The 141,942-nt window shown below is 40.9% G+C and overlaps 7 protein-coding genes across 9 annotated transcripts in view; 4 read left to right on the top strand and 3 right to left on the bottom strand.

Moving 5' to 3' along the window:
* Positions 1–11,493, top strand: part of LOC131089619 (hydrocephalus-inducing protein homolog) — a 21,149-nt gene extending 9,656 nt beyond the window's left edge. Inside the window, exons 11-22 of the mRNA XM_058034448.1 lie at positions 1–192; positions 923–990; positions 1,712–1,947; positions 2,687–2,787; positions 4,567–4,702; positions 5,149–5,313; positions 6,729–6,881; positions 8,647–8,885; positions 9,232–9,487; positions 10,479–10,622; positions 10,790–10,933; positions 11,476–11,493. The exon at positions 1–192 is cut by the window's left edge and continues 32 nt beyond it. Of these exons, the coding sequence (XP_057890431.1) occupies positions 1–192; positions 923–990; positions 1,712–1,947; positions 2,687–2,787; positions 4,567–4,702; positions 5,149–5,313; positions 6,729–6,881; positions 8,647–8,885; positions 9,232–9,487; positions 10,479–10,622; positions 10,790–10,933; positions 11,476–11,493 (1,852 nt within the window). The remainder of the gene's footprint in view (positions 193–922; positions 991–1,711; positions 1,948–2,686; positions 2,788–4,566; positions 4,703–5,148; positions 5,314–6,728; positions 6,882–8,646; positions 8,886–9,231; positions 9,488–10,478; positions 10,623–10,789; positions 10,934–11,475) is intronic.
* A 1,853-nt stretch (positions 11,494–13,346) lies between these two features.
* Positions 13,347–16,421, top strand: LOC131089618 (hydrocephalus-inducing protein-like). Its single transcript, XM_058034447.1, has 5 exons — positions 13,347–13,403; positions 14,094–14,303; positions 15,506–15,643; positions 16,016–16,193; positions 16,384–16,421. The coding sequence occupies exons 1-5, from the start codon at positions 13,347–13,349 to the stop codon at positions 16,419–16,421; spliced, it is 621 nt and encodes a 206-aa protein (XP_057890430.1).
* A 16,544-nt stretch (positions 16,422–32,965) lies between these two features.
* On the bottom strand, positions 32,966–45,435 carry SLC7A9 (solute carrier family 7 member 9). Its single transcript, XM_058033934.1, has 12 exons — positions 45,331–45,435; positions 44,015–44,162; positions 42,840–43,082; positions 41,996–42,121; positions 41,508–41,607; positions 40,104–40,148; positions 39,658–39,781; positions 37,660–37,763; positions 36,797–36,893; positions 35,437–35,586; positions 34,717–34,891; positions 32,966–33,204 (listed from the first exon to the last, which is right to left on the bottom strand). The coding sequence occupies exons 1-12, from the start codon at positions 45,433–45,435 to the stop codon at positions 33,140–33,142; spliced, it is 1,482 nt and encodes a 493-aa protein (XP_057889917.1). The 3' UTR covers positions 32,966–33,139.
* An 8,691-nt stretch (positions 45,436–54,126) lies between these two features.
* Positions 54,127–88,824, bottom strand: CEP89 (centrosomal protein 89). Of its 2 annotated transcripts, XM_058033899.1 has the most exons (19): positions 88,675–88,824; positions 86,817–86,923; positions 85,100–85,255; positions 83,425–83,626; positions 81,560–81,665; positions 79,506–79,534; positions 78,286–78,340; positions 77,306–77,524; positions 76,771–76,913; positions 76,402–76,452; positions 75,338–75,421; positions 74,390–74,491; positions 73,373–73,484; positions 72,559–72,739; positions 71,523–71,690; positions 70,756–70,897; positions 69,352–69,441; positions 61,325–61,494; positions 54,127–55,216 (listed from the first exon to the last, which is right to left on the bottom strand). In XM_058033899.1, the coding sequence occupies exons 1-19, from the start codon at positions 88,711–88,713 to the stop codon at positions 54,994–54,996; spliced, it is 2,379 nt and encodes a 792-aa protein (XP_057889882.1). In that variant the 5' UTR covers positions 88,714–88,824; the 3' UTR covers positions 54,127–54,993. The 2 variants fall into 2 exon arrangements, with proteins under 2 accessions (XP_057889882.1, XP_057889883.1); XM_058033900.1 differs by lacking the exon at positions 86,817–86,923 and having other exon boundaries at positions 85,100–85,191.
* A 96-nt stretch (positions 88,825–88,920) lies between these two features.
* On the top strand, positions 88,921–94,372 carry FAAP24 (FA core complex associated protein 24). Its single transcript, XM_058033943.1, has 5 exons — positions 88,921–89,248; positions 89,509–89,660; positions 90,260–90,399; positions 90,694–90,846; positions 92,702–94,372. The coding sequence occupies exons 2-5, from the start codon at positions 89,549–89,551 to the stop codon at positions 92,942–92,944; spliced, it is 648 nt and encodes a 215-aa protein (XP_057889926.1). The 5' UTR covers positions 88,921–89,248; positions 89,509–89,548; the 3' UTR covers positions 92,945–94,372.
* Positions 94,373–95,244: 872 nt separating this feature from the next.
* Positions 95,245–125,729, bottom strand: RHPN2 (rhophilin Rho GTPase binding protein 2). The gene is made up of 15 exons (XM_058033902.1): positions 125,617–125,729; positions 114,357–114,472; positions 111,114–111,242; positions 108,396–108,471; positions 107,311–107,388; positions 106,537–106,661; positions 105,436–105,602; positions 103,206–103,393; positions 101,710–101,866; positions 101,117–101,236; positions 100,828–101,022; positions 99,729–99,805; positions 98,873–99,019; positions 97,921–98,076; positions 95,245–96,702 (listed from the first exon to the last, which is right to left on the bottom strand). The coding sequence occupies exons 1-15, from the start codon at positions 125,677–125,679 to the stop codon at positions 96,451–96,453; spliced, it is 2,046 nt and encodes a 681-aa protein (XP_057889885.1). The 5' UTR covers positions 125,680–125,729; the 3' UTR covers positions 95,245–96,450.
* Positions 125,730–133,480: 7,751 nt separating this feature from the next.
* The window catches only part of GPATCH1 (G-patch domain containing 1), a 14,945-nt gene continuing 6,483 nt past the window's right edge, over positions 133,481–141,942 (top strand). The window contains exons 1-11 of one of the 2 annotated variants that reach the window (XM_058033896.1): positions 133,481–133,565; positions 134,512–134,646; positions 134,929–135,014; positions 135,401–135,561; positions 135,913–136,010; positions 136,149–136,207; positions 136,527–136,772; positions 137,555–137,702; positions 138,430–138,509; positions 139,556–139,760; positions 140,976–141,296. In XM_058033896.1, coding sequence (XP_057889879.1) covers positions 133,493–133,565; positions 134,512–134,646; positions 134,929–135,014; positions 135,401–135,561; positions 135,913–136,010; positions 136,149–136,207; positions 136,527–136,772; positions 137,555–137,702; positions 138,430–138,509; positions 139,556–139,760; positions 140,976–141,296 — 1,612 coding nt within the window. In that variant the 5' untranslated portion in view covers positions 133,481–133,492. The remainder of the gene's footprint in view (positions 133,566–134,511; positions 134,647–134,928; positions 135,015–135,400; positions 135,562–135,912; positions 136,011–136,148; positions 136,208–136,526; positions 136,773–137,554; positions 137,703–138,429; positions 138,510–139,555; positions 139,761–140,975; positions 141,297–141,942) is intronic. The other variant, XM_058033895.1, reaches the window with a different exon arrangement.

The raw sequence follows: 141,942 nt of genomic DNA, 5'->3' as shown, positions 1-141,942 counted from the left end.
TCCCTTCAAACTCATCCCTCCAACCACAGCCATGGGCTCCTGCTTCACCTTCGTGCCCCAGGAGGGCATCGTGGCACCAGAGAAGCTCCAGGCCATCCGGGTCTCCTTCTGTCCCACCATCCGGGGGGAGTTTGAGGAACAATTCTATTTCCATGTGGCTGAATCCCCTAAGCCTGTGATCTTCACTGTCAGGTGAGGAGGACTTTGGGAGCTTGTTGGGCACATCTGTAGCAGTCTCTGGGTAATCATCTTCCATCTGCCTCATTTTGTGGTGGAGCAGAGAAAAAAGGTGTTGCCTGAGGTGGCTCTGGCATCCCTTTAGTGTGGGGTGCCTGCTGCCCTGTGTGGGTACCCAGGAGCTGCAATGACTCCTCCCTGCAGAGATGTCTCCTGCTTAGGCTGTTGCAGGCAGTGGGATGGATCAGCTTTGGGCAGCAGCTGCTCTGGGATGTCCCACCTGAACACCCAGCAAGGCCCCCAGGGCTTTGAGATGGGCCAGCCTGGGTCATTCTGCAGCAGCAGCAGTGTTTGTAAAAACTCCTGTGAATAATCCCTGCCAGATGGGCAGCAGCAGCCTCAGCTCCCCTCTCCCAGCCACGCTGTGGGGACAAGCTGTGCTCCCAGCTCCTGTGCACAGAGGGCTCTGGTGCCTCCTTTGCACAGCCAGCAAAGGGCTGATGTGGGAGTCAGGAACTGTGCAGCAGGAACTGTGCCAAGGACTGGGGCATCTGTCAGCTGCTGAGCACTTTGCTTTGGCTGCCTCCTGCCCCCGTGGGTGCTGTGCTGAGCACAGGGTGCTGGGGTGATTTGAAACCCAGGGTGGCTCTGACAGCAGCATTTATCCACCCTTTCCCTAAGGACACCCAAACCCTTTGTGATTCCCTTTAACAGAGGCACTGCCTCCCTGCCTTTGTCCCTGCAGGGGCTCTGTGATGGGACCCACTTTCCATTTTGATGTGCCCGCCCTGCACTTCGGTGACATCGCCTTTGGTGAGTGTGCCCTGGGCTGGCACCACAGTGTCAGAGCTTGCTGTGGTGCTGAAATGGAGCCCTTGAACATAAGAGCATTCGTCACTCGTGTTCCTCCACCACAGCCTCTTCAGGGTGTTCATTCAGGGCTGCTGGTGCCTCAGTTACCCTTTTGCCATCATGAGATCAAACAGGACCAAAGGAATAAAAAGTCAGCATCACTGTTTGGCCACTTCTTGTTTCCCTTTTAGTAAGTGGCACAATAAAGAAAGGCACCGGGCAGCAATATGGTTCTGTAATAGCAGATTCATCCTGCTTAATCTGATTTCATTCCTAAGGTTTCTTCAGCTGGGGGCAGCTCTTTAATCTTTGTTTCTTTAAACTGTGCTGCTGAATGTTGTCTGCATGAGTTACCTCAGTGGCATTTGAGAGTGTGACGTCCTTTTTGTGCCTCTCCTGCACCCCTGCTGCAGTCACTGTTGATGGGCATGGAGAAGCCCTGGGCTGTGCCTGCAGTTGGCTTTTCCTCCCCATCTGGGTTTAAATGACTCTTGGTAAGCAGGCTGGGAGATGTCTGCTCCACACATAGCTGGCCAGCCAAGCCCTAGATCCACTGCAATGAGCTGTAGTTCAGATAACAAAGAAGTAAAATCCAAGCACAGTTTTATCCTACCAGCAGGATATTCACACCAGCAATCACGAGGTATTGATGCCTAAATGGGGATTTGTGTCATTTTCTTAGGTTTTCCTCACACCTTGAAGTGTTGCCTGTTTAACACCTCCCTGACACCCATGGGCTTCTCCCTCTACATTCCTGGGGATGGCTTGGGAGTGCCCAGTGTTAGCAGCACTACTCAGATAGGCAAACCCAGCAGCCAGTTGTGGAGGAAGGAAGTTCGTGTTCTGAGGAGATTACAGGAATTTACCATAAACCCCCACAGCGGGACCGTCCGTGCCCTGGGATCCCAGGATATCAAGGTATGGGAAGAGTCCAGCTGCTGGGGCTGAGGCTTCACTGCAGTGTGGGAGGGCTTTAGCTCTGGTGCCAGCTTTGAGCATCCTGGGAGTGAGAGATCTGCACTGCTGGGAGGCCTCTGCTAGCTGGGTTACCTGGGATGTTCCTCAGGAGCACTGTTTTGTTTCCAAAATCATACACTGAGATCAATACCATATGGTCAAGTCCTGAAGCCATTCTTGTGTTTTTGAGAACAATTTCTTTGATTGCAAGTGGGCAGAGGAAGGATGAAAACAGAAAGTTGCTGTTAAAGAGAGAGATATCATTGTGGAAAGCAGTTTTCTTCTCTTCCTGGTCTTGTTTCTCATCTCCTGGGCAGCAGATGAGTTGTATTCACTGCAGGAATCTTCAGTGGGGACAGAAAATACTCTGCAGCCACAAACTGCCCAGCATGTGCTGGGCCACACTCTGCCCTCAGCTTCCTGCTGAAAGGCTGGACTTGTTCCATTGGAGACAACAGACTTCTTCTGCATTTATGTCATTGTAGTCAGGTGAAAAATTAGTCCCTTTAGCAAATCTCATATTGCCAGAGGGCTTTTTTTACTCTCAAAGACTGTTGCTCTACTTAGGGACCAGCAGAAGAATTAAAGGACAATCCTCCCTTTGTCTACCATGGAACAGGAGTTGGAGGACAGCACACATGGGTAATGAGAATTTTGGGAGTTAGGAAATACTTGCTGCACTTCATTTCTTTTCTGCCAGGTCACCCTGTGTCCCAACACTGTTGGGGACTACAATCTGGAGCTGGTGCTGGACGTGGAAGATGTTGGCAGGAAGGTGTTTGCACTGCCCCTCACAGCCAGGTACCAACACCTTTCCTGCACCTGCTTGTCTTTGCTCGGGCATCCAGCACCAGCACACTGCCTGGCTGCAGCTCCAAAGGAGAAGTGCTGCTACATGAGCTGGATCTGCCCATCTAGACATGAGAACAGTGCCAGGAAAGCAGCCCTTAGTGACATACCCCCCTGCTCACAGCCAGCCATGGCCCTAGGCCTTTTTCTAAAGGGAGCAGGAATAACATGAATTGTTGGTCCGGGCTTTGGTGCTTGAGCTGGAACAAATTTCCAAAGGCTTGCCTGCCCTTCTTCCTGCAAGTGGTGAACTTATGCTGCTTGTGAGCACCCTGCAGCAGTGGTTTGGAACACAGTGAGCAGCCTGCTGAGAGCTGGGGTCTGGGTCCCTTCAGCAGTGCATGTGCAGTGGGGAAGAGGCTCCAGGCAGGAGTGGGGAGAGCAAAAGGTCTTACAAAGAGGACTGTAGTCCTTGATGTGGAAGGTTGTGGGAACTCAGCATATCACTCCTGATGTCCAGAGTTGCCGAGATAACCCTTGGGGGGCTCGGAAATCCTGGAATGTTGCCAGAAGTGCTTGGTGGTTGGATTTTGACCCTGCAGGGGATGTGCCACCTCTGTGAGGACAATAGAATCACTTGGGGATAAGTGGTGTAAGAATTAATTATTCACAGGGTGGAAATACAGGTTTTAGGATTTTGGTGCAGGGGGGTTGTAGGAGACAAGATGGAGGAATCGGGGCGTGTCTTGCCCTTCTTCTTTCTTCTTCTTGTCGTCCATCTTCTGTGGTGATGTTGGCACTTTGGGATTGGTTCATGTTGAATGTGCACTTGTTAGTATGGGTAAAAGGTATTGGAAAGTAAAGGTAAATATATTGTACGTAGTTTTTAGTATAAAAATAGACGACCGCCCAGTGGGAGGTCAATGTGCCCTTGGCTGCCTTGCTGGTCAGACCTCTGTCGGGCTGGAAGAAAATTTTGTAGATAAGAAATAATGAACAACACTGAAGACCGAAAAATATGAAGAGTGCACTCATCCTTTGGAGCGCGGGCTGTCCCAAGGCATAGGATGCTATGTGTGACCGGGCAGAGACAAAAGGCCGGACCGGTCAGAAGGTCAGCTCAGCTTTCGCTGCTTCCCTCTGGCTCTGTTGAGTCATGTTCTCAGAGCTGAGACCAAAAGTCATTCTTGCTGCAGCAGAATTCCATCCTGCTGTGCTGCTGTGGGTGTCAGTTTAGTGCCAAGAGGGATGCAGTTCCCTGGTGCTGTTCCCTCTCCCAGGCAGAGCCATCCAGTCAGTGCCTGGGCTGCCATTTTGTAAAGCAAGCACAAATGGGGACAGTCAGTGTAGAGACCCATGGGGGAAAGAATTGAGGCAGCTCTAGGAACTGGAAGAAGTTGATCACCTGCACTGTGGGCCTTGTGCCCTTCACTGCTGGAAGAAATGATTCAGTTTTCAAGCAGGACAACAGTGCTGGAGGAGAAAAGGGAGTCATTTTCACTGATACACTGGAGTCTTGTGTTCCTTGAGCCTTGGTGGGCACTGGTCCTCACTGGAAAGGCTCCCCCAGAGCTCAGGGACCACTGGCACTGTTACAGGAGTCCTTGCAAGTGTCCTTGGGCAGAGAAGGGGCAACACTGCTAAGACAGCTCTGGACTACTGTAGGACTGCTCTACTACTCTACTCTGTTAGATTTGCAAATACCTTACACTCCATTGCATGCTCTTGGAGGACAAAAGTTCTCCATGCTCCCAGTGTCTCTCATTCCCCTGGGGTCATTTCTTCGCCCAGGTGCATCGTTCCTACACTGCGAGTGCTCAACCCTGTCGTGGAACTGGGGCACTGCTGCTTGAAGGTGCTCTATGATGAGAAGGTGACCCTGGTGAATGACAGTGACTTCCCTGGCTGCTACTGTCTTCTCCCTCAGGTTTGGCCTTGCATCCATCTCCTCCCCTCAGATTTTACTGGGGGGGTTATTAGGGGAATGAAAGGGTTTGGATAAGACCTTGCTGGTTTCTATTCAAAGCTAAAGGTTTTCTGAGAACAGGAACCTAAATACAAACTTTAGGAAGAAGTTTAACATCTTGAGGAAGATGTTTAGAGTCTAGTCCTTGACTTGTTTTCACGTGGCAGAGCTTCGAGGGCAGTGAAAATCCGATGCAAGGAAGCTGTCAGCACCCAAGTGGGTGTCTCTGATGCAGCAACTTTTGGACCCCTGGGGATGCTGAGCACCTACACCTTGCATCTTGGTTTTTGCTTTCTTGCTTTCTCCTGAGAAGTTTTACAAGCGTGTGGGAGTTGCTCTTGTGGTAGAGGTTAAGGAGTTTAAAGTTTCCTCCGTTCTGAAGATGCCTTTGATTCTGTCCCTGCCAGGAACACAAGGAGGAGGCTGCTGCGTGGTACTCCAGCCTTGCACCCTCGGGGATTATCGAGGCTCACAGCTCGGTGCAGATCCCAATTACAGTCCAGGCCCAGTTGCTGGGACAGTGCAGCATCACTGCCAAGCTGGCCGTGTTTGGGAGACCAGGATCCCCACTGGTGAGAGCAAGGGGACTTGTGTGCCTTGAGCAACTCCTCCCAGTGGGGTGTAAACTGCACAGGGATTCTTCCAGGAGCTTGTGATTCATGGCTGGTGTGGACAAGGACAGAAGGGACTGGTGGCACAAGCAGCAGCTCGTGCCTAGGAAAGAGGAAGAGTGGAAGCCTCACAGGTGGCAATCTGAGTGCCTGACCCAGCACAGAGTTACAAATGTGGGAGATGGGATAACAAGCCCAGGCTGAAACCCAAACCAGTCCCTGGGTCTCATACTCTGCCATGTTATCAGATGAACACAAGGGCTGCTTCATTACAGCTGTTCAGCATCACATCCCTGAATCCTGCTAAAGCAAGCACTGTTTGCTAAAGGAATGTTTTGTGCAGAGCTGGACTGAGGCTTCTCTGAAAGCCAGGTCCCTCAGGTCTGAGAAATACCCAGCATATCTCCTCAAGAAAAGCCCACCCAAAACAAAATGAATGTCCACACAACTTGCATCTGGAGCACAGGCTTTGCTTGTTTTTTCCACCAAGTTTGGAAATGGATAAAGCAAGCAATTTCCTGAACTAAAGCCTCCTAAAAGAGGACTCTGAAGATTCTGAAGAAGATTCCAAGGACTGTAAAGAAGATTCTAAAAGAGCTCCTAAAAGAGGCACATATCATAACAGCAAGTGGCTACAAAATACAGGCCCAGTCTGCCAGACATGGATGCTCTTCATCCCTCCATAGTCTGCTTTGTGCCATGAGCACCCCACAAAGGCAGCAGTGCTGCAGGATGTGGACATAGTTTAGCAAAGAATTCCATGTTCCTTGTCCCATCATCTGTGCTACCTCTGCAAGAACAATCCTTTTGAGTTTCAGACTATTAAGTCAGTTGAGACTTTTTTTTAAGGAAAAAATACTGCTTGAATGATGCAACTACTAATTGATGCCCCTTACTCATATATATGAAGATTACACATCAGCACAAACTGAAGGCAGCTAACTTGCCTCATCTCCACTCTGAAGAGCCTGCCTTGCTTCTGGCTCGTGCTGCTTTCACCAGTGCAGCTTTTTGAATTGTAAAGATTCTTCAAGGATGGCTGTGCAGCAGCAAAGGTTGGGAAGGTGCTTTGGGCCAAGGTGGAGCATTTGAATGAAGCAGGCAGGAGGTAAAGGAAAGAGCCATGTGGAAGAGGTGTGAAGAAGCAAGCATGGCAAACAGCAGTGCTTTGTGCTCTGATGATGGGAGCTTGTGGCTTTCAGGTGGGATCACTGCAGACCCCACACTTGCTCCAGGCCTTCTGTTTCAGTCTGCACCACTGACAACTTCCAAGGGCCATCATTGTCCCCAGTCTAGGAATGCTCTTGGAGCTGGCTGTGTTTTTAAAACTGCCTTTGTTGCGTCTTTTGACCTTTGCTACCTTCTTCCTGGAACAGGAAATCCGTTTAGAGTGCGTTGGCCAGGGCCCCGTTGTCTATGTCCATCCCAGGGAGATAAACTTCGGCTCTATCCCAGTCCTAGAGGATTGTTCCAAAACTCTCCACCTCGCCAATCAGTGTAAGATTCCTGCAGCCTTCCAGGTGGAGATGGTAAGTGTCTGTGGGGCTGTTTTCCAGGGACAGGTGCTGGTTACCAGCAGCCCTTGACTTGTTTTTGTATGCAACGTTTCTGTACTGTTCTGTGTGAGTGGAAGCAAGATATTCCATCCAAGGGCAAGCAAGAGGAGCCAGGATCTCAGGCACGCCTCTGTGAAATAGTTTGCAGAGAGATTGGAGCAGAAATGAGTCTGGATCATGTTTGCAAGTTCTCTCTTTATTTTATGGAAGATACTTAGCTGTGCAAGTCCTGTTTTTGGAGCTCTGAGATCAAGAGAAGCCTGTGGCCCTTTGCTCCTAAGAGGGCATGGATTTCCCCATGGACTCCCCATTCCATCTGCATTTGTTTGTGCCAGACTTGTGTTAATGGCAGAAACCAGAGTGTGAGATCTGCCCTCAAACTGCTCATGAGGAGGCAAGTTTCACAACTCCTGTGGGTCAAACCAGTGGTGCTGTTGCAAACAAATGCACCTGTGAGGGTTGTGCACCCCCAGAGCCTGTGGTCTCTGCAGCATTGCAGAATGGCTCTGGAGATCACCTGCAGAGGAAGGTTGTTTCATTCCTGGAGGTTACAGAGGGGGACAAGCCACAGGGCTGGAGCTAAAGCTTGAAAAAGCTTTGAAAAGAGATTTGATCTTCTGTATATTGGGTGGGTTCAACTTCTGGAGCTGGTTAAAGCCAACCCTGATCAAGTGGACTTGTTTGTATTTGTGGATAAATCATCAGGTGCTGTGTGAGAGTTCAGGCTCAGCCTCCTGGGCCAAGGAGGAGGGGCGTGAATTTTCCTCTTGCTGCTTTTCCAGCTGTTTGGGGGATAAATGTTATCCCAAAGTGGAGGACTGGCAGGGCAGTTTTTCCTGACTCCACAATGGAGTTCTGCTTTCAGCCTCTGCAGGGAGCAGTGCACCTTGGCTGGGTGCTCATGGTGTGTAAAGGTTGGGTTTCACATGCTCCTGCCAGGGCCAGACCTGCAGAGCTGTGTCTGTACAGCTGTGCTGGTGCAAGGCCTTTCCCCCTCCTTTGGGCACCTTCCAGCTCCCTTGCTCAGTCCATGAAGTCCATGAGAAAGCAGATGACAAGAGTTCTTGGGAAGAGTGGGCCATGCCCACAGAGCACATGTTGTCCAGTTTTCATTCTGCTTCCTGCTTTCCTGCTCTGCTATAAGCACTTAGAGGTGACTTTTCCAAAGCAGAGGGCCCTGGGGCACCTCTCTACAGCTGATGATTGGTGGGGAGTGAGGGCTTCAGTCCTTCAGGGGGTGTTGAGAAGCACTGGTGGCCCCTTGGGAAAGGAGATTTGGGATTTTGCTCAGCTGGCTTTGCAGAGTTATCCTTCAGGCTCTCAGCAGTGTCCTCCAGCTGTGTGGCTGCTGGGCTGGGATTTGAGCAGTCCTGCCTTCCTCCAGCCATGAGCCTTTGTGCACACCCAGCTCCGCTGCCAGGAAGCCAGCAGGGAGTAAACAGCTTCCCTTGGCAAGCGCTCCAAAGAGAGCCAGCAGGGGGAATTACCTTCTCCTGAGGAGGAGCTGCCCTTGGGTTGAGCAAAGCAGGGCTAATGACCCGAGTCTGTTAAAGGAAGGTAAAATACAGGTTGTATAAGCTCTTGGGGAGTTGCTGTGCTGGACACCATAGCTTACATTTAGGGAAATTAAACGTTTATGGTTTTTATACTCATCTCTTTAGCCTTCCCGTTTTCTGCACCTCACAGCAGAGCACGGTCCATGGCTTCCATCTAACTTTGTGTTTGGCTTTTCCTACAGGCTGTGGAGCGTTCCTGCTGGAGGATTGAGCCCAGTAAAGGAGTGGTCCCCCCCAGTTCTGAGGTGTCCGTGGCTATTGTAGCTAACCTGAATGACACAGTGAAATTCCAGGAGAAGCTGAAGGTGTTCATTGAGAACAACCCTGTGACCATCATCCCTCTCCAGGCTGTGGGCATTGGCACCACAGTTGTCTCGGACAAACCTCTCGTTCCAAAGCTCGACTTGAAGTCCTGCTTCAGGTAGGAGACTCTAGAAACTTCCACATCTCCTGTGTGTTCAGCAAGGAACAATATTTCCATAGCCCTTCAGGTTAGATCTTCAGTACTCAAGGTCCCAGCTCTGTTTCCATGAAACCACAGGAATTCATTGAGAAATATGTCAAATATCCAGATATCCTGGAAAGCCACAGAAATGGAAAAGCTGGAAGACCTGGCAGGGCTGAAGCTTTGAGCCTGGGCAGCATTTTGGGCAGAGGTTTTATTGCAGAGTGCGCAGTCAGGGAATGCCATCGGGGTGAAGCTGAAGCTGAGTGATGCCAGGGAAATAACAGCTCCCGTGACATTTTCCATCTCTCTTCTCTTGCAGCTTCAGTCGCTGCTTTTACCACTTCCAGCTGACGAACAGAGGCCGCCGCACGCAGCGGCTCTACTGGAGCACGGAAGGGTTCCGCACCTTCCGCCGCAGCGCGCGGGCCCCGGCCCCCGCGGGCCCCCCGGGCAAAGGGGCTCCCCCCATGCCCAGGCCTGGCAGCCCCGTGTTCAAGCTGTGCCCAGTGCAGGTGGACCTGAGGCCGGGCCAGACTGTGGACATGGTGCTGGAAGGCTGCTCCAGCACTGTCCAGGTGAGGCCCTGCCCAGGGCTGAGCCTTCCCCATCAGATCCCCTCCACTGCAGCTTCTTCTGCAGCCCCTTGACACTGGCCTGCCACAAGGAGCAAGGGACTTCAAGAAACTGTTTCAAAGCCAGTTGCTTTCCTTGCTGGCCACCATCAGTTGCTAAGGCTCTTTTGTGTTTCCCTAGCTACCATAAACCCAACTTGCTGATCCCAAAATACAGACTGAAGGAAGTACTGCTCCTTTGGGCAAACAGGGCTTACCTGTGTCATGTGCTGAGGCAGAAAGGGAGAGCAGAGAAAAGAAGTTGCACTTAGGCTAGAAGCCCAGGCAGGAAGCAAATTAAACTACTGTCAAGTGCTTTTTCTGAGGGAAAAACCCTTTACCCAGGCAGTAAAACAAATGCCCTGGGAATGGCAGGAGAGTCTGGGAGCAGCATTGCTTTTCCTCTGAAGACAAATGTGGGCACAGGGCTGCTCTAGCTATGAGTCCTGGAGGGGGAAAACACAGTGTGCCAGCTCTAATGATCAGTGCAATGTCCATCCAGGCAGGAAACTGTTCCCAGACATTGTCAGAATTGACAGTTTGACTTTGGTCAACTTTTCTATCACTGCTTGCCCCAGTGTCTCAGCCACCCCTGGTGTCCCAGGGACAGCCAGGTTCTGCAGCACCCCTGGAGAGCAGCTCAGAGGGGGAGATTTTAGCAGGGTCTGGGAGTGTTCTCCTACCTGGACCTTTCTTTCCAGGGGAAATGAAACTCTGCAGAGAAGATGCCAGCTAAGTCTGGTATGCATTCCCTGGCTCCAGGAGCCCTGGGCACAGATATTTAGAATACATAGGTGGCAGCACAGAAAGAAAAGAAAGCTATTGAGGAGAGCAGAGACTAATTACAGTCCCTAATAACAAGTGACAGGAATGGGGCCCATGGGTGGGTGGCAAGGCAGTGTGGGGTGTTGGGCCTGCCAGCACACACTGGGACACAAGGGAATCTTGTGTGCAGGAGGTGAAGGAGCGGCTGCTGTGCCACGCTGTGGTGGGGAAAGAGACAGCAAAGAAACAGATCCTGCAAACAGATGTCATCTGCAACTTCATCTGCCCTGCAGTGCAAATGTCCCCCAGAGCCATCGCTTTCCGTGTGGAAAAGGTAAAGTCACCAGATTGCATCCTGGCATTTAAAGGTGTAACTCTTAACTTGGCTGGAAGTAAATAGAAATATATGCACTTCTGGGGCTGAAAAGTGTGAAATGCATTGGAAAGGGAAGGAGGTCTATGGCACTTGAGGTTGTTTTCCCTTATCTCCTGTTTCTGTAGAAACCCAGTGATGTCCTGACACTGCAGTACCAGCCGCTGACATTAAAAAACACCAGCTCCCTGCCATTCAGCGTGGTGCTGGACTTGGAGCAGCCCTTCCTGGTCTGCAATGTGAACCGGAAGCCCCTCCCTGCAAATTGCAAGGTGAGCCTCTGTGGGCTTGTGCAGTGGGGTTTGAGGAGGAGGGATGTGGTGCTGCACTTCTGCTGGGAGCTCCTCAAGTTGAGAAGCTCATTCTGTAGTGTCAGCAGTGGATTGGCCTGAGCTGAATCAGCAGAGCTGCTGAAGGAATCAAAATCTTATCTGAATTGGTAACATCCATGCTGGCTCTAAAACACGAGGAGAGGGGAGCAGGAAAGCAGACTGAGGCAAGCCATGCAGTAAAGGTGTCTCCTGGAAAGCATGCCAGCTCTCCAGCAGCCACCCCCTTGGATTGGGGCTGAGCACAGCAACGGGAGCCTGAGGGATCCTGGGCTGGACTGTGGTGCCTGCAGTCAGACCCCTGCTGTAGAGAGATGAACCATGAACTGAGGAGCCCATGCTGGGCTCGCTTTGAGCATTTACTGTTTGCTGCTGTCAGGCCTTGGGACATCATCCCACAGGTGATTAATTACTGCTCATCTCCTTGCAGGCTTTGCCAGTGGGTGTAGGGAAGGAACTTCATCTCTGCATCTGCTTTAACCCAGCTTATAAGAACAGTCTGATCAGCTGGGTGGTAAAGAAGATTCTCAGGGTGAGCTTCATGGAGCATCCTCATGTGGAGAAGATCCCTCTTCGGGGGGAAGTCTGCTTCCCAAATCTCCACCTCCCCACCAAGGCCGTGGACTTTGGCTGCATCATAAATGACACTGAACAAGAGTTGAAGATGGAGATGACCAACTGCAGCCCACTCCCTGTCAACTACCACTGGTCATTCCTGACAGACAGCCAGGTGAACACCATCAGGTATGAGCATCATCATCCCCATGCTGCTGCGAGCATGGAGCTGCTCCAGCCTGGCTCTGAGTGGCTGTCACTGAGCTCAGCACACCAGCACCCAGCCAGGGGCTGCAGTGCAGTGAGCAGCTGCTCTTGCAGGCACCTCTCTCCCCCACTACAGGTCCACCATCACAGTTATGTTATTTTCCAGGTTCATCCCTTCACCACCTAAATTCAAGCCACGGTCATCAAAGAAGAGGAGAGTGTTTCCATGGAGATACTCCAGGACTGAAAGTGTGGAGGAGCCGACCAAAACCCCAGAAACAACGCAGGATTTTGTCCAGGAAGATTCTTCCCAGGAAGATTCTTCCCAGGAAGATTCTGCCCTGGAGGATTCTCTCCTGGAGGATTCTGCCCTGGAGGATTCTGCCCTGGAGGATCCTGCTCAGGAAGGTCCTGCCCAGGAGGATGCTGCCCTGGAGGATCCTACTCAGGAGGACTCTGACCAGGAGGATTCTGCTCAGGAGGACTCTGACCAGGAGCCAGAAGATGCAGAGCATTCCCTGGAATCAGAGGTGGATTTTCTTGTGCACCTACCACTTGCTTTGCCTCCTCAACTTGCCACCAAAAAGTCATACTCGTGCCAACCTCCCTTTTTGCTGCCCTTCCGTCCTATGCCCTGAAAGTGGCAGTTGGGCATGGGGTGTCTGGGGAGGCAGAAATAGGAAAGTTTTGCTCAGAGAAGCTCACTCAGATCCTACACACCTATGCTGACTTTGGGATTTTTTGGCATATTTTCTTTACAATGTAAAATGAGGTCTTTATCTGCATCATGATGAGAAGGCTTCCAGCTTCCCATGTGTGTCAGTCCATGAAGAGTCCTGATCTCCACGTAGCCCCTTCCCAACCCAGCTAGAGCACTCACATCTGTGCCTTCACCCAAAAGCTGGTATTGCAGTGACAGCTCCAGAGCAAGACTTTGCAAAGTCACTTATTATGGAGCAATAAAAAGTCACTTATTATTATGCAGTTTAAAAAAAAAAAGATGTAAGGAAGCAGAGAGTTTCTCAAAAGCCCAGTGTTGGCATTAAGTTTATGGAGAAGGGTTGTACCTGCTCACACACAAATACCAGTTGTTTCCACACTGCACAGTTTTTCTGAATCAGGAGAAACAAAGCCCTATATGAACAGTGTGGCTGAATGTTTTCAAATAGAAGCGCAAAATCATCTTTATTTCCCGATTGTTGCCACGTATGCACAAGTAAACCAGGGAAATTCAGGTGGCCATCCTGGAATCCTGGAATGGCTTGGCTTGGAAGGGACTTTCAGAGATTATGTAGTTCCAACCCTCCCTGCCTGAGTGCTGGGGGCACCCAGTTCCCTCAGGCAGGTTTGATGTAGGAGGTGCAGATGGAGCCCAGGTCTGATCTGTGGCTGGGCTTGGGCCCACACTCGACTGATGGCCTGGACATTGTCACCCTTGGTTTGTGCCCAGGCCCCTTTCCAGCTGCTCCTGGTGTGGGAGGTGCTGGAGCCTGCAGCAGCGTGATCTTGCTCAGAGCAGCCAGCTCACTGCAGCCCGTGGTGCTTTTTCCAGGGGCTGTCATCCACTCCTGGGGCGTCTCAGAGGCCGCTGAGGATGAGGGGACTGAGCTGGTTCTCAGAGATGGAGCACCCCAAGCTGGGAATGCAGGAGGTAAGTGGGAATTTGTCTCACGTCCATGTTTCCAGTGTGGGAGGTGGTTCTGTAGCCCCGGTGCTACTGGTGGCCCTCAGCACTGCTCACAGAGGGGCCTCACATCCCTCCCAGTCCATCACAAAGCTCTGCTGAAGCCAGTGCTCACTGGAGAGGCCTTGTGGGATGTTTTGTAGGGCTGCCCCAGGATGCTCCCTGTGCAGCCCCTGTGGAGGGCATTGCTCCCATTTACCTCATCAGGTGGTTTTCAGGACATTTTTGTAGGAACTTTGGCTGTAGCAGCTTGAGAGAACAGCACGTAAGTAAGAGAGAGGGAGACAGGCCTCAGAAGTCAGATGAGCCTTCCCCCAGCTCCAAGGGCTCCCACCTCCAAGTCTCCTGTTTTTCTGAAGACAGTGAGAAGTGTTTCCAAAGACAAGTTCTGCAGCAGAGAGAATTTCTTGCTGCCAGGAGACATTCCAGTTGACTCTAATGTAGTCTATACTCATGGATAAGTGATTATGGGAGAAGATTTTCCCCATGGTCCCTCCACTGGTCAGTGGCACGGACACAGGATGAGATCAGGGTGATTCTGGCTGTGTTTGGGGAATAGGCCCCTCCAGCTGTGACTCTGCTTTATTTCAGGACACAGCTGCTCTTCTGCATCCATTTCCACTCTCACCATCTCCATCTCTCCTCCCCTCCCTGCAGGTTTTTGACGTGCGGCCGCTGTGGGGTGAGCTGCAGCCGGGAGAGAGCGAGCAGGTCACCTTCACCTTCTTTGGGCACGCCAACGTGGTGGCGCGTGTGCGGGCGCTGTGCCACGTGCAGGGAGGCCCCAGCTACGAGGTGGTGCTGACCGGGGAGGCCTCGTGCCCCAGCTACCAGCTGGACCTGCAGGAGATCGACTGGGGGCTGCAGGTACCACAGGCTGCTCCTGCCACAGCTCCTTGGCTGTCATCGTGGCCACCTCCGTCCCAGGCCCTCTCCCCCTCTCAGCCCCTCTGCCGGCTCTGGGGCTTGGAACACAACCTGTGAGAGACAGGCCAGCATCCCAGCTGGTTTGGAATGGCCATCCCCACCCCTCCCTCCCTTCCCCTGGCTGAGGGACAGGACACTGTCCTCTCCAAGGCACCTGACCCTGCCGCCTGGGGAGCACAAGGCTCCCAGGGAAGATGTCCACAGGGACCTGTCCCTGGGATATCCCTCCACTGATCTGCTCCTAAAGCTTGAGCTCCAAGGAGATGCTCTTGTCAAATGCTCTGGCTTGATCCACAAAATCATCCAGGGAGGAACTTGGGCTTTCAGTCACTTCAGTACCTGAAAACAATGTCCCACAATAATCCCCACTTTACTTCTTTACACTTTAAAGTCCACAGATACTTCCAGCTGCTGGCACTGCCTCTGTTGTCCTGTGTGTCTCTCTTGTCACCTGTCTGTTTCTTGCCAATATTTGCATGCAGGTGCCTTTTCTCCTGGAATGCCTCTCAGAAATGCACTGACTTTTAGATACAATTCAATGGGGACAAAGTTGTCAAAGCAAAACAAAACTGTTCATTAGTAACAATTCAGCAGAGCTGGGTGTGTGTCTCCCTGCCCCTGGAGATGAGCAAACACCCCTCCAACAAAAGGGCAATCTTTGTATCCCCTTTGGGACAGTCCCTGGCCCCTTTCCTGGTACTCAGGAACTTCCATTCTCTCTGGCCACCAACTTTTCTGTCCCCTCCCCTCTCATCCTCTTTCCTTTTGGTCAGGTCAGGTTGTCAACCCTGTCCCTCTGCCAGCTCACAGCAACACCCAACAAACCAACCTGAACAAATCCAAACCACAAACAGCAACATGCAGAACCAACAACTTCCATTCTTTAACTCCATCAGCTTTTGGCTTCATCTCACACATCTCAGTGCCACCTCCTCTGTTTCTCCTGGCTGTTGGTGGCTCCTCAGAGTGCAGAGGACCTGGTCCCCTGGTTCATTTCTTTCTGGCCTTTCCAAGGTTTTACCACCTCTCTGTAGCTGTGTGGTTGCACTGTGGCTGTGTGCCTTCAGTGCCATCAAAGAGGCAGGAGGTTGCCAGCATCAGGCCTGTGTCTGTAACTTCTCCCTGCTCTGTCCTCTCTGCAGAGGTTTAACAAAGTCCTCAAAGCAGAGGTGACCCTGCGCAACACCGGGGTCATGGAATTCACCTTCGTGGTGCCAAACTGCAGCACTGGCACTGCAGCAAAGCCTCTGCCTGGAGTGCCCGTGGTCGTGCCCACCACAGTGAGTAGCACAAGTCATTGCCTCTGGCCCTCTGTCAGGCAGCCCAGGAGAGAATTAAAGGAAAAAAGGGGGGAAAAGAGGGAAAAAAGGGGGGGGAAAGAGGGAAAAAAGTGGGGGGAAAAGAGGGAAAAAAGGGGGGGGGGAAAGAGGGAAAAAAGTGGGGGGAAACCCCAAGCTGTGCTGGGGCTGCAGCCCTGCGAGAGCTCGGGAGCACACACTGCACCCCAGGGTTTTGAGCACAAGGAAGGTAGAAAGTGATGTGGTCTGATGGTTTCTTCTGCATGAGAACCTGTCCTCTCAGCCTGTCTGTCCCCTGAGCCATCCCACAGCAAAGCTCTGATGCAGTCCCTTCCTCCTCTCCTGTCCCTGCAGGGTTCCCTTGCACCTGGCCAGAAGCAAGTGTTGAAGGTCTATTATCTGCCAGGACAGCTGGGAGCCTTCCACAAGACTTTCCAGGTCAAAGTGGCTCATCTGGAACCGGCAGAAATCACCCTGAAGGGAAAGGGGACCTTCCCTGGGGTTACCAAGTACCGGCCCAGGAAGCTGAAAGGTGAGCACTGTGTTGGCTCCCAGGAGGATCCCCTGGTTTCCCCTGCCATCACACATCAGGCAGCTCACACCCATCTCCACAAGCCTGGAAGTTGCAGGGCTGCCAGACCAACACTTTGGCCTCTCTGGCTGCTTCCTGAGTTTTGAGCAGTTGAGTCCATTTAGGCTTTTTCCCAGGATCCTTTTCCCAGGATCTTGCCAGCACATTGTTGTAGTCCTGGAAAGATGACGGCCAGGCAGAAAAGCTTGGGAAAGCTGGGAGAGAGGCTGGCAGGGCTTTTGTCAGGGTTGGATGTGCGTGGCATTGCAGGGGATGAGATGATCCCCTGTGAGTGAGAATGAACATGAGGATTCAGAGAGGAGCAGCAGCATCCATTGTTTCTGGGACAGGCCACTGTTGGGGAAGTGGGACTTCTCAGCTTCAATGGGATTGGCAATGTGCCTTGTCTTCTATTTATGGATAATTCTTTCCTTCAGAAGAGGAGATACTGCAAGAAGAAGGAAAAAACCCAGAGGAAGAAGAAAAGGAAAAGGATGAAACATCTGTGACCATCTGTGACGACGGAGTCACTGATGGAGTCACTGATGGGTCACTGATTGTCACACCTGAACAACAGGCTAGTGTCCAACGTCTCCCCAGGCCCCTTCAGCTGAGGGGCTCCCCCAGCAGCACACTGGGTCTGGTGGAACAGGTGGGAGGGTTATTCCCACTTGGGAAATTGGAGGAGTGGCAGCTGTGCTCCCTCCCAAAGCTGCCTTTGCTTGTGGCCAGCCCATCCTCCATACTTGGAGCTCTCAGATAGGTACTGCCACAATCAGATTGCCAGATTTCTGGGCCACTTGCTGCATTTGGAGAGCTTGTGCTGTGTTCTCTTTTGTGACTGAGAGAAATATTTGTATTCAAGTGTTTATACCTAGAAAGTGAGCAGAATATTCAGAGTCAGTCAAGGGCCAAGAACCAACAAACTCTTCTTCATTTGCTGTGTAAATGGCAAGAAGGGCAACGGAACTGGTGAACTTTGTGATCTCCAAATGGCCTTATTCATGATAGTCCTCATTTTTATTGGTGTATGATTCTACAAAACATTTCTCTCCTGTTCTGGAATACAGAGGTTAAGGGGGAAAAATTGCCCTTTTTTTTAAAAGGCAATTTCTGCACCTGTATGATGGGAATGATGTGGTTTCTTCTCCAGTGATACTGCCAACCTTGAGATTTCAGCTGAGGATAAAGAAACTGAATCATCCAAATATTCTTCAGAAGACAAACCTTGAGAAGACCAAGGGAAACTGGGAAGCTCTTTGAAGAACCTACAGAGCCATAAGAACCTCGAGGATTGGCATTGGCACATCTTGTTTACCAATAAAGCAGAGAAAGGAATCTCTTATGGGAAGAAATCTGTGAAGGCTGAGCCCTGCCCAGGCATGGTGCAAACTCCATGAGATCCTGCACTGTCTTCCTCTTCTCCCAGTGAAGCTTTTCAGGACAGAGAACTGGATCCTTTCCCCCTCTGGGAAGCACCTGGAGCTTTTATAGCCACCCTTAAGCACTACTTGAAGTCCCACCTGTCCCTTGCCCCTGGAATTGGAGAGCTAATGCTCTAAACCCCTGTCATGAAGGCAGTGACACCCTTAGGATGGTCATGGATGACAGTCTGAGAGCAGCCACGTTACCTTGGGGTACTTGGGCCCAGATAACCCTGGGGATTGTGGCAGGCTCAGAGAGAACACTCTTGGTCAGGTGTGAGATGTATGGCACTGATCATGTGGGTCATTATGACTGAACTTATTGCCAATACAGTATCTACATATTGTCAGTGCAGTATAAAATATAAGCAGGTCTAATATGACATGAGCAGCTTTGGCTAGAAACCTGCAGGTGTACAGACTGGAACTGCAGAACTCACAGGGACAATGCAACACAGCACCCGTGGAGCTGCTTCAGGATTTTATCTCTGGACATGGCTGGGTCTTAGCTGGATCTGCAGCCAGAGGCACCAGGAAGCTGCTGGGGCATGCAAGGAGCTCAGGTGGCACAGGGGAGGGTGGCAGGAGCCTTTCAGCCCTTGCTCCTTGCCAGATGCAAGGGAACCCTGCAGGGCTCGGCCTGATGCTCTTCCTCTGCCTTCTGGATGCTTTCCCATCCATCATGGCATTTCAGACTCCAGAAGAGCAGCCTCTGTGAGGTGCACTCCCAAAGGCAAAGGTATTCTAAAGTGAAAATCACTGCTCTAACTTGTGCCACTTTGCTGCTGAGTTGAACAAGAGGAGCATCCCCAGCAGCACCCCTTTTTGCAGCTCTCTGGCTCCCAACTAACTGCACACGTGCCAGCTGTGCCAAGCAATGGGGATTCTAGCTGTGATCACACACTGGGCAGATTGTGCTATCATGGTAACTGATTTTGAGAGGAATGGCAGATTTGTCTTTACAAACTACCTGTGGGTCTGCTGGTAGATAAAACCAGCACTGGGAGATAAAAGAAACAAAGGGAAGGATTCCACTGATTGATGATTGGGAAAAGATATTTGCTTTTACAAATAAACTTTAGGTTTGCTGATAAATGAAATTAGACATTGAAAATGAAAGAAACAATAGGGAAGAAAAACCCCTAAATTCCATAAGAATTAAAAATGAAAAGGGAGGGTTATACCTTAGAGGGAAATCTCTGGTATCAGGTGTTTTGGGAAGTCTGTACCTCTCATATACCTCAGCCAAGGGGGAAAGAGAGAAGGGAAATGTGGCTGGGAAATTGGGATGAAAAGGGAGGCTGAGTCCTCCAAAAATTGGAGAGATCCCAGGGGAATGCCCCATGGCCTCTCCCTTTATTCAAATAAAGCCAAATAAAGCCTCTGTCTCTTTTTTGGACATAAACCTCTGGTGTTTGTGGATTAATTTTCCTAACATTTTGATTCACTGTGTTGCAATCAAGTAGAAAAATTATTAAAGAAAGGCCTCATAAAATCAGTCCTGCTCTATGTTAGATCCATGGCTGGCCTATCATTTCTTCTAAGTGCAGCTAGCACTTAGCAAGTTCCCATGTGAAAACAATCCTGGTATGGTAAAAAAGTGACTGACCAATTGGAGGCACACACGAGGTCTGTAAAACTTCTGAATGAAGTCTTGGCTACACTGAGTTACAGGGAGTGGGAACAAAGCTCTCCAGAAACTTGTAGCTAGAAAGATTTAATGATATTCCTCACTTTGAGCCTCTTCCAGAGCTTAACTGCCAACACAAAAGCTTTTCCAAGATCCTTTTAAGCAAATAAATGAGATCCATGAGAATTGGGATAGACCACAAGGGTCTGGGACAGCCTCAGTGCAGAGGCCAACGGGTTGGATGTGTTACAGAAACCCATAAGATGCACACCTAGAGAGCCCTTTCCATTCCAACAGCAGCTGGGCATGGAATTCAGCACATGGAATTCAGTCCATGGAATCCAGTTCATGAAATTCCTAAGGCCTTATCAGTTTCACACAGTCACTGAAGTCTCTGCTATCACAGGAACCCAAAATCATTGGAGTTGGGAAATCCCTGCCAGCCCATGGAGTCCCAGCTGTGCCCAGTGCCCACCTTGTCCCCAGCCCAGAGCCCTGAGTGCCACCTCCAGCCCTTGCCGGGACACCTGCAGGGATGGGCACTGCAAAGCTCCCTGGGCAGCCCCTGCCAAGGCCTGAGCACTCTTTTTGCTTTTTCTACAAAAAGGAAGATTTTGTATTAAAGACATTCTGTACTTCTGTTGTTATTTATCCTGTGCCTGTGCTTGGAAAATTTCTTCACCATGGTTTGATAGACTTGATGATCTTGAAGATCTCTTCCAACCTAATGATTCTGTGATTCAAATATCACCAATTAAAAGAAAAAGTCAAAGCTGTTGATTCTTTCTCTCTTCTTCTTCCATCCCCCTGTTAATTTTCATCTTCTGAATTCCGCTCTTTATTTTTCTCTCCATCACACACAACTGTTTTTAGTACTCTCATTCATTCCTATTCCCTATCTATTAATCAGCAAGAGGTAGAAAAGAACAAATGGAACTGTATCTGTTGGGAACAGTGTAGCTCCATGTTTTCACAGCACTCATGGTAGTTTATTTTCTGTGAGACCATTGCCCATTTGTCAAATTCAGCTGAACTGCTGGACAGACAAACAGATGCTGCAATTACACAGAAAACAGAATATTGTCTCCTTTCAAAGGAGAAAACTGTGTAGAAAATTGTTTTGAATTTTTCCTCTCCTCCCCTTTTCACTATAAAATCATGACAACAGGCAAGTGTAGATGCTTTGACAGGCTTCAAGACCACCACTTTACCCAAGTCTTCTGCTCTAATTACTTTTTATCTAATAATACAGAGATTAATGAGTAATATCAATGAATTAGTCTAACAACTGGCAGTTTTAATGCATTTTTATACACACTTGTATAGCACCATGATCCAATCAGATCCTCAGATTGAAGCTAAACTCTAGCCCATGTCCAGCATGGGTAGAGGAAGAGTAATTCCCAGGAAGAAAGTTCTGTTTCCAAACAAAAAAAAATCAATATTTGATGAGCTTTATGACAAAGATTAAGTATATTTTTAAAACAAACTAATGATCATAGACAAGCAGGGCCATAATATATCAAAATGTAGCAGAATGGAAATCCTGCAGGTTGGTATAATGAGAACTATTATTGTCACTTAGAAGATTGAACTGTTTCATTTAAGCAGTTCTGAATGCCAGAACGCTGAAAGTAAAATACCAGGAGTTGTTAAGTGTAACGATTTTTAAATCAGGATCATTAAACAGAAGGATTACTGCAGGAGCTGGTGATGAAAGCTGGGGCAATAAAGCACCCATTTAGCAGGCATTCAAGTTGTAGCAGAGAACATGAGTGTTAACAGTTCATGATTTAGAAAATTTTACTTCAGTCTTGAGCACTTTCCAACGTTTTTGTGTATGACTCAAGCAGTCTTTATTGGTAATGTGTGCTTAATATGCCATGATGGGGTGGGAACTGCTGTGCAGAGGGCAGGAAATTATTTATTCTCACAGGTCCAATCTTCTTCTGCAGTGAACATTTAAAATTAAATTAAAAAAAAAATACAACCCACATCCCCAATGCTTTCTAAGTTTATGGAGCTGTCAAAACAAGACACTGTACAGAAAGTTTAGAGTTTTGTGGGCCTGTTCTGCTGAGTCTTTGTAAGACTTGATGTGTTAGACTAATGGCTACAGACTTGCTTCCTAATCAAAGGAAAGCTCAACTTCTTGATAAAGAACTTCTGCTTTTGGGTGTCTTGCTTGCTATAGAGCTCCATGGTACAGATGATGTAATTCCAAATCCCCACATGGGAGGAATTATTAAAGGGAAGATGCACCCTGCATTATCAAGGACAGAAAAGGCTGGGTTTGAAATTATTCATTCTAGAAAGTTCTTGAGGTTTTGTTGAGCTTCCTTAACAAAATTATTTCTCCATCCTTGCTCCTTCCCTTCCCTCTGCCTCTCCTTTTTTATTTTTATATTTTTATTAAGAAAATACAGGAAATAGTCTAATGTACAATGGAAGCATTACACTGTGTTCAGGACATTATTGCCTTCTTTTGTAGAAGGGCTTGGGATATTTGAAATAGCCATGGAAGTGTAGCAGAAACATTCTGTATGTTGGAAGCTTCCACAGAGGAAGCAAGATGTGACCTTACAAGTCAGAATGAAAAGAAAAAGAAAAAATAAAAATAAAAAAGGGGAAAAAAAGGGAGAGGGGAAATCTGACAGCGACACAGTAACATCTCTAACTGGTTATCAGGAAAACCAAAGAAATAAAAATACAAAGAAGGAAAGGAGTTGGAACAAGTTGTTTGAGAAATATGGCAAATATTCTTAGGAGACTTAACAATGTGTCTAAACAAGAATCATTTTTTGTGTGCTATAAAGGCATCCAGGAGTTCCAGGACTCTGTTGCCACAAGCAAAGAACAAAATCCTGACCCTAGAAAGAATTCACATCCAGTTACATGGGAAACAGGGACACACTCTTTCAAAAACAGAAGGGAACCCCTCCAGCTTGCTGTTGGCACTACTAAAACTTATACAAAGGGCAATTTCTCATTAAGCATTAAATTACAAGCAATGCCTGCAGTGCACAGGTGTGAATCTGGCAAGGGTGAAGGAGAACTGATGGTTGGAGGTAAAAATTACCCTGCTGTCTTTAATGTTTTCCTTTACATATTAACTCTTATATTTGGAATAATTATCTATAACATATGTAAAGAAAATGTTGTTGAAAGTGCATAGACTCCACAAGTAAACAAATTCATTTTCAAGTGAAGTCGCAACTTGCCTTCTTCTTATTCCAGTTGAGAACATTTATAGAGTTTTGAACATATGAAGTCTGGAGAGTGAAGTACAGGCACAGTCTGTACCACAGAGTGTCTTTTTTTTAATTAAAAGAATGTTGTAAGTGCCATTTATGACTTTATTTAAGAATGTACAGCTGGTGCTTTTGAGGAGAATATGTAAATGATGGGTTCTTTCTAGGTTCAGTATTAAGTAAATACAGACTGCTCCAGCATCATCCTATTTGATGCTGCTGAAAGGAACTAATCAAATAGTCTATAAATACCTGCAGTGTCCTTTTCCCTCAGAGGAGCAAGTTACTCTCTGTGAAATTAATTTCCATATTGTGTGTGCTAAATAGAGTAAGTGACAGCTTTTCAAACATGTTGTGTCATTACCTAGTGAACAAGCTTTGCATCATTGTAATTTAACAAGGGCATCATGTTATTATATTATGATATATATAATAATAATAAATTAATAAATAGAGAGGTCACTGGCCTGATAAACCACTTCTGGATCATGACAATGAAGTGTCCTGCTTCTTTTCCTAAGGATGGAGGGAGGTGAAAAGGTGGAAAGGGGCCAGTCTGATCACGGTGTCCATTCCTGTAAGAATCTGGATCTTTTTCTTTTGTATTGTGTTATTCCTGGAATATCTACTGGCACAATCCAATTTCTACTGTTATGCCTTGAAATAGAACCAACTGCCTTCAGCTCAACAGGGAAAAAGGGGAAAAAGGGGAACTTCCTTTATTGTTTAGTTTCCTGTGACTGTGTTTGTTAGTGAGCACTGGATCTGATGCTGCCTGTGATGGGGAAAATGTCCATTTTTAGCTACTGTGCTTTCTGTCCTGCATTCCTGCAGCTTTCCATTTGGTTTTATATCTGAAATAAAAGGCATGTGAGTATTTCAAGGCTTTCTTGACTGAGCAAGGAACAACTCTGGGTAGTTTTTGCCCTGCCCTGCCCTGCCCTGCCCTGTTGGAAGGATGGAATCCTTGCACAAATCTGACTGAATCCCAACTTACAGGAGCCTCCTGCCTGGGAGCTGCACTCTCCAAAGAGAGCAGGCATGGAAACACATCCTTGCTCTGCTTGCCATACCTACAAACTCACCCACTCTGAGTTCCCAGCAGCCACTGGATTATTTTATGCTGGACTATGGGCATAAAGCTGCAAATTCATTCCTTTCACACTTGGGTTGCCAGTAGTATTATTTCACTTCTCAGTCCCAAAATGAACCACCTTGAACTGACTGCAAAATATAATTTATTCCCATATTGTGCATGTTGTGTTTGGATGGATGACTCATTTCAAAAATCGGAAGAGAAAGTTCATTCTGTCCTAATTTAAACCCACTCATTTTACAAACTCTCTTTTACACCTTTATTCCTTATAAAAGATATCCCATTAGACCTCAGAAATGAGAAGTTGACAACCAATCCATGGATAAAATTCTCTAAAATTCCATTTCTGTGCAGCATCTTATTGTTTATATTTTTTGTATTTTTCACTAAATTTCACATCCTATCTTTGAAAGACACTTTATTGCCATCCAGGTGTAGTTGGGCAGGCCTGGATGTGCCTGCCCAACTAAAACATGGCTGTAGTTTAATTCCAGCAGTGATGAATTGCTTGAGTGAATTCATGCAAACAGGGAAATAGAAATTAAATTCATCACGCTAGGAAAACCATTCTTCCCCATGTAAATTAGTAGCTTTACTGCTAAAATAAATTTGTTTTGGTAAATTATGCAAAAATTCTCAAAGGACCTAGGTACTTGATTTATTATACTCTTACTGTTTCGTAATATTAGAAAATGAAATTTATTCACACAATATTAGACGGCATAAACTGAGAGCTTTAGTGGCAACTTCTGTTTATTACAATTAATCTGTGTTGTCTGTGGTGACAGAATTCCCACAATGTGTAGGACATAATCTTTATGACAGATGCTTTTTATTAAACTGTACAGAAGTGTTCTTCATTTGAACAGAACAGGTCAATTACTTCTCTATTGCAAGGCCTTTCAATTTTTCTAATAATCTCTAATGAAATTCAGGATTTATATGGAAACTGCATTCTGAATTCCTGGAGTATCAGGACTTCAAAATGCCCTCAGAAAATAAACAGCTCCTCAGACCTTCTAAGCAATGTAAGTGGGAGCTATTCAAAATTACTTCACACATCTTGTTCAGGGTTCTAAAACTCAGTTTGCAGTTCATTCATGCAAAGAGTCCTGCAGCTGAAATCAGTGGAGTTAAATGCACGTGGCTATCACTTGATAGGATCTAAATCCCTAAAGAAATACAAAAATAGTGTGCTAGAGATGCTGGGGGTGAGGAGACAGGGAGTGGAAAATAGGATTCACACAAGTAATTCATGTCTGGGCAATAAATCGTACAGCCAGAGAAATACATTAAAGAAAATAAACATGCATTTATATTTTTTTACCTCTTAATTATGGAATGGTGAGCTGGCCAATATAAATTGTACATATGTGTGCAGAAGCATTTTTTCTGTGTCCCTCCTGGGCATTAACCAGCTGCAGTAAGCCCAGAGGGTTTGTCCTTTGTGAGGGGTTTCTGCCCATCTCCCTGCAGGTTTAATGGACAATGGGGCCTCAGGCAGAAAAGCCATCACCCCAAAGGGAGGGAAACAGCACCGAGCTCAGCTTAACCAGAGTGAAATTAAAAATATACATAACAAAAAAGCACCAGAATGTTGTCATATTTCAAGATCTGTTGCAAAGAGAGATCCCAGGATGGTTTGGGTTGGAAGGGACCTCAAAGCCCATCCAGTGTCACCCCGGCCATGGCAGGGACATTTCCCACTGTCCCAGGCTGCTCCAGCCCCATCCAGCCTGGCCTTGGGCACTGCCAGGGATGGATCTTTGCTCCTTCTCCTAGCAAACCATAATCCCAATGAACTGTTACAGCTTTTTGCAGATGGAGGTGCAAAACAACTCTTAAAGTGTCTACAACTGCCCCCTTTAATAATTTCTTTTCAGAGGATAGTTTTTGACATAATAAATACAAATACAATGAATAAAATACATCATGCAAAATATTTTGAACTTGAACATTCATGTCAGTTTTAAGCACCAGACAGCTTGCCTGTGTTACCTCAGAAACCTCTAAATATCTTTAAGTGAAGAATATCAAATTTATATCTTCAGACAAAATTTAAATATTTGTTTTAACCCATGGTGCCAGTTTAGAAAAGAAAAATCTTCTCTCCCAGAACTGCTTTACATTCCCTAACTTGTGTGTAGGTATTGTACTGAGTCAGGGAGAGGTAACAGCAGGTCTGGAGGGCGAGTGAAGCTTTGTGAACGTTAATTATAACTATAATTATGACATATATTATAACTATAATTACAATTATAATGTCAGTGGGCTGGCAAGGGCCCCAGGCCCCAAGGGAGATGTTTCTTGGTGCCAGGTGACAAAATGTGGTGAGCCTGGAGATGGCCACATGAACTGACCACTGAAGCTGGCAGGTTCCAGCGTGGTTCACACCTGCATTCCCAAACCTTGAGCTCCAGGATCTTCACTGAGTGAAGCTCAGAACTCCCAGTGCCCACCCTCAGATCTGCTGCTCCTCTCCAGGGGCTCTCTCCATCAGAAATCCTTCAAATCCGTGGGTGTGAGGTATAAAACTAGACTGGGACAGAGGTACAGAGTATCCTAAATAACATGGACCTTTATATGACCATCATTATAGAAGTGAAGCTGTCAGGTTTGCCCCTCTGTCCAAGTGCAGAAGAACTTTTGGGAGGCTCCTTCCCCTTAGCAGAATTCTGAGTACTCTAATTCTGACAGCAGTGTTGAGGAACTCCACAGTGTGTGCTGATTTAAAAGGATTTTCTCCCAGCCCTCCTTTGCCTGTGCTCTGCAAGCTCACAGAGTTTGTGTGAATAGGCACTGACTAATCATGTACTCACAGTGGGAAATGCAGAAATTACTGTGTAGGGAAAAAACTGGGTAGGAAAAAACTACTTTTGTAATTTATTTTTAATGACAGAGTCTTTTCCTCTAATCAGAAAATGGCTGACAAAATACATAGCATGATGCCTGAAAGGGGCTGTCTTTTCTACTTTACATCTTCTCTATTTTATGTCTTTTCTATGTTATGTCTTGTCTTTATGTCTTTTCTACGTTACTCCTTGAGTTTTTTCTAAAGTTAAAATTTCTGTCTTTTGAGTCTTTTGTCTTTTGAATTTTTTTAGTGGCATATTTCTGCTCAGGTCACGGCTTTAGCACTTATAAAAGCTGCTCTCTTTTAATGTCCCTTTTAATTTTGTACCAATGGGGACCACCTTGACAAAGCACACAAAGTCCTTCAAAATTCTGCTGTGGTGCAAAACTCACAGGCTTTGGGCTGGGTTGGCACAGCCTCATTTTTGGCAGCAGTGGGGAGGGCCACAGAAGTGGCTTCTGTGAGAGGCTTCTAGAAGCTTCCACCCTGCCCAAGAGAGCCAATCTCTGATGGCTCTGAAGAGGGACACGCTGCCGGCTCAGTCAGAGGCTGGCAATGCCTCTGTGATGCCACATTTAAGAAGAAAATCAAAACATTGCCCACACAGTTCTTTCCCCCATGGTGGAGAGGTGCCAAGTCCACAATATTGCTGGAAAGTTTCTTTTTTATATATAATATAGCTCCTCCCATTGAGCACCAGGGTCTCTGAGTTTTGCACCATCTGTTACACATTCATATTTAAAACTTTTATCTTCAAGGCTTTGTGACTTTGAATCCTCTTGTGATTCATGTAAGCCTTGTGCCTTAAGCAATGGCTCATTCTTCTTCAGCACAATGCAATCCTCCAGCAAAAAGGGAACCATACAAAGGTAATTAAAACCATTTTTATGGCACAGCTGATATTTTTTAAAGTTCAGTTCACAACTGTTCAATATCTTACTTGGACAATGAACTGACAATTTATGGAGACAAGATTAATTTCTTTAATGGGCTAGTTGAAATTAATAAATTCAATTATTCTGAGATAAAGAACTTCGTAATTTTCAGGTAATGGATTGCCATGGCAATGTGGAATATCAGGAAAAATTCCTCACCAAAGCAGGATGGGAGAGATGCCAAAGGAGCAGCATCATGCTGCAGGTCATCCACAAGATGGCAATAGCAGAATGAGTTCCTGGAAGTTCAGCCTTTAAGAAACCGTGCTCTTTCCATCTGGTGCTTATTTGGAAATTTAATTTAGCTCAGAGCAGAGCTGGGACAGAAGTTGGTTTTTCTGCCATCCTCTCGTTCACAGAAATATAACAGGATTATAAAATATAAAACATAAATTTGCATTCAAACCTTGCTGACCTTATTTAAAACATTTAATTTTTTCAGCTGGTCATTGATACAGTAGAATTTCTGTTACATTAAATGTTGTGAACAACATTTCTCTTCTTTCCCTCTATCCAACTTCTGTAAGTCCATGAAGGCTCCAAGCTGAAATATTTTGAACATTCATATTTCTCACAGGTCTGTATGAACTGAAGTTAAGCAGTTGAATAAAAATCCTAATATTAAGTGATGCTAAACCTGTCCCAGTATGGCAAACTGATGGCAAATAGGTGTTTCTCCAAAGAATCTGGACTATGTATTTAATACCTGTCACATTTAAAAATATATTTCTGAGAGTTTGTTCCTGTGTGCTGCTACATTTTCAAGCTTTTCAATTGCATCAAAAGCAAAACAAAAATCTTTTTTTAATCCACACAAACATACATTACATTAAAAAATGGAGGGGGGTCTATTTTCGATTTTTTTCCTTTTTTTTTAAAGCAATGCTCTCTAATCAAAATTCTTTATCAAATTTAGTAACTAAGTGAAAGAATAGAGCTGGTAATCCTTCTTTTCTTCCAGTGCCTGAAGGAGCTGACAGGAAAGAGGGAGAGACACTATTTACAAGGGATGGAGGGACAGGGCAAGGGAAAACAGATTCACACTGACAGGGAGTTTATTTGGATGAAGTTTTAGGAAGGAATTGTTCCCTGGCAGGGTGGGCAGGCCCTGGCACAGGGTGCCCAGAGCAGCTGGGGCTGCCCCTGGATCCCTGGCAGTGCCCAAGGCCAGGCTGGACACTGGGGACAGTGGAAGGCGTCCCTGCCATGGCAGGGGTGGAATGGGATGAGCTTTAAGATCCTTTTCAACCCAAACCATCCCATGAGTTTATGATTCACTATTTTGGACATGGATAGTGCTGGTAGATTGATGTTCCTGAGGTTTAGATGCCCATCATGCCTGATGAGGAGCTCAGTCCACCTGTCCAAACACAGGATTTCATCGTCTGAGCCCTCATCTGCCTCCATTTTGCAAAATTAGATGGAGGAAAAATTGAAAATGCTTGAAAACAACAGCTCCCATAGTCACTAAGGAAGTTGTGGTGTTAAGGAGTTGCATCATCCCTGGAAGTTGCCTGTTCCACACTTGCAAATGGCCTTGGGAGATAAGAAGGCCCAATTATCACTACTCATTACTGCCACAATAACAGGTTCACTGGAGGTCAAGTCTTCTGTAAATATCAGCAGCCAGTCTTCAACCTATTGGAGCTGATTTGTTTATTCCCTGTTCTGCTCTCACAAGCCCTTAAAGGACTCTTCAAACCATCCACAGGTCACTTCTAACACACATTTCCCACCAGGCCTCCAGAGCACTCCAAGCTGCCAGGACAAACCTGCCCTGGACAGCCCCACAGGAGCTTCTGAAACGCTGGGGATACCTGGAGGGGCTCAGAGCCCTGGGAGGAACAGGGCAAGGCCAAGAAATGCAGGGGGAAAAAAAGGGATATTGAATTGAAGGTGGGGAGGGCTGAGCAAGGCAAGGGAGGGGTGCAAGGCCAGGGTAAATCAAGTGGTGGCTGTGCCAGGCAAGGCAGGGAGAGTCCTAGGAGGAGAAATAAAGGCAAAGGACAGCTGTAAAAATGGGTAGGGATTTCAAGCTGGGCAATGGGTGAGCAGGTCAATTCAAGGGGTACAAAGGGCAAGGGATGAGTCAGGAAGGCAAAGGATAGGGGTAGTCAGGAATGGCAAGGAAATGCTGAGGAGATAAAGGCCTGGCAATGCAAGGCCTGACAATGAGACAAGAAAGCAATATGGGCATGCAAGTTAATGCCAGGCAAGTGTGAAAACCGCCAATCACTTGTTTTTAACATTCACAAGTTTAATAGTAATAAAATGGTTATAAAAATAGTAATATAATTAGAGTAGTAATAATTTAAACAATTGAGATTAGGACAATATAAGACAATAAGAACAAAGAGTTACGGATGGTCCAGGTACTTCTGCTGGGCAGCATAAGCCTGAAAAAGGACCCACGTTAACAGAGGATTAACCCTTAAAAACAACACCCTGTTGCATATTCATACACCTCATGCATGAGGCATAAATTCCATTCAAACACAGGATTCTGTCTGGTCAGTGTCAGCTTCTTCCTCTGAATCCTGCCAGTGTCTCCATGGCTGAGTGAGGTGGGAAAGAGGAGGTTCTCTTCTGATAAGAGAGCAATAAATTCTTTTTCTCTGTAAGATTTGGGTGTCCTGCGGCTGCTATCTCAGTGGGAGTCCTTTCTTTAAAAAAAGTATCTTACACAGCATAGTTTCTATTTTAACATTATGTTATAACCTAAAACTATATTTAACACACTACTTAAGAGAATTAATACAGCATAACTTTCTAACACAACACATATAATATTCATCTTAATATTTGTGAAAAACCAATCATAAAATACACATTTTTCACACAAGGGAGAGTAAGAAGGACAGGCAAGGAAGCCAACTTGGCCACTTGGGTTGCCAGGACAAGGCAAGGCAAGTGGGAAGCACACTCAATGATTGCTCCCAGGCCAGGAACAGCTAGCCTGTCCAGCCTTGATCTCACACTGAAAACACTGGGGCTGCACATTTTCCTTCATATGCTAAAGAACTGTCATTCTGGTCCCAGAGCCCAAGGGCAAAATGTGGATTTTTCCCTTTTGGTACTGTCCAAAATTCAGTACCTGCAAGCACTGGTCCCAGACAAAAACTGCCCAGAAAAATGGATCTGGCTTCACATGGTTCTCCTAAGGGTTTCCTCTCCTGTGCTCCTGAAACACTGGGATATGAGAGATCCTTGAGGGTCCTGGGAGGAGCAGGGAAAGCAAGGGAAGGCTGGGAAAAGCTCAGAGAAAAAAAGGGGTCTTGAATTGCAGGTGGGGTGGGATAAGCAAGATAATGGAAGGCAAGGGAGGGCTTCAAAGGCAACTGCTGGGTGTGCAAGGCATGGCAGGGGAGAGGTGGTGAAAGCAAGGAGAGCCCTGGCAGGGAAGGAAAGGCAAGGCTGGACCTGGACAAATTGCAAGGAAAGTCAAAGTGGAGATGGGTGAGCAAGGCAGTGCAAGGCAGTGCAGAAAAGGAGGGCCAAGGAAAGGCTGCAGAGGGGGCAGGAAGGCAATTCAAGGTGGGGGGAAAGAAGGAAAAGGAAGCAGCTGCTGGAGGTTTTAAGCTTTTTGGTATCTGCAAGAGTGAAAGGCTCCACTTGTACCTTGAGGGAGGGTGAATATTTCAGAGTATGAGACACACCTGCTGCTGATGCCAAGATGATTTTTGTCTCTTCTTTTATACATTTTTATACATCTTTTATGCATCCTCAGCACTCCTAGCATGCACACTTGTAGTTCCTTAAGTCTGACAACTCAGCACAGTCCTGGTGTTCTGTTAGGCCAGGAGACCAAACATCCTGGAGGCCTCACAGGGCCAGAAAGGCGTAAGCTAGCTTGAGAAAACAAGATACAATATATTCTGGAAACTAAAAATGTGACCCATCCAGGAGAAAATTCCTCAGGATGAGAGGATCTCACACCATTCATTCAAGCCTCTCATTGGGGCACTTTGTTAGAAATGCTAATTTGTAAGGTCTATAAATTGTATACCTGATCTTCTGTGTGTGTGCATTGCAGTGCATTCCACCTTATCAAAGTGGTGCACCACAGGAATCCCTATTAAAATACTGAGGTAAAAACCCTAAACCATGTCTGGCTCTTAACTTTTAGGACCAAGGAAAAGGCATCAGTGCAAGCCAGACTTTCTTTCCCAGCTCTAGGACCTGTGGCCTTTAGGCACAGTCTGAGTCTAAACTAAAAGGTTTCCTACTACAGCTCTGTAGGGAAAGAATAAAAAGCAAAGAATGCTTCCCCATTGCCTCTTTGAAGATTAAAGTTGCCTCTAACAAAAACTTCAGAAAGTGCTTTGTTTTTCAGAAAATGAGGCACCCTGTTGGAAGTTACTCCTAGAGCTTGTGGTTGATACACTAGGGTTGCTAACACCAGCAAGCTGACCGCAGGACACTGCTGATCCATTCAGCAAGCTAGCAGCAAACTTGCCATATATGAGGTGAAAAAGCTTCTGATATACCAAGTGAGCCACCAGTAAATGTTTCCATACATCCAATGAGCCACCTGTGAAGTGGACATGACAATTGCCACTCTCAAAACTCTCCCTCAGCAGTCTCCATTTGGATCCTGACAGCATCCTGAGACTGAAGGCTCAGGATGGTACCTAGAGCTGAGAAAGTGCAAATAACAGTGTGTGCTGGGAGTTTCATGGGTTCAGCTGAAATCAGCTGGCACTTTTGGGAGCTCTGTTTTTGCCAGGTGTTTTCAGGTTTGTAGGAGGACTCTGAGGGAGTGAAAAGCTTTGATAGAGGAAAGGAGCTTTTGTTGCTCTTTGAGTATGGTGCAAAGAAGAGGTGAGAAACAAGCGCTCACTTTGAAAATGTAAAAAGGTTTATTAAACCTCAACGAAAATACAACAAAGGACTAAATAAGGAAAAATTTGCAGAGCTAGGAACTGCCCCCCATGGATACCACATGGCCGGTTCCCCTTCAAGATGGATGCTCAGTCTTTTATACCCCTGGGGTTGCATCAGCCAGCCCTGGCCCCTCCAAGGTCTGTCAGTCAGCTCTTCTGTGCCATGTATCAGTGCAGACTGCTTTCTTGTCACTGGATAGGAGGGCAGCTGTTGCCATGCCCACCCCCTGAGCACCAAGCTGCACATGTGTGCCTTGCATGGGGCAGGAGGAATGGAAGAGCTTGTCACTGGGGCAGGGGCACCAAAGTTCTGTCCATGACCCCTTCTTCACTGTCCAGTGGTGGTGATCTCTTCCTCAAATCCTGATTGGAGCTCAGATGTCACCACAGTGACAAGCCAGCCCTCCCAGATGTCCCTTGATAACCACACAAGGGGGTACAACAGAACTATGAACCTATAAAACTTTTCTAAACCTATATTCATGCTGTTTGTCTGTTAATTGTGAGAGTCAATCATCACATTACTCATCTCTCACACTAACACCCATGGAATTGCTTGTAAAGACATTAAAACACACCTTTGCTAAAAACTTTAATTCAGAAAACAAGACACCATAATTTATTAACAAACCATGAAACCAGCTTTGCTGGACACTGTAGTCTGGCTTAGAAATCTTTTATTATATGTATTTGATGCTTTAAAGTACTGAAGTGTTGCAAAACTAATACACCAGTACCAACATAACAATTTAGCAAATATATGTGTGCCAAACTAAATTGAATATATTTCAACCAGTAGAGCACTTTTAAACAACCTGGTGGGTATAAAATACTTCATTCAGGAACGTCTTCTTCTGGAACGACTTCCAAAAGCATCTGGAGGTGCATAGTGATGGGCTCTGAGGAAAAGATTTATTGTTAGAGGCTTTATAAGAGAACTTTCAATTCAAACTCTAAGTGAGAAAACTATTCTTCTATGTCATTGGGTTTTTTAATCTGTATTCCTATTTCAAAATGAAAAATAAGGGGTGGGGAATAAACAGGCTTAAGATCCAAACTACAGCATTCCTTATTTCCAAACTTCCACTGGAGTATAATGCTTCAAATTACATAATTTAAATTATAATTAATTATAATTATTACATTATAATAATCATCCTGGGGACAATAGAGACAAATGATGGGTTTTTAAATGACTGTAGAACTACTAATGCTGTTGTATTCAGCTAATTCCAACTACCCTCCTAGAAATACCTGTGTATCCTGTTTTGCCTGAGGTAATATCAGAGTTTCTCTAGGGATTATGCAATCAGTTCATAAATGGTCATTTTGAGTTCTCGCAGCTTTCACTGTACTCAGCCCTGGGATTATTTTTTATCTTAATGCTGTTAACATTTTCTTTAGCAAGGATAGTTAAATTAATAATCAGAGGTAAAAGCCCGGTATTTGGTGGCATAAGAATGTCTGCTAATCTTCAGTTAATGGCTAAAGCAATGTTTTGAAATACAGATAACTGAAAAACTGACTTAACAGGTTAATTAGTTCTGTTTCCTTGTGCTACTACAGTGATGTGTTGTTTTTTGTGAATTAAGTTTAATTCTTCCTCAAGTAGACATTATTTCTTTTCAGCAGGAAGGAGTGAAATCCAGTCTTCAGTAAAGCCCACTGCATACTAGGGAAATTGCTTCCCTGCACATTCTGCTCACATGCTTTATGTGAAAAAATGCATATTATATGATTGGCTCTTCACAAATATTAAAACGAATACTATATGTGTTATGTTAGAAAATTATGCTGTATTAATCTCTTTTAAGTAGTGTGGTAAATATAGTTTTTAGGCTATAGCATAATATTAAAATAGAAACTATGTGATATAAGATATACTTTTTGTAACTAGCACTAAGAATGGAAAAGATAATCAAGAAATTCTTCACATTATCCTCTCTGGAGATAACAGCAACAGATTCCAAGATCCCAAGAGAAGAATTATTGCCTCCTTATAAGGAGTCCTCAGACTTGAGGAACCAAGAAGGTTGATTTACAAGGTGAGGGTGCGAAGCTGAAATTAAGCAGAACCACCCTGGTTTGAAAGGAATGTTTGAATCATGTATGAGATCTATGAATATGCAATAGGCTATTGCTTTTAAGAGGTAATTCTTTGTTAGCAAAGCGTGCCTTTTGGCAGAGTGCAAAGCACCCAGATGTCCAGAATTCTTTGCTTTTTATTGTCTCTAATTGTCCTAATTTTTATTACTATTTTCATTACTATTAAACTTCTAAAATTTTAACAAAAGTGAATGGCATTTTTCACACTTTAGTAGGGATTGACCAGGTAATGAACTTTAACATTCTAATTAATCTCAAGTTTAGCAAATACTGGGTTTAGAGCTGGCTACCTGAGGTATACTTACTTGATATTTTTTGTGCCCATCTGAATTTTAAATGAACAAAAAGTGCATAAACTATAAGTCCACTAAGTATAAATAAAGTACAGTACAAATAGGGCAGTTCAGGTGCACTGATGATTGGTGCCAGTACCAGCACAATTGACACCAGTGTCACTATGACAGGAATGATGATGGGGACCTGCAAGACACAAAGAATAAAATCACCTCCTCATTCTTTAGCTGTTTTTACAGAAATTGCCTGTATGAAAGAATATTTTTATTGCCTTATGCATTTTTTTTTTACTTTAAAGTTTTCTGGAATCAGATGGGGCAACGGAAGGAGTATCAGAAATATGGGCAGGGAAAACACTTCTGCCAAATTATCCACTACGATCTCTTATTTCAAATTGCAGTGTCCAAGTTTGCATTTTAATAAACAATATGCAATGGCTGGGGTCTTATTTTGGATATTCTTTCAATGGAAGTCTGCTGAGTGCAATTACCCATCTGTGAAATTCTGGCTTTTGTGCAAGTGAAAATCAGCATTCTGTAATCTTTTCCCAGTCCTTATGAGCTTTGGGCTTATGAGTCCTGGTGCAGATCTGCTGTTAAATGGTTGGATTTCAGGCAAGAGGAGTGAAAAGCAAGGACACTGCCCAAGGGGGCTGTTTAAACATCCAGATACTGAGTGTGAATTCCTGCTACAGCATCAATGGAATGGAGGAAAAGCCACACAGAACTTACCCTGATAGGTCTCTTGAGTTCCTTCCTTGTAAACCTCATAACAATTAGTGCAAGTACAGTTAAACCATAAAAGATCCAGACCGCAAAGCTGAAGTAATTTATGAGGGAGTTAATGTCACCAGGAATAACATAAATAATAGCAATGGCCCCCTAGAAATGAAAACAAAAATTAGCGTAGTCTATTATAGAAGAAGGTTGAATTTTACATCTGTTTCAATACAGCAGCATGTGTGATGTTCCAGAGTATGAACCGTGAATGTTTTTGCTTAAATATTTGGGTTTAAGTGCATTGCAGCACCCTTAAAGATTGTGACTGCCTCCTGCCAACACGTGGTTATTTTTGTGTGCAATCTGAATTCCATTTTAAGTCAAAATGCTTATCATTTTTATGCATTAATCTGTTTTATTGTTGACTAACTATCTTGAAGATATAAAATATATTTTTAGGTTTTTAATACTACTGGGATTGAAAGGAATGAGGAGGAGGTGTCTTTACAAACAAACTGTGGGCCTGAGGGTAGATAAGGCCAGATAGGGAGAGGTGAAAGAAGCAATGGGCAGAACCATAAATTCCGTAGGAATTCCACTAATTGACACAGACTGTTACTCACTCAAGACTGTGCTACATCTCTGGACTTAGAGAAAAAGAACAGAGACATGAGGAGAAAGAAAAAGCGCATTAGAAATGAGGTCTGTATGAGGTGATGTGGGAAGTCGGTACCCCTCAAGTACCTCAGCCAACGGGAAAGGAGAGGGAAATGTGGCTGGAAATTGGGATTAAAAGGAGGCTGTGTCCTCTAATAATTTGAGAGACCCCGGGGGGAATGCCCCATGGCCTCTCCCTTTATTCAAATAGTTATGAGACTCCTCTGTCTTCCTTTTACATAAACCTCTGGTGTTTGTGGATAAATTTTCCTGACAGGATTGAATGTATCTTGTTTTGCCTTGAAGATAAATGAGTAAAATAAAAATAACAAGACGTTCTAGATTTATTCTTAAATGTGTTGACTGACTGGACTTTTTTAGTGTGAACTAAATCTTCTACATGGAGGAAACAGGGTAGTGATAGCTGGCTTACAAGTATCCTGTGAAAGGTTTCCCTAATATTAACCATTCATTTAAGATTCTGTCCTCATAACATTTTGATTTTTAAAGTCCAGTTCTGGAACAAATATGTTCACATTAGAGAAGCTGGAGGTTTTTTGTAGTCTTCTTCCCAAAATGCATTTAGCAATTTTCTTGTCTAGATAGTTAATGACAGGTGACAAAACTGCTTGTAAGAAGCTGTGAAAGTATGAATTACTGGAGAATTTTTGGTGATAGGTGATGATTATTTTTCTGTATTTCAATACCTACTTACATAAAATATGATGGCAGGTGCTGGTGTTAAGTGCTTGACACTGATGTAGGACAGAATCTTCAGCACGTGCCCCTCACGACCTGCAACGTACACAAGTCTGGCAAAACAAAAACAAAGCAGCGCAGTTAGTGTGGCACCTGGGCTTTAAAAGGTGCCACTAAAGTAGATATCCAGCTAATTCCATCAGGATTTTCTTTGATGTGCATTGGGATTTAAAGATTGTAGCAGTTAAAAATGAAGGAAATTAAATAACCGGTATTAAAGCAGTGAGATGAAACAAATTCTGAACGGTGTTAAAATAGAGCACTTGAAATTAATTTCAGAATCATTATTGAAAATTATTTTGGGAAATGTTACCAACTGTGTCTCTTTTAATTAAATATTTCCTTTTTCATGTGTTTCATAGCAAAAAGGTGTATTGACAACCTGTTGTTTAAAAATGGTCTTTAAAGCCACATTGTGTTCAGATGGTTTTGAAATCTTAAAATATTTTAAATAGTAAATGGAAGTGCTGAACAACTGATAGAAAGGAATAGCTTCTCAGCTACCTTTGCTGGTGTAGTGATGTTTTTACTGGTAGCTTTTAACTGTTCAATTCTCAGCTTTAAAATTGATGAGAAATTAAAAAAAAACTTTTGTGCTACAGTGGTATACCTTCATTGAATTAAGAAGAGAACATTTTTCTAACTTTCAAACCTCAATAGCCGCTGTTTCTTTTTGAAAATTAAACAATATAGCTAGATTTACGGGCAATTTCAAATTACATTTTGTGTGATGTGGATCAGAAGAATGTTCTTGTGTCTGTAGATACATGTATATAAATTTTTCCACCCTTCATGAAGATATTTAGCATGGGGACTTACCTGCCTGCAGTGAAACAGGTGCCATTGGCAGATCCAAGTGTGGAAAATACCACAAAGAGAGGAACTATCCAAGAGGCTGGATAAAGGACTCTGTCTCCAAATGTCTGGGAAATGGGATTAAAATTAATCACTTTTTTTCATTTTAATTACCATTTAGTAATGTTAAGCCTCTTTGTAAGTAAAGTAAATGGTATCTGAGCTGTGTTACCCAACAAATCCATGCTGTATATTTTGTGTAGTTATTGAAGAATGCTCTGACTAGTAAAGACCTGGATTCATTCACTGACCACTATAAAATGGAATATTTTTGTCATGATGTTTATGATGCAACATCTGTAGGAGACATTGGAAGGCAGATGTAAAAACTGCACAGAAATTCAATTGTGTTATAGACGCCTGCCTTGGGATGTGTCTCCAAGACAGAAGGAGGGAGATGGCATTGCTGCAGACTCTGTGCACACAGAAATCTGCTTTCAGCCTCTCCAGGAGGAATAACATCAGCAGGGACAGCCTGAGATGGGGGCAAACAAGGACAAGCTCACCCTGGTCCTTCACCACATTTGAGTTTTCACCTGTGGCGTGGTGTGTCAGTTCTTGCTGTAGATCTCAGCTGGGTACATTGTCCAGAGGAATTTGAATTTAAATGTTTTTGACAGGTCGGTTTAGTTTTTAGTTGGGTTGGGGTTTTTTAGTAAATCAAGCATGAAGAGCTTTGCTTTTGCACCAGTCTGACACCAGTGATGTTGCTTGGTCCAGAATTGGGGCACTCAAAGGCTGCTGGCAGCTGCATAGAGCTCTCTGCTCAGAGCCAGTGCTGAATTTTGTTAATTCATTTGTTAATTGGTAGTTCAGAGCTGGTTGCTGGGAGCTGTTCAGATTGTAAGCTTAAAGGTGTATTAAAAGGGACTGGTTCTTATACAAGATTTAACCTCATACATTCTCTGCTGTACCTTTTGGTGCAGACAAGCTGTTTAAATGCACAGAAGATCTAAATTTTAAAATATTCTATTTTAATTTTTTTTAATTTTTATTTTATTTTAATTTTTTAAAATTTTTTAAGCATTTCAACATTACTGTACTTCTTCACTGGACAAGACTATTTTATATATATAAAAATATATTTTTCATTATATTTATTATTTATTATGTTGTTAATTAATATTTATATATTATTATGCCACTAATTTTATTATTTTTATATGTATATATAAAATATAGGTTAATATATATGGAACATATACTTTTAAAATATATATATTATTATTATTATTATTATTATTATTATTATTATTATTATTATTATTATTATTATTATTATTATTATTGGTTTTTTTAATGCTTGTCACACACTGTTTGTTTTCCCCAAAACCTTGCATTAGGAAAATTGTTGCAGGACCTCAGTTGTTTCAGAGACACAGAAAATTTACTAAGTGGAACTGAGGGGGCAGATGTGTTTTTTATGGCTTCAGGAACTTCTGTAATTTCTACTTTTACCTGTAAGAGTATGTCTTGCAAAAATGTAAAAATCCTATCTTTCATATTTGTTAAGGAAAAAAAGCCCAAAAAGAATAAGGTGGAAGTGACTGATGGACAATTTGCTGTTATCTCCATAACAAACTCAGATTTATGTCCTATGGCATTTCTCAGAAATCCTGGGAACACTGAAAATGGCAAAGCAGCTGTCAGGTGTTATTTCCCTTTCCATCCTTTTGCTGCCTATGGAAAGCAGTCCCCCTCTGACTGCAATGTTTACAATATATTTGCTGAAGACTGCTTTACTTTTGCTTCCTTCTTTTTTATTCCATCTGGAGATGACAGAACTACTCCTCCAATTTGGCAGTACTGAAATTTTAGGTTAAGGAATGATAGTGGCTAATGGGAGAAAGGTGGCACTAACAGCTTAGACTAAAATTAATTCTATCTTACAAAAAAATAATGGAATTTAATGGCTCACATGACTTCAATGCAGATGTTCTATTACAAAATTAAGTAACTTACCACAGCAACAGCCTGGGACTGCAGGAGCTCTGTTGAAGTCATCACAGTGAAATAGGAAACATTTATCAGAACGTAACAAACTGTGACCAAGGGGATTCCAATAATTATAGACAGTGGCAGATTTCTAAAGAATGGAAAAGCAAAACCCCATCAGCATTGCTGGATCACTACTACAGTTATCATAGTAAACTCTGCATTCTTACTTTTCCTATTTACTTTTTTTTTTAAGTGTAGAGCTATGGAAATCAGGATTGTAAAAATTATGCAAAGATACAAAGCCTGTAATAATAATTAGCTAATTAGCTTTGTCTGTTAGTGCTCAAACCTTGAATAATAGAATATTAGTGCTTTTAAAAAACAAACCAAAATATATGCTTGCTTATAGAAAAATATATAGGGCTTGATTTCTTGCCAGTAAAAAACACTGCTTTCCTACACAGCTTTACCTGTAAGGATTTTTAAGTTCCTCTGTGATGTAATTGAGTTGATTCCTGGAAGGAAAAACATTCATAGAGTATTTCAGCAGTCAGGGGTTTAAATACTCACCTATGAGGTGAGGTTATTTCTTCTGTTATTGTTTTTAATCTTTTCAGTTTTAAAAAGGAAAAAAAATGTGAAATCAATTTTTTAAGTGGGAAAACTGCAGGACAAAACCAATGTGAGCTTCTTATCCAAAAGTCAGGCTCTTGATTCACCATCTCTTTCTGCATTATCTCTAGTACCTCTGAGACTAAGTTTTGGTTAAAATATCCCAGAATAATCAATCTTAGATTTCCAAAATTGCCTTTCAACTTTGAGCTTTGCAGTATCTGAGTCTTTTCAAATAAAAGCACAAGTGTGCTGGGGGCAGAGAGAAAAGCAAGTCTGCTGCTGTTTCAGAGCGGTTCTGTAAGTCAGACTGCCTCTGAAAAACAGGCATGAAAACCTTTTTAAGGTGAATTATAATTTCCAAATAACCATTTTTGCTAGAGTGTGTAGACCAATTGAAACAATTTTTATTTTTTTATATTTTTATATTCATCCACTCTGAAAATCTGAAGAGTGAGTATTTACAGTTCAAAGGCAAATTTTCAAATGATAGTGCCTGGTGGTTACATACACAAATAATTATTTAGGGATCAGCTTCTTTACCCTCTTAAAAAGTCTGTGTGAATGCCTGAATTAGCGGGCTCATGCCTGAGTTGAGGCACTCAAGCTTGGAAATACAACCTAAAAGAAGAATCTATTTAAAATAAATTCAGTTTCAAAAGCTTTTAAATGGGAATTGCTGTGTGGTAGACCAAGATTATGTCCTTATTTGCTCCCAAACTACTGACCTATATACAGACTTTTGCAGTTTGTACATTTTAGAATAACAATGGATTTGTGCCAACAGAACTCTGTGCCAACTGACATTCCCTAAGAAAAAAAACTGCAAGTTGAACCTTATAATTTCTGACACAAAGTTCCTTTTTATGTTCTCCTGGACTAATCAAAAACCTCTGTATATTTCACAAGGAATGGAGTTTGATGGGGTAGCCTGCAGGGAAAGCTATTTTGTCTAACACAATGGAATTAAATTTGTTATATTTATATTCTCCTTATTACTGCAATATCTAATCACCTTCAACACCAAAGCAGTAATTGTCCTTTTGGGATCTAAGATATTTTCTTTCCCTAACAAACAGCAACTAAAAGAGGGTGGAGTTCTGGGGTTTTTTTACCCAAACTAGTGTTCGTTTTCCAGAATTCATCAAGATATTCTTAATAACAAGTCAGTTGCTAATGCCTTCAGAGGGTTCTACAGGGAGAGAGTAAACCAGTTAAAGGCTGTTAAACTCTAACTGTGAAGGTTAATAAAGATTTCTTACCATCCATCATATGCCCAGAGTCCATTATAAAATGCCAAACTGATAGAACTAACAGAAATTTTACTGCCCTTGAAAGAATCTTTAAAGTTATCTGTTTTTCCTGCAAATAAGAGGAAGATTACTGATCAGTGTTGGAATTAATTCTTGTAATCCCCCCAACAGATGAAAAAAACATTCCCACATGTCTCATGCTTTGAAACTTTTCACTTATAAAATTAATGAACACCCTTTTGTATTAATTGATCTGTAGTTTATATTTGTAGATCTGTAGATTTGAAGTTTGTATTAATTTATCTATAGTGTTGCATTTTGCACACATCCCCTTCTGTGAAAGAAAATGCCATATTTTCTAAGAGATTTAGAACTAAAACCCAGAATTAAGAGATTCAGGGCTGTGCCTTATTTCTGTGTCTCTTCTCTCAGTGGGGAATTTTTAATCATCATAGCAAAAGCTAAAATAATTTTTTCAAATAACATAATTTTATTACCTTGCGCAAGGAGAACAATTCCACTTACAATAATGATTGTGACAATGATCATTTTAGCAGCTGTGAGAAAATTCTGGAGGTAACTTCCCAGCTTCACACTCAATGAATTCACAATTGTAATTACCACTAAAAGAAATCAAGTTATAGATTTTCACACTCTTTGTCAGAATTTAAAGAAAAGTTGCCCCTCCCCTTATTTACTGCACTGCTTTTCTGTCACACTTTTTGTCTATGTATATTATATTTATATATGTATATTATATATGTATGTATATATATATATATATGTGTGTGTGTGTACATGTATATGTATATTATATATATTTGTATATTATAACAACATATAAACATATAACATATAAACTATATGTATATATATATAGTTTGTATATTATATATATATTTTTGCCTGTCTATACAGTTTTTGCTTACTGTGTTTGGATAACTTTAGAAATAGTGAGGAAAAACAAATTTATGAATTAGACTTTTAAAGTACCTTTAATAAAAAACATTTTGAAGTTGCACGGCATTCTGATAAATAAAGAAATAGCATTTTCACAGTTATTTTTTCTTCCTTTTCCGCTAGAGATAAGCATTCATTATACAGATGTATCTATCTTAAGGAAGAATAATAAAACCCTCAAACTAGGGGAAAAAAACATTTTAAATCCATCCTTTTTATGCTGTTCAATTTGTTATTGTGGGAAGGACTCACTGGACTGTGTCTTAAAGATTTCTGGTGTCTCTGTGAAGATGAACATAAGGAAAATGCACTTGTGGACGGGGCCAGACACAGGTCACAATGCAATTCTGTGTTTGGGCTGTTTAAAATTGTGATTCTTACCAATAGCAGCAGCTGCCAGACACTTGATGACGGCCTGGGGTGGGTCACAGCCTGGGTAAAAAGGAGCTGATGCATATTCTGCAAAGCTGAGGCAGATGATGGCAAAGGAGCTGGGCTTTGTGACCAGCAAGCTCGTCCAAGAGAACAGAAAGGCTGGAATCGGCCCAAACGCCTCCATGAGGTAAGGATATTCTCCCCCAGACTTTGTGATCATCGTACCAAGCTCAGCAAAACAGAGTGCACCTGGATAACAAAAAAAAAGCAGGTTTAGTTCATGCACTTTTGGTCCTGGGACTGCTTGAAGAGATGATCGCTTTTTTATAGGTAGAAAAGTGAAGGGAATTGGTCTGTACTGTGCACCATTACTCTCTTCATGTTTCTGTTTATTTTACTGTATATGCAAAATACAATTTTAATTACGTGTGAGCAATTGAAAGAAATACCCAGAAATTATTCAGGTGCAGTCTAAAAATTATTACCATTGATATTTAAAACTTCCCCAAAACATTACAAACAAACTTTTTTATTTCATTTGATTTCTGTTTAAGAAATGAACACTGTAAGAAGCACTTGAGTGAGAACCGCACTGGCTGACACACCTATTGGAAACTTGAAAAAACAGACTTTCTGCACTATTTTGAAATAAAATGTCTGCTAAGCTCAACATTAAAGTACAGTGATACCTCCTGTTCTATTGCTCTATGTGGCATCTTGAATTAAGGTTTTTCTTGTTTGCTGCCCCACTTGATACAATGCTCAAAATTTTGTTTTACTTCTTGAAATATTTTGAGGTGCTTAGTGCTAAATTTTCAGATAATAGAATTATAATTGCAGAAGTAGAAAGCCAGAAGAAAGTACCTAGCTCACTATCAGTAAATTTCACATACTGGCAGCTATTGAAGTAGAAGACTATTGTCTTTATTACAGTCAGTGGATGAAGCAGGAAAAACTAAAACTTCCTTTCCAAATAGAGTGTAATTTACAATTTTGAAACTTGTCTTCTAGAAACACCCCATTTGAAATTTATGGTTGAGTACTGCATATATGCATATATAGAGCAGGATTTAGTGGATCTTGGTCCTGGTGCTATAAGCTAATTTGTGAAATGAGAGTATGCAGAAAAGCAGATATCAAGATTTAAGGCAAAGATTCAGATTCTTTGTTGAGTTTTTTACCTAATGTTGCCAGAACTCCACAGGCTGCCCAGATGGTTAAACAAGGACCCACAGCTTCCACATTGGCAAGAACTGATTTTGGAGAAACGAAGATACCTGAGCCAATAATGGTACCCACAATCATACAGATTCCACTAATCAGGCCCACCTTGAAGTAAAATGAGATGGTTTTGTAAGCAACTTCTAGGAATTCACCAATTTCTTTTCAGTATCACAGAACTACAGTAATTGTCCTTACTGACTGGTTTTTATTGGCTTTCAATATGTAAGTTCTATAGAGAAATAAATTCAACGATTTTGCAAAGTTTCACTCTTCTTATCAAGATCTCTCTGTGGTGTACTTCCTGCTGTTTTCAAAAGTACATCTGTCTGTGTTTCACATGCCTATTTCTTTAATTAAACTGTCTTTTGAACTATGTGAATTTCAAATATAACCTTGAATGGGTGAACTTGCCCTTTCCTCTCTGATTAAGCCATGACATTCTTTTGCAAGCGCTTGATGAATTCTGAATTTTCTAAGATTCAGAAATTCATGGATGGGATCCTTTTTTGTTGCTGTTGCTGGGCAGCTGTTTTCCTGTCCTTGCTTTAAATATCTGCACCTAGGAATGGTGTTGGTACCACTGGGTGAGAAGATCATGTTCTCCCAGATCTGTAGTGACCTACAATATTGCATGAAGCCACTGAAACTGAGGCATGGACTACTCAATATTTTCTGATAGCTATGGCTTCTCTAATCACAACAGTATTTTTCCAGTCTTGGCACCAAACTAAAAGCACATAGATAATCTTTCTCCAGGCTACTTAAATTAAGAGAAATGCCACTCCCTCCTGAGAGGAGGTGACACAACTGTTTTCTAAAGCATCTGTAATTTTCTGTAAGAGACAGATTTTCACTTCTCTTTAAGTACCAGTGCCTATTTTCTGGCTATAAACACTAACAAACTTTCAGAAACAATGAGCTGGACAACCAACTATGACTTCTGAAAATTACATGCAGAAAAAAAAAGTTTATGAAATGCCTCAGTTGATCAACTTAGAGTAAGTCTTTGAATTATTTTTATATCTGATAACTTCAACAACATATCCTTGGGGGTTTAGTCTGTTTTTATCAGTTATTTAACTTCAGTAACTGGCTGTTTCTGAGAATGCAAGCCAACCACATAGCTGAGATATCAGGATATTTTTGCTAAATTGGACACAGTGGTGTTTTTGTAAGCTGATGCATGTGCACAAATATCCCCTTGTGCCTCCCTCTGCCAGCCCCTGACACCCGGACCCGAGGGGAAAGGAAAAAGGAAAGGAAAAGGGTTTGCCTGCTTCTGTAGGTTCATCGTTTGGGGCTCATGACTCTGGATGGATTGTCTGTCCTCTCTTCCTTTGTCCTCTCCTTTTCTTCTCTTCAAGCTTTCTTCACCCATTTGTTTTCCTTGCTGAAATTTCTAAGGAAACAACAACAAAATCTTACTCTAGCATATGAACGTTACTTGACTTCAGCTGATGCCCGTGGGTACAAATGAGTGCAGGTAAATATGACCAGAAAACAAACACAGCGCACAGTCACTCCCAGGAAAAGGATTTCCATGGCACTGCCTGCCCAGAGAGGAGAAGGGATGGCAGCTTCACCTCCTCCCCTGTGGATTTTCCTTACACCCACCTGGCAGGGGCTGTCTGTGGCTTCTCACATTCAGTTTGCAGGACGTCCTCACTGGAACAATCCAGCTTTTATAGCCAGTCCTTCCTTTGAACTACTCCAAAGGTCCAGACAGGTTTTATCTTCCTCCCAAAAACTGGTTTTCTTCTTATCTAGGAGACCTTCTTTCCATTCTTCATTTAATTAGGCTTTGCCTCAGTTCCTTGGAGACGGAAGCATCTGCTAAACAGAGTGTGGGCTCCCAGAATTATCTGTTTAGCAGCTCCCAGAATTATCTGTTTAGCAGCTCTTTGCCTCGGAAAGGGTCACCAATCTTCTCTCTATTGATTCAGGGTGAATGTCTTCCACTCAATGTTTTGTCCTTTTTAGAACTGGAATGTAAAGAGTTTGTTTTCAAATTTAAATTTAGATTTACGGGGTTTTTTTTTTCGGTGAGGATTTTGCTTGTTTCCCCTAGAACTGGTCTAAAATACAATCTGAGACGGTGATGGAAATTGATGAGTCTCTAAAGTAGATTCAGTCAAAAGTCTCTTCTCTCCTAAGACTCTGCAATTATATTTACTTCAATTTGAACGCTGAAGATCCTTATGCTTTTTTACAGATGGTAACTGTGGAAGGCATCATGTTAAGGAAACATAAGTTGGTTTTTTTGTAAATTAATTTGTAACTGTCTACAAAACCTGCAGCATTTTAAATTGACAGAATACCTATCTCAGTATTGTTATCTTCAGAAACATTTAGGCTATAAAGGCATCAGGTTTAACTTCTGAAATAAAGATTTTTAAAATAATCGTAATGAATTAACTGTTAAGATTAAACCTATGAAGGAAAACTGCACACATGAAGAATGCAGGGCTTGGGTGGCTGAACTTCATCGCAGCTTTGTGCCCAATGTCTCTCTTCTAAAGCCCTGTATTTAGACTGCTTCAATCATTACCTTTAGCAATTCTTGCTTTCACTTACCTTATTTATTTAAATTTGTTTGCAGTTAATCAGGTGCAGGAATCCTTGCCAAGTGTGTTTCTCCTGTTGCATTTCCCAGCCAGTTACAAGCAAGGCATGTCCATGTCTGAAAGCAGAATATGAAGAAGGGGCAGCAGCCTAAGTACAGAGGTTATAAAAGGTAATCATTAAACCTATTTTCTGCCAAGAAGTTTTGAGTTAGGAACCACAGGTAAACTGATAGTCCAGTTAGTTTATCTTTAAAAACAAGAAAATCCAGCTTTGTCCCATTTGTGAGAATGTTTGTCCAGTGCTAAGCAGTGCATCACAAAGTGAGAGTGATCCATCATTTGGAGAATCTATTTTGATGATCTTTACAGCAAGCAGCTGGTAATTTAGGAATGCTTTGGCAAGATAACCTTGAAGTAATTGTCACATTATGGGTGCATTAAAACCACGTGCTCAATTTGAAGCCTATTAAAAATAGCTGATGTTTGTATCTCGAGAAGGTAGAGAAGCATAAGCAAAAACATTTCCTTTGTTTTTCATTAACTTGAGGCAGCTGAGTGGGCAGCTGGTGATCCCTTTGCTTGCAGCTACAAAGATTTTCCATTTTTGTAAATATTTAAAGATCTTGCTCCAGTGAAAAATGCTATTCTCTGTTTCTATTCAGTTGTATATCCAGGAAAAAAAAAGTATTATTAACCTGAATTCTGCCATAAGGTAACTGCTTTCATTCGAGCTAGTCATCCCTAAAACACTTGCAAAAAGCCCCTTAATCATGTTAATCACTTAATTGTTTTTAGCAGTGCAGTTGGTACAACTCCTTTGCTGTGTGACACTCAATCAGTGAGTCCTGAGCACCCCCTGTAAATGAGTTTGTCAATAAATACCTACTGGTAAAAGCTAAAAAGTGTTCAAATACTGGCTCCTGATGTTAACATTTAACATTCCTTGCCTTGATGAGATAGTGGCTCATAAACATGCACTACGGGGCTGGAAATTAAGAGCAAATTGTTGGGCCTGAGTATCAACAAAGCCACCCTAAGCACGTTTTGACAATTGTCTTCCTCACGTTTTAACAAACTCCTTAAGCACGCAGGATTGATCAGCAGGAATTCCCTCTGCGATGATGATGTAAATCTGTGACTAAAAATGGACTCTTCAGAACATGGGAAACATTTGTTAGTTTATATTTGCCCTGTTTTCTGGTGGTTGAGCCAGACTGCACTGGGAATGTTTTTCTCCAAAGTAATGTTGGTACAGAAAACAAAATCAAAACTGTTCCTTTTCAGTCACTGGCTTTTCCCTCTGTTTTTCTTGTTTAATTCTCACAGAAATGGGGTTAAGATACAAGAGAAGCTCTTCCATCTTAAATAACAACTTCTTGAAAAATGACCACAGTAAGAATGGCCAGACAAAACTTTGGGGTTTTTTTCTTTGCCTACAGATAAAGAGAATAAAACAGGTTAAAATTATAGTCATGCTTCAACCATATGAAAAGGCAAGTATGAAAAATTTATTCATTTTAATGAAAGTTTTACAAGGACTTTTTAAATATTTTTCGTGGTAATTGTGATATATGACAAAAATTAACCAATGTCTTCATATCCTTCAATTTCCCAATTTCATTTGGTATGAGATATTATGTACTTATAATGTACTTCTGTCTTCCTTGTTCTGATAATTTTGAAATGAAGGTTCATAATCTTTTCATACCTGTGTTGTTCCTGAAATGCCACAGAGACTATTGAAATAGCTGATGTGAAAAGAAAAAAAAAAAGAGGGGAGGTCATATTATGGGGCTAACATTGTCCCTTGAAATGAAGCAGCCACGTCTTTCACATCAACTCTACCCTGGAATTTACAGACCAACAAAAAACCCCCCAAAACCCACATAATTTTGATGAAAAGATAACGGGATATGTAATCTTTAATGTTCGGTTAAGTAAAGTTTTGCTGAGGAATTTTTTCTTAGATTTAGTGTAATTTGATTTGACCTCAACTAGTCTGTGTTTCTTTATAAAAATAGAAAAGTACCTTCATTTATTGTCTAGTTTTGTTTTAGGGCTTGCTCTCCTTGGGATGCTGTAAACCCATTAAAAGATTTTTAATTTTACCAGCAATCCTTCTTTTCCTCAGCCACCAAAGGAAAAAAAATAAACATTGATTTCAAGGATTCTAATGTTATTTTCCTCATAGACAAGGGAAATGACATTTTACAGCCGTGGGAAAAGAATCCTTCCCTCTCACATAGGTACACAAATAGATGAAGACATGAAGGAGTTCAAATTCCAAGGCATTTTGAGGCAAACACTTTGAGGGCTGCTCCTATTTAACCCTGTAGTTTGAACCTTTTCAAGATGCACTTTACCAATTAAATCATAAAAAGTAATTTTCAACTTTAATTCGGGAAATAGCAAGGGTACAGTATATAAATGCACCTTTTATTATCCCTACTTACCAAAAATGAAGGTTAATGTTTGTTAGGGTTGGAATTTATTGCTTGCAGTAATGCATGCTCTGCTTTGATCAATACTAAAGCAAATGATAAGGATCATCCTAACTTGCAGTTTTTAATTGTAGCTTAGCAGTTTCTCAGGGTGAATACTTTCCATTCCAACCTTCCTGCTTCCAGGTTCTTGAATTTTAATGAGAGGACCAGCGTGTTTCCCTGCATTCATCTGACAATATTAATGGTCAGATGTGTTCTAAGATTTGATCTCAGTACTGTCATTCTTTAAATAACTTTATTTTCCTAAATAATTGCAGGTATGTTGCAAGTGGAATATAAAAAAATATATATGATTTAATAGCTGTGGTGATGCTGGGTCATGGTTTGCAAGAACTTTGCATCTTGTGAAGGTCAGCAGGAAATATTAGGTGACTGCAATTCTTAATTACCAAATAGACTACAGCTCTTAACAGAATATTTGGGGTTTAAATATCTGTATTTTTCCTTACTTAGTTCTTGGTTCCAGTGGAATTGGTTTTTATTCTGTGATAAATAAGGCTTTTGAAAATATATTCAGGTCTGCTAAAGGTTCTGTAATAGAACTGCCTGAATAGTGCAGAGTCTTTAGTCCAGCAAGAGATTTATTTTGTATTTTTTTAAGTAGAGCTGTTTAGAGACTCTCAATAAAATGCTGGGTAAATTCTATCCAAAAGGCCACCAAAAAAATCAAGAAGTCTCTTCTTAAGGATGTTCTAAAGGAAATTTGATGGCCTCTGGAGAAAATCAGCTTTAGTATGTCACAATAGCTTTTAACAGTGCTTCAAACTCTGATCAGGATCAATGATTTTTCTGATAAACATCCACCTCCGAAGGAGACTGTGTTTTTTTGTTTTTTTTTTTTATTTTAAAAACAAAGCCTGACTTTGATCTCCTTTTTGAGTCCAAACTCATTCCACGGGCCTTCCACCAAGTGGGGGTTACCAGTTAACACAGGTTTTGGAAGGCAAACCTGCCCTGTGCCCATCTCTGGCTGAGGAAAGAAACACTGAGTACTGAGGCACTCACTGAGGTTATGATGTTCTGTGCTACTTTTCAAGTCTCATTTTAATTTTATATTTACTGAAACCAAATATTTCAGGTAGAAAACAATCCTAAAAGCTCAAATATATTTCTTTCTGTATTTCATGTCTGAATATGTGCTTATATAGGTATGTTGAAATAAATTTAGTACAGAAGAAAATAGTTCAGGACTAAAAAAAAATCTGGAGAGCTCACTCCTTGAGAAAACACATTTTTAAACATAAAGAAGCTTTCCAAGTGCTTCTGCTTTTCTAGATCCAAGCTGATTGACACCATGGAGTTTTTACCACAGATTTGCAGAGAAGGATCAGTACTCAGAATTCTCCTAAATTCTCCTTCCATGCCTGCCCAAGGAAGGATTTGTAGTCCCAAGGGAAAAGCTCTCAGAACTCCTGATGCCATGTGCCAGGATAGTGGCACGAATTTTTCATGGTGAAAATGTCTTAGGAGGTTCTCTCTTCTGAGCTGGTGAAAGGCAATCTCCTGGCCTGAAAAACAGCATCTTCGAGAAAAGAAGAGGGGAAAGGAAAGGGGAAAGGAAAAGGACCTGGGTTTAAATGACTTATAATGGTCAGGGGAACTTTTCTAGGAAGTGGGAATAAAGATAAGGTAAGTACACATCAAAGCTCTGTCAGGTCACATAACGCTGGTACACACTCACCTTAATGCACTGCTGAGTGTCAGACTGTCCCTGCTGCTGACACACCCAAAATACAGAGTGTGAAACGCTCTGTTCTCGCTGTGGAGTAAAAAGTAACACCACTATTTCAGCTGTACCTGGAAAATGCATTGCAACTACTGAGAACTACTCCTGGCAGGAAAATGAATCCACAAACACCAGAGGTTTATGGCCAAAAAGGAGGCAGAGGAGTCCTTTTACTTTATTCGAATAAAGGGAGAGGCCATGGGGCATTTTCCCTGGGTCTCTCAGATTTTAGGAGGACACAGCCTTCTTTTTATCCCAATTTCCTGGCCACATTTTCCTCTTTCCCCATTGGCTGAGGTGCTTGGGAGGTACAGACTTCCTCAAACACCTGATACCAAAGACTCCCTTCTAAGGTATCACCCCCCACCTTTCTCTTTCCTTGTGTCAGCTAGTGGAATTCCTTGTCACAGACATGTTTTCTGAAAAATCCTTTCCTTGGATTTTTTCTCCTGAGTAGCTGAGAGGCCTCAGGAACAAAATGTAAACATTGGTTATCTACTGCTGTGGAATGCAACAGGTGCATCTGGGATTGGTCTCATGTGGTTGTTTCTAATTAATGGCCAATCACAGTCAGCTGGCTCAGACTCTGTCAGAGACAGAAGCTTTTGTTATCCATTCTTTCTTTTACTATTGTTAGCTAGCCTTCTGATGAAATCCTTTCTTCTATTATTTTTGTATAGTTTTAATGTAATAAATATCATAAAATAATAAATCAAGCCTTCTGAAACATGGAGTCAGATCCTCATCTCTTCCCTCATCCTCAGACCCCTGTGAACACCGTCACAATTCCTTATGGAATTTATGGTTCTTCCCGTTGTTTCTTTCATCTCTCAGTATCCAGTTTTATTTATCAGCAGACCTATAGTTTGTAAAGACAAACTCTCTCATTCCATTCATCAGTCAGTGGAATCCTTCCCATTGTTTCTTTTATCTCTCAGTATCTAGCTGTATTTACCAGCAGATCCACAGTTTGTTTGTGAAGTTCCTCGTTCCTTTCACTCCAAATTCTCCTGTGGTTTTGGTTTCTAAAAGGTGATGGCAATGTTTGCATTTTGAATATATAATCACATTATTTATTCCAAAACATGGCAAAATTATGTTCAGTTTTTATGGACAGAATGTGCTCTGTAAATTCATCAATGAAACTTGAATGTGACTACAGTTCCACAAATCCTGAATTTTCTCCCTTTCTTGGTAGGAATGGAAGAATGTTTTAATGTTGTCTTGTGAAATGAAGCTGAAAATACTTCATGGTTTCAATTTACCAACTGGAAGATCTGGAAGGTTCTGTAACTGGAAGGCAGGAGCAATATAACAGAGTCAGGATGCTCTGTCAGCATTTTCAGGGGAAAATAGCAACTTTATATTGTCAAGTGGGAAAATGGATAAATTGGCATGGGTAGAGTTACTGTACTAGACTAAAATGAAATAATTTCTTTCAGCTGTTAATAAAAGAGAGAATCAGTTTGGAAGGAACTGGAGGGAAGCACCTGTCTAATCATAATTCTGTTTGTACAACACTGGGCACATTTGCAAATGGGTTTACTTTTGCTGATCTGAAACAATTCCAGTATTTTACTCTCCAAGTATGTCAAGTGGGTTCATATGTATTTAAAATATGTTCATATGTATTTAAAAAAGCCTGTAACAGGATTTTTGTTATGCCAAAGAAGTGTTCCTGAGCCACAGAAGGACTTTTTCATCCATGGGATATAACTTTTACTCAGTTCTCTTCCTGTGCAAACTGAGTATGGAGAATCTGATTAAATGTTAGTTCATTTAAAGTTCAACAATGTTAGTTCATTTAAAAGTCATATCTTAAGGATATGCAAATGGCAAATTAAGTGTAGCAATTCTGAACAAGGCCTTAGGAGTGTCACTGTCAGGGTGCTGCCCTTTGAACCTTGCATTAAAACCTACTCTAAAGCAAGAGCTGTGAAAATGGGCAGCAGGTGTGGCAAAAGTGCAGTTCTAAGACATGCCCAGGTCATTTCAGTGGAAAAACAGACCAACATGGAGAGTTTTGGAAATCTTGCTTCTGTTTCTAAGAATTACCAATACAATAGCTTTTCCTTGTGAAATTTTTATAGGCTCTTAAAACAAACTCAATAGGGCAATTAAAACCAGATGAGGATAGTATTGAAAATATTAAGTCAGTTCTGAGATTGTATTTGCATATTAAGAGATGCCTATATTAGAAAATATGGCATGAAAGGCTTCATTTTCCAAGCCTGCCTTTAGAAAGGTGAAAAGCTGAGGGTATGGCCATGTTCCCTGCTCTTCCAGAGCCTGCACACCTGCAGATTGGAGCAGTGGAAACCAGAGGAGTGTGGGTGCCTGTCTAACTTACCTGCAGAGGGATTTCAGACCTGACATTTCAAATTGGGTTTTTTTTCTAATTCAAGGAACATAGGGGACAGGACTGGTGTAGTGATAGACCACCCCCATGACAATTTCACATATTAATGAAATTATTTCCGACGGTGCTTAAAAATAGCTTCTGGTTGTTATGTTGAGGCGTGGAGTCTTAGAATAATCAAGCTGAAAAGGCCAGGAGAGTGAAAGGATTCAAAGGTGTAGCTCTTATTAAGTCTCTGTGCAGAGACCAAAAGACAGTGTGCTGTTGAGAATAGCTCTGTTAATCAGTGTCTTAAAGACTCTGGCATGCTGAAGTTGTATCTTGATGAACTGATAAGGCTGCTGCACTTGTGCACTTAAAGGGAAGGAATTAAAGTACATCCTAAAATCCTGCTTGCATATATATTACTGAGCTGCTTTGGTGGTTTCCCATAATCAGGGAAATGTAGTCTGAGTGCCCTGAGGTTCTGCCAGTGCTCTGATCTGTAGCTATTTTAGCTTTGCACAGTGCTGCAGGACCTGCATTTGAAAGCTGTCCATCTGTCTGTCCCTGACCACCATGGTGTGATAGAAGTGCTGTCCCCACCCTCTCCTGAATAAAGCCATTCCTCCTCACCCTGCAGGAAAACTCTGCAGAAACCTTTCTAGACACAAACACTATGAACTTCTTTTAGTATTTTAACTTGGTTTTCTGCTCTTTTTGTTAACTTTGATCAAAGCCAATAATGAAATAATTAGAATTAATGAAATAATGAAATATTTCATGTAGTATTAGAAATAATGAAATTCTTCCTTATTTCCAATACTACACAACTATGATAGTTATATGGTTTTTGTATTGTTACAGTTTTCTTGGTACCATTTGTGTTTTCTTATGAAAATGAAGCAAAACCAAAAAGCTGATCCAGCAAGTTATATGTAAATCCAAAATAAAGTTGTATCACAGTAATATATACTACTACAAAGTTGATGTGCAATATTGTGAAAAACCAACAAAACTGAAAGCTAATACAAATACAGGTCAATAATCTAAAAGCATAAACAATAAGCACTGCTTCAGAGAATACTCTGTGTGGTTTTGAAGCCCCTGAGTCTGAAGCAGGATGAACAAAACAATCTGGAGGAGAGCTGCATCCTGTGCTGGCAGCTTGTCCCCTTGGCAAACCCATGGCAGGAGCATCCCCAGCACCTGTAAATCCCAGATCCTGTAAATCTACACCCTGGACACTTGTGCATTCAGGCACAGCAGCTGTCATGGGGATGGTTCAGTCATGTCTGCTCCACACTCAAATTCTTCTCTGTCCTTCAGACAACAAGATTTTTGGCACACCATCTGGTATAAGGACATCCTTGCATCTTAGAAAGTCAAGATGCTTCCTCATGAGAGAAAAGTACAAGCCACACTTGCTTTTCAGCTTGGATCATACTCCACCTGGCAATTTAGGGAGAATTCACTGAAACTTGTCATTTTAATTTTAACTAGCACTGTCTTGCTGCTCACTTGTTTTGTGGCATTGTGTGTCTGTGCTGAACACCAAGATGTTAACTTAAAGTTGCACCACATTTTGTCTTGAGAATAAACAGCCTTTTCTTCAAATAGAAAAGTTGTATTTTAGGCTAGATTTACATTATTAACAGAACAAGTAGAGAATATGCAGTTGTCATTTTCATGACCCTAAAAATACACTAATATTGAAGACAGCAAGCATTCCATTACACCTCCTGCTGCTGAAAAGTCAAATTTAGGCACCAAGTTTTCTTTCTTGGATGAGATAAGATTCTTATCACTGACATTCCTGCTGAATTTCATTTGCAGTAGGGGATGAAGTTTTCACATCACAATAGCTAAAATCATGTCCATACACTAGGTCCTTCTGAGAGAGTGGTTCATGAACTGTGACAGCACTCCATGTGTTCTTCCTCAGGGATTTCTGTAAGAGTTCTCTCATTCTCTTGTTTTCTTTGGCTGTGGATTCCCACATGATTTCAAGTTCCCCTTCTGTTTTCCTAGGAAAAAAATGAAGAGAAATTTTAACTTCAACAATGTTTCAGCAGTACAGAAGTACAGTATGTGGATAAACAAATTAGAAATAGCCTGTATTTAGGTGCCTGATTGAAATTAATTCCTTTTTTGCTTTTGAAAAAGCTCATTAAATGTAATGCTATATAGGATATGACCAGAAAACCACCCATTATGTAACAAGTTGGATTAAATCTGCACACAGAGCAGTGCATGTGAGACCCAGATATTGTGACTGTCCCTCCTGCACTGACTGAGGCTCCCTGGTGAGCACAGCTCTGCCCCTTCTCACTGCCCAGAGCACTGTGCCACCCCTCTGAGCCCCAAGGCTCTGCTCAGTGCCAGCCTCTGTGCTCAGCTAATGCATCTTTGGGGGAGCCAAACAAAAGTGGTATCAACTCAGAAGGCAGACAAAGCCCAAGAGCTTGGGTATCCTTTGGCTCCTAGTGTATGTCAAAATACAAAATAATAAGGAAATGAAGATCAGTTGATGTGAAAAGCACAGCTGATGCATGGAAAATGAGCACACATATTTTAATACACAACCAGAGGACACAGGCTCAAGCTGTGTCAAGGGCAATATAGGTTGGATACAAGGAAAAAGTTTATTACAGAAAGGGTGATAAAGCTCTGGAATGGCTGCCCAGGGAGGTGGTGCAGTCCCCATCCCTGGGTGTGTTTAACAAAGCCTGGATGTGGCACTGGGTGCCAGGGTTCAGCTGAGCTGTTGGGGCTGGGTTGGACTTGATGATCTTTAAGGTCTCTTCCAATCTGGTCATTCTGTGAATTTGTGAATCTGAACTCTTCTTGGAGGACTAATTTTGAAGCAGAGCTGTGAGATGCAGAGGCAGGGAGTGCTAACTGGCTTTGCAATGAGCAGTCAGAGCACACTGCAGTCCCAGGTAAGGCACTGCAGTGTGGCACCACTGCACAACTTGCAGTCTGGTATTTCACAGTTCAGCTGTTTCCCAGCTCAGCATCTGACAAGAAGCAGTAGCATCCCAAGTGTAGTTACACAAGGGGATTTTGTTTGAAAATTTTGACCTGATTGAAATTTAAAAATGCATTCAGTAGAATTGAAATTTAAAAATGCATTCATTGCTTAGGGAGAGGGTGTCTTCTTGCTAGTCACAACCTCCCCTTCCTTAAGGAATTTGGATTACAGAGCAGCTTGGTTGCTACAGCTGCTGATGCTCTGTACATCTTTCTCAACACCAAAATTTCCTTGTCTCTACAGCCGGTTTGCCTTTTGAAACACAAGTCTTTGCCACTTGGCATTTAAAACTAGATACATGTGCTGTTTCCAGATGCCTTCAGACAAAAGGCATTACATTCATTTCTTATTAATGTAGGCTATTATTAATTAAATAAGTAAAAATAAAAATTTAATTAAACCCCTAACTTAGCCAAAATGTAGGATTTTATAACTTGTTGAGTAAGCAAAATTCCAGTGCTCCACTGAAGTTTGAGGATGAAAAAATTATTAGATGTAGGTTCTGAAAGATTCCTCTTTAAAAAAGACATGCCCTCATTGAAGTAAATTCATCCAGCCTTAAATCTCAGAATCTTATTTGGGCTGGCTCAGGAATTCATTGTCATCTATCCTGTAACAGTTTGTTTATATATTCCTTATCACCATGGTTTTTATTATGGTTATAATTTTGTATGTCACCTCAGAGATAAGACAGCTCCTCCCCCTTGCTGTGCACAACTGCAAAGCTTTTCTGCTGTGGAGCCTCTTCCAAGGACAGTTTAATGCACTTTTCAAACTTACATTCTGCATCCAAAGCACAGCAGCTGTGACTAGCTTGAGGTATTGTTTCTCTGCAGAAGTTTTATAAAATAAATTCTGACCTAGAAAACTCATAAAGGTCAGTGACCTGTCAAATAAGACTGGAAACATCTAGGAACTTGTTTTTAACCCTAGGATCACATCATGAACTTTGTTTATATCTCAAACCTATTATTTAAGGAAAGGTTGTGATATTGGTATCTCTTATAGTTACTCAGTGACTAATAAAGATTGCATTATCAGCTGCCTGAAAAACAAAATGCTATTGCTTTCTCATTAAGGGTTGCTGGGAATTTGCAATCTTGTCTAGCAAAGGCTGTAATTACTGATAAGGCTCTAAAGAGCAGCTTCCAGTAAGGGAAATCTGTTTAAAAGCTTTTATTTATCAAAAGTACAAGTATATCTATATGTGTTTCTTCTGAAAACCAAGTAGAAAAATTCTTATCCTTTGGATGCAATGGGTAAGTAGTGGAACTGCTGATTTTTCTTATGAGCTTAAAGAATGCAGGAGGGGAGAAAATTTCAAAGGCAAGTCATCTCTGTTATATTTGATGAAAGCCCACGCTAGTTTGGAGTACACTTGTTAAAAAGAGAAGGAGAGAAGCAGCATGGATACATTTCTTTGTCTACTTGTGAGCATGCTGTGACTGCAGCGGAGGGGTGATGGGGGTGGGACAGTCAGGATGGATGGAGATGAGAGATCTCTGAAATCAGGTTTTGGAACTTGGGGTTTATTGCAGAGGGCCTGGGTGCAGAGCCTTGCTGGGAGCTGCAGCCACAGAGAATAAAGAGAGTGGGAAAGGGAGAGAAGGCAGGAGCGTGGTAAAGAGGATGAGAGAGTAAAAGAGGTAAAGGGTAAAAGAGAATAAGAGAGTAAAAGAGGGTAAGAGAGCAAGGTTCCCATTACAATACCATAAATCTTCTTCTGTGTTGAATATTCTAATTCTCACTAACCAATCTAGTACAATATACAAACCCTACAGCAGTTACATACAGCCTATAAGAATCATTACATCACCATACTGTGTTACATTTTAAACCCTAAAATCTCCTCTTTGGGCCCCTTCTGCCAAGCTGTAGGGTCTGCTCTGACCCTTGGGCCTGTCTGCAAGCAGAGGGTGTTGTTCCATCAAAAGGGGATCACCTTCAGCTGGCCACACCACTGTTTTCCAGTTGTTCAGTAACTGAGGGATCTCAAAGCTTGCTTTCATTTCAATCTCGCTTATAGTTTCTATATTCTCAAAATCCTGTTCCAGGTAATCATATTTACGAGGCTTTCCTGTTTCACCTTCCCCAGCAGGGCAGCTGCTGTGCCTGTGGGCACACAGGGGCTGGGCAGTGCCCTGTTTCACTGTGCTCCTCCTCAGGTTCTGCTCATCCCTCTGCAGGCTCTCACTGAAAGCACAAGGCTCTTTCCAGCTCCAAAGTGGGATTTCACTTTGCTTTTCAAGAGAACTTACCAGCAACAACAGGTACAGTATGCTTTTATGATAAACAATTTCATGGTGGTAGATAAGTCAGACTTGCCCCAGTTTCCTGACTCCATATTATTAAACTAAATGCATGAGCAAAATAAATTATATGAAATAGTTTTCTGTCTTCACCTGCTTACAGTGACTCATCATACTTTCAGCTAGATTTTAAAGTAAACTGGATTTCTGCTTAAAATGTGGCATGCTACTCTGGTTTTCATTATGTAACAGTGAAATTAGAGAATAAACATTGATTGCATGCACTTATCTTAATGTCTATGTAGGCATTTTGCACAGAAATATTATCAACTACACAGTATTCTGGACTAAAAATCTACTCTGTAAACACAGCTAGTCACAATAAATTGAAATGTTTGGTACCCTCCTAGCACTAAGGGACTTTAGTTGCTAAACTACAGATGATGAGCAACATCTGAACTACAAATAATTTTCCCTTCCTTACTTCTGTGACTGTGTGAAGGGAGAAAGAAAATAATAAACCTTTGTAAAATCATTAAAAAAAATCAGAAAAAGCAGACTAAAAGACACGTTTAATTTCTAGCTGATAGGCATAAAAGAGTAGATACATATTTGGATTACATTGGGAAACTACTTTATATTGCAGTACTTGAGAAGAATAATGGAATATGAAGAAGTTAGTTCATATTAATTGTATCAGCCATGGTGTTAGTTGGTTTTATTGATTTTGTTTCATAAGCATAAAAACTTATTATCTCTTATAGAGGTGTAGAATTTAGCTGACTTCTTAGTAACATTTAAAAATTTTTAATCTACATTTTTAATACAGTAATCAAAGGAAAACAGCAAATCACGAGGTTAACTAAAATACTACTTGGAGGATTATAGTAAAAATTCTTCTTTACTTTTAGACTTGTGTTCATTATATTATATTCTAATAATTACTGTTAAGATCTAACTACCACCAGAAAAAAGCAGTCACTTGTTACACCACTCAATAATGTTGGAAACTAAAGAAATGAAAGACATATCTTGATGGGATTAATCTTGGGCTTGTTTCCATAAACCACTTTTCTTTATCATCCTACAGTTAAATGGACTACAGTGGTGTAGTTCCAGGTCCAGATCCTGTTTCTTAAAAGGAAGCTGCAAATATTAATTGTGCATGTTTACTGAAGAAAAAAGGAATTAATTTGGACTGAAAAGGTAAAAGTGATTTAGTATACTGCATGGAAAGTATAATTACTTTACACATCTGTGTTGCATCATCTAATTTGCCTACTTTGGGGCTAGAAGGGTAAATTTTGAATTATCCATACTGTGGGATTTCAAATTTTGCTCTATCCTACTCTGAAAAAAAAAAAAAAATTACAGTAAAAAATTGTAACATGAGCCCAGAGATATGAAAGCCATTTAACAGTTTAAAATCCTAAGCAAATATTTTCAGAGAAATGTCAATCAGTTCAATCTGGTTTTAAATGTGAATATATTATATTATTATTAATATTATATATATAAATATATAATATATATATAGAGAGTATAATATATTAATAATATATTATTATATTATTAATGTGAATTTCAGAGATCATTGTACAACTCTGCTACTTACACCTGTTTAATTGCAATGTATAAAGTAACTGAGAGGGACTGCACTGATATAAGGCAGATAATACCAAGCCCTGTTTTTCTATTGTCTGTTAAAATCTATTTAAATCGATTATTTCACAATGGCAGTGATGACTTGAGAAATGACTGCTTATTACTTTTCTTTAGTTGTAAACAGAAACTGTTTTTTTTATGCTGATAATGTAAATGTGCTATGAAGCTTTCCACTATCAGAGGGAAAAATACTTTTAAAGGACTCTGTATTTAAAGGATATCTCAACACTGCAGACATAATCTTCTATAAATCTGTTCCATTTTCTTCTCTTTATTTTGCACATAGCCAATCCAGGTCACTTGTTAATAGATCAGTAAGACAGACTCAAAAGAAAACAGATCTTTGGTGTACTTAATAGATTCCCTTTATTTCCTACTATTCTAAAACTCTTGAGGGGTATGAATGGGGAAGTGTTCAGCCTTTAGCAGAAGGTGCTATTAAAATAAATCAACATATATTTTGATTTACAGAATCTTTTCAAATTATCAAAGATTCACACAGATTGATATCCTCCTCAGACTGATATCCTTCTTAAGAAAAGCAGCAGCCATATAGAATAAATTGCTCCTTCCAAAGACCTTTCTTTGGAGAGCTGGCAATCATGGGCAGGGTTTCAGCACTCTCATTTTCATGTCACAGGAGATGGTTTGTTTCCAGCTCTGCTGGAAAGCAAGTGCTGGTGGCTGTGTGCAGGTGCTTTCCTGCCACTGACATATTTTATGAAAATCCTTTTGCTAGGATTTTTCTCCCAAGAAGCCTCAGAAAAGAAATGCAAACAGTAACTATCTGATGGCTGTGGAATGTGGTCTGGAGATGTTTTACCAACAGGTTCATCTTTGATAGGTTGCATGTGAATTGTTTTGAATTAATGGCCAATGACAGCCAGCTGTGTCGAGGCTGTGAGCAGTCACAAGATTTTTCATTATTATTCATTCTTTTCTAGCCTTCTGATGAAATCCTTTCTCTATTCTTTAGTATAGTTTTAGTATATCATTCTATAATGTAATGTAATGTAATGTAATGTAATGTAATGTAATGTAATGTAATGTAATGTAATGTAATATAATATAATATAATATAAATCAGCCTTCTGAAACATGGAGTCAAGATTCTCATCTCTTCCCTGGGGACCCTCAAACACCTCCACACTTTCCCTTGTCCCTTCACCTGCCTGTGCCCCCCTCACCTGTTTTGCTCCAGCACCTCCTTGAGGGTTTCCTGTTTGTCTTGCAGCAGCTGCTGCAGGTGCTTCTTCTCTTGCTCATACTGAGCAGTCTTCCTTTCAAATTCCTTCTCCTGCTCACTCATCTTGAGGTTGATATCTCCAAGCTTCCCAGCTGCTTTCTTTTTATACACCTGTAAGGGTTAAAGTTAATAGAAAAAACTGGGATTGTAGGAGAAATAAGGACAAGTCATTCCCAACAAAAGAAAGAGCTGGAGATACTGATTTTCATTTGAATCTTTACATCAATGCTGCCTTGCTCAATTATGCCAGGTAGACTGCATTATGGGATTTTTTTGATCTATTTCTTAATATGAAGGTATTACACTTAATTTTGTTCTGCATAAAAAACTACAGTGCACAATGAATATCATACTGTATGTCTATTTTATTAGCTGCAACAAAAGGTTTATTTTCCAAAGCTACACTTCACAGCACATGTTGCTTACCACTTGCTGAAGAGTCATACTTATCAGTACATACCATGAAAAAGTGTTTCTGTTTTGTTAGTTTAATCTTAGTAATTAAGAGGAAGAAAAGAATACTTTTGCTTGCTGCTTCATGTAACAGTCCTCTTGTTCAGTGAAGCACAAGTGATTTTTTGATTAATGGCTATAGTAACTAAATTATTTACTAATGACTGGTTTCATCTCAAAAATAAGAAATTATAACTTTGCTTTCTGAAATAACATCCCCATTGAATTGCATAAGCACACAAGAAAACTGGTTTGTGTATTGTTACACATTTCTAGATGCTGCTGCTCTTGACAATACCAAAATCCAATATTAACTTAATTTTCTCATGATTACAAATAAAATGCTAAAACTGTTATTTTTCTCTGCATATTGTGATGTTTCCTACAGGCTGCAGAACAGAGTTTTGGGATAGAAACACCTCCTTTAATAAAACTGTAAACTAGTTTAGAGAAGCTTTGAAAATACTGCTAATATAAAGTTTTATTTCAGGTGCTAATCACTAAGGTTTTATCTTCACCTGAATCAGGGGAGAAAAATTTGAGTTTGCCTTTTGCAGGTATTAAAAAAAGGCATTTTTAGACATGCTGTATATAAGGCTATATAATCCTTCCCACAAACTGTTTCCTTTTTAGCACTTACAAAATGTGTCATTGTGAAGTTTCATTTTCTAGAGGTAATAGGATAACAATAGGTAATATTTACCTAGAATATCAGTAATTCAATATACAAGCCTGACCAACATAGGGCTTTTATCCTATTTTTTCCCTGACAGTTTTAATAGAAGAATAAGAAGCCTGAAAGTTAACCAGTACCCAGAGAAGCCTCCAAAATGCAGAGTAATGTTAAGGAAGGCTACAAGTAAACAAGTTCCTTGTGAACAGAAGGCTGCTCAGAGCCAGCCTGGAGGAAGTGCAGAGTATGGGAAACAGCTGAACCTTCCCCTGTGTCAGTAAAAGGCCCAGCACGTGCCAGGTCCAGCCAGGTGTGACTGAAATGCCCTCTGTAGATTAGATGCCTGTAATAATTTCAAAGAACAAGAGCAAACTTCCTCTCTCTACTTTATCACAAGGAAGGAAGGCTGGTGAACTGTAGCACTGGTGAAACCCTGCTTTCCATCATGTGCTGACCATCTGAGGTGTGTGTTTTAAGCTGCATTCTGTCCTCCCCAGCCCACAGCTGCCTCTGCTGGCTCTGCCCTCCTGCTCTGCCTTTGCCAACTGAAGCTGAGTCCCGTGTGCAGAATGGTTGCAAAATCAGAGGGGAAAAGTGCACATTTTTCTTATGATTGTAGTCTGAAACTAGGTTTGAGTGATACATTGTTCTGATTGATTATAAATAATCTGTAAAATGCAGCATGGGCAGGTTGGGCACACTGACACAGGCAGCTGCTGGCACTTGCAGATCCTTCACACCTTTGAATTGTTCAAGATAACCTATTACTGTGAAGTGAAGCAGGCAGCAGCAAACAGACTGGTGGAGGTGACAGTTTTCAGGAAGAGGATGGCAACACACAGCTGGAAGTCCCAATATTTCCCTCTAGAGATGGTCATGGCACCCCATGTACATAGCAAGCAGGATGAGGAATGATCATGGATGCAGTGCTGGTACTGAAGGGGACATAATTTACTCCCAGGTGGTAAAGAGACAGTAAAACAGACTGCAGATGATGAAGAGGAACTATGCATACATGATATTTTTGGGTCAGGGTATACATTATGCTGTTATTCTGGGTCTCCTAGGAGGCCCTTGGCTCCTGGGTTGGTCACAGAGATCTTGGAAATGGATGATTTTGTTGCAGTCATGGAAAGATAGGTTCTATTCAGCAGGCTCAGAATGCCTGGGACACATAACCAACCTTCCTGGGGATATTAATCTCTTCCCTGATTTTTGGCAGCACTTTTGTGTGAGTGGCAGTGTGTGCAAATCATCTCCTGGGTTCACAGCTGAGTGGAGAAGTGTCTGAAGCTGTTTCAGTTTTCTCACAAAAGCCAGCACAAATTTGGGCACATTTCTCTTTCCTTTGCATACAGATCAACTTACAAGTGTGAAACAGAATCCAGTGTTTCCTTACCAGTGAGATGAATGCATTTCCTTTCAATTTTGGTTATACTTTCTGTTTTCTATGCAAACATGGTTAACTCTGGGAAATAAGCTACATAGTATACAAAATAGTGACATACACCAGAATAATTTAGAGATTCTTTCTATACATCAGCTAACATCACAAAGTGTGAAAGATTCTGAACATATGAATGAAGGGAATGAAGGGAAAACAGGTGTTGCAATATTATATGCTGTACTACCTGAGCCCTTGTATTTCCTGATTGGTAACTTGGGACAAAAATAGGGGTGAATTCCTGCCCTGATAATTAAAATATTTGGGGAAAAAAATAATCCATTTTTAGGACTGACAGAACAATGGAAGAAGTTTCTTAAGTGGCTGCATTTAAAAAACCAACAACGCTCCATAAATTTTCAAGGGTCTCATGCTGGAAAAATCTAGAGTCTAACAAAGCAGAATGAATACTCTGAAGAGAAAAGCCATGTATGCAGCAAGACTTCAATCAATCCATGGTATCCTGATTTCAGACACAAAGCACCTTTCCCCAAGTCCAGATTAATGTTGATAGGAACATGGCAAAGGAACACTGGTGATAGGAACATTGTCTCCATCAAATGTGCTGGCATGAACAACTGCTTATACAAATCAGCAAGTTCTGCAATTCTAAGAACATGCAGTTCTAAATACACTGCTCCTCAGTGATCAGGAAATGCTAGGAACAAATCTTTATTGCTTTCTCTTCATCAATCACAATTTTGTACTCTAAATGCAATAGGGAGCAAGAGGACAGGAAAAAAATTAAGGCCAAATTAGCAAACTTGCATGAAAATGAGGGCAGTTCCAGCAGGAGATGGTAGATATCCTCAATACAAAGGTTGTTTCTGTTTTTACTAAAACCTCATGACTAACAAAATAATTATCAGATAGAGATTCAGAATGAATGAACTTCTTGTCATTCTTTTTATCAACAGTGTGTGTGCATAATTTAAAGATTAATTACATTTGCAGTAAAGGAAAGGAAAAGGTGTGTAATGATGAACTGGATGCAAATTCTGTTATCAGAGATTTACTATTCACAGTTGTAAGTCCAAAACCCTGGATTGTTTTCACAGAATTTCTACTAGAAATGTTTGACTAAAATACTTCATAAAAAGACAGATTTTTCTGTGTTAGCTGTCCCTTTTGCATGAAGTTGAAGGACTCCCTGATGAGACAAACATTATGTCCAAGCGCATATTAAAAGAGAACAGTGCAGAATTCTGACTGTAAAGAAACAGTTTTAATACAAGAAAGATTGGCTTCCTCAAATTCTTGCATGGATCATCAAACTGCTTGGTAATTACAATTATGAACTACAAAGAGAGCTCCCAGGGAACACCAGCCAAAGTACTACCTCAGGTTATGCTGACCATGGCACGAGTCAGTATCTCTCAGTTCACAGGATCACAGAATGAATTAGCTTGGAAAAGACCTTTGTGATCATGAAGTCCAACCCATGACCTGAACACCTCCTCATCCACTAAACCATGGCACTGAGCACCACATCCAGCCACCTTAAACAGCTCCAAACAGCTCCAGGGACAGTGACTGCACCACCTCCCTGGGCAGCCCAATCCAATGCCCAATCACCCTTTGTGTGAAGAACATTTCCTAATGTCCAGGCTAAACCTCCCCTGGCACAGCTTAAGGCTGTGTCCCCTTGTCCTGTCACTAAATGCCTGGGAGAGAAGACTGACCCTCACCTGAGCACAGGCACCTTTCAGGCAGAGAGTAAAAAAGTCACCCCTGAGTCTCCTTTTCTCCAGGCTGAGCACCCCCAGCTCCCTCAGGGGTTCCTCACAGGGTTTGTGTTCCCGGCCCCTCTCCAGCCTCGTTGCCCCCTCTGGAGGTGTTCAAACATCCCAAGATCCTTCCCAAGCTGAGGGCCCAGGCTGGACACAGCACTCAGGGTGTGCCCTCAGCAGTGCTGAGCACAGGGGAAGGATGATCTCCCTGCTCCTGCTGGCCACACCACTCCTGATCCAGGCCAGGAGCCATTCTTGGCCTTCCAGGCCACCAGGGCACTCTGCTGGCTCACATTCAGCTGCTGTTGACCAAAACCCCCAGGTCCCTTTGTGCCTGGGCACTGCCCAGCCACTCTGTCCCCAGCCTGTAGGGGGTTTTGTGGCCAAAATGCAGGACTGGGCACTTGGACTTGTTAAACCTCACCTTGTTGGACTTGGCCCATCTATCCAGCCTGTCCAGGTCCCTCTGCAGAGCCCTCCTACCCTCCAGCTGACCAACACATGCTCCCAGCTTGGTGTCACCTGCAAATTTACTGATGGTGGACTCAATCCCCTCATCCAGATCTTCACGGAAGATACTGAACAGGAGTGATCAGTGCCCCAGCAAAGCCCTGAGGGACACCCCTGGTGCCTGGCCCCAGCTGGATGCAGCACCATCCCCACCACTCTCTGAGCCCTCCAGCCAGGTCTGAGCCCAGCACAGAGAGTACTCATGTCCTGTTGGGATCTCTAGCTGGTCACAGTGACCCCAAGAAAAGTTGGAAAATCTCTTTTCCCAGTCCAGTGGTTCAAGGAGGAGTCAGGGCTCTTCATTTTTCAGTCTCAAGGTTGTTTATTGTTTCTTATCTATAAAACTCTTTCTCCTGACCTGCCAAGGTCCATTCAGCAAGACACACAGAGGCACTCTGCCTGCCCCCAGTGTGGTGTTATCTTTTTATACTAAAAACTACGTGTACAATATTTACAATTACTTCCCAATACCTGTCACCTGTGTTGGACAGTGAGCTTCTACTCTAAACCAATCTAAAAGTGATGTTGGCATCACCCAGAAGATGGAGGCCAAGAAGAAGGAGGAGAAAGGCTGGATACACCCAGATCCCTCCATCTTGCCCCCCTGAATCCCCATTCTACAAACTCCAAAATCTACTTTTTCACCCTGTGATAACTTCACTGTTATTCTACTTAATTTGTCATGGCTTGCAGATCTTCATCTAAGGTTGGTACCTTGTTCCACGGGTCACAATCAAACCCACAGGTGTTCTGGGTTCTGTGTCAGGGTCTCTGAGACCCCTGGCAGGGGTCTTGTCTGCTCAGGACAGACAGAAGGATGTCCTGGGTCCTGACACTGTCCCAGCCCTGGGCTGCAGCTTTTCCAGGAGGGAGCTGTGGGACAGAGTGCCAAAGGCCTTGTTGGAGTCCAGGTAGACACATCCCCAGCCTGCCCCACTGTCACAGACATGTTTTATGGAAAATCCCTTTGTTAAGATTTTTTCTCCTGAGAAGCTGAGAGGCCTCAAGGACAAAAGGTAAACATTGATTATCTGCTGGTGTGGAATGCAACAGGTGCATCTGTGATTGGTCTTATGTGGTTGTTTCTAATTAATGGCCAATCACAGTCTGGCTGTCTCAGACTGTGGTCAGTCACAAGATTTTATTAGCATTCCATTCTTTTCCTTTGCTTGCAAGCTTTCTGATGAAATTGTTTCTTCTATTCTTTTAGCATAGTTTTAGTATATCCTTTTATTTAATATAATATATGTATCATAAAATAATAAACCAGCCTTCTGAAACATAGAGTCAACATTCTCATCTCTTCCCTCGTCCTGAGACCCCTGTGAACACCCCACATCCACAGGTGAGTCACCTGGTCCCAGCAGGAAATCAGGTTGGTCAGGCAGGTGCTGCCCCTCCTAAGCCCACACTGGCTGTTTCTGATGCCTGGCCACCCTGTGGGTGCCATGTGATGGCACTCAAGGTGATCTGTTCCACAACCTTGCTGGGCACTGGGATCAGACTGACAGACCTGGAGTTCCCCAGAGCCTCCTTCCAGCCCTTTCTTGGGGATGGGCTCACACTGGAACCTCCCTGGTGAGCCAGGACTGATGGTAAATGATGGAGAGCAGCTTGGGGAGCTCATTTATTCCAGCTCAGCTTTATGCCAGCTCCCTCATCCCCCTGGGATGGATCCCCTCTGGGCCCATAGACTTGTAAACCATCTAAATGGTTTAGCACAGCCCTGACTGCTTCCTCCTAGATCACAGGGGGCTATTCTCCAGGGAGGCTCCCTTTTCCCTTCTCCCAGCTCAGGAGGCCGGCTGTCCTGAGAGCAATCTGTTTTACTGCTGAAAACTGAGAAAAATATGGTATTAAGTATCTCTACCTTTCCTTACGTTAATATATTTCCCTCTGCATCCAATGAAGTATGGAGGTTGTCCTTGCCCATCCTCCTTTTGCCAGTATTGGTTTTGCACTTAAAATTCACTACATGTAAATGTTCTTAATTTCATACCAACCTCTTCTCTATCCCTTACAGCAGTCACAGATCTATTACATTGCAAAAGATCCACATTTAATAAGAATACAAGCCACTGTCTTAACAGAGGAGCTAGAGATAAATTATGGCGAAAAAAGCTAAAAATATTTTATGGCTGTCTTAATATAATTAGGTAAATATTTCACAGTAGTGTTTCATCCATTCAGGTATTTTATAAAGGCTTCCTTACAAATTCAAGCTATGTTTCAGCTTACTGCTGTCTCTTTGCACTTAAAATTTCATTTATTTTCTTGGTGGTTAATTTCTAAGCTGTGCCAATCCTTACAATGAAAGTGCAGAAGAAGATGGTCTCCATTAACACAGTGGTGGTGCACATTTGTGTCATTTGATGCAGGAATAGCAGTGGATGTCTTGACTGGCAAAGTGGAATATGGAGACTCTGCCTCAGGATAAACTGAACAAACTTTATGTAATACAAAACAGCTTTTGTAATAATGTAAAATATATATTACTTTCTAGATACAGAAACCAATATACCAGGTATCTTTCTCCTTTCTTTTTTTAAGATTACAGTAAAAATAATCATGGTAGCACCAAAGATGCTGAAACATAAATGTTTCAAATTTATTTCACTGTTATACTGCAATTATATACTGTGCTTTTTGTTTAGGGAGTTATAAAGATAACTTGAACTTAAAATGTATTCCCTAACTAGGCTGGATGTTTGAAATCCTCTGATTTCAAACACACTTTCACAAGAAAGTACTTGATGATAACTGTACACCTGAGATAACATTTTCATTCTTCCAAATCTAATTGTAATGGATTTCAAGTTGAAGGAGTGGTACAGCCTCAAAGAAGTAGAAGACAGAACACTTGGGTTACAATATAGAGCAAAAAATGAAATACAAATAATCTTTAAATATTATTACAACTACTCATAATTCTCCAAGTAATGATGTAAACACAGTATCTGGCAGATATGCAATGCACAAATACAATGGAAGAAGACACTAGTGAAAATAACAAGGATGATCTGTTTTGTTTTTTCAAAACTTTTGAAGATAATCCATACATAACTCTTTCATAAAAACATTGGCAGAGATTAACTACTTTTCTCATTAAAAATCCCAAACATTTCACAATAGATATTTAGCTTAGAAACACTGCTTACCTTTACTTTTTCTTCCAATCTTCCTAAACGCAGGCTGCCTTCTATAATTTTCTTGAGAACACCCTGATTCTCATTTTCCAAACATCTGGCCTGCAACCATGCAGTAAACAAAGCCACATGTAACACTCTGTCAGTTTGTCAGGGCAGACAAAATGCACACACTGAGGGAGACACAGCAATTCCACTTTGAACTCCAGCTGTCTGAAGAGCCAACATGGATAAAGAGTCCTGGAAATTTTTCTCAGAACAGCTCATTAATAATTTGTCAGCTGACTGTGAATACTATGAAGCAGTATTATTCTGAAATGAAACATACTGTAAACCCAACCAATTCTGTGGGTTTTCCTACAAATCTAAGTATGCACGAGTAGGGATCCCATTTTAAGCATAAGACTCATCCTTTAGGTCACATTTTGCAGTCTGCTCTCAAACAAGCCCTTGAAATTGGCAGGGGTTCAGGCAAGGGTATTTTTAATATGGTATGATTAATATTGAAAAGCAGATATCCCAGAGACTGAGATCTAAGAATCAGTTCCCCCACTTTCTAGGATACATTTATTGTGCTCAGTTTCACAATCCTCAAGTCCAGGTTGTAGTGGACAAGGATTTGAGCTGTGTCACCATAGTTCTCTCCTAGAATTAGGAATTAACTGCTCTATCTTTTTATCCAATGCTGATGACAACCTTTGTCTGCTACTTGAACAACAAGTAAAAGAAGCTTTATTTTTACAAAGTTTTGTGAAATTATTTCAGATTCAATCTGAAGAGAAAAACATGTATATGAAAAATTGAAATTGTGCCCAGTATCCTGTAAAAGAAACAAAATGGGTTTACAAAAAGCCCAGAAACCTCCATGCCAGGCACTTCTTCTAAACAGAAGTTGTTCCAAAACTCTCAATCAGCCTGTCAAAATGACTGCTAACCAACAAGGAGCAATAATATGCATCCACAACAGACAGTCCATACAGACAAGGATAACAGTCCACCCTTAAGACTCAAAACAAATATTAAAATGTTATGATTGTGTGCTATTTTTAAATACATGCCGCTGTTTTTAAATACATGAGCTATTTTGAAATACATGTAACATCAACTTCTGTAAACTAGGTTAAAAAAATCTTTTAAACTTGGCAAGTGCCATTTCAGACCCCAATGCTTATGTTATTAAGGCTTAATTATATTACCTCCAGAAATAAGGGTAGCTGCTTTTAATTGCTCCTCTAGAAAAAAAATCTTTCATTGCTCCTATCCTATTTGCTAAAGTCTACTTAAATAGAGCTAAATCCTTAAACTGGAATTACAGCTTTATTCTTTGATAATTCAGATTAATAATAACTAGCGCCAGTAGCATGATAACTGTGTGAAATATGAGTTAAGTCACATTAATTATGTAAAGGTAATTACCAAAAATACAAGATGGTCACGTTCCTTAGCTATCTTCTCCACCAGCCCAATAAGGTTTGCTAGATAGTGATGGGCTGCAACTTCTTTTTCCATTGCTTCCTCCAGCTGCACTTGCAAAAGACCAATTTTCTTCTTTAATCGTCTGTAAAAGAAAAGGGAAAATCTTTGGATTGGGAATTAATAATGGCCTTAAAAAACTTGTATCACACATGCAAATCAACATGTACAAGTCTCAAACTGTTAAAAATGCACTGGCTCAGAATATTTGCAGTGCCAATAGCATCATGTTCCAATTTTTGGGGCTGCTTTTTCTTTACAATATGTTATCTGAATAACAACAGTAACAATGGTTCAAAAGAACAGTTTGTGCAATGGCTACAAGCTCATATTTCTTAAGATATAGGACAACAATACTGTCTTTTTAAAATATTGTGAACTCCTCTCTAAGCAACCAGGTGCATGAGAAGATCTGCAAATAGCATAAATCTTATCCTTATCTAACTGGGAAAAGGGTTTGTCTACTCATCTTATTTTCAGATAATTTTAATTACTAAATTAAAAATATATTCTTAATTTGCAAATAGACACAGAAAAGTGAGCATGAAAACACAAAAATTAGCAAAACTTGACAACCAGGCCTCTAGACATGACAAACATGTTCAGATAACATGGGTTTTTTTTGCAGTAGGTAGAAAATACACATTATGGGAAGTTAGACAATATTTTTACAGATATTTCTGTACAAGAAAATGAGACTGTGATAAGACCTGTTTGTCTTTTGAGTCAACTGCATCTCAGTTTCCAGGATCTTCTTGTCAGCCATGAAGTTATTTTTCTCTAAGAGCAGTTTCTTGTTTTCACTTTGCAGTGATGCTATTTTTCCCATTACTGCTTCCACCTCAGAGAGCTTTTTCTCCTGCTCCTGCTGTAAAGAGCTGCAAAAACCAACAGTGTAGAACAGGTATCATGTACAGATCCACATCACTAAAATGCTGAGTTACAGGAAGATACCCATGTTGAAATTCTGAAATAAGATACACTGAGAATGCTCAATGCTCCCTGGTGACATCAGAGAGGTATTACAATCTCATATCAAATTATTCAAGTAATTCCTTCTGACTGCACTTAATTTAAATAATAAAAATATGCTGCCCAGATGTAATCCCTTTGTGTTTCTTTTTTTTTCAAATCAATTACTATCAACACCAAAATACAAGGTCTGAGGACTTCTCAGGATGGCACTGTACCATGAAACAGTAACCAGCACTGTCCAAAGGCTTGAGAACATTCAAATTTATGCAATGTCTTCACAGAAACATTACTCTGCAGATTATGCTGCACAGCACCACTTTTGAGTTGTGATGTTTCATGTAATTTCCATATTGTAACAATGAGAGAAACTTAGAACATCTAGTTCAGAATTTCAGGATTCTTTAGACATGTTCCAAAGATGGGAACACAAGAATGAAAATGTTCTTTATATAGTAGTGATAGAAGCAAACAGATTTGACAAAAATGGTATTTTTAATGCCTCCTCTTCTACTATTCAAAATGGTACAATTAGCAGCAGGTACTCTATGGTAAAAACACTTCTGCCAATATTTCTAGAACTGGGATTTTGTAATTTTAAATGTCTCTAAAAACTAAGACAGTGTTTTTTAAAGACTTCTTTCCCTTTTTTTGTGCTTTGGTGGTTACCTTGCTGAATTACCAGCATAAGTTTCCTTCCTACAAAGTGCTGTGTGTCATGTGCATGCCTTGCACCATTGTTTCTCCATATGTGCACCATAAGTAAATTCACACCTTTTTAAATCATTCACCACAGCCAAGTGCTCCTTTTCTGGTATTCTGCTGTCCACTTTGGCTTTCAGCTCTTCACATGTAGAACACAAAGCTTCCAGCTGCTTCTGGTACTCTGCTATTTCTTTCTCTTGACTCTTGTTCTTATCTTCTAAGATTACTATTTGTTTGGTCAACTTTGAAGCTTTTGGAAGGAGGGAAAAAAAGTCAAATATGTGTAGCAGAACTAATTCAAGCACTGAGTGAAACTTCAACAAAACCATTACTACATTAATTATTAGTTGTTTATAACATTATGTAACAGAGCATTTGTCAGTCTGTGTTTTAACAGTTTGGACTTGATATTTTGCTGTCTCAAGCAACTTGGTTTGGAATAGTGCAGAAACTTCAAGAGTACTTCTTTTCAAGGCTATAAGCTCACTGAAATGTCATTTTACTCTGAAAAATTCTGATTCAGTTTGAAGTGCTCTTCAATTATGCAAATGACTGTGTTGTTGTTTAACAGTTCTTCTCACTCTTCCAGAAGGAATCAAAATTGAGTATTTTTTATACTGTCAATAGGTGATAATGACATTTTTTTAAGTATCAGTTGACATCCAGAGCTGGATGTCCTATTAATGTTACCTACATTCAAGGATGCTTTTTAGACATATATAAAGTTGTAAAAACCCCCCATGCCAACCAAAACCAAAACACTGCCAAGCTTGCCAAAACAAAAAAAATGACAACAGAAAACAAACAAAAACCCTACAAAAATCAAAACGTGCAGTACCATCTTTAGTGTAGTTCAGATGAATAGCAGCTCAAGCACTTTTACCTTCTTGAACATGCTGTCTGTGACTATCTTTTGCTTTAGCTTGTTGAATTTTGAGTTGCTCCATCAACACTGTGTTTTCTTCCAAGACAAGCTTGGCCTGAGTTTGCAGCAGCTGCCTGCAATGATAAATGTAAATAAAATATAACTCAGATGTTATGTCCAAAGAAGAAACACAACTACGTGGCAACAGTGTAAACTTAAAAAATCATATTTGAACCTCTTTAAAAAACAGATTAAAAATCCTTATTGAAAGCAAAAAAAACCAACTTGTTCCAACCTCCTTGTGAGCAGAAGCTCACCCACAGTACACTCAGAGCAGGATGAAAACTCTGCAGTGGCAGCAAATCCTCTGGGCAGTAGGTCTGGCACCAAAACCATCCCTGTGCACTCCCATCCCAATCCCAAGAGAGAGAGGAGCTGAATCCCAGCCAAAATCTCCAGGGATCTCTGCACTTCCCAAGGGAAAGCCCCACAGCTAAGAGCCTGCAGTCAGCTGCACTCTTCCTCCTCTTCCTCCCAGCCACATCTGTTAAGTATCAGTCATTCCCCTCTCTCAGGCAACAAATGGGAGAAAAAAAATTAATAAAAAAGGAAAAATCCTAACCTCCAACAGCTACTTGACTTGATTATGCACTGTCTCACTTAATTTCATTTGCATTGTCTCACTTCTCAAAAACATCAAATTCTTCTCATGCCACATTCCAGTGCTATTTTGTATTAGTGTTAAACTGATGCCACTGGCACACTGTAAAGGTATGTAACCTGCAATACCTAGGACAGAATTACACGGGCTTCCAGTGCAAAACTCCACATTCATATTTAATCTTTACTCTAAAATTATTCCAGGCATTGCAGATCAGCATTGTTCCAACATGACAGTTGTGATGCTATTATTTCTTCAGAAAAACAGTGTTTAAAGAAAAAAAAAATCCTTAAGATCTGTAATTTTAAAACTTTGCATGCAATAAGCATGCAAAAATAATTTCTGAGTTTGAAATTAATTTCTAGTAATATAACTTGCCATTCTGTTGGGGAAATGCAGTTATTTAATTGCCCATGCAAATCTTCATTCTCCTTCACCAACTCTTCAACTCGTGCTTTAAAATTCTTCATATCCTCCTGGAAGACAAAGGATTTCATATAAAGTTCTTTATAATTATTTTGCTTTAATTTTTTTATCAACAACAACATGCTTAGGTGACTTCTAGTTCTTATCATAATAGAGTATTATCTCACTACTCACTCATCTCTGATTCAGGTGTGCATATTTGATTTCTAAATTGGTTCATTAATCTAGTAATAGTTGATTAAAAAATAATACTGATATTGTGCCACATTTTTGCAAGTTGTAGACCCTCAGAAGAATTCTGGAAATTACTGGATGACACTATCCATTTTCAGTAGCAGTGACATGGATTTGGATATGGTAAGACAGCACAGTGAATTTACAATAATATAAAAAAACCCTTGCTGCTTTCTGCTTATTTTATGGCTGAATTTTTTGAAGGAAATACATTTCTTTTTAAAACCCAGAAAAGTTGTACTCTGAAACAAATTGCTATTTTTTCAAAGATTCAGTGACAAAAAATGCTTCTAAAAAGCAACAAGAGTACCCAATCTTTTAATACCTAGAAGTACTCTTCTACCACAAAACCCACAAGCAGCTGCAAGAGCACTGAGTTTCCATCATGAATGAAAAAAATTCATTCCACCAGTGACTAGTTTATGGTTTGCTCTATTTTTAGAGCATATCTTACATTATGTCAGTGTAGTGCATGCTCCTAAATGTGAACAGGCTGACAAAAACAAGCAAACCAAGCAGGATAAAACAGCACAATACTATGCACGGAAAAGAAAAACAAAGTAGCTTTAAATGTTAGGCAGACAACAGCATTGGTAAATCCCTTTAAAAATTCAGTAATTTTTTTCTGCTTTAGTGGATATTTTTTCTAAATGGCAACTTGCCTCATGTTCAAGAATAAAATCTTCCTTTTCTCTTATTCTATCTTCATATGCCAACAGAAGAGGTGACAAATACTTCATATCCAACTTAAAAGAAAATTAAAAAATAAATACATGTAGATTAATTATAAGCACACAGACCATTATATACAGAATGATGGTGCAGAAACACCTCACAGTACTGTGTTAGCAGCAAGCTTTGGAAAGGAAAAGACCTCATGCTTCACTTGCATCTTTCTTCTAAAAAGCAGCTTTAGCTTATCACTACATGTAACACAGCAGATTATGGATGCAAATGAATACAAAATAAGATTCAAACACTTTAGTGAATATAATGCTAAAAAAAATTATCCCAGATTCATTAGTAAGTGAGAAGGGAATTTTTACACTCTCAAATCTGAACCTGAAATTAAGACTAAATAAATTCATATGTGATTATTGGCTATTTTGGCTAAAAAGAGAGAGCAGGAGAACTTTCCCACTCTGTATAGTTCTCTGTATAGTAACAGTGAGGAAAGAAAATATCAGATCTGTTGAGTATTTCAAGGAGAAATTGCTTTAACATATTACAAACACATTCCTTTTCACAGACTATTTCCTTCTCCTTGTCAGAAATTCATAGGCTACTACTGGATTCATGACATTCCTACAATCAGAAAAATTCTGTTTTCCTTTAGTATGATCACAAAAAAAGTAACAGCAAAAGATTACCAATTAAGATTACCAATTAAGCAACAGACCTTGAAAGACCTTGAAGCAAACTACATGCTAGACAATTCTAAGTAAAGATGGCATTTATGATTCTCAGCATAACAATACTTTTCAATAGTTCAAAGATGGTGACTATGAGAAGCTTGTAGCTTACTGTACATTCAACTGGAACTGCACCCATTCATTACAAAGTTCTGCCATTCATATTTTTCTGCCACAAAAGAAATGTTTATAATATTCTATTAGTATGTGATAGTTCAGCAGAGTAATATCTGAATACTTTGATTCCAGTAAAGAAATTCTACTTCTTTACTTAGAGAGAATGAACAATCAAATGAAATTATTGTTTGACTTACCAGCCATGGTGGTTGTGGTCCTTCCATGGGTAAGCTTTTCAGCTTTGCATTCTAGAATAGATAATTAAAAATATATTGACATTACTTCCTGATTTTTTAAGCACCAGTAAAATCCAGTATGTTACTGATACTAAATAATACTGAATTCTTAATATTAGACTTAATGATAAAGGCTTTTTTTAAATTTCAGGAAAAGCCTGTGTAATTTATAGACTTTATGGCAAATCTGGAGAAAAAAGTCGTAAAAACTCAGAAGATTAAACAGACAATGGAACATTTCAGTAGTAATTATAATGAGGATAATGAAGATTGATAATGATAATGAATAATAATTGATTAATAATGATAATTGATAATGAAGATTCTCACCTCTTCGTGGGACAATGACCTGAATTTAGTCTGATAACGACTTAATTCTACATTTAAACGATGGACCACTGTTTTCAAAGCATCATTTTCATCTACCAGCTCTTGTGCTTGTTGTCTGAGAGAAAGTAATTCTGTTGCCTCTCCTATTAAAACAAATAACCAACAGGAAAGTTCAATTAAAATTCAAGAAACGTTCACAACAATTTGTTAATTGTAATGAAAAAAAAATTAAATAAGCTAGAATAATAACAAATAACTTCTCTCAAAGAGAAGGAAAATTTGAAAAATTCCACAAAAAAACTACTAGCAAAAAACTCCATTCTATTTCAAACAACACAAGTGATTTTTTTAAATTATCATGTACTTATTCCTTGACAAAATTTCTACAAATGTAGAAAATACTGTTTGGAAACTACTTCTGCATGCATACTTGCCTAAATCAATGACTTGAAACCTGCTGCTAGAGGAAAAAGTTGTAAGAAATTAGAAAAATTGAAACAAGATAACTACAGAATACCTTATATGTTTCTCCCACCTTCTCTATGTGAGTTCTCTGCAGCTTCTTTAAGTCTTCTATTTTCTTCTTCTAGCATCTTCAGCTTTAATTCCTGCTCTTTTATGAGCTGTTTTGTTCCCTCAAATTGCTGGACCACAGCTTGGCATGCCTTTTTCAGAGACCAATTTTCTTGTTTTAGCTCTCTGAACTTTTCTTTGCTTATATTTTCCCATACTTGCCTTGCCCGAGCAGACACATCTGTAATGCCACAGAACAAGGTATTTAAATACTAGCCAGACTGGAACAGGAATTTCAGCAATAACAACCTATTCTTTCTAATATTAACATTATATTGAGTGATACTTTAAGATCTAGATCAGTATCCAGACTGGAATAGGAATTTCAGCAAATTACAATCCATTTTCTCTAATATTAACATTATATATTAATGATACTTTATAAGATCTAAATCAGTATCCAGACTGGAACTGGAGTTTCAGCAAATTTAAATCTATTTTTTCTAATATTAACATTATATATGAGTGATATTTTATAAGATTTAAATCAGCTCATGGCTCAAGATAAGACTAGGGAAAACAAAAAACCGTGGATTAGGAAAGAGAGCTGTGAAGTGGCTGCAATTTCCCATCTTTTCTAAAAATATTCATTCTTTTAATGTAAAAGACAGTGTCAGCAAATCTCTCTCCCAAGCATCAGTGACTGGAGAGGTGATAGTGAAATGCCCACTGCAATAAGCAAAGTGCCCTGCATGGACTAGTCAGTATTCTTGGTCCCTGCACATTTTAACCACCCACCCAAAGAAAACTTCACATTCCTTCCCACTGAACAGCTTCAGTGTTATTGAATAGAAGTTACTGACCAATTCTTATAAAAGTAAACTTTTAGATTATCTGCAAAACTTTGGATATGTTGTTGCATCAGTAGAAGTGATTTTCATATACACATGCATATTAATAAAGTGAAAATGTCTGTCAAAGTCATTGAAAAATCCAAAGTACCTGGGGATGGTGGAGGTTTGTCATGTATCAGATTTTCAGCTACTGATTTTTCCTCCTAGTAGAGAAATAAAAAATGAGATAATCTGCTTTAATAGCATCACTGCTGAAGAACTTTAGAAATAAAACTTTAGAAGGAGTTTCTTTTATAGCAACTAAATGGAATGTTGGATCTACTGCTGATAATAGACAACTTAACATCTACTCATCTAGACATCATTTTATCAATTATCACTGCCATCAGTCACTTGTGGACACCTGAAACTCACTATTATCTTTAGTAGTCAGAAATGTACAGTTCTCAAAGCAATTCTTTTACAGCTGACATAAAAGTCACAAACACAAAGCTTCCTGATGAAACAGGAAGGGCATTCCTCCCACTTGTTAGTTTGTACAGAGTAAGACTTTAGAGCAGTCAATTAACTGGGTATCAGCAAATAAATTAAAATGTGAAGTGTTTTTCAGAGTTGACGAACTTTGTTCTTGCTTTGCTGGAAAAAAAAAAAAGGAAATATTTGTACATTTTCAGAAGGGAAAGAATTACAGTGTCATTTATGCTAATGTATTTTACTTGAGGTGAAGGTGATGTAGAGATTTCTCCATGTTTTTATAAAACAGCAGTACGTTTTGTAAGGATATGCTGTCATGTAATTTAACACATTGATGATACTGAGTGACACCAATGATTAAATGAGACAAAACTCATGAACAATTTCAAAGAAAAAGATACATGGTTAAGAACTTGTAGAAAAAAGTTCTGATAACAATGGAAGAACTGACCATTTCCATAAACAATCTTCTGGCAACTAGATCTGAGAAACTACATTTTCGGGTATTCCTTTTCAAGCTTATGAAAGCAGTCAGATCAGCTCAAATAGAAAAGTATACAAAAATGCAATAAAGTCAGGCTCAGAATTTGAAAATTAACAGTATGAGCTCCCTCTTGCTATAGCATGCTGGCTCTCAAGTTTCTTTCTTTCACATGAGAAATAACAGACAATATACTAAAAAAAAAAACAAAGCCAACAACTTTTGTATGGCTCATTTACCTATATAGTAGCATTTTCTCAAAAGGAATGATTAGCCATTTTTTTATTCTAAAAGAAAAATATTCCATAGTGGCAATAAATTAGTTTTCTTATAAGTGACCTCAAACCTATCAGCTTTTTATGACAAGCTATTTTCCAAAACGCATCATAAATCAACCTTTATAAAAGTCTTACCTTTAAATTCAAGCCCAGATTTTGGTCTTCTGTTAAAGAAAAAACAGATCTTTCAGTCAATTAGAACAAAAATTATTTTAAGTCCATAAGCTCTAAGGGTTCACAAGGATATGTCTGCACACATATAATAAATGCAAATAGATGTAAGAAAGTCCTTCCCAAAGCACAGATTAGATCACAAATTTTCCATTAACTGTTTCATGGTGTAGCAGGACACTGATGGGAGACCTCAATTTACCTCACAGTGGATAGGTGCAAGTATGGAAGAAATGAAGCTGGCTTCTGCGATAAATTCAGAATTTAACTGAAGGAAAAATGAGATATTGTCACTGATTTTACTGGACTCGAGTCCTACTGCATCTCTGAACAAAACAATGTAATTCTGACAGCTTTCAAGGCCTGCAGCAGTTATTATGTACAAGAGGGATTAGAAACAGTTTATATATCCTACATTTTCAGTTTCATGCCTTCACTTCCCAAATGGTTTTATCAAAGCAACTGTTCTTTCTGAATATTGTTCTCTATGAAATAGAGAAATAAATAGAGTCCACTGAAATAATACTGGGATCCAACATGAATAAAATTTAGAAAGACATAATTTTTTGCAAATTGACTCAGTTTTTCTTCCTCTTTCCTATCCACTAGCTACAGAGTGCTACCATTTGTGAGAGATACAAAAGATGTTATAGAATAAGGGCCTGAGAGGCCTCTGTTCACTTCTGTTCATTTCTGTCACCTCAGCTCATGGGAAACCACTCTGGGAAAGCCTCAGCTAAGGGGACAGCAAAAACCAAGTTACAGAACCTAAAAACCAAGTTGTGTAAACAGAAAACAAGCCATACAAGCAGTGTGTGCTCAGTTTGTGTTTGGGGTTCTGACTGGTCAGGGCACATGGGGACACTGTGACATCAAAAAGGGGATGGGGTAAAGGAAATGTGAACAGCAGAACCTGCAGGGGCAGGCAGCCACTGCATGTTTTTTCTATTCCATGGGAATGGAAACAGGTAAGAGTTTGCCCTCTAAATACAGCATTAAAATGTTTTTTGCAATAAACCATCTTTCTTTGCAGCTGCTATGGGGAGTCTGTTTTTCATTCATCATTGCTACAACTATCCTCTGTAAAGACTGCATTTTTCAGCTCCAAAATTAATTCTTATTTCTCTATTCTTGATTTGAAAATAACAGACAAGATAATTATGCAAGAAAACTGCTACACCCATAAATTGGTGTTGCTCTATTGTTATAATTTTTTCCCACAATATTCTATTGTTATAAAAAAACAGCCTAAGGACAGATCCAGTAACAACCCAAATGTCCCTAATCTAATGAAATTACTTAGTGAAAAAAAAATTATTTGTGAATCTTAACAATTCAGTGCTTAGGTTGATATTCTGAGACTGATTATCATGTTTATTTCTCTATTCTGAAGAAACATCCTGATAACAATGATACATTACAATACATCCTGACAATAATGATACAACATTTGTAAAAGGTATAACAACACTACTATCATGCCATTTGATTATTTAAAATTCAATTAGTTTTTACTACTGTTTTTTAATAAAAAACCAGTTATTTTACTACAGTAAAATAACTGATTAAAAAGGTTTTCCTCTATCTCTCTATCTCTAGCTTTTGGCTTGTTTTTTTTTCTTTTGAACACTGCTAGTTTCTACAGCTTTTACTTTTTTCCATTTTATTTCTGAACACATTAGCACTCCAGAAAGTTCCAGATTACAAACCTGACTGTTTCAACAAAGGCATAGTAGAGAATGACTGCACTTTACAAGACAAGAGTTCACAAAACCTTTCTCCCCATTTCTTCATTTAACAGTGGCTGACAGTTCAGTGAGTATAGACCAATCTTTCCTCTTTATGCAGGATTTTAATTTTCTATAACTATTAGAAACTGCTAAGTACTTAGTAGCATTTCTTTAACTGCCATTTAAAAAAGGAGTGTAACATTGCAATATAGCATTACATTTATTTTATTATTTTTTTCCCAATGTTATTAAAAGCATAGCATTTTGACTTAAAGTAAGTTCACTTACCTTCTATTTGCACACTTGACTTATCCACCAGCACCTGACACTCAGTTTCATGGGAAGAAACCTCTTTCTTGTCAGCATTAGGAATAGGAGATTGTGGAAACTCTTCCTATGTAAAAATAAGACAAACCTCTCTAAATCATGAGGTCACTGTTAAAACAGCCCATGAACCCTGATATCTGCATGACACATTTAGTGTATTAACCTCCCAGTCACATTCAGAATTGTTCACCAATATTTTAAAATAGCAAATTATAAGATTTGTTTCTTCTCTTGTTTTCTTGGGGGTTTTTTGTGGGTTTTTTTTGTGTTGCTGTTATTTAGGACCCTATGTAAATAAAATCTAAACCTTACAATGACCAAGAGGAGGTTAGCAAGTATGAAGTGATAAGTTCAAGTACCCTCTGTCACCTTCTTTGGTTACAAGAGCCCATGAAATTACTCTCTGTTTCCTTGCTTGCTGTGGCATATATAATCTCAATTATCAACCATTTATCTACTGTATCACACTGTGAGGGATGAATGAACCATTAATGAACCACAATTGACATTATCTTTGCTGGTTTGCCCACTGACCACACACCACTGTTCCACATATTCTACTCACTCTCCCCCACCCTTTTTTTTTCTTCCCCTTCTGTGGTATTTTCTGTGTTTCTCGTCATAGGGAGGAAATGATGAATTTGACTCTATGTTTTCAGAAGGCTAATTTATTATTTTATGATACTATATTATATTAAAGAATACTGTACTAAAGTTATACTAAAGAATTGAGAAAGGATTCAGACAGAAGGCTTAACAAGATACCAATGAAAAACTCCTGACTCTCACCAGAGCTCCAACACAGCTGGACTGTGATTGGTCATTAAGTCAAAACAATTCACATTAAAACAATCAAACAACGACCAGTTTGATGATGATGATGATGATAGTAATAATAATAGTAATAATAATAGTAATAATAATAGTAATACCTAAACTACATTCTAAAGCAGCAAAACACAGGGGAGGCAATCAAATAATTATTGTTTTAATTTTTCTCTGAGGCTTCTCAGCTTCCCAGGAGAAGAAATCCTGGCAAAGGGATTTTTCAGAAAATGTGACAGTGACACCCTTCCCTCCTCTTACCAGCTACTGTCTCTGCACCTTGGGGTGTTTTATGGATTCTTTCACATTTTGGGATTTGTGGTGTATATTCTAAGACTGATGGTCATACCTTACTGGTGCTGGGTTTTGTTGAAGGGGCATCTTTTTAGAGATCTTTTATTGCCTTTTTCCTACTCAGGTACTTCTTCCTGTTTCTTAAATTTTTGTAAATCTCATTTTTGATTTAATTTTAAATGTGCCTTTGGAGTATTAAATTCATTACTGTTTAAGACAATCCAAAATTATAGCATACATAAATTCCCTGGTCTTCAGGAAAAGGTTATTTATTTTGTTTGATTCTGAATCTTCCCATTTCTATATAGGCCTGTGCTCATTAGCACAATACTGAACCATTAACTAAGCTTTCACCATCTAACAGTAAAATTACTACTGCTTTTAACAAATCATCTACTGTGTAAGTACCATGCTCAATATAAATTATTGGACATTTTACAAGACTATGCATCATTATTATATATAATATAATTATGCATGATAATTATATCCAATACCAGTGTGCTCCTAATAACCAGAGAAACTCTGTGACAATCAACAAATCTAGAAAATTCATGTAAGAGTAAATGAATCACAAAAATTAGCATGTGAAATAAATATTGAATACATGTGTGAAGAGTAAGAAGAGAATAAAAAGCATCTGAGATATTAGCATGCATTAATATATTAAAACATGGTAAAGGAACTGACGCATTTAAAAATTTTACCTTTTTAGTTTTGCAGGGAACAGAATAAATACCATTGGTGTTAAAGCTTCCTTCCCTTTTCTCATTACTCTGGCAGCTGGACTCTGCCTCTTTATCAGCATCTGAAAGATATGTATCCATGTCCTCATCTTCACCACAATTGCCTGATATTTCCAGGGACTGCAGAGGAGATCTGTCACAACCATCGAGGTTCCAGTTAGATCTGCAAAAGCAATTTAATGACTGTTTCAGCACAGTCTTCAAAATAACCCAACACTAGTAAAGCAGACCCATCAGTCTTGCAATGTACACAAGTCCAAAGAGACACAGAGACATCTGAGCTTCCCTTCATTCCTTGTTAGATGTACAAAGAATGAAAGCAGAAACAGGACAGCAAGCAAGAGGCAGCAGGAACTCCTCAGCTGTAGCTGAACTTTTTAGCTCCTGGAAGGGAGGGGCAAAACCCCAGAGCAGCAGCCCTGGCCCCCAAACACAGCAGAGACTCCCCAGGACTGCTCACTGGCATTAGCTGGTGCCTGGCCTTGGGCTGTGCAGAGCTCCTGGTGGGCACACACTGGCTCTGGGCTTCCTGAGAGCAGAGCAGCAAAAAAGGCCAAGCTGGCAAGCTCAGACACAGTGCCAAAGCAAAAATAACAATAATAAAACAAAACCAAAACAAAACAAAAAAATAACCCCCCCCCCAAAAAAACCAAAACAATATGAAACAAACAAAAAGAAACCAACCAAAAAACAAAACAAAACAAAAAACTAAAGAAAACCAAAATAAAACAAAAACCAAAACAAAAAACCAAACTGAAACAAAAAAAAAAACACCAAAAAAACCCAACAAACCAACCAAAAGACAAAACAAAACCAAAAAAACCCCAACCAACCAAAAAACAAAACAAAAAAACCCAAAAAAAATCCCCAAAAAACCCCCCACCCCCCCCCAAAAAAAACCAAAAAAACAAAGAAAAAAAGCAAACAAAAAAAAAGAACACAAAAACAAAAACAACCACAAAAAGAAGCAGGCAAACCCCACAGAAACAGCAGGATCCCTGGTCAGTGTGTCCAATGGACACCCTGGCTCAGCTCCATTCTTCTCAACAGCCCCAGAGCCAGGGAGGGTGGGGGCTGAAGCAGGGACAGCAGCCACCCTGGGCACAAACCAAACCAAACAGACCAAAAACCCCAAATGGTATGGGATAATAAACCATCTCCAAGACAGTGTCAATGTGTATACTCTAAAACAGATAATTAACACTGGTACTACCTTCTCCTCTCTGTCTTAAAATGGCAGATTAGAGACAGCTCTTAATTCTACCAAAAAGACAGTTTGAAATAATCATTTTAGTACAAAGGAAATATCTTACATGTAAATCAAATGATTCCTCAGTTCATCACATTCTGTAAAATTGATCATCTGACAGAAACAGTATGTGACTTTAGTTATGACTGTTGTACAATCAAAATGTGCCTCTCTGAAGACTGTATGTGTGACACCACTTTACAAAAAACAGAATAAGGATTGTTAGAGACTTCAGACTGAATTTATGATATGGTAAGAAAAAAGTAAGTAACAGCTGTAACAAATTTTACCAGTTTGCTGTCACTCTGGTAAAATTGATCACCGAGAGATTCCAAGGTATCATTTCTCATCACAATTTCAGGTATCAAACCAGAAAGCATACACTACCCTATTCCAAGCTCTGTGACTGTTGCATATGGCTCCAAACATTCCTGTTCCAAGAAGGTGGAATCACCTTCAGAGAGGGATCTCTGCCGAGGCTGAGGAATAGCAACAGTGCGCCCTGTTAGTGTTGTTGCAAGGATTGCTGCTGCTAGAGCAGACCTGCAAGGAAACACAATAAAGAAATGAAGCAAAACTGATGCTGTGCTCCACATTTTATAACTTTTCCTTTGCAAAATGTCTTCTCTATTTAATCAAAGCAAAACGTTCACAGTTAACAAGCATAAATACCACTGAGTGCTGTGGGATTGGTTATAAACTATAACCTCCTATGGCAGACATCTTTTATGGAAAATCCTTTCCTTAGGATTTTTTCTCCTGAGAAGCTGACAGGCCTCAGGAACAAAATGTAAACATTGATTATCTGCTGCTGTGGAATGCAACAGGTGCATCTGGGATTGGTCCATGTTGGATGTTTGTAATTAAAGGCCAGTAACAGTCAGCAGGCTCAGACAGAGAGCCAAACCACAAACCTTTGTTATCATTCTTTGCTATTCTATTCTTAGCCAGCCTTCTGATGAAACCTTTTCTTCTATTCTTTTAGTATAGTTTTAATGTAATATATATCACAAAATAATAAATCAGCCTTCTGAAACATGGAGTCAGATCCTCATCCAAGAACCCCTGTGAACACTGTCACAACCTCCCAAAGCAAAGCATAAAGCAATGCAGCTATCCAAGAGTAAAGTACAATATCTATTGATTTTCCCAAATCACATGCATGAAAATCATGGAATACACCGAGTTACTTTCCCCAAATTCACATCAGTAATTTACAGTACTTAGCACTCACTTCAGCCATAACAATACTACCTTGTGCTGTGTTGAAAAGGTCCTCCATGTCCTGCTATTTTGTCTCCATTATTCCCTACTCTAAACCTTTTACTGATGACTCTGAAGTTGTTAATAAGAGTTGGCACACTGCAAACCAGGACAAGCAAACAGCAGTGCCTATTTGTGTGATGCTGTGGAGCACAGAGAAGGGTATGATGAAAAGGAAAAATAAGCAGTAACTAAGATTAAAGCAGTGAAAAGCTGAGAACTGTAAAATGAATGACAAGAACTTGAGGCCAAAAAGAAAGAAGAAATTAATTAGAATTAAGTGGGAATGTTACAGACACTAAAAAGGCCACGGAAAACAACGAGAATGCAGAAAAATAAACACAGAATAAAAACTGTAAGAAACTACAACTTAAAAGAAAAATAATTTGCATGTTTCCAACCCAGAGTGGTGTTACATGCCAGTTTTTTAAGTCCCTGGTATGGCAGCAAGGCTTAATTTATGTTTTTCTAATGAGCTAACATTTCCTGACTCATAGCACTCGTGCTGCTGCAGTCCTACACTCTACTGTAGCAGCCAAATTTAAAATTCCACTAACTTTAAATAGTCCATTTGTCTTTAATCGACTCAGACAAGTCACATATTCACAACAGTTACTGTCCTGAATATTTACCATGCTTAGGAGTGGGGGAAAAAAGCTCAGAGTGAAAAATTTCCCTCCTTAAAAACACATTATTTTGATGAAAAGTTCTGTAAACACGGTAAAGACATGCAATTATTCTAATCAGATTTTTCTAGTATGCTACAATACCTGATGGAACAACAAAAAAATATGTTTAAAAAAGAAAATAATTTTAAAAAACCCCAAAAAGCAAGACATACCTGGGCCTTTCTGGAGAAGGGTTTGGACTACGAGGGGGAGGGGTGCGGGGAACTGCAGGTTTAGGAGCTATGGTAGCAGCAGGGACCAGGCCATGAGCTATGTGTTTCTAAATGATTTAAAATAAAATTAGTTGACAATGATTGTAAGGATTACAATGATACAATGAGACAAAAACACAGAACTGAATGTGCACAGAAACTACCAATGCAAAATAATATAAAAGGGAAGAACAATTACATGCAATTAATGTAAACACAAGACTTGAAATGGCATTTCATTCCCCTTAAAGTCAGAACACCATGTAAAGCTGGCAAGATCATTTCACATTTATCAACAGCTGCTTTCAAAGGTTAGAAATGTAATTTACACGAGACCCATAATTATACATTTTCTATCCACTATATCACAATTTGGAAAACCAGAATTTTAACTTACTCGTCTTTTTCCTATAGATACACAAGAAAAACTGGACTAGAAAACAACTTTCTCAAAATATGAGAATGCTGCTTCAAACTAACAATATTAGTCCCTTCCTTCTAGAGTCTGTCACTCCTTAGTCACAGCAGTATGAGATGGGGGAAAAAAAAGCCCTACCACTAAGTCTTACAGTCAAAGTTTCAACCTTGATTATAAAAAAAACCAAAAAACCCAATAATTTTTTTCATCAGCAAGCACACTAATTCTTTTTAAAATTAAATATATATATTTAATTGGTATAACATTAAACACCAGCTCAGAAGAAATGGGACCACAGCTCCTACAAAAGTACTGTGAGGGAAACTGGATACTGGAAGGGAGCTCTGGAGATTGTCCAGCTCAGGCTCCTGCTCAAAGCTGGGTCACCCATGAGAGGGTTCCTTGGTATCCTGTCCAGTCATGTCTTGTGTACCTCCAGCCTGGACCAGTGCTGAGCCATCTCACTGTACTTTATTATTATGTTTAAGTTGAATTATCTGTGCTTGAGTTTGTGCTCATTGCCTCTTGTTCTCTCTAGGCATCAGAAAATACTATGCCATAATAATCCATCACCTTTGGGCACATGTTACTTTTCTGTGGAGTGAAACAGACTAAGCTCCTGCTATTTCTGCTACAGATCTTTTCTCCCCCAATTACTCTGTAATTCACTTCTCCAACAGGAGAATGAAGATGAAAACTGGGAAATATTTCTGGTTTTTTATGAAGTCACATTAAATAATTAAATGGTGCACTAAAAGACTGCCTATTTATTTAGCCATGCAAACTCACTGCTCCCTAATTCTGCATGTGTGTCTGGCATGCACCATTTCGTTGACTGCAGACACGACTATGACTGACCCTGCTAAGACTACCAGAACACACCTGAAGCAAAAGTCATCCCATGGTAAAAGTATGACAACAACAGAAGATTAAATACTTTCACCGTAGTAATAAACAAAAATTCAATTAGTTCAAGTACGTTGGAAGAGTACACCGGCACAACTGCTGACAACCGTACGGCATTTGTCTACTTTGGGCGGCCGATCAGAACTTTTATCAGCTCACTTTACTGAACGGTGCTTTGAGGATGGGCTCGGCAAGAGCTGGGAGCGAGCGAGCTGCGCTGCCAGCCCGGCCACAGGGAAGGGAAGGGAAAAGGGAAAAGGGAAAGGAAGCTCGGCGTTCCTGAAAAGCCAAGCAGGCCGGGACTGAGGGAAAGGAACGCACCAGCCCCCAGACACCATTTTGTCTTGGTTTGGGCTTCATTTTTCTCCCCGATTTTCACTTTAGAGTGCTCAGCGCTCATGGGCATCACCCCTGGCCCCAGCCGCGCACAGACCCCCGTGCCCTGCTGTCCCCGCTCACGGTAAAGGAGCCCCATCCAGGCACAGCGATACTCACGAAGGGGCCCCTGCGGCCTCTCCGGAACAGGAACGCCATCGGGACGGGACAGGACGGCTCCAACCAGCGCCTCACGGCCGCCTCCTCGCCGCGTCGGACGCTTCGCCTTCGCGACCCGCCTGGAAACAAAGGCACGGCGGATTTGCTGCGGGCCCGAGCTCCTCCAGTCAGCGCGGGCTTTACTCAGCCTCGCTCGGCCGTAGCAACAGCTCCGGCTGCGGCCCGCCCTCCGCTCCTCCTCCGCCCGCGGCCTGTGGAGCTCCCGCTGCCGCTTCCCGGTACCGCTGCCCGGCGGGTCCTTGGCTGCTGCGGATCGGGCAGCGCCCCTGCGGTCTCCGCCGCGGGATGTGTGTCGGTGTGGTACCAGCTTGCCTGTGGTGCTTGTCCATTAGTTCATGCCTCAGCCTCCAAGGCTCGTTAAAGTCAGAACACCGCGTAAAACTGGCAAAGCTGAACATAATCTCTCCCGCCTTTTAATAATTGGTCTGGAGACTTCCACCAGCTGAGGGATGGAGGGGCCTCTGGAGTCGGCTTTGTAATTCAGGAAGATTTCCTCGCAGCAAGTTGGATGAAGGTATGGAAAAGGCAATGTGGGGTTTTTTTCACCGTCTGTGTGTTTTCATTCGGGCTGAGCGGTAAAGCTGAAAGTGAAATTTGCAAGTTAACAGCATTTATTAAGTGAACAGAGCTGCTGGCCGATTTTCACCTTAGCTGTAAGGAAGCTTGAGGAAGGAGGTAGTGTCTCTTCCAGAACATCCTAAGTTTACGATTAAAATTTATAAACTTGCAACAGGTTTGTAAAATGTGTTGCTGTTTTTCCACGTTTCTTTCTAGGGTGTAACTGCTACTGAAGGAGGATTTTAAAGGAGGGCTGATGACAACAAAAGCAAACTCTCCTGTGACAGCAGGATCTATAGTTGTCCCTTTAGGGCATGTCATTGGAAATGAGAAGTGGAGAGGCTCAGAGCTGGCCCAAAGGCTACAAGGTAAGCACAAACTGGAAGAGGAAAAGCAACTCGGGCAAAACATTCCCCTCTATTGCCCAGTAACATTGAGAACAGCTGGAATATGCTTTACTCTGTGCCTGACTGGTCCCATATTTGTGATATGGACTGTGTTAGCAGGCTGAAAGATCCCGGTTGTTTGTCATGTATCTGTGTGATCAGCTCAGTTTTCAGAGCACTGCAGGGAAGCAGCAGAATCTGCTGTTGTGGGGCTTTGCAGGTTTGCATCTCCACTGAGCTCCCTTGAATTTACATCTATAACTCTGCTACCATCCTGCTGGCACAACAAACTAAATTATAATGCTCCAAAGCATGTGATATTTGTTCAACTCCAGAGTTTACTGGGCAGCTTTAGTACTTTTAAATCTGTAGATTGGAACTGCTATTAAATTTGCATTGCTAAAGACATCACAGTAGTTTACACTGCTTGTAATAGATTTACTTAAAGGGAAAAAAGGCTTTTTATAAAGTTCATTATCAAGTCACTAGAATTATTGACACTTTAGGAAGGCTGTGCAGTGAAATAATTGTTAGTATGTTTTCAACTACTGTGTTTTTTCTTCCAACAATCTCACCCTAAGGGAAAGTTAGACTCATCTTTGAAGATGGCTTGGGACTGGTGGACTTTCATCTTCCAAACAGAACTTGCATTTTACTTATTTCTGAAGCAGATTTGGTTGCAGGGGATGAATTCAAACGAAGATTGGTTAAGTTTAGAAATGTAAGTGCTATATAAAGAGAAAAGTTTTCACTTGATACTTGTTTATTCCATGCTTCTGAAAACATTCTTCTTGTATTTTTTTTAATTCCATTGGAGATGACCCTTTGGGATAATTTTCATGTGGAAAAAGAAAAATTCTGCAGCTGTATTAAATCTCTGTCCTGTTGCTGCAACTTACATTCTTCCTCTGATTTGCTATTAGGCAGCTCATACTTAAAAGAATTTCTCTCTGTTACATTGCATTAACTTGTCATTAACAAGGTTTCTCCTAATACCTTTTTCCTTTCAATACAGGCCAGCAGTCTGAGGGGAATTGTAATTGTAGAGAAAACCCCAATCAGTGATCAGTACTACCTAGGAGTGCAAAAACTTGTGGTACTCGAACTTGGCATGGTGTTGCTTCCTGTGGCAAATCAAGGAGAAGCTTCTCAGCTTATTATTCAACTAGTAAGTTTCTGTGTTATATTAAAATATGAGACGTATAGCAAAGCAGGTAAGTTTCTGTGGTATATTAAAATATGAGATGTATAGCAAAGCAGGTAGATCCCCCCAGTGATCATTTCAGAGAGAATACACAGATCTTATACATAGGAGTACAACATCATTTGAATGTAAGGAATAAATCTTCTGCAACAGTGATACAGTAGTAGAGTTCAGTGGAAAGAAGGCTCATTTGGGAACAAAGAAAAAAGGCTGAAGAATATGATCCTGGATTTTTTTAATGTGATCTTGTATGAGGTGCCCACTAGGTGGCATTAGGGGAGTGTCACTGTCAAAATCAACTTGAGACTTGGCTTTCTCTAAGGCTAGGGAAGCTGTTTTTAAATTGTTTATTTTTACCCTTTCTCTGACTGCATCCAAAAGGTGACAAGAACAATTGTTTTCTTTTGTTGCTGCTATTAAGGAATTGTTGGTTTCTGTGGTGGTGTTCGCAGGGGTCCCAGGATGAGGGAAAAGATGACAATCTTGACTCCATGTTTCAGAAGGCTGATTTATTATTTTATGATACATATATTATATGAAAATGATATATTAAAACTACACTAAAATAATAGAAGAAAGGATTTCACCAGAAGGTGGGGAAAGGAAAGGAAAGGGAAAGGAAAATCTTGTGACTGACCATACAGTCTGAGCCAGCTGATTGTGATTGGCCATTAATTAAAAACAACCACATGAGACCAATCCCAGATGCACCTGTTGCATTCCACGGCAGCAGATAATTATTGTTTACATTTCATTTTTGAGGCCTCTCGGCTTCTCAGGAGAAAAGATCCTAAGGGAAGGATTTGTCATAAAATGTGTTTGTGCCAGGTTTCCTAGTAAGGTTTTGTCGAACCGCATCCCGTAAGGGAGCACACCTAAAGGAGGGGTTTTGTATTTGCACCTTCCTGGCGGCTGCACTGAATGCTGAGAGATGAAGCCGAGCGAGGAGGAGCAGGAGCGCTGGGTGTCGCTGACAGCTCTCTCTGTTCGCAGAGCTGTGCGGGAGCGCTGGGTGTCGCTGACGGCTCTCTCTGTTGGCAGGTGCAGGAGCGCTGGGTGTCGCTGACGGCTCTCTCTGTTAGCAGGGCTGTGTAGGAGCGCTGTGTTGCTGACGGCTCTCTCTGCCCGCAGGTGCGGGAGCGCTGGGTGTCGCTGACGGCTCTCTCTGTTCGCAGGGCTGTGCGGGAGCGCTGTGTTGCTGACGGCTCTCTCTGTCCGCAGGTGCAGGAGCGCTGTGTGTCGCTGACAGCTCTCTCTGTTGGCAGGGCTGTGCCGGAGCGCTGGGTGTCGCTGACAGCTCTCTCTGTTGGCAGGTGCAGGAGAGCTGGGTGTCGCTGACGGCTCTCTCTGTTAGCAGGGCTGTGCAGGAGCGCTGGGTGTCGCTGACAGCTCTCTCTGGCCGCAGGGCTGTGCAGGAGCGCTGTGTGTCGCTGACAGCTCTCTCTGTTGGCAGGTGCAGGAGCGCTGGGTGTCGCTGACGGCTCTCTCTGCTCACAGGGCTGTGCGGGAGCGCTGGGTGTCACTGACAGCTCTCTCTGTTAGCAGGGCTGTGCAGGAGCGCTGGGTGTCGCTGACAGCTCTCTGTTGGCAGGGCTGTCCAGGAGCGCTGTGTGTCGCTGACGGCTCTCTCTGTCCGCAGGTGCAGGAGCGCTGGGTGTCGCTGACGGCTCTCTCTGTTAGCAGGTGCAGAAGCGCTGGGTGTCGCTGACGGCTCTCTCTGTTAGCAGGTGCAGAAGCGCTGGGTGTCGCTGACAGCTCTCTCTGGCCGCAGGGCTGTGCAGGAGCGCTGTGTGTCGCTGACGGCTCTCTCTGCCCGCAGGTGCGGGAGCAGAGCCGGGACCGTGGCTCCAACCCGTTCGTGGGCCGGCAGCGCGCCCGGCCCGCAGAGCCCGCGGTGCTGCAGGCGCTGCAGCGCATCCCCGGCGTGGGCAGAACTAAAGCTCTGCTGCTGCTGCAGCGCTTCGGGAGCATCCACCGCCTCTGCAACGCGGACAGCCGGGAGCTGGAGCAGGCAGTCGGACAGACGGGAGCACAACAGATTTATACTTTTCTGCATTCCTGACGTGCACGTGCAGTGGTACTTTGCAAAACAAAAACTTAGGGTTTTTCTTCTGAGTTGTAGCATTTTCGTTTTAATAATCACATGTTATGCTGATTTCTGTAATCATGGCTAGCAGCAACTGGCCTCTGATGCTTCTTTTCGACATTTGCTCTGTTCATATAGATTAAGCTGTGTAAATTGCCTTGGAAAGAAGTCTGTATTTTGCATCTATCTGGAACAAATAAAAACCAAGCAAGCTGTCTTTTTCAGCATCAGTGTTACAAAATGGAAGAGCAATCTGCTTGCTTACTTTGGTCTTCCAGAAAAAACCACCATATGAATATGTGCATAGTAACTTCTCAGTAACTGGAAATATGTTACATGTGTTTAAAAAGATAGCATATATTGCTTGAGAGATGCTTTTCACACACCTGCTGAAGGGAAAATGCAATTTTACCCTTAGAAAATAGGATAAGAATATAACTTAAAATGCAAGATGTTAGGAAAACCAATCCTCTTTACAAATAGATTTTGTAAATCTATTTGTAACATTTTTGTAACATTTTAAATTTATCATTTGTAGTTCCTTTGGAAAGTCCTACTGGAAAACACATTTGACTTCACACTGACGTACTTCTCTGGTCACCCCTCCAGTTCATAAGGCATTAATAATTTATTTTCATGTGTCTGATATCCGAAATATTGGTTAATTTATGTTGTCCTTCTGAATATATGTTGGCATACTAATAATAAATTGCAAAATATTTTGATAAATTACAACTTCTACTATGTTATTTACACTATCAATCATACTATTATATATCCTACAAATAAAATAATATGGGAAGCTTTGAACAAGATTACTAATTCATACTATTCTTCCAGTATTAATATTTTGAAAATTACTTGTAAAGAGGATTGGTTTTCCTGATATCTTACATTTTATTTTAAGTTATATTCTTACCCCTATTTTCTAAGGGTAGAATTGCCTTTTGCCTTGAGGAGGGGTGTGAAAAGCATCTCTCACACCATTTGAGAGTTTGGACCACAGCAGGAAGGCAGCTGAGAAGGATTTTCCACTCCCTGCTGTGGGAGCCTTGGCATCTCTGAAAGTCCTCTCTTATACACATGGTTAGCATGGACAGCAGGTGGACCTGATATTTGTATTGATTCTGTACTTGGGATGAAAATTTGTGTTTAACTTAGGACATAAATATTTAATTTAGTGAATAATAAACATCAGAATTTCCAAAAGTACAGGAAAAGATACTACTTTTTTTTCAGGCAACCAGGGAGTACTTTAAGCTTCCTTATACATGAGTTTGCTCAGATTTTATTCCTCTATGGTTTTGTCACTTTGCTGTGAAGGGTGGATTTCACACCTAAAGGCTGTTGTGTTGCAAGACAAACACCTTTTCCCTATGGGAAAAGCTCAGTGCATTAAATGCAGTTTAGTTCAGCTACAGTTCAGCTGAAGGAGTAACAATTAACATTAATGGGGTTACAGGCTGTGCTACTAATCCATTGCTAACCTTTGTTTTTAGGGCCTCACACATCCTTGTGGTAGACACTTGCTACAAAAATTAATTCCTGTGGCCTGAGCAAGAACATAAAGCACTCACTCCTTTCTGGTTGAGTTAGCTGTTGGCTGCCACTCAGTGTGGAACAGAAAACTAAGAGTATTTGTCTGGTACCTGAGATGTCCACATTTTTGCTTGAATTTTGGGGTGTGTTTTGAATTTTAAAAGCCAAGCTTTCCTCAAGGACAAGTGAGTATGATGATGGGAAGGGAAAGACAATTATTCAGGAGTTAAGAAGGAAAGTATTTCCAGGAAGACTATGATAGTGGTTTAGGAGAAATGAAGAGCTGCAAGGGTGATTGCTGTGACTTTGCTAAAGGCCTGGGTACTTGGATAGCAATTTCAGCACCCAGGCACAGTAAATCTCATCTGTATGGAATAGTGTGAGGCAGGGCTGTGCAGATCAGGGGCTGCCTGCTGCTGCCTGTGTGTGTAAAAGGAGCACTACTACCAACACACCTAAAGAGTAACTGCTGAGGATAGGCAAGTCACAAGGAATTTACAGCTTATTTTTCATGTAACCTTTACAGGGAAACTAGAAATATGTTTACACTCTTTACAAAGAAGTTGGTTTTTAACTCTTAGTTGATATTGCACAATACAACCTTTAAGAAAAGTTTCTTAGATCTCTGTAAGCAACATTAGAGAAACAAGAATTATGGCAACAGTAAATAGCAAAAACCTGTAAATTATGCTTTATCATCCAAACTGAAGCAGAATTAAAAAGTTACTAGTAAATGGCAGCATCTGATTTTTATTCTTAAATAAGGGTCATCAAGATATTTACACCTACTACATAAGAAATTAAAAATAAATGACAACTAAAAAGTTTACAGCAAGATGCAGATTTTTGTGTAAATTTTAAGTATCTATCTACTCTGTAGATGGCAAAGTTAACTAACACTACAGTGTTAGCAATTTTCAATTAATTTAAGGAAACAGAAGAATCTTAAAGAAATGCTCACCAGTTATTTTTGTCCCCCTCCTTACTCTAGATACAGCTTGCTCATTAATTTTTCCAAGGGCAGAAGATTTTTTTTTTGCTTGATGTGATAGTAAATAAACATCCTGCCACTTAGCACAAGCACTTCCTTTATCATATTTTAAAGCACCACTGCAATTTATGTGCCCTTGAATCAATATATTATAATATGTCCATTTTGAGATTTGTTTCACAGCTATCCATTTTATCAAGACAAGTGAGATACAAGTCTTAAGGTAAGTAAGTTAAATAACATTTGGAATAAAGCCTGTTTTTAACAACTGAATCAACAGGCATTTAAAATGTTACCTAAATCAGAAAAAGAAGAGAGTAAAAGCCTTTTGGAGTTCAAAAGACCTTAAGCTTTGTAATTCTCTTCCAGAACTACATGACCTGTTCAGTAGGCTACACCTAGTACTCTGAGGAAGCACCTCTGCATAAAAACACAACTCTATGACACTGCTCCTTGGCACAAGACTTGTTTCTCTGAATAATACTATTTCCTCTCACCTGTGCTTTGTTAAGATAAGTTTTTTCAAAGTAATGTTAAATGATTTATTATTGACTCTTAACTTTAGGAGCAAAATCATTCTCTAACATGTCCCCTTATTATTTTGCATTCAGCATCAAGTTTGTAATAAATAACTCCCATCTAGCATAGTTATGACTATTTTTATGAAAAATCAGTCATAACTGTATTTTGAAACCCCAAAGGATTCCAGTCTTCATGTAAGCAATTCTAGAATCTACATCTTGTTATTGCATACCTCCCAAAGGACTTCATTCTAACCTTCAAATACTTCAGTTTTACATTTTCTGCCAGCTTCTCACCACAAGTGGCTCAATGCACAGCAAATGAAGTCACCAGTATTTGTCTGGGTTTATACATACATATGTGAAGATAAAATTGATCAATATTTTTACATTTTAAACAGAAGTCACATTAACAGATACTTCTGGAAGATTCAGTACAATGAACTTTCTGTATTGAAAAGTGTGAAGGGAGAAAGCTTCTTCTTAGTCTGAGAACTTCCAGCCACAGCTGAAGGAAGGCAGAGTGTACTTGCAGCTTTCTGTCTGTTTTTAGTTCCCCAGCTTAGAAAAGGAAGTTTTAGTGGGGCTTTCTTGGTCTGATCAATTTTATCCTCGTCCATGGCTAAACAGATTAAGGAGTATGTCTTCTGCATTCCCATGGAGTAAGTTGCACTCTTGCTATGCTGTGGGAAAAAGAGAAGCATTGTAAGAATCACTCATCCAAAATGGGTCAAAATTTTGAGAATAACAAAAGGTTACTGTGCAAACAGTTTTGCAGGGCAGCCTGCAGCAAGCTTTCTGTGCTAATGACATTGCTGAGCACGAGGCCCTTCAGAGTGCTGTCACCCTGGGCCTGTGCACATGTAGAGTCAAAGGTATGCTCTGCAAAGCACAAAGGAACTTGTGAATCTTTCCTTGGGTTGTTAATGTTTACTGGCTTCTAGCATAACTATTTAATATCCACAGAAACCTCCCTACAAAGCTCAAGTGTGCAATTCCTGCACAGATGTGAAGGAGAACCTCTTTGGACAGGTTCTATACTGATCACAACTACAGGAGCTCCTGTGTGACATTCTCCTGGGATACCTGACAGAGACAGCCTTCTCTGTCTTCTCTTAGCTTTGCCCTGAAACAATCTGCTTATATTCTAGCCTTTGAGTTGCAGCTTGGAATGGCAGATGCACAATTCCTTATTTTCAATAAGGAAAACCAATTTTAACAAAACAAGAAAACCTAACAGCAGCAGGGGCACCTTAACAGCTTCTCAGGCAACATTACTTGAGTGTCTAATCTTGCCAGGGAATGTTAAAGGCATGAAGCAGTGGGTTTAGCTGAACTACAGGTTCTTTCACACAACTATTAAGTTATTTAGAGCTTAATACTTTTTAATCTTGTGATGACTTTCCCTTGGTCTAAAGCTTCTATAATAACTTTGTAACTGACTGGACAGTTAAAAGTTCACAAAAAAAAAAATACACACAATAATCCATCATCTAATCACAGATCATTTAGAATAACAGTGCATAGAAAATAAACACGTGGTCTTGGATGTTCTATTTCCTTCCATTGTTGTTTTTCATTGTGGTTTTTCCACTGCTGAAGAGAGTAAGGCCTTCATCCTCTGGGACAAGTTAGGGGAAATAAACTAAGTATTCAAAATTTTCATGCAATTAATCTAAGTAGCTGCACTGCAAAAAATTCCATCCCATTCTTATGCAGCCAGGCTGCTTTAGCTTGCTAGGTCACAATGGTTTAAACAGATGGTTTGAAACTGAACATTATATATTCCCAGGCTGAGTGGGATATCTGAGTACAGGAAAGTAAACATCAACCAGGAACTGAAGGCAGGCAAGTGACACAACTCCAGCACATCAAACCTGCCAGTTTGCCTCATTACATACCAAAGATGCTGCTGTATCCTGGCAGCTGATAACCTCCATCTCCACGGGCTGCTTTCCCACACTTTTCAGTTTTTCCAGCACTTCACTGACACCAAGCCACTTGCAATCCACCCCACCAACTGATACAATGTAGTCACCTTCTTTTAGGCCTGCTGACTGTCAAAAAAATTGGGCACAGGTTATTTTCCAGAATTATAAAGACATGTAAAATGTTTTTGTTATCACAGAGTATCTGCCCCAAAGGCATTTCACTCTTAGATGCTACAAACACATTCTCTAGCTACACATGTGCAACTTTCTCAAGTACACAACCTACCTCTGGAGTTACCACTGATGTGATTCTGGAATACTCAGATATTGGCTGTTTTTATGTTCTTTTTACTTTTCTCCTTAAGTAAATGAACCCTGGGCTTTGCTATGCTATTGTCATTTCCTGCAGTGTGTAATTCTTTTTCTTCATTATTTCTATCTGTATTTCTGTGGTTACTTCTGCCTTTTCTATAAGTGAACTGCTTTTCACTGCATGCTGCTTTATCCCTTTGGATTTTCCCTGAAAGAACCACATTACAAGCCAATAAAATATTCTTACCCTTCTTTACTTAGGCAAACACTACACCTTGCATTACCCTCCTGATCCTTATTCTTGATGCTACCTTTTAAAGTATTTATCCCTTCTAACCTCCTGAATAAGACAGGAAGTAACATTTGCTTTTATTATTTGTGACTTTTGAAGAATGAACAGAGAAAGAAAACAACTCTAGTTTAATGTGATATTGGGGATATGGGTACTTTAACAATCTACAACATATATAGCACTTAAAATGCATTCAGATTATAAGAATTTACTATCCTAATGTAAAGGACTCAATAAATCCATGGGTATGAACTAGCTAAAGGTACATTTTCATGCTAATCTGCAGAGAAATTGTTCATATCACACCAGTATACTTACTGCTGCAGGACAAGCTGGATCAAGACAATAAATCTGTACTGGTGAACCTCCTTTCAGACTGAATCCAAGCTCTCCTGCTTCATGGTGGAGGCAGATGGTCCTTGGGGCTGTCCACCTCTGCTTGGCTGAGAACACTGTCAGTGGGCCCTGCAGGGAGCACAAAGCAGGCACATTGTGCTTTACTGTCACTTGTAAGTCAGCATTTCTGGGTTTTTAAGTCACAATGCTTTAAACTCATCTATTGTAGGTTTTACTCAGGTTAACTCCCAGCTAATTCCCTGGAAATGCAAAGGGATTTCTTGACTGTTCAGTTGATACTTCAGACAGACTGGGATAAAGCCAAGTTGTTCAGGATCTCTAAGGTGTGCACAATCTTCTGGCTGCATAGGCTGTAAGAAGGTCCTGTATTACTCATTTCAGAGGAGATAAACTGATTCATGAAACCTTGCATATTCTGATCCTAACCATATTCCCAGCTCCTTTTGCTCACTGACACACACAGAGCCACCTGAAAGACTGGTGACAGTGACACATTCTGCCTGCCTGTCTCCACACACTAGGTATCTCTCCCTCCCCTTAAGTTGTGTGCAATTATCTGTTGGGACTTCATGGGACTTTTATAAAGGTTTTCAAGACTGAATGTTGTACAAGCCATGTAGAAATGGCACTTCTATTCTTTCCTTCTCTCAAGATGCCTCTAAAGCTAGGAGTGATTTCTCCAATAGCTTCTGAAAAATCAATTACTACAGGATCATTTTTTCAGGCTAAAATACATGTGTCCCTTCCCTCAGGTTATAGTGAATTTATAGGTGCTATCAAAAGGGCAGAGGTTGGTCAGCATCAGTGTGTTACATACCAGCTTGTGGAAGAAGTCTTTCACTTTCACCTTGGAAAACTGAGGAGCAATTGTTTCTATTTTATGTTCTGTTTTAGCTGAAATAAAAAGAAAACAAAATTAGATTTCTTTTAAGTATTAGTTAAAAGACAAAAAATAATTTTTATTCCATTCCAAGCTAGATAGGAATTTTTCCTAAATTCTTACAGGGCTGTGGAAAAACTAGTTTTTGTGGAAGTTCGTTAGATATCAGAACTGCCTCAAAAATATCTTCAGAGCTCACAGTATCAATATGAAAAGCTTTAAAAAAATCCATCTGAACAAAATTATGCTATTCCCATCTTTATTTTATTTTTTGAGAAGGTTTTAAAACCAGCACTCATAGTTTCTTACTGCATCCAAAGAAGAAAGAGTTGTATGAGCTGGACTAAGGTAGAAAAAAAAAAATTAGCAGTTGAACTGAGTTAACAACCCAGTGTAGTACAAGAGTTGGGCTCAAGAAACAGTTACTGTAGTTTTCCCCCAAATAATTTTAACTTTTCAAGTTTCCCCATTTTTTCTAGCTCACAAGATAGTCACCAAAAAAAGCTGGATTCTAACTAACCACCATTGTGATCTACCCCAAGAAAACAATGTTCCTAGAGACAGAAATACTGTAAAACAGTTCTAACAAAATCATATACTGATCAAAATATTGACCTGTGACTGAGGAAACGTGTAAGGAATCAGAACTTGTGGAAGAGATTTTACAGGGACTTCTGTGAGCCACAGAGAAGTCTGATAAGAGAATCCATGTGTACCCCTGAAAGAATTTCCTACCAAGGTCATTGACACAGAAACCAAGAAAGAAAGAAGGATAAATAAGAGAAACCTGCAACTGCCTGTTCCAATGAGCACTTTGTCTCTTCTGACCACTGAGTAAAGTGTAGACTTATGAGTTTGTAAGAATGTATAAAAAGCATCCATGCTACAATAAAAACAGGTTTGAGGCCTTCTGAAAATGGAATGTTGCTTTGGATTGTGTTCATCTCAACTATGACAGGAACTCTACATATTCTACATTATTTGACAGGAACAGTACATATTCTACATTATTTCTGTTCTGGCTGTGCACACTTACAGAGTATATCTGGAGCCTGGATGAGACTGAGGAAATCATCTTCTGTCTCCTGCTGAGCATATTTGAGCAGGGAACGTTTATGTGCAGCTGTCAGGACCTCCTGGAGAACCTCAATGTTGCGGAGCTTTTTGCAGAGCCCACAGACTCTGAGAGCTTCCTCGTGGTGAACGATGGCTTTGCGCACATGTGCTTTCCCTGCAAACATTAAACACCTCTGCTGGTCACCCAGACAATGAACACCAGGTCGTTTTCAAATTGTAGCCACCAGCTGTGTGAAAGTGGCACTTACCTAATTGTTTTCTCTGGACTTTGTCCTTTAGAACATCAAGAAGCATCAGCCCTTCAGGCACACAGTCATACAGCTGGGACAAGGCTTTCTCCTGCTGATCTTCATCATCACCAGGCTGCACTGTAATCATGGATAAAAAACATTAATCATGCACTTCTCCTGGTCCCCTGTTCCTTTAGGTGTATTATTGTGAATTATTATTGAGAATTATTACTACATTCTCTCCCAATGCAGTAAAACTTACATATGTGTAATAAATACATAAATACATAAATTTCAAGTTTTTATAATCTACAATATGCAAGTAATACTTACATGCCAAAACATATTGATAAAATCTAAACTATTTAGTAGCATATAATGGATATAAGACTTTTCTTTTGTTTCAGTCAGTTTACTGAATGTTCACATTTTTCTCAAAAGACAAAAAGAGCATGGCCTCATATTTGAGTGGGGAAAATGACCACAATTTAACATAATTTAATATTAAAGCACCAAAGTTATTCCTCCAAAACTTATTCAAAGACCAAATGATAACTGATGGTGTGTTTATTATTTATTTATAAGAACATATAAAGAAGTATGATTCTTACATTCATGGTCACACAGAAGGGTGGCAGTGAAGTAATGTGCCAGAGCTTTGTAATGGTCTGACTTTATTTGTGCCAGCTTAGACCAGGAATAGGGAATATTCTCTTTCACTGGTTCCTGATTCATTGCAGTGTTGACCTGCATGTAAACCTCTCCCACCTGAAAAAAGGCAAACAATGGAAGTATTAGAACTTAATATGAGGTATTAGGAACTCAAGTAAGGGATATCATATTCAGGCTTAAGATAATTTCATATACAATCACATCAAAGAAGGGGAAAGTATGGTTAGGATGGGTTGGAATTAAGTTTGGAGAAAAAGTTGAAATGTCTTCTCTGATTTTTCCCTCACAAGAAAGGTAAATCAATTTTGTACAAGAACAGATGGACTAAGTCAGTCATATTATATGGCTTCATAGTTAAATAAAAACACCATAAAATAAACAGGTCTTAATTTATAAATATATCTCATTAATTCAGTTGAAAAAAAAGAGTGAAGCATTTTCAAACAGTAGGTTTGTGCTACACTTTCAAACTGTGGAGTCAAACATAGCCTGAAGTTTGTGTGGTCCAGTTAAAACTGGGATATTATTTTTTACACAGAGGAATTAAAATAGTTTTTCAAGCAGTGAATGCTGATTTAATGGATCAAAAGAATAAAAATATCTTTCCCCTGCAGCTGATCAATCCTACAGATAAATCCCAGAGGCTTTGCAGGGTTGGGATGAAAGACTTTGCCTTTTTCTTGTATGGAACCACTTTTATATCTGCTACTCTGAAATAACTGAGGAAGCACAGGAATATCCTCATGGCACACTTATTTTTTAGTACATATCTCAATCAAATATTAACACTACCTCCTGGGACAAGACCACCTCACCATTTTCTGCCAAGTCCCAAAACAGCTCTGCAGGTACCAATCTGACTCTGTCAAGGTCACTCCCTCAGTTACAATTTAGCTCTTCTTTTGGATTAATCCAAAAGATTTTTAGGTTTCTATACCCTTCATCAGCTGGGAAACAAGACAGGTTGTGTTCAATACTTAACAGGGAACCACACAAACATCCTGTAACCTTTTGTATGTAGTTTTGTGGATAAAATCTCTACTGTTTGAAAAACCAACATAAATAGCTTGTTAAAAACCTTCAGCAAGTTCACTGCCTATTTCTGTTAATCTCCATGAATTATGAATTAAATAAATTGTAACAACTCTAGAATAATATCTAAATTTTGTTCACATTTTACTCTTCTGAAAGGTTGTGCTTTTAACTGTAGTTTGTGAGCTGCCCCATGTTATTTTGGTTTCCAGTAATGGTTGTTAACATTTTAATTTAATAAATATTAATATTATATATAACAGTACACATATAATAATGATAATAGTATATACATTATATATAATATTATATAATAATAGTTAATATTGCTAAAAGCTGTAGGCAATGAGACAGCACTGTAAACACTTATTTTACAGACTAGATTTAAAGTCCCATATTTTACCTTGGCAACTTCCTGTGTCATTTTTACCAGTGTGAAAAACTCATTCCGTATTCCAGAAAGGCCAATCTGCTCAAACACACACTCCTGAGCTTGTGCAAGCATCATTTTTACCAGTACACTCAGCATAGCTGGGCTCATGTCATAACTTGGTGTGTGAGTAAAGGTCTCCTTTAAGTAGCTTAGAACTCCTGCAATTACAAAATGGTTTTGTCAGCATTACAAAGATAAACAAGTGAACTTAATTCTAATATTCACCATAATAATTAGGATTTCAAGAATATTTTCTAGTATTGCACTACAGCAATCTGAAGGAATTCTTGGTGCATAAGAAGTTAGACTGACCTACAGGTTTTGCTTTGCATTGCCATCAACCATCCCCAAGTACAACTGTCAAAATTACACTGCTGAGGAGCAACAGAAACTGCAAGTTTTGAGGGCACTGCCTTCAGGGTAAAAGTTCTCTGGACATTTGGTTCCACCAAAACATCAGTAATTTCTATCATTTATCAAATCTGAAACAAACACTAACTGTAGTGCAGTACTGAGTAACAGTTTCATGGATGGGAGCATAACCCTCAACAGGCATCTCATCAGACTGGTTCAGTGAGTTCTCCTGCCTTGCTCATGCTGACAGGCCTGCAGAGGTGTAACAGTTTCTGTAGCCTGACTTCTTCCCACCACACTCAGTTCTGGCCACGTTGTGCTGTATTTACCCACTGAACAGTGTCTGTGATTTTTGATTTGCCATCTTACACTCATATCTGAATTTTTAATATGCCATTAAACAAATTTGAAACGTGGCCATCTCTACCTTTTGCACTAAGAAAATTACTCCCAAATTTACCAGGCATATACTAAGGACAGATGGAGTGCCCTACTGAAAGGGACTGAAAGTATAGGAGGAAAAAAAAATGTTTGTTTTTTTTTTTTTTCTCAACATATTTCTGCTTATGCTGAGGATAAATTCTGTGTAACATCATCCATTCAGCACAGGGAAACAGTTAATACAGACTGTGTATCCTGCCCCTGCCAACACAATGAAGTGTTACAGCACCATGCACAGGTACAATGAAATGCCTCCTGAGCATGCTGCTTTGGGGCCCTGCAAAGGTAACTGTGGTAGCAAACACCTTTCCAGTTTTGCAATAATTCTGTTCTGCAAACATGTTAAAGTGAAAAGCAGTTATTTTTAAAATTTATTTTTATTATTTGATTTTATATATTTTTATTTACAAAATGAACCAGTAAAATGGAGAAATTTCCTAAATATTGAAATTTTTTTTAGATTAAACAGAAAGGTTGAAAAATAATAGATTTATTTATTTTAAATATGCATGAAGAAATACTAATTTTTTTTAATAGCTGTGTATTCAAAGGAGGGGATTTATGAAAATTCAACTCTGTGCTCCACAGCTTTTAGTTGATAAGGCTAAGTGCAAACTAAGGCATACAGTGCAAACCAATAGTCACAGATGTTAGTGCAGAAATAAATCCTACAGTACATCTTAATTACAAAGGACATGTCTTTAAATATTATGTGTAGAACAGAGGATACTTACAAATCAAATCAGAAAATCTATTTAAAAGTCCCCAAAGAAAACAAAAGACTTTATAATGTGTTAATTCAAGGGAAAGGATTCCCTTTATTGGAATTTCTATTCTCCTTGCTTGGGACAGACATTATTTTGAACCTGATTGCCTTTGGAATCTATGGAAAACAGGTATGAAAATGTTTATGTTTCAGGTATGGAAATGTTTCCATACATGGTATGCATGGAAAACAGTCAACTTCCAGTGAATTGCAACTTTCACCAGAGGAAAAAGTAAGAATAATTTTTAAGACCCTCAAATGGATAACTAGACTTAGGGGTTTTTATCAAACCTGTCAACTGCCTCCTGCACAGATTTGACACCAAGGTGCTATCACTGAGGTAGAAGCAGGTATGCCAGTGAAACAAGGAATGAAGCAGTTAATGCCACTGCAGTAACTCTGACCTTTGAACTGCAGCTCAATAATCATTAACCAGAGCATTCAATATCTTATCTGCATGTTCAGACTGCACTTCCAGGTTTTAAAGCTTCATCTGAGCTCTTCCCTGGGCTTCTTGAATGTCCCTGTTCCTCCTTGTCTGTGTAATCAGGCCAGTAGGAAATGCAGAAATCTCTATGATATCAGAATGAGACTGGGGACATTTGCATGAAGACCTTTCCATTATTTTAAGATATGTACCTGCAGCTTTCTGAAAAGCATCAACAGCATTTTCAAGTCCAGCCCGGGTCTGACGATTGCACCTTGTTCCAATCTGTGTGTAGAGAGCTCCAATGTTGAATAAAACACTGGCTTTTTCAAGCAACAGGTTTTGCTGGCACACTGGGACACCTGTGAAGGAATCATACCTTGGGAAACAAATATTAGAAGTGTTAAGATTAGCAGAGTCCATTGCAAAAAAAGCACACACTTTCATTCCGTTTTTCTGACTGAACAGTGGAATTATTAACTGTTCTGCTACAGTGAAAATGAAGGGGAACAGAAACACCATTATGTTCTGCAAGGACAATCCACATTATTAACCAAGGCAGGCAACAGCTTTATTTGAGAGAGTTTTCAGCAGGTTTTAGAGCAGTGCCTCCATAAGCTCATTACATTTAACTCAGAAGTGCCCAAAAACATCACAGAGATGGAGAGCAGACTGAGCAGCATCCATATGTGCTGCTACACTCTCCCACAGGTGCTGCCAAAGATCAACTGGCATGGTCACATCCTCTACTGCTTGTGTTAAAACTTCTATTTACAATTCTCACTAGAAATGTAACAGTTCCTCTTGGCTACATGGTAGTCATCTTTTTTCATCATAAAAATTTTGAATTCAGAGTCAAATTTTGCTCACAGATATAGTAAATACTCCCTTATAAAAAATAAGTTGTTCCTTTCTCTTTTCTGGCCCAAGTGGTCTTCTTAACAAATTGAAGGAGAGGAATTAAGGTCTGACCCCATTCCTTGTCCTCATTTTGTATACCTAGGTTCAGAATTTGGAAACATCTGTAGCTGTCCAAAATGAAGATTATTTCCTCTCTTTCTCCCTTGTGCTAACCCGTAGCCCAAATCATAACCTAGCCAATGGTTTCACTCTAAGCATGTAAAGAGTGTACTGTATGCAGGTTTAGTCTTAACTTAAAAAAAAAGAAAATAAAAGAAAAAAATTGACAACACACACTGCAGGGATTCAAGAGGAGACACAGACTGGCAGACTTCAGATTAAAGACAGTTCATGATTAACCAATGTTCTGGGGGAAAAAAAGTACTAAAAAGAAACATGAACTACACACTTACCATGTAAATAAAACTCCAATGTGCCTGGTGGGTGGGAAAAATCTGTTTTCTACATAACCAAGTTGCAGGAAATAGCTTATCAACATCTCAATGCCAGCTTCATCTCTGCTAGGAGTGCGGCAGGCCTTGAAAGACAACAGATTAAAATTGAGTTACAGGGTGAATGCTGAAACCCCAGGGATAAAGCTCTGCTTCCTCTGGACTTCTGCATATCATAGAAATGTGTGGAATCTGAGAAGAGAAAGCTTAAAGCCATATGGATTCATGCCAAACGTTTTTCAGCTGCACACAAGTAGCACACAACCTTTAAAAAAGCAAACAGAATATGTTTGGCAAGTCTCAAATTTAATTAAATAAAGATTGTAGGTATTTTATGGAAGCTAGAGAAGGCTTATGTTTGTAGCATAGCACAGGAAACAAACAATAGTCAGAAACACCCACCATTCCACTACAGAATTTTGCCAGGTTAATCCACTTTAACACTCTCCCTGCTAAATTTGATATACTTTAAAATAAAAAACAGTCTTGGATAACAAAATTTACAAAGTTACATTAATAGCTCAATCACTTTGCATAACTTCATCTGTTTCTTCACTCTTTCTTTACTCAGATTGTAAAGCTCTTGGACAATGGCCATTTATGGACCATGTCTCAGAAATGAAGTGAACTGGAGTACAGTAAGTTCTAAGTAAAAATTATGTATTTTGATTCCATACAAATGTTATTTACCACTGTATATTAAAAGACCTCCTAGAATACCATAGCTGAACTTACTTGTCTCAGATCCATGAGATCTGCTATCTCATCTTCATACTCTGAACTGTCTTGACTATAATGTTCCTGAATAAAGTCCTAAAAGGAAAAAAAAAAAAAAAAAAAAAAAAAAAAAAAGATAAAAAATTAAAATATCTAAAATTAGCCTAAACTGGTTTTTCTGCAGTTCCAAAGAGTAGGAAATGGATTCAGTTGTGATTTGAACAGTGCCTACTCCCTTTCAGTGAACATGTAACAATGAGACTACAGTAAAACAGCAGGATAAGGATTTAGTATCTTAGATTTCACTGTGGTGTAAAGGAACCAAACATCTGCTACATTAGCTCCAATTGGTTTTAAAACAACACCACTCAGTAGTTTTGAAAGGGACAAACAAACTCTGCTATCTAAAATGACAAGGGGATCAAGTGACCATAAAAACTTGTTAACAGAAAGAGACTGACAATTTTTTGTGAGCTCCACTAGGGCAATTCCACTTAAAATAACAAAGCTGCAATGACATGAAGTGGTACCATGATCTGACCATGGAATTTAACCCACAGAAGTAAAAATAGACACAAATGCTACAGTGATACAAGGTGGTTTACTGTGAGATTAAAATCTGTATTGCACAATACACAGAAGTACAGAAAATACAGAGGATGGTTCTAACAGTCAGCAAAGTACATCAGACAACAAACAAGCAGAGTTAATGCTGCAACACTGCTTCCCAGCTGAGCTATTCTAGTGTAAACTGGTGTATCACTACATTATGGTGAGTAAAACCTTCATTACCACTTCCTCTCACACTTACATCAGTAATCAATACCATTATTAGAAACAAAACCATGGAAGGAATTTTTATTCTTTGGTTTAACTCTGTCTTCAAAATGGAATTTCTTATAATATTTTTGGACTTCTTGTCCTAATTAGGTAAGAGCAATGATGCAAATCAGTGGTAGTTAATTTTTAACATGTCATGATCTTGATCTTAGGGCAAAACAAAAAATAATTTGTACCTGAATTACTTCTGTTTCTTTAAACAAATCTGAAGTGGAAGTTATTCCTGTTAACCATTCATTCTGAAACGTGTATGTAAAACTCACCTTGAGGGGGAGTGTAAAGTCTACATCTTTGGTTTCCTTCAGGCCAAGAGGTACCAGGGGGATACTGAAAGTCTCTCTATGGAAAAAAAGGCAAAAAGATTCACAACTTCTTTTTCTGCTTCTGTTATAATTACTTTTGTTTTATTTAATGACAGAAGTTCAAACCTGCCTAATGGCCTGTACTTCTCAAGAAGAGAATGAAGAAAGCTACTTGCCTGCACTTTGATTTTTTTTTCTCTATTATTTAAGCCTATTTTTCCTCCAGGCAAAGGAAAGGAGACTCTCAAAGGCTGCCTCACTGCAATTTAGCTCCACAGCAGCAAGGAGATCTGCCACAGTAAGAGCCTTGCTAAGTATCAGCAGTTATAATCAGGATTTTACAGGTTACCAATGGTTTTGTATGTAGTGATTATTTATGTGTGCAGCACAGGGAGAAGCAGGGCCAAAGTGCACCAGCTTTCACAGAGAAAGGGCTAGGGGTAGCAAGTCCAAGAATTGCTTCATTTCTAGACAATGCTGGGTGTTAACCTCCAGACAAGTCAGCCTCTGGAATATCACAGGGCAATAAGGATGAGAGCTGACTTTAAAAAAGGTCAGAATTGCTTCCAGATACATAGTTGGTTGTGTAGATTGAACAGATCAGTATCAAGCAATTATAAAGTTCATCTAATATTTTCATTGCTCCTGAAAACAGCCTTTTGTCTAACCATTGTTTAGAGCACTCCATTACCAACTACAAAATCCCATGTTCATTTATGGCCTTGTCAGCAAAATCAACTTTCTTACTGGTGAAAATTCCATCTTGAGAGAGTGGCAGTAGGAATGCAGCTTCCTAAGCAGAGCAAGAGTCCTTCATGATGCAGAAAGTGGCTATGCTAGCTGGAAAAGGACTTCCAGGATACAGAGCCAAAACACCATTTCAAGTGGTGCAAATGAAGAAACCTCAACACTTTTCCCACAGATTATGTCAAGACTTTTTCCTCAAAAGGAAGTGAGACACATGGAAAGGAAATCCTAACTTAGTGATTTAATCCATTCTAGTGCCATCCACATGCCCTGTAGATATCAGCATTGGTCATTCAAAGAAAGTGAATTTAACCTTTTTTTTCCACAGCTAAGGTGCCACACCCATGGAGCCAATCATGAGAGGATTGAGCATTAGGGAGGTGATCCTGGATTTCTGGAACTGAGAAGAAACAGCATCACCCTTCTCAATCAAGCAGAAATGTGTGCAAGCCCTGGGAGGGCCAACCCTTACATTGTGATAACACAATACAGGGTAGTGCAGCAAACCATGGGTGTGACCCTGTGTTAACAACTGCACACACAATAGGCAGAACAACTATTAATAGCTACTTACTGCTAAGGGCTGGACAGCACTTACAGGGAGTATTTTAGCTGATAAAACATGAAAAGCATTTAGAGCTTAAGAATAAGAAAGGCAAAACACCATTCAAAATAGACTGGGAAAGTAGGATCAGGAGAGAATAACAAGCATACTGCTGTCCAGCCTCAAGGCTTTTGCCTGCCTACTGCTCATCCTTCAGTGAGAATCCAAATATTTTTAATATTCTTTAGCTAGAAGAAGAAATAGTTCTTGTAGAGCCCTGCTCTCATTTCCATAGCTGTAACTGCTCTCCGTGCTCACATGCATCTATGAAGAACAGTAAAATCTTGAACAAGAAACCCAAATCTCAAAAAAAAGACTGACCAAAAAACCCCAAAATATTTTCACATCAAATAGTTGTCAAAGTTTGCCATGGGATGGAGGGTAAGAAGTTTAACACAAGTTGCTGTTTGAGAAAACTACAACATAGGTATTTTGCATCAAGTCAGCATTCAGTTGAAAGTTACCTCCCTGGAAGTTACCTCCCTTCATCCTTTTACATTAAGAATTCCTTGTAATCCACCTGGAAGTTTAACACCTAGGTGAGAACAGTGCTAAGAGGGACCCAAAATTATACCCCCATCACATGAAGTATGTAAATTTGTACCTTGAGCTGCTGTTGATCAAATAGTAAATATTTTAGTTTTAGGAGGAACAAGGTATAGAACTGATACAGAAATCATTTCAGTAGGCAGGCAATGAATACTCCTTAACTTTGAAGTTTTATCCTTGAGGAATCCATTGCAATTTAAAAATCAGTATGTTCTTCAAAGTGGAGAAAAATATCTTGGAAAAAATCCAGCTTCATCTACTACAAATTCCTCTGCTTTAGCCAAGAAATGTATGTTTTTCTGTCACTGAAGATCACATTCAAGATTACCCAGGCTGCTCTAAACATCAGATCAGCACTGTGTTTCTGTTCTCCAGCTCCAGGGGACTGCTGAATGCACCACAATTCAGAAGAGACTTTACTGTATGGCTAAGCTTGCTCACTCCAGAATGCCCCGAGCCAAATTCCCATTCCAGTGGGAATTCTGCCAAGTGCCAACTGCTTACAGTACAGCCCCAAGAGCTTTCAGTTCTCACAACATTCCTCTCCTCAAAGGAACTTCACATCCAAGGAGTAGTGGCACACACATTTCCCAAGAGAAGGGCAAATATGCAGGCTAACCCTTAGTCAACAAATCCACCACCAAGTATGCTCTCCTCCTATCAAGCTCTGCTCTTTCACACGATCACTGTCCAACATTCACACTCACCTAGAAACAATTCTGTTTTCAAGGGCAAACAGAATATCTGTTAATAATTGGATCACTTAGCTTTATACTTACTCTGCATTTTGATAAACTTCTACTGAGATATTAAGTCCTTCCAATTCCTCCTTTAAGATCTGCAGGTCTGAGTTGACAAAACTGAGTTCCAGCAGTACTTGCTCTCGTACTTTGTTGTTGGTGGTTGCTCTGCAGAGACACATCAATGTTTTACTGCTCAGGAAAAGGTTTTCTGCAAGCTTGGCTGACCCCCTTCAACCTCCAATGCAAGCATTCTCAGCATTTTTAAGATTTCTTTTTATCTCCTTAAGAGATGACACAGGATCTCCTGTTTCAGAATTTATTAGGTTTTTCTGTCAAGAGAGTGCCTGGGATAGTTTCCAGATAATAGCATGCAGCCACAGAAAATGTCCTATAATCCAGATTTTCCATGTATGATTAAGAGTTTCAGATTATTTCAGTTATTTTCAGATACATTGATCAACAAAACTAAGCATCTTAATCAGAATCACTGTCCTATTTTCATATTATGTAATATTTTTTTTCCTATGTAGAAGATAGGTGGGTGGAGGTGAGAAGAGTCAGGAGACATTCTTCAACAGAGACTTCCCCACCTTATAAATTGAATAAAGATCTTTTGAGACTTCTGATTTTAAGATTAAAAGAAAATAACTTTCCCCCAAAAGTTATTACAGAAAGAAATATCTTTCAACCAGACCTTTTTAATACAAGCCAAATTTCTCTAAAATTTGATTTTGTTGGATGCAAATATGATTTTGTTTGCTTGTTTCCTTTACCATTGATGTATTTAAATGGCAACACTTTGAACTGCAAGCACAATAAATGTTAGCATTTAACATGCCCTGAGCATTTCTTTGTGATTATTTATTTATGTATTTATATCACCATTTCTAATCTAAGTCTCCACACTGACAATTTCACTACAATATTACTCTACTCAAGATACTTAAATCACCTCTATCTATAAATCCACAGGTATGAGGTTAAGGTAAAAGGTATCCATAATTAAGATACTGTAGCTTTATATTAGAGGCTGAATCTGAGGACAAGAACAAACTTAAATTTGCAGCATTTTGCATTTACCTTTATTTTAAGACAAAATTCACTTTCATAAATATTTATGAACAACCATCTCATAAATCTAGGTTCCACTTGGAGCAGTTCTCCAGTTTTATGGAGCACCTTGATGAAGAACTAATTATTCCAAAACTAAGATTCTAAGTTTGGTTTTTATATTATAAATCAGTTATCTGTGATTTTTCTATGCTGTACTTTAGAGAATACTTTGGATTGCTTCAATTAAGCAATGTTAACATCTGTTGCCTTGATAAACCAAACAGGATACAAACATATGGTGGGGTGCACCTTCCCTGATAAAGGCAGCACCCCACAGATAAATGGGAAGTTTTAATGCCACAAGCACTTTAATTGTGATGTATTAAGGCTCCATGCTTGGTCTAGGCTTACCATCCTCCCCAGGAGGGATTCTAATATCTTTGTAAGAAACCCCAAAATTCCATCCAAATTTACTTCTCTATTTTCTTTATGGCTGTGAACATCTATGTCAATTTTATTTGATGACCTTTCCATGTTTTTTACACTGTAGACATACTTTTGAGTAACAACCAGTGAAAGACAGCTACAGGGGCAATGTGATATTGTCAAGATTCACAACTCTACACTGAATTTAATTTCCAATAAAAAGGAGAGAGTGACTTTTAGAAACTCTAAAAACCAAAGTCTTTGCACCACGTGCTTCAAGCCTAGTGCTTACTTTCAGCCAAAAGTAAAGGAACCTGCATTTCCAGTTTTTTCTCAAATTCTACTCCAGGAGGCTTCTTGTGGTCAGCAATTGGTTTGTTTCCTTTAGAACTTGATGAAATTCAAATAGAAACTGCAAACATAAAGCTTGTTTACATTTTTCCTTAGGAGACTGTAGATACAACTAATCCTGTGAACTGGCTGGTGGTCAGGTTACTTATAAAATTGTTTCTTTCAAAGAACTAGCAAGTTTTAATAGTTCAACGGGTGTCAATTCATTTTAGATTTCTAAAATCTTAAAGGTAAGTCTGTTGCTCTACTCTTAGGTAGATTTAGTTCCCACTCCTGTAAACAGCAGATTCAGTATTTCAGCAGTTAACACTGGCAGCAGAAACTGAACTTTAGGATATCTGGGTTAAATGTTACCAGTTTCCACATTAGATATTACTCATCTCTTTAGCCCTTCCCAAACACTCCTGAATCAACAAGCAGCAACATTAACTGAATGAAGCATTCTGCTTCAAAAGCAAGTACAATAATTTTGCTGGCCATACAAAAAGCAGTAAAATTCTAAGTCTCACTCCTTAAGTTAATTACCAGAAAACAAAGCACACTTAAGCCAGTCACAGAGGCTAAAACTATTTAAGTTTCCAACCTGTCACATCTCTTGCAGGAGTGGAGATAAAAGCAGGTAACAGACAACAGGCAACCCACTGACTAATGGCAAGCTTAAGAAAATTTAATTTATCCAAGCATTTTCACTTCTTTAAGTATATTTACTAGATTTTGTTTTTGAGGACCCATTGTTGCTCCAGTTGCAGAGAAACAGACACTACAGGAAACTACTGCAGATGTGAATTGGGATTATTTTCAGTTCTGCTGTGTAAGATTGGAAATCTATAGGCTGTTTATCAAAGAGTTAATCACAGGGTCAACATAAGGCTGCTCCTGTGGGGACAGCCACATATGGAAACATCTCCTGACAAAATTTAATAGATGAAGTCACCTCAAACTGCAGGAGAATTTGGAGGCAGCTGGTGGAAACCCAGCTCAAATTAGATGTGTACTACCCTGCTACTCCTGTACATTATTACAGGGAGTAGAGAAGGCAATGGATGGTCCTTTCTACTTTGGAGCACAGAACTTGGAAAAAGCCAATAGCATAGTGGCAATACCTTTATGTGATTTGATTTGAGGAGTAAAAGGGACTCATCACAATATTCAGCAAGGTTCACTTGCCATTATCACTAGCAATAAAGCAGAACAAAGAGAGCAACCTAAAAAAGTCTAACATTCATGTAATTTACTACAATATAGTATAAAAGAGCACTTGAAAGCAAATAATGGCTCTGTAGAACTACAGCTTGAAAAAATCAGGGAGATTCACAAATCATTCTACAGTAAGAAATGCAGCATGTTTGGGGAAAAAAAAGGAGAAAATACAATAGCTAAGAGACTTCTAAAAAATTAAATTAAACAATTGTTGGTAGGGCAAGAAAACCAAGAAACCATGAGATATACCTTAGAAGATTTTCAGCACCAGCTCTCATTCTCACTGCTCTTAAGATCTGTTGGTTTAGAACAGCTCTTTGATTTTGCAGTTTGCTTCGTCCAGTCTCAGCAAGAGGATTACATCCCTAGAATTAAGAAAATAAGTTTGTTGTTGCTGTTAGAAGAAACTTCAGAGGAACTAACACTGAATTTAAATGAACTTTAAGGGTTCATTTAGATTCAATGTTAAAGGCATAGGTTCTGTATGAATACAAATTAGCAACCTTGACAGCAATGATGATCTGACATTAACAACAGTATTTCTTGCCTCAAACTTTGTCATTAGAACCAAAAGAGACCATAACCACAGTACATTTTAACATCAAAATTCAAACAGAAAATATCTGCTTTAAACCTTAAGAACACATGTGAGCCAGTCTCTTCTCCCCTAAAAATATTTTCAAGATATTTTGCAAATACAGCCAAATTTGACAGAATGTTCTAAAGTTTGTAGGATTTTATGAAAATAGTATTTGGCAAGACAGCAATCCCCATCAAAGCTTCTGCTTAACCCTTGTAAAATATCAGAGTTCCAATCTGGGATATATGCAGCCTTGAAATACAACTCTGTTCAAAACAGACTGTGGTGCTCAAAGTTTGGGCTCAAAAATCTGCTCTCACTTTTAGGATCTCTGATTTTTTTCCTTCTGGTGGCTCAGACCTTCAGTACAACTCCTCCCCCTGCTTCCCCAGGCTCCTCTCGTCACATCTCAAACTTACCAAAATAGAACTTAACAGGGCAAAATGATTACACTGTCAGACTCTTATCAAATCAGGCTCTTAAAGAGTAAAGTGTGAAATCCAGAATTCACAAGAATGCTCCTGGGTGTGTGCATACCTCACACAAGTACCAGACTCAAAGTGCTGAAACCTGTGTTTGAGCAGGGCTGAACCATTGTATCCTGAGCCCTGATAAGCTAAAACTGCTACAGATGAATAGCACTGCATGTTTGTCCTTTTTTGTTTAAGGGAAACACGATTTTAACACCTTTTTAAAACAGGTTAGAAATTTCCCTTACACAATTTATTCTTTGCTTCTGCCACCTATTTTTAAAAAAGTATCAAATGCCTTTGAATCTTAATACACAAGAGTCTGCCAGCACAACCCTTTAACTAATGATTCTGAAGCAAATCACTGTTTAAAGGCTTACCCTTAGATAAAGAATGTCCTTTTGAGTGGCCTCACTGGGTATCATTACAAGAGTCCTGCTGTATTGTCTGCTACACAAGAAAGAGGCTCAGACCTCTCTAAGTCTTCTTTCAACTACTCCAGCCACAAAATTATGCACTATTTTGGACCTCTCCCTCTTAGTTTTGACTAGAAAAAACTGATTTTCATATAAGAGCATTTAAAAATCTATTAACAAGCTCTAATTATGAGTGGTCAAGCAGTGACATACCAGCAAAACAAAAGTGAGTATTTAAATAGAACATGACATTCTGATCATGAAGTTCAGTTCTTGTTTCTGTGGTCAAGTGAAAGCAAATTGACTTGACAGCAGAGAAATGAGCTGATGAAACCAATTACTCTAGTTCAACTGAGAAGGCACATAGCCCAATAATGTTAATTCAAGATATCTAGTTTGAAAAGCTTGTAATAAATAGGTCAAATGACAGGGAGCTTGTGCAAACATCTTCAGAAGCACCATTTGCTGTGTAAAAACCACACCACACTGAATTACTTCAAAACCCACACCACACTGAATTACTGCACTGAAATGTTTCTGCATTGAAATACCACTCACAGCACAAGCCCCCAGCTCTCTTCATCGAGGGAGATCTCACAGCAAGCTTGACACATCGTGTCACAGCCCAGGTGTTTAGCAGCGGGGAGGGCCACAGAAGTAGTTTCTGTGAGGAGCTTCTAGAAGCTTCCACCGTGTCTGACAGAGCCAATCTCTGATGGCTCTGAAGATGGACACGCTGCTGGCTCAGTCAGAGAGGCTGGCAATGCCTCTGTGATGGCACATTTAAGAAGAAAATCAAAGCAATGCACATGTGGGTTTCCCCAGGGATGGCAAGGTGCTGTGGCCACCATCTCAGTGCAGCTCAAGTCATGCCCTGCCTGCCTGGCCACCCCTGGCCAGCAGTGGAAACATGGTGAACAATTCTAACAGGGAACCTGGACAAAAGCAACCTCTCAGCACGGTGGAATGTAGTGGGATAGAATATAAGAAAATAAAACTAGTGTAGAAAGTAATCTTACCCCTAAGGAGGTGCAGCTGGGCCAATTATCAGAGATTAGGATCAGGCCTGACTTTAACAGGCCACAGCTGTAAGCAATGAGAAGAAGATGCTATAAAAGTGTGGGGTGGGTGGAGTCAGTGGCTGCTTTGTGAAGGAGAAAGAGTCAGTGCTCTGAGGAGCTGGCCATGAGAAACACCAAGAAGGTATGGAACTCTTGTGATAAGGAGCAACAGTATGGAACCCCTGCAATGAGATGACAACAGTGGGATCCTGTAGGAATCTTTGAATTGGTGGAATTTGTTGCCAATGGTACCTATGAGCAGCAGTTTTTCTTCTAGTTAGAGAAGAGGAGGAAGCAAGGGCATGTGAGGGAAAATGATGTGGTGATAGCAAGGTCAGTGGGAAAGAAAGAGGGGAGGAGGTGTTTGAAGTGTCAGAGCTGAGATCCTCTGCCAGTTATGGTGAGGACCATGGTGAAACAAGCTGTGCCCCTGTAATGCATGAAGTGCACAGGGGATGCAGAGATCCACTGGAGCCCGTGGGAAAAGCACTTGGGCCTGGGTGGGTGCCAGAGGAAGCTGTGATCCAGTGGGAGACCAGAACAGAGAGAGGGCCCTTGCTCCCAAGCTAGAGCAGCCTGTCTTTAGAGAACTGCACCCTGTGCATGAGCAACCCACACAACAGCTCTGGGAGGACTCTTTTGTTGGTTTCTCGGCTGTTTGGGTGACCTGGAAAGGCCCAGGGTGGCCTTGGACAGCCCGCGCTTCAAAGGATGAGAAGAGACTTCTGATCTTTTCTCGGTCTCGGTGTTTATTAATTGTTTATCTAAAAGATTTTCTTTCAGCCCAACAGAGGTCTGCACAGCAGCCAGCCATGAGCACACTGAGAGCTCCCGGGGCGGTCACTTATCTTTATACCTGAAGTTACGTATACAATATTTATAATTTTTCCCCAATACCTTCTACCCTTATTAACCGGTGCTCTTCTAGTAATGACCAATCCCAAAGTGCCAACATCACCACAGAAGATGGAGGCCAAGAAGAAGAAGGACAGGACATGCCCCAATTCCTCCATCTTACTTCTTTAGACCCCCCTGTACAGAAATCCTAAACCCTGTGTCTTACACTCTAATTAACCCATCCCTTCACCATTCACCCAGTGAAATCCTCCCATCCTCATACAGGTGTCGTCTCCCGCGCAGGATCAAAGTCCAGCCACCAGACACTTCTGGCAACATCCCAGGACCCCCGAGCCCCCCAAGGGTGGTCTCGGTCACTCTGCACATCAGTGCTGAGATCCCACACTCTTTGCCTGTGGGGTGGACCCCACAGCACAGCAGAACAAAGATTCCTCTCCCTGAGAGCACAGCAGAGGATCTTGGGTGCTGAACTGACCAAAACCCTCACACCTTCTCTCCCTACACTGTTGGTGGGAATCAGGGAGGGGCTGCAAGGAAAAAAAGTGTTTTAAAAGCTTATTTTACTTGTCATTATCCTCCTCTGACTCTGCTAATAATAAATTTACTTTGTGCCTTTAAATTTGAACTTGTTTTGCCCTTAGAGTGTTTTCTCCCAATCCTCATCTCAACTCATAAACCCTTGGTTAATGTTTTTTCAATCCCTCTCCTCTGCCCAGCTGAGAGCAAGAGATGATGAGCAAATGAGACTTTCATGGGTGCCTGGTGTTTGGCCAGTGCCAAACCACAACACTCAGAGAAAATGAACTTTTTACTGGAGGGAACACACATATGCAGCAAACTCATTCATTCACCTCAGATTAGAAGCAGGCCTTTAACTACTGAATACTTTGTTCCTTTACACACAATTATACACAAAGACGTAAGCAATGCACACTTTAGTGTATAACATGGTGTTGTTGCCACAAGCTGCTGTCTGCTCTTTGTCTGGTTCTTTTTCTGGGGTGTAGCTGTTCTTCCCCACTTTCTTTTCCTCATTTTGTGTTGTATGGTCTTTTCTACTACTGCTATTCAAAGCTTTACCTCTTTTCATTCTATCCATGCCATTTTTCATTTGAACCTCACCAATTATTTCTTCTTGCTCTTGCATTCATTTTGAGTATTTAATTTTCATCTCAGACCTGTTATCTCCATATTTGTGCACACTTATTTCCTTCCAACTTCTTTCCTGGCTACTTAGTTCCAGCATCCTTCTAAAATGTCTCCTTGCCTTGCCCTTCATTTTTTCTGAAAAGCTGCAGCTTCCTCCCAGAACTCCCTGGCTCTTTCTGTGTGCCAAACAGGTTTGATGACATCATTCAGATGCTTCACTTCACAAATTTGTCAGGAAGATAAACTGCCTGATCCCCAAGCCCATGAAGCTCGTAGGTGTGATCTCTTCATTTTAATGAACTTTTGATCAAGCTCCCACTGAACAATGAGTACAAAACTGCAGCGATCTGAAAGTCTCTGCAGAGAGAAAAAGTGTAAGAGATGTTTCCCTCCATTTCAGGTCCTCAGGCAGGAAAACCAGCCCTGACAGGACAAGGCAATGACAGACCAAGGTATCTGTCCAACCTGCAGTGTGCCTGTAAGTGTGACAGTTTTGATAAGAGGCTTCCTATGGATAGAGAAGTCTGTTTTCAGGATATGCTCACCTGTTTGAGCATATGGCTCCAACAAGGAGGAATTAATATTTCACTTTTTGGAAAATGTTGCTCTTTGTGTCTCCTGCACAGAGGATGAGGACACTCAGCTAGTTTGTGTTCATTTGCAGCTTAAACTCTTAATTGTAATCAAGCTGCCATAAAACTGATGGGTGGTGTGGGAAATGGATTTCTAGAAAATTCTCCAAGCCTGACAGAAGGCTCACATAGTGTACATCTGCATGCAGACTTTGAGATAAGAAACACTGACTCAGAAATGCCATAGAATAGGACAGACATGGTTGAGAGAGAAATGGAACTAGAAACAAGTGTCAAAAGATAACCTTACAAATAAGACTAGGTACTTAAAATGCATTATAGTAAGACCCATGAGAAGCAATTTTAAATTATTGCCTTTAAAGCATTTACAGCATAGTGTAGCAAAAATTAATAAACCAAGAATTGCTTGTAATGTATTGTAATTAAGAAATAATTAACTTCTGATTGTGATAGTGTGAATTATAACATCTGTACTGTCTCACTCTTCACATGAGACTGAAAATAGAAGTTTTTAAAATGCCCCTCAGTTACCTCATCTCTAAGTTAAAAAAGAGCTTAATCTGACAAGGTAGAAGTCTGTGTAGAGAACAGTAAAATAAACCAGTATCTTAAAAAAACCTCAAGAAATATAGTCTGGGAAAGACACCCCCTTGTGTCACAAATTCTGTGTACTAAAAAGTTTTTTAGTAAACAGGTCCAAGCAAGTGCTTAGTTTTGTCTTCCTCCATGCAGCAGATCCCTTTCCCAAACAGCATTTCTACATGCTTCACATCAGAAGTGCAGTCATGATAAATGCCAAAATCATGACTGCTTGCCAAACAATGAGTAATGGCAGTAAGTATTGGACATTAACATAAATGTGCTTCACAAAGTAGTGGTTTGAGCTTTTCAAGATGAGCCATGCTGTCTGAGGGTGACACAGAGTTGAAACTGGGTGTGCCTCCTTGCTGGAAGGAGAGCAGTCCTTTCCAGCCAGTGCTGCTTGTCAAGCCCAGCAGTGTACACAAATGGCCGTGTCCTCCAGGTACTCAAACATGCATGTTTAAATAACAGCTCTGGATGGAACTCTGCACACATCTGCTTTGGTTCTGGCAGCAACCGTAGCAAACAGCAAATTCACACCAGTATTTCTACAAGTCCTGCTAAATTGTCATTTCCTTACTTTCCTGCAGTACTATAATTAATGGTTCTTTGTGCAGATGGCAGATTACCACTAGTTCAGTTTTGAAAATTTAGCTGTATACTGCAGATCTTTCAGAAGCACAAGTTTTATCTGAGTGTTTTGTTGTTGCTTTTTGTTTTAATAGAGAGGTTGGGAAGATCTGGTCTTCCAGAGCCTGGTCTACTTGTGCTATGAATTAAGTTTTTTATAGTTCTAAGTGCCTGGCCCAAAGATTAATACAAAGTTAAAGAAGTAATTATTGTATTAGACCCCAAATATGTATTTCCTACATGAACTCCATCTTGTCACAGCACTCACTAAGCAAAATTTACCATTCATATTTCATCACAGATGTCTGTCTCTTGACTAACCAAGTTTCAGATGATTCTTAGTTTCACATGAAGGCCTACTTTCTGTACTAGGTTTTATGAATTTGTATATAATGAGTGGACTTTGGATGACAAGGGTTATGAATCATTGCTAAGTTGTTTCTGTCCTGCCAGACAAGTGGAAAGAGAACAAATAGCCAAATAAATATTCCTGTGGCAATGCTAATGTTGATGGTTGCCTGGCTACTAATGACTTAAAAAGAACCCCGTGAGCTAAACCCCGGTGGAAGGACAGGTGTGGCAGGTTGGTAAACTGATACATTAACAACAGGTGGGGGGAAGCCCTGCAGAAAAAAGCTCAAAAAGAGGGGAAGGCCACAGAGTTAATTAGGGAAGTGCTGATTCATGAGCTAGTTACCATACCTTATCATCATTTTCAGTCTGGTGCTTCACTTATGGAGCTGCCTGCTCCTGCTTTTAGCCTTCATCCCTGACACAGGGGACTGATACACAGTCATTCCTTCTGAGCCAGCTGGGTCTGTGTGATAGGGATCTAGCCTCACAGATGAAAGCAAAGCTTAGAAAGAGAATAAAATTATGCACCTTTGTTCAACTGATCAGAATCTAGAGATTTATTAAGCTAGCTGTTCTCTGTGTAGCACAGTGGACTGCTATCCAGAGCAGCCCAACTGGAGCTGGGATGTCTCACGTTGAGCCAGCCAAAGCTAGAGAGCTGCAGAAATGTTAACCTTGGAAAACTAACTGTGGCTTCTTCTTACCATTTATTGCAACTTTCTGACTGGTGAGAGAACGCTGAAAATGTGGCCAGTGTAGTGTCACAAAGCAGTGAGTCAGGGTGGGAAAAACAGAGTAGAAAGAACTTGCTGGGTATCTCTTCCCTGCTCTGCTCCTCCCACCAAAAAAACAAACAAGGAAAACAAAAACCACCCCCAAACAAACAAACAAAAATAAGGCAGGCACAGCCCTACTAACAGGTTATCCCACAAGCACTGGATCCCATCACTGGGTGAGCACTATATTATAAATACCCTGAGCTCTGTATGTTGATGTGCCTCAGGGATATTTACTCTGCAAAAGCTTACTGGAGTGGTGTACTGCAAAAAAATAAATAAATAAAAGGGGAGAACTGCTTGAAAAAGAAGGCTGTTTATCTTATAAGAATTCAAAGATAACTAAAAAAAACCCATGAAGAGGGTTTTTTGAGAGGGCAAACAAGCTATAGAACCATGGCAGGTGTATAAAATCACCATGGTTGGGAGAAGCATCTAATGGGAGCAAAGCAGCACATGACCTTCTTTAATTACTACTGGTCTGCTGAAAAATGCTTCCTGTCTAAATGCTTCTAAAACAAATTTTAGTTATCATTAGTTTTGTCATTATTTTCACAGACAAGGAGGACTGGGGGCAGAATTTGGATGGATGTGTGGGACAGGCATGGCTGATTCACAGCTTGCTGGCAGTAACAGTGAAGGAATGTGAAACTGCACACAGAGTAGGTCAAGACATGAGGCTCATGGCCCAAGAGCTCTCACACCACCCAGGAGAGCAGGTGCAGTGTGCCCTGGCAGTGTACACTGAAACAAGCCAAGATAAACACAACAGCAGCAAAACCAGTTCCTGCTACATTATCAGCCCAGAAATTAAAGTTCCAGGCAGAAGTTTTATCTTCTCTTTGATGGAAAGCAAGGTGCTTCTTCCCTTTTGCCATACCCTCTTCTGGACACCACAAAAGGTATTTTTTGTTGTTGTCTGTTTTGCTTTTAAAAGTAAAATTCTTCTCACAAGTTTGGTTGCAGATATCAAAGAGCTCAAGAGAGTTGTTTAGGAAGGGCAATATATGAGGAAGAGAATGGAGCAACAGTGATAGAGTTGTATGAACCCTGTGTGGCTGCACAGGTGATTTCCTTAAAATCAGGTGATTAAAAAAAAAAAAAAAAAAAAAAAAAACAACAAAAGACACACCAGCACTGAGGCAGCTCAAAGCATCCTAGGAGGTTAAAGGAAAAATTTGATTTTGCACATATAAATGATAAATTTTGCCACAGGAGAAAAGGAGATAGTGGGAAAAGGGAAAAGGTCCATGTGGAGCAGCTCTGACATCACTGGAAGGGAATGGGGAAGGTAAAGCTGAGAAAGGGTGCAAGTGGACTTCAGCTCCTGGCACCCATCACATCTCAGACTCATGGCAGAGTCACTTCTTAGTGTGGCACCACAAGTCAAAGCAGGAACCATGACTGTGCACCTGTGTCCCCATTTCTGGCCAGTCACAGTTTTATGGGGTCCCCTCCCTACATAAAAAAAAAAAAAAAAAAAGGCACTAAGCAAAAATTAAGTAAGTTGTTTAACATCCTGCATCTTGGGCATAGTGAGGGCTGCTTTCCAGTATGCTGTATTTAAAATTTCAAAAAGTATAATACATAGAAGAGCAAGAGAGGCTTTGAGCACAATTCCCATAGAAATCCATTCATCAAAATAAATTATCAAAAGTCTTGATAAAAACCGATTTGATACGGTATGAATTACCCAATTTTTCTCAATTATAAAATTTCATTGTGCACAATATTTCTTAGAAAGTTTGGGAGGCAAAACGGGAGGCAAGCTCACTGTGTAAGAGTGCTTGGAAGCCACCTTTGAGCAGGACTGATGCAAAGCAAGCGTTTTCACCTTGCTACACAGCTTACAGAATAAAAAAAAGTCAATGAAGGAAGTACCTTTTGACCTAAAAGCACAAGGACTACCCTTGGAAAGTGATGTGATTGTGCACCAACAAATGTAGTAAACCAGCCCTCAGATCTTTTCAGGAAAACAAACGGTGTGATTTAGGAAGGAAGGAGAAAACAACACCAAGATAACTCAGGGGGGAAGACCCAAGGACACCCATCCAAAGCTGTCACTAATCTCAGTCACATGAAATCACCAAGTTTACCGTTCACAGGGACATGCAGATACCACATTTAAAGAATCTCCTCGGGTTCACAGCTTGTACCTAGTTAAAGATTCCAGGAGAGGGATTGTTTCGGTCCTTTTTTTTTGGTGTTTTGTTTTCCCTCCCCCTTCACCTGGAACTTCTAAACCAGAATTAAAACTCTGACTTTTCAGACCATTCAGCTAACACATAACAAGATACACTATTTTCCTTCTTACTTTTAGGGACTAAAGGCTTTGAGCATCTAGCCTAATCTGAAGTTCATAACTTTATTAAAGACACTTATGAGCTGGCAGAACCTTTCCAAGATCTGAGGGAACAGAGGCAAGCATGTGGCTCATTCAGATTTTATCAGATTCTCATTTTTTCATTACTTATGTCTTAAAGCAGTAAGTAACAGGAAAGATGCTCCTGATTAGGTATTAAATTGATCTTACAGTATTTTCATATATGAGAAAAACTTCATTCTTGTCCAATAGGCTTTACACTGAGCTAATACTGTTTCAGCGACCAGAACTGAAACATAAAACAACTTAATTTAAAACAGTCTTTTAGCAAGTCTGAGTGTAGATCTACTACTCTTATGACCCGAGGCACAACTTGGCAACTAAACCTCAGTTAGTCCTTATCAGTAACTTAGTTCATGAAAAATCAACTTTTTCATTAACATACCTCAAGGCAGCCTATGAGTTTCCTACAGAGTAGAAAACATAGCTATGAAAACTAAACAATTACAACTTGGACACATGGTATGACTGGGAAAGACTGGGAAAGATTGAAAGTTCTGCTAAATACTAAGAAAACAGTGATTTACTGACCAAATATTATCGTAGGATTACTCAAATGAGGAAGCCAGACAAGATTTGGTCCAAGTTTTGTTTCAGTCTCTCTAGTTATTTACAAGGTGGTAGCGATTCCTTGCTGCATGGCTGGCACAGGTAAAGCTCGGCTCTTTTCAGCTAAAAACAGTTCCTCTGCTAAAGGGCAATGTTCATGAATTTGACAAATACTGTGGCAAAAAAAATCTAACAGCCTGTAAATACGGCAACAAAGCCAAGCCTATGTGCGTCCTTGCCAGGTAATCCAGGTGGTTGCTAAGTGCGCAATGGGGCTATTTCTGCGCAAAGGCGAGCAGCAAGAACCTGGTGTCTGCAGCTTTTTTTTACCCCCTCCATAGACTAGACAGTTCATGGTCTTGGATCCGGAATCTACACCAAAACCCCCATGGACCTACGGACGGGATTTACAGGTGCTGAGATCTTAAAAACAGTGAGGGAACGCCGAAGCAGAGCTCTCTGAAAACGGCACTTACTGCCCGCCCTTTACCTCCGGTGAAGTTCACAGAACCCCACAGGGCTGCATTACAAGCGATACTTAACTCTAATTACTGTTGTGCAGAAAGAACTCAGGTGCAGGTTATGGCATAAGCCGCCCAGTCGGTCTGAAAAGTAATTAGGGCAGATGTTCATTAGGAACTTCCTAATGAATCTGTTAACTTCGTTACCTTACTGCAGTAAACTTTCTTACAGGTACATACGGCAATTTACTAGAAAGCGCGCCGGGAGACGCAGCGAAACCAGGGAAGGGACCAGGGGCGGGGGGTGAAATAAATAAAGACAGCAAAAAGACGGCGGACAAGCGCAATTCGACTCATTTTGGGCAGCTACGAGGGGTCGGTCCTTCAGGGAGACGCCCAGCTCAGAAGCAGGGGAGGCCTGCGGGATCCGAGCGGCCGCGCTCCCTCAGGGCCAGGTCCCCATGCCGGCTCCCCGCGCCCGTGGGCTGGCACAGCACGGAGCCCACAGCGCTCCGCCGGGAGAAAGCAAACCCTGAGCGGCGGAGAGGGGACCCCAGCGCCGCGCCGCCCCCGGGAGGCGCTCCCCGGGCACACAGCCCGCTGTGCACGCAACCCACCCGCCCCGGGCTGGCCAGCGAGCCTCCCACCTTCCGAAAGTAGCCGTCCCCCGCCGGCTCCGCCGCCTGGCGGGGCAGGAGGGCGTCTGTCATCTTCGGGCGGGCCGAGCAGCCGTCCGTCCGTCTGTCTGTCTGTCTGTCTGTCTGTCTGTCCGTCCGTCCGCCAGCCACTGCTACGAGACGAGCTCTCCTCTGCGAAACCAGGACCCTGCGGAAATGCCAGCGCTGCCCCACGGCACCGCCCGGCCCCACCTCCGGTGGTGGCGGGGAGGAGCTGCCCCGCCCCACGGCGCTGCTCCTCCGCCGCCCAGTGGTCCAGTGGAGCACCTTGCAGCGACCCCCGGCTCTCTTCGCGTGGAAGAGGTCCCCGGTGGAGTGGCTGAGGTGCCACAGAACAGTGCGGAGCCGGGCGGTGGCTGTGGCTGACTGTGAGCGGAGCCCGGTGCCCAGCTGCGCGGTGGCGGCTCGGCTCGCTCCTCCCCGGCCCTCCGGCCGTTCTCCGCTGGAGCGTGCCGGAGTCCGGCTGGCCGCCTCGAAGGCACGGCTCGCCTCCTGGAGCTTCCCCGCGGCCTCCCGCGCCGCCGAGCCTGGCCACAGCCCCTGGGGGTGGCCACCCGGAGCGGCCGCTCCCGGCACCGTGGGGCTGCCACCACCTTTCCCCGGGCACCGCCTCGGAGAGGCGAGGCTCCCCACGGGTGGCTGCCCCTCAGAGCGGCTCGTTCCCCGAGAGGGGCGCTCCCAGGCCCGCTGGTGGCTGCCCCTCAGAGCGGCTCGTTCCCCGAGAGGGGCGCTCCCAGCCCCGGGGATGGCTGCCCCTCAGAGCGGCTCGTTCCTCGGAGAGGGGCGCTCCCAGCCCCGGGGATGGCTGCCCCTCACCGCGGCTCGTTCCCCGAGAGGGGCGCTCCCAGCCCCGGGGATGGCTGCCCCTCAGAGCGGCTCGCTCCCCGAGAGGGGCGCTCCCAGCCCCGGGGATGGCTGCCCCTCAGAGCGGCTCGCTCCCCGAGAGGGGCGCTCCCAGCCCCGGGGATGGCTGCCCCTCAGAGCGGCTCGTTCCTCGAGGGGCGCTCCCAGCCCCGGGAATGCCGCCCGCAGCGAGGAGCATCACCGCGCCCCGGCCCCTTAGCACTGAGTGCTTTGGGGTGGGTATCGACCCACGGTTCGCAGCACTGATCTCTCCCTGGCCCCTGTGGGGGCTCCGCCGCCCGCACCCTGATCTGTGTAAAGGGTGGGAGAGGAGCCGGAGCCCAGGCCATTAAAAACGACAGCGGCACCTCAGTGAAAGGCAGGGTTCGCCCTGCTCCAGGAAACTGCTGTGGGACCAACCTCAACATTGCCGAGGTCTGCAGTGATTCGTGCTGCACAGACCACCTGTCTGAAACACTCCCTTGTGTAACTGGTTTCGCAAATGTTATTGGACGCAAATATTGGAATTTGCCAATATTGGTTTCTATTCCAAGCCATGCCTAACCTACAGAGCTTGCTAATTCCAAATATTGGAATTTGCCAATATTGGTTCCCATTCCTAACTGTGCCTAACCCACAAAGCTTGCCAATTCCAAATATTGGAATTTGCCAATATTGGTTCCCGTTCCTAACTGTGCCTAACCCACAGAGCTTGCCAATTCCAAATATTGGAATTTGCCAATATTGGTTCCTATTCCTAGCCGTGCCTTACCTACAAAGCTTCCTGCACATTTAGCATCGAAAGATGAAGTACTTCTATCGGTATTGCCTAACTTACCTTCCTCCTCACCTCCCCCGGCCTTAATTTCTCTTTTTTTTTTTAGCTTTCTTTGAATTATGGTGTAGTTTTGCCGGCAAAAAAAATTTGGAGAGAACATTTTTTTTTATCAAAGGAAAAAATATCCTTAGAATTATATCATTAATGGAAATGGTTCTTTGCAAATATTGGGGTCTCCAAAGGGAGGCTGGTTAAACTGCGTGTCTACTGCATGTTTTTAAGGAAGAATGCTAGAGTCAGCAACTCAGAAATTGGGATCCAAAGATTTGCTGTGTTGAAAGCAGCAGAATTTTGTTTGTTGTGATTTTGCTTGCTTTCACCTCACTATTTTTCCCCCAATAATTCTAAATACTGGATGAATGTATAAAAATATGTATTAAATATGAATAGGTGAAAGTAGGAAACTTGCTTCAATTTCTGATCTGAGTGTGTAAAAAAGTTTTAATTTTTATGCTAATAGAGAAGGTACTTATCTGACAAAAAGGGTTTTAAAATTCAAGTCTTGCAAATCAGTAGAAAACTCCAATGCAATACATAGAAACTAGTTTAAGGTTAGTAATTTGCCAGGTGGGCTGTGCCGATACAATCTGCCAATTAAAACAACATCAATGTAACCCTCTTTGGAGTTTGCACTGCTGTCACTGGCTTTATTGAAAACTGATCCCATTGAAAGGCGACAGCTATTACTCCAAATAAGGTCCTAAGAGCTTGCAGTTAAGCCAAAGGCTCAGTTAACAATGATCATTATCATGGCTATGCGTAAAACACAAATTTGCAGAGATTTCTGCATGACACACCAAAGGCACTTTCTAATATATACCAGTGGCAAAATGCAGCTTTTCTTCGTTGCTGGTGGATTCTTTGAATAAAGCAAAGTCAGCACATCTAGTAAGTTTGTACAGTAAAAGCAGGAGTCCAAGAGAGCAGCATTCCTCCCTGTCGGTGTCTGGGGTTTGTCACCAGCACCCTCACAGCTGCCAGACCAGACTGTGCTTTCCTCTGCACAAATAAATGGTATTTCATCATCACTGCACTAGGACTGATTGAGTGTTTCTTCACTAAGTCACTCTAGGTTTTGTGTGCATATAGTGAACATGGTTTTTTTGCAAAAGGCACATATTGGTTGTATGGTCTCAGAAGTGCTCAGCTGTGTAATGACTGAGTAGGAGTGCTCTCTGACCCTGGAATGTAAATTGCAGCTTAGAACATTCCAAAACCTGATTTATGCTCAAAAAACCCCCATGTCCCTGCTCTTCTCATCATCTTGTCTCCAGTAGCTTTTTGATTGCTGTTAGGATTCCTAAATAGAGTTGGGCTCATACCACAAACTTCCTCATGATTACTGCCTGAGTCAGAAGGCTTGGCTGCTACATTGAGGCTAGAAATACAGATTAATGCATTCAGAAAATGCATTATGTTGTACAGATAGAGATGTTTGCTTGACATTTAATATTTAAAGGGAGTCAATTCTGTGACCTGGTGCACTGGACATGCACTATCTCTAAGAAATCATCAAATGTTTAAGAATTTGCACCTAAAGAATATCAGTAAGTGCTGAGCCCTGAGCAGCAGGCCTAAGCCAGGGCTGATTTACAATCCTGGGCACTGTGACCAACACCATCAGTATTACTTACCTACAAACAGATGACTAACAACTTATGCCAGCTGTTTAACACCAAACAGGCTGCTTTGGAAACTTGCCCATAATCTTGTGTAGTTATCTGCAAGAAATGCATAATTTTAAGAAACTTTCCCAACTGATATTAATAGAGGTTGGTTTGTATGATATTTTAGGGAAAACCCACTCAGCTGAGGCCTGGGCCCTGGCCCAGGGTGCCATCAGATCCAGGTGTTTCTGTGCTAAAAATATACACAGGCCAAAGGACTGGCTGATTTGGGCTGATAAATCTGCCTCCCTTTCAGGGCGAATTTGGAAGCCTCACCTATGGGTGGATGCACCAGGTAGGATTTTCCCAGTTGACAGGAAGAGTTCTCCAGGTCCTCTCTGCGAAATGGGGCTCAGCAGCAATTGCAGTTGTGGATTCTGGATGATGGTATTTAGGCACTTGGTGATCTATCTTTCTACTCTTCTCTTTCTTGTATAGTAATGATTAGGTGCATTACTTGCTTATTTTTGCTTGTTGTTAAAGCTGACTTGTAAGCTTATTGTTTTATGAAATGTATCATTTTACTTTTGTGTTACCTTACTATTCACAGTAAAATGAGACCATTCTCTCCATTGGTGTCTGTGTCCTTTAAGTTGCCCTGTCAATCGGCAAAACGGTTCTGCTTGAAGTGTTAAATCTGAAAGAATTGGTTCTTATCTGTGCATCATCTCTCTCAGTTCTTTCCAGAAGAACTCATCATCTCCTGGTTCTTTGCAGGACTAGGTGCTAAGTGGCTTGGTGCATTTTCAGATAAAGAAGCCAGGGGATCTAGACAATGACCATGCTGAAACAGGCACGGAATGGCAGACCCTGAGTTGTCCCGTGTTTTGTCCCGCAATAGTAAAAGTAAGAGGGATGAGAATTGGGACCGGAATCTGAACACCCTTCCCGCAGACACATAAATATGATATATACGTATATATTTCTCATATGTTTGTATCACTCCACTCATTCTGTTAATCCTCTTCTTCTTCTCCTGCTCCATCATATGAAAAAATATGTGAATATAAGAAACCCCATCAATAGTCTTGTCTTTGGCCACTAGGAAATATCCCAGTTTGGGAATTAATTTCCTGCTGGGGTACCGGTTATGTATCATTCCATAGCCAAGACAGCAATCTGGCTGCTCTCTGGAGACACAATGTTTCTTATCTCTGATTTTTCAGACCTTTTGGCTCTATGGCGGCAGCAGGTCACAGGACATCTTTTGTCCCAGAGAGACCCCCAGGCTTACCAGCAAAAGCACATTAGAATTATTCTGTATGAAGGGAGAAGTATTCATCAACTCCTGCTGCTTCTCAAGGCAGGTTTTTGAATCCTGAACCTGACACATGGCTGCACATTTCTGTTGCTATTGTTGTTGGCTTTGAATATTAAACTTAGATTTTGATCGGAAAGATTTTGTCAGTGATCATGACAGCTTTTATGTCAATAAATTCCAGTGCAGTGATTTAGTTGAATTAGTATAATCCTTTATTTCTAAAGATTGCAGTTCTTAATGAGCAAACGTCTGCCTACTGTAAGCAAGTACTAGGTGAGGAGTAGGGAAACATGATCATAGGTCCATTATTTTTTCCATTCTCTTTCCAAATAGTATTTGTGGGGAAGGAAAAAAAGGTTACAAATTGCAAAAATAGGGCAAGAGACACAGCAGCAGCAGTGATGTAACTCTGCTTTGAGACTGTTACAAATTTACTGGATGAAGTAGAAGATTTCCTTACCAAGAAATTTACTGAGGAACAATAAAATGATCTGAAAATGATACACCAAGTCAGTGTCGGGACTTTGTATAAGCACGATATGATTGCTGCAGGTGCAGCGCTCCACTGCTGCTTCTTCCCCTTAGAGGTATTAACTGCACTTATTAATTGCAGCATTATCTTCACTGAAATCCCATTTATTATCAAATAACTAATCTGCTTTGCCTGTTCTGCTGTGAAATCACAGTGAAAACAAGACACTGCAGTTTATGTGGAAACTAAGACCAAACATGGGCAAAATCATCGCCACTTTTCCCAACTAATGCCTTGCCTTTAACCGAGACCGACAGATAAAAGTCTGGGTATTCAAGAACAATGTGTTATCTCTTTATTTTGCAGTCCTTTAAATAAAGAAAATTAGCACTTTGGAGCAGCTAAGGCAATGCCTCAGGGGCTGACCTTCAGGTGACTGTTTTGTCAACTGATACCACAGCCCTGAGTTAGCAGGGTGAATATTCAGTGAAACGCTGAATGCAAGATAAGGCCGAGTTTGTCTTATTGTTTGTAGGAATATGGGATTTTTATATTTCCTGTGCTTATGATTTTTGTTTTTCTCTTTGTTGTGATTTAAAAAACCCTTTAAATTAATCGAGTATTTACTTTTTTTCTTTTATATATCGATTATACAAATTTTAGCCTGAAGTTCCCGTGACTTGCATGACTTAAAACTAATTAACAAATATATTTGAAGAAGTGGTCTTAAATAACACAACAAAACACATAACAAGACACTTCCATGCCTGATCTTCTCGATGAACTAATACAGAACCAGATGTTGAAAAGTATGTATTGGCAAACAAAAGTCTAAAGTCCACCTCGGGCTTTAGGGCTCAATTTCAGCCTCACAGCCACTGGCAAATACCTGAACTTTCATTCAAAAATGCAGGTGCTTTTATTTTACCAGACAAATATCTGTAAAAAATTATTTGAAACGTATTATTCAGTTCTACTAGTGTTTAATTTCCTTGCAATAAAAAAAAAAAAATTGGAATGATTGTCTTATGTAACAGCTACAAATAGCAATTGTCACCTGGTTTAGTAACTATAAACGTGAAAGTTTACCATGGAGAAGGAAATACCACCGGGATGCAAACGGAAAAAAGCTTCAGTATTTGATTACCTCAACTCTTTGAACTGATCAGACAAAACACTCAAAAGATTTTCCGTTGGCATTGTGCAAAAAAGGTTTATTTAAGCCGGTGTGTTAAGTCAAAGTCACACAGTATCGACTATTCAGGAACAATTCTGTCCTAAACAAAGATAAGAAGGAGGTATGCTAACAACTCATTGCCGCTGCATGTTCTAGCTAAGTGCTCTGTAATGATGAGAAAAGACAATGCACGTAGAGGGTCCGTGGCTTTTACTTTACTGTTTCTAAGTGAATTAGAGACCTGAATGAAACAGCGAAATCCCTATTTGTATGGAACCATGTCAATATTCCCCATGGAAACCTGGAGCCACGTGAAACTCCGGCAGTTTCACCGTGGAAGAAACCAGTTCCAAGTAAACAAATGAAGAGAAATACTCGGATGGAGAATACACAGAAGTCTTACCTGTTAAGGGAAGGAATATCTGAAGACTGTGTTTTGATTTATTTTCAAGGATTTCAGAGAAACTGGTGATACTTTAAAAAGTTGCGGACTGATAGAATCTTCAGTGCAAATTGAAGCGTTTGCTTTTGGGGGGGGAGAGGGGGTAACAGTGGAAATAAAACCCAAATTTTGAACATTTGGATCCTACTGGTAAAAACTGGTCTTTGTACAAAATACATTCAGGAAACGTTTCTCTCTCGATACAGGACTTCCCAAGGAGGTTCAGAGATCCCTGAAAGCCTTCAGGGATGAACTCTGTGAGGGAAGGTTTGAACGCCCAGACTTCTACCCCGATTTCTGCGCAAATTCTTTTTGAACAGCGCGTAAGACAACGTGGTTAGGCAAATTTTGCCATGTATTTGCTTAAGTGTACAATGAAATTCGCAACTCCATTGATTTTGGTTCAGGGTGGAGTCCGCTTTACACCTTGATTTAGATGAAATCAGTTTGTCAGTCGTTGCTGCCCTTTTCCCAGCCCTGAGTCTGAGGGGGGCTGATCTGGTGCACTCGATGATTCGCGGCTGACCACCGGCAGTTTGACATAATGTGCCGTGGGTTATTTCTAAAGACACCAGGCAGCGTTTCGGACCGATGATGTGGAGCCGCACACGGCAGCTCCGCTGGGGCTGGGGCTTCTCCAGCCAAACACGGCTGGGCCGGAGGGATCCGTGCGGCCGGACGGGCTGCGGCCGCCGCCATGCCCTCCCTCATTGCGGGCACTGAGAGGGGCCACCGCACCGCGCCACACCACACCCTAGCGCCGCTGAGGGGCTCCGGGCGATGCCGCCGCTCCCGTCCCGCCAGGGGGGTCCCGGCGGTGCAGGGTGCCGGTGCCGCTCCCGTCCCGGCGGTGCAGGGTGCCGGTGCCGGTGCCGCTCCCGTCCCGGCGGCGGGGTCCCGGCGGTGCAGGGTGCCGGTGCCGCTCCCGTCCCGGCGGGGCAGGGTGCCGGTGCCGGTGCTGCTCCCGTCCCGCCAGGGGGGTCCCGGCGGTGCAGGGTGCCGGTGCCGGTGCCGCTCCCGTCCCGGCGGGGCAGGGCGCCGCTCCCTCGCAGAGCGCTCCCAGTGCCGGGAGGCGCCGGCGCTGCGCGGCTCCGCCTCCTCTCGTGACACCGCCTCTCGTGTCCCGCGCGGCCACCGTCGTGTAAGATGGCGGAGAGCAGCGACAGCGAGGAGGAGGACTTGGTGAGCTATGGAAGCGCGCTGCAGCCGCTGCAGGAGGGTAAGGGAGCCCCGGGAGGTTCGTCTGCTCCTCCTCCCTCTGTCAGTGCGTTGGGCGAGCGCTGCAGAGCGGCCCGGCGTGAGGCGCTGGGGCCGGGGTATCCCGGAGGGCCTGCGCGGTCCTGTCCGGTTCTGTTCGGTTCCCGGCTGAACGCCGCCCAGCCCTTACCGTGAGGGGCTGCGGTGTGTGGGCCCAGCACAGACCTGCTCCTGCTGCGGGGAGCCTTGCTCGGCAGCCGAGCTGTGCTGCGGGAGCATGGCCCAGCACAGGGCGGGCGGAGCGGGGGAGGAAAGGCCTCAGTAGCACTGCGGCTGTGGCTCCCGTACCCCGCGGCTTGTGCCGGCTGCTCCGGGTGAAGCTGGGTGCCAGTGTTTGCTTCTGTTCTCCTCACCCCCCAAAACCCCGGTACAGTTCAAATAAAACACTTCAAATGTACGCTGTTATGCTGATCTGACCGTCTGATGCTTATGTGGTTGAGATGGATAGGGCCAGGACTAATGTACAGTTGTGACTCCCAAATCTGTGCCTCTTTATTCAAGAAACGTTGTTAAAAAGAGGTAAATGTTTGTGTCAAAGTCTACGGGTTTTGTGTTTTGTTTCATTTTATACAGTTTTGATGTGTAGTTTCTCAAGCAATTACTGAAGGGAAGAAATCCTGCCAGAAATCTTGCATACTTTAAAAGTTTCCTTTCACAAGAAAAAATGCAATGTTCTCAGAAGTCAGTAGAACTGAGGATTTTGATGTGAACACTTCATACTTTTGGCTTATCACTGGTGTATGTGAATAGTTACAATGGAGTGGAAATAAATGAAATGTGGTGATTTCCATGTCAGGGTGGCTAGTGTTTGATCCTGTTCTTACAAGGAAGAAACAGCTTCTGGAGGAAGTGGGAAATTGTTCCTTCATGTAAAATTGTGTCTTACTTTCTGGTTTATTTGATTGTAGGTGAACGAATTAAAAAGCCAGTTCCTCTCCAAGAGCAGACTGTTAAGGATGCAAAGGGACGATACCAGCGCTTCCATGGTGCATTCACTGGTGGCTTTTCTGCTGGCTACTTCAACACTGTTGGGACAAAGGAAGGTCAGATATTTTGCTGTCTTCTGGGAATGGTTATATTGAGAATCATATTGTCGTGCTAGTGAAAACAAATTAACTGTCACTAAGCATTTTTGTTCCTGCTATTCCTTATACTGTGAGTACTTGAAATAGTATTGCTGAAGTTATTTCTCCCTGAGTTTTTGGACTGTAATTTTACAAATATTCCTTTGCTATATCCTTAAGATATAAGGTTGAAATGTTTGAATTGTTTTTGAATACTGAGTTGCCTTAAGTATCTTACTTAAATTTTTGCCTTCTTTAAAGGATGGACGCCATCAGCTTTTGTGTCATCACGGCAGAAGAGAGCAGACAGAACTGTTTTTGGACCAGAAGACTTCATGGATGAAGAGGTAAATTTAGAAAGGAATTGAAAACTTGTCTAAATAGTTGCCATGACAGCAAAAATTGAAGTAACCTTGAAATTACTTCTTGGATACAGTGTTATCCTACTAGCTTTTACAGACTATTTAATGGGTTCATTTAAAAAGCTCCTGTAATGTCAGTATTAAAAAATAAAACCAGAACTCAACCTTTTCACCTTATTAGAAAATGCAAATACTTTTGAAACTGTTTAAGATATTTCCACTAAAGTTATTGCAAAATCAACTGCATAAGTGGTTTGAGAAAATTAGCAAATATGAAAGCCTTATGCCATTTTCATTTCTTTACTATTACAGTAAGTAAGAATTTGAAGAATGTTTAATCTAAATGTTCTCATTTTTGTGTGTATTTCCAGGATCTTAGTGAATTTGGGATAGCACCAAAAGATATTACAACTACAGATGATTTTGCATCTAAAGCTAAAGACAGAATAAAGGAGAAAGCTAGGCAGATTGCAGGAGTAGTTGCTCCCATTCCAGGAACCACTGCATTTGATGATTTAATTGGACCATCTAAGTAAGTAAATTTACCTGAAACTTTGCCAAACCATTCATTTCACTTAGAAGTGTTGTATTGCTTAGAAAAGGAATGTTTGGCCACTGCAGTTGTCAGACTGGAAGATCCTGCTGTGCTATATTTCCTAAGTGGCCTCCACTTGGATTTTTGTTTTGAATGTGCAAACTTGCACCAAGTAAAGATGTATAAACTGACAGGTGCTGTGTATGCAAGTAGTAACACTTTCAGATTTGATTTTAAAGCAGGATACAAAACTAGAAGTTCAAATATTTTATATGTACATTATTTATCAACAGATAATAAAGGTGTGGTTTGAAGTAATTTTGGGTTTTGTTTCCTTTTTCTTTTTAGAATCACAGTTGGGGTTGAACTGTTACGAAAAATGGGCTGGAAAGAAGGACAAGGAATTGGCCCACGAGTCAAACGAAAGCCACGCAGGCAGAAACCTGGTGAGTTCAGGGAACTGCCTCAGCTAATTCATTTCCTTGGTAGTAGAAAGTTAGCATTCATAGACTGATTAGAAAGTTGATTTTAAACCCTCTTTTTGTTTTTATGAATGTAATATGATGTTATGGTGTCTCTTACAGATCCTACAGTGAAGATTTATGGTTGTGCTTTACCGCCTGGACTGTCTGAGGGTTCTGAGGTACTGAACAGGGAAAGTGGCTTTTGTAAGAATATGTGATGACACTTTAAAAAATAAAACAACTTCTTTAATATCCTCAAACGGTATTTTAAAATGCAGTTTCAATTCTTCTTAAAAGTGTTTATAAATTCTTCCTATGCTTAATGTGAAGAAAGGTGTTAATATCTAAATTTCTTCTTTTGCTACGTAAGAAGGTTTAGTTCATACACAATTCAGGAAATGCAAACTTGCCCAGGCTCATATTAACTGAATGTTGTAAAAGCTCAACATACAGAACTTTGAGTCATATTTGCTCTCATAAATTTTTATTTTGTACAAGGATGAAGAGGATGAATACCAGCCAGAGAATGTGACTTTTGCACCGAAGGATGTAATGCCTGTAGACTTGACTCCGAAAGAGAATGTCCATGGACTTGGCTACAAGGGTTTGGACCCCTCTCAAGCCTTGTTTGGTGCATCTGGAAGAGAACACCTGAACCTCTTCACAGGTGGTTCTGAAGAAACAAGCAACTTACTTGGTGATCTGAGACACAGCAAAGGAAGAAAACTAGGTATTACAGGTCAGGTAAGGACATTTTTTACAGCATTTTATCATTAGTGTAGTAAAAGCCACATAAATTTTGTTTTAAGTGAAAAGCTCATTGTAATATTGTAAGAAATGTTAAGTGTAATTTGAGAATAGGATTTTTTTAAAACTTATTTTGAAGATGTGGAAAAATCCTTAGAACTCTCAACTGCCTTCACTTACTGAAACTGTAAAAGACAATTGTAAAACTACTCAGCTACTCTGAGTAGCTGGATGGAAAAATGTTCTGTGTTACTTTGATGAGATAAAGTTAATATCCTGTACGTTCTTAGATTTTTTTTTGGTCTGTTGTACTTTCAGTAATGCTGTATCTGTCAGCTAGAGAGGTTTTGTGTTGCTCCAGGGTATTTGTAGTTCTTCTCTAGAAGCACTATCAGTTTATATTTTCTGGGAATTCTGCTTGTTTAATTTCCCTGTTAACTGCCATATTTTTTTCCTTTTGAGAACTTAACCTGCTCTTAGTCAGATTATATGTGTTATTTTGGTGGAACTAGTCTGTTGTCCTTGTCTTGTACACACCAAACTTGCTGTCCCTCCCTGCCAAGGGACTGGAATGTGTTTCCTTTCTTGCTTTTGTGCTCACTGAGGTGTGGGGCTTTTCCCACCTCAGTTTCTGTGGTGTAACTCTACATTTTTCCCAGTGTATCTATATTTGTACTGTAGACTTTATATAGATGAATAGATATCCATGTAGATGTGTTCTCATATGTGACTTCAAAGTTTTTCCACTTTTGAGTTCTCATTTAAAATCTGTATTTTAGGCTTTTGGTGTTGGAGCTCTGGAGGAAGAAGATGATGATATTTATGCAACTGACACACTGTCAAAATATGATACAGTTCTAAAGGATGAGGAGCCTGGGGATGGCTTGTATGGCTGGACAGCACCAAAACAGTATAAATCCAAAAAAAGTAAGAATTGTGGTTCTCTTTAAAGAGTGAGTGTAATATGGGGTGGGGAAAAATAAGAAATGTGTTCTGTATTTGCCATATATTGTAATTTTCAGCCTTGATATCTGAAAATTCAACTAGTCCTCCTTCTATATTGAAGTGTTCAATTATGGAAATAATTTCCAAAGTCCTCCACTAATCCCAGTGTAGATTAAACTCTCAAAGCTGTTTTTTCAAAAGGACAATATGTGCTGCTTTGTGAGATACAGTGCTCAGTTTCACTGAAGGAAACAAGTGATTGTGAATCACAGTTACAAAATATGGCCCAGCACTTAAAAAGAACTTTTGTTTTAGATGAACTTCTGTATTTTCAGATAATTTTTGTAAATTTTATCTTGGTGTCGCTTTATTTTTACTGCACTGTGTAAATGCACGAAATACTGGTGTAATTTTGGAGCAGCTGTTCACGTTGGTTGTACACATTGGTGGCACTGAGGGTGTTGGCTGTGCACAGTGTGGACACTGCTGCTTCACTGTAAGCCATGTTCAGCCTCCAGCAGTCACTCTGGGAGCAGTTTTTAGTTGAATAATACTGATCCAGAATCAGAACCCTTCATTTTAAATGAAAGGTGGGGAAGGCAAACTACAGTTATGACTTAAAATAGACAGTGTGACATATGGAAAATATTCAGAAAAAAAATTGCCTATCATGCATGTTTTAAATATTGTATCTATGATCATTTTGTAGGGCCTGAAAGAGATTTTAAATATATAGGCAAAGTCCTGGCTGGTTTTTCCTTGGCCTCAAAACCATCAGCTCCAGTCAAGGTAAGCAGATAGTGATATTTTATGTATTAAGAATAACATAATTCATCATGTGAACTGTGTGGACTCTGCTGCTTCTTGGTGTTTTTCTGTTCTTAGAAATAAATGGTTTGGTCAGCAGTAAAAATTGCTGAATGAACAAAATTATAGCACTGGAGGCTGTTTAATAGAAACCTAAAATTTATCAGGCTCCTGAAGGTATTTAACCTTTGCCTGGGTACTGGCTTTGAACAAATGCCTTCCACACTCTTCACTGCTACTTTCCATAAAGCTGGAGGAATGGTTTAATTTAACTTTAAATATATATATATATATATATATATATATATATATATATATATATATATTTTGCTTCTAGATCTTTCATATGTAACATTCAGTTTTCTGTAAAAGGCAGGCCTCATGTTTTGTCCACTTTGCTATTTTGGTGACAGTTTAATTTTTTAGTCCTATCTTCAGTTTACATAATTCATGCCATATATATTTGCATAAATTAGAATGACAACCAATTATATGACAGGGTCCTCTTTCTAAGGAAGAATATTTGTGTGGTATATAAAATCCCATGCTATAGGGAGCACAGAGATAACCCTTTAAGTAACAACTTGGATGAAGAACGTGGGGAAAAGCACTTTGAAAGATGTTAAAATATATATATAGTAAGCATGGAAGTACTCAGTAATCCAATTGATTAAATCATTTGACTTGTGTTAAAAAAAATATTAAGCAATATTAAAAGGTGTTTTCTCAAATAAAAGCAGTACATCCTAAGACTAGTTAATTTTTCTGTCGCTTAATGTGCATGTTTCATATTTTTCCATAGCTGTAAATTTATTGTCAATAGTTTTATTCCCAGGGTTTGTATTACAGTGCCACTTCCCAGTCTGTAGGAATTGGTAGCTTGTACTATCTGTTGGAAACTTGTACTATCTGTTTCTACTCTAAGATGGCAATTGAGGAATTCTTAGGTTGAGCTTTTTCTGGAACACATGTGTAGGTGTTGTCTCTGTCTCTCAGTGGGTTTTTGTTTTGTTGCCCCTTTTCCCCAGATTTATCCCCCGCCCAGCCTGCCCCGCACCTACAGACCGGTGCATCACTTCAGACCGGTGCTGCCCGCCGGGAGTGAAAGCTGCCGCCTGCAGAGGGCCCTGGAGCACTCGGCTGGGAAACTGGAGAGCGACCCGGCCCAGCACGGCAGGCACGCTCTGAGTGCAGCCCAGAGGAGGGAGCAGCTGGGGGAGGCTGAGCTGAAAGGTGGGAACACACCTGGCCCTGTCTTTGCTTGTGTTTCAAACCTCTTTGTATGTGTAGTTATATGTGGGATCTCTGATGTGCAGAGTGGCCGAGACCACCCTTGGGGGGCTCGGGAGTCCTGGGATGTTGCCAGAAGTGTCTGGTGGCAGGACTTTGATCCTACACAGGAGATGACACCTGTATGAGGATGGGAGGATTTCACTGGGTGAATGGTGAAGGGATAAGTTAATTAGAGTGTGAAACACAGGGTTTGTGATTTCTGTACAGGGGGGTCTAAAGAAGTAAGATGGAGGAATTGGGGCGTGTCCTGTTCTTCTTCTTCTTCTTCTTGGCCTCCATCTTCTGTGGTGATGGTGGCACTTTGGGATTGGTTATTACTAGAAGTGCACTGGTCAATAAGGGTAAAAGGTATTGGGGGAAATAGGTAAATATTGTGTACGTAACTTCGGGTATAAAGATAGGTGACCGCCCCGGGGGCTCTCAGTGTGCTCATGGCTGGCTGCTGTGCAGACTCTGTTGGGCCGAGAGAAAATCTTTTAGATAAACAATTAATAAACACTGAGACCGAGAAAAGATCTGAAGTCTCTTCTCGTCCTTTGAAGCGCCGGGCTGTCCAAGGCCACCCCGGGCCTTTCCAGGTCACCCAAACAGCCGAGAAACCGACAGTTATAGAGCAGTAAGAATTTGCTCTGGCCTTGAGTGCTTATTTTCTAACATAAATATATCAAATCTGGTTACCATTTCATTGCTCAGTTTCATCTCAGCTGGTGAATTGTTGACATAACTGGCTGTATTTTCATTTACTTAAATATTTTAAAAACAAAAAGTATGTGTTGGATTTTGTTTTTTTTGACAGAGTTGTGGCCTTTTATGAATACAATAGGCTGTGATAATTTTTTCTGTAAAATGTTTTACTGAAATCCATTCAGATATACTAAGAAGATAATTTATAACTGTGGCTCACATTTGTATCTACAATAGTAAACTTTATCAAGTTACATGTAAATAGCATAAAAGATGTAACTGTGGCCAAATTTTTATTTGCCATGTATGCCATATATTTGCCATTTATGCCATTTCATTGTTAATTTCTGATTAAGAGCATTTAATCTGAATTTATACACATGTGGTAGGGATTTTTCTTCTAAAGTGAAAGAAATAGTTCTAGTAATTTTTAATTTCTCCTTATCTTTCACTGCTTTTTTTCTGCTTTAGGTCCAGCTCCTTCTGTTTTGGAATATCTGTCTGAGAAAGATAGAGAAAGACTCAAACAAGTGAAACAAGCATCTGAACAACAAATGAAAGCAAAGCCAGTGCCTCAGCAGTCCCCAAGTGAGGCAAAGCCAGTGCCTCAGCAGTCCCCAAGTGGCAGATTCCAGCTGGCCTCCAGAGAAGATGATGCTCACAAATGGCAGACCCTGCTGGGAGGGCAGTTAGCAAATGCTGGTTCTAGTGACTTCAAACCATTTGCAAAAAATCCAGAAAAACAAAAAAGATATGAAAATTTTGTGAAAAGTCTTAAACAAGGAGAAAGAGGTAAAATATTTCTTGATTTATTTTTTCCTTCCCCTCCCCTACCCCCCTTTTTTTTTCCCCCAATGCATTTTATATTGACTATGAGTTCTCCTCATGAATTTCACAGCATTTCTCCTTTTACTTCTTTTCAGGACCAATGTTTACAGAAATCTTTACTGATACTTAGTCATGTTGATTTCAAGAGAACTGCTCAGTTATTCAGTTGTCAGCAAGTCTTGGTTTTAGGCAATACATTTCATACTTCTGTGATGTAGCAGAAGTTCAGTTCTACTTCATTTCCTGGATTTCCCTTATTTCATTTGAAGGTACACTTCAGCTTTGGTCGGTGGAACAAGCCTTTTAATTTAGTTTGTTTCTCTTTGAGGAGCTAAACTGACAGATCATATAAAGGCACAAAGAGGACTGGGTAACAGTAGAACCAAAAGAAACCCCATTCCCTCTGCACCAGGGGAAGATAAGAATCCTAAAGTGAATTAAGTATTTCATATTTCACACTTGTCAAAGCTTCTATTGCTGATACTCCAACTTCTGCTGTCCCTTATGTTCTTCTCAGAAAGATCTATCACTGTAAAAACACAGCATCCATGCAGAGCTCTTACTCCAAACCAAAAACCATCCAACCTCCTTCATCATCTCTTTTCATGCT

This window comes from Melospiza georgiana, chromosome 14 (assembly GCF_028018845.1).
Source record: "Melospiza georgiana isolate bMelGeo1 chromosome 14, bMelGeo1.pri, whole genome shotgun sequence".
Taxonomy (NCBI): Eukaryota; Metazoa; Chordata; class Aves; order Passeriformes; family Passerellidae; genus Melospiza; species Melospiza georgiana.
This window is presented reverse-complemented; position numbering and strand designations above follow the sequence as displayed.

Excerpts from the sequence above, each read along its gene's own strand:
- SLC7A9 (XM_058033934.1), bottom strand. The coding sequence starts at position 45,435 with ATGGGTGAAGAAAGCTTGAAGAGAAGAAAAGGAGAGGACAAAGGAAGA. Across the intron at positions 42,122-42,839 it reads TCTGGCAGCTGCTGCTATTG|TGGTAATTACAATTGTGAAT; the intron begins GTAAGAATCACA and ends GATTTCTTTTAG. Across the intron at positions 40,149-41,507 it reads CTCTGGGCATATGATGGATG|GAATCAACTCAATTACATCA; the intron begins GTAAGAAATCTT and ends TTTTCCTTCCAG.
- CEP89 (XM_058033899.1), bottom strand. The coding sequence starts at position 88,713 with ATGGCGTTCCTGTTCCGGAGAGGCCGCAGGGGCCCCTTC. Across the intron at positions 81,666-83,424 it reads TTCCCTGCAAAACTAAAAAG|GAAGAGTTTCCACAATCTCC; the intron begins GTAAAATTTTTA and ends ATTTTTACATAG. Across the intron at positions 73,485-74,389 it reads TTTCCCCAACAGAATGGCAA|CTGCTGCAAACTCAGGCCAA; the intron begins GTTATATTACTA and ends CATTGCAGGCAG.
- RHPN2 (XM_058033902.1), bottom strand. The coding sequence starts at position 125,679 with ATGACAGACGCCCTCCTGCCCCGCCAGGCGGCGGAGCCGGCGGGGGAC. Across the intron at positions 99,806-100,827 it reads CCAGGCTCCAGATATACTCT|CTAAAACAGAACATAAAATA; the intron begins GTAAGTGTGCAC and ends TTTTTATTTCAG. Across the intron at positions 98,077-98,872 it reads ATCCAGCTTGTCCTGCAGCA|TCAGCAGGCCTAAAAGAAGG; the intron begins GTAAGTATACTG and ends TTTTTTTGACAG.
- LOC131089618 (XM_058034447.1), top strand. The coding sequence starts at position 13,347 with ATGAGGGGACTGAGCTGGTTCTCAGAGATGGAGCACCCCAAGCTGGGA. Across the intron at positions 14,304-15,505 it reads AGATCGACTGGGGGCTGCAG|AGGTTTAACAAAGTCCTCAA; the intron begins GTACCACAGGCT and ends TCCTCTCTGCAG. Across the intron at positions 16,194-16,383 it reads CCGGCCCAGGAAGCTGAAAG|GATCTTGCCAGCACATTGTT; the intron begins GTGAGCACTGTG and ends TCCTTTTCCCAG.
- FAAP24 (XM_058033943.1), top strand. The coding sequence starts at position 89,549 with ATGACAACAAAAGCAAACTCTCCTGTGACAGCAGGATCTATAGTTGTC. Across the intron at positions 89,661-90,259 it reads GCTGGCCCAAAGGCTACAAG|GGAAAGTTAGACTCATCTTT; the intron begins GTAAGCACAAAC and ends TCTCACCCTAAG. Across the intron at positions 90,847-92,701 it reads CTCAGCTTATTATTCAACTA|GTGCGGGAGCAGAGCCGGGA; the intron begins GTAAGTTTCTGT and ends CTCTGCCCGCAG.